The sequence below is a fragment of the Pungitius pungitius genome, chromosome 5 (assembly GCF_949316345.1).
Source record: "Pungitius pungitius chromosome 5, fPunPun2.1, whole genome shotgun sequence".
In the NCBI taxonomy this organism is placed as follows: Eukaryota; Metazoa; Chordata; class Actinopteri; order Perciformes; family Gasterosteidae; genus Pungitius; species Pungitius pungitius.
Genome location: NC_084904.1, coordinates 14,587,732 through 14,728,926, shown reverse-complemented (window position 1 = coordinate 14,728,926; position 141,195 = coordinate 14,587,732). Strand labels below are relative to the sequence as shown.

The 141,195-nt window shown below is 42.2% G+C and overlaps 11 protein-coding genes across 24 annotated transcripts in view; 6 read left to right on the top strand and 5 right to left on the bottom strand.

The window, feature by feature from the left end:
* Nucleotides 1–15,779: 15,779 nt before the first annotated feature.
* stc1 (stanniocalcin 1) lies at nt 15,780–23,312 on the top strand. 2 transcript variants are annotated; one of them, XM_037481697.2, is made up of 4 exons: nt 15,780–16,091; nt 17,778–17,917; nt 18,057–18,268; nt 18,847–23,312. In XM_037481697.2, exons 1-4 carry the CDS (start codon nt 15,905–15,907, stop codon nt 19,145–19,147), a joined length of 840 nt encoding a protein of 279 aa, XP_037337594.1. In that variant the 5' UTR covers nt 15,780–15,904; the 3' UTR covers nt 19,148–23,312. The 2 variants fall into 2 exon arrangements, with proteins under 2 accessions (XP_037337594.1, XP_037337593.1); XM_037481696.2 differs by having other exon boundaries at nt 17,775–17,917.
* A 6,978-nt stretch (nt 23,313–30,290) lies between these two features.
* nkx2.7 (NK2 transcription factor related 7) lies at nt 30,291–31,881 on the top strand. The gene is made up of 2 exons (XM_037481725.2): nt 30,291–30,528; nt 31,330–31,881. The coding sequence occupies exons 1-2, from the start codon at nt 30,291–30,293 to the stop codon at nt 31,857–31,859; spliced, it is 768 nt and encodes a 255-aa protein (XP_037337622.2). The 3' UTR covers nt 31,860–31,881.
* Nucleotides 31,882–36,042: 4,161 nt separating this feature from the next.
* On the top strand, nt 36,043–36,905 carry nkx3-1 (NK3 homeobox 1). The gene is made up of 2 exons (XM_037481720.2): nt 36,043–36,235; nt 36,505–36,905. Exons 1-2 carry the CDS (start codon nt 36,043–36,045, stop codon nt 36,903–36,905), a joined length of 594 nt encoding a protein of 197 aa, XP_037337617.2.
* A 4,274-nt stretch (nt 36,906–41,179) lies between these two features.
* On the bottom strand, nt 41,180–47,928 carry slc25a37 (solute carrier family 25 member 37). Its single transcript, XM_037481692.2, has 4 exons — nt 47,473–47,928; nt 44,517–44,745; nt 44,228–44,284; nt 41,180–43,738 (listed from the first exon to the last, which is right to left on the bottom strand). The coding sequence occupies exons 1-4, from the start codon at nt 47,656–47,658 to the stop codon at nt 43,209–43,211; spliced, it is 1,002 nt and encodes a 333-aa protein (XP_037337589.2). The 5' UTR covers nt 47,659–47,928; the 3' UTR covers nt 41,180–43,208.
* Nucleotides 47,929–49,540: 1,612 nt separating this feature from the next.
* Nucleotides 49,541–55,606, bottom strand: entpd4 (ectonucleoside triphosphate diphosphohydrolase 4). Of its 2 annotated transcripts, none has more exons than XM_037481646.2 (13): nt 55,261–55,606; nt 54,888–55,007; nt 54,558–54,755; nt 54,268–54,473; nt 53,975–54,125; nt 53,716–53,819; nt 53,568–53,627; nt 53,243–53,397; nt 52,029–52,195; nt 51,623–51,947; nt 51,378–51,463; nt 51,128–51,289; nt 49,541–50,632 (listed from the first exon to the last, which is right to left on the bottom strand). In XM_037481646.2, the coding sequence occupies exons 2-13, from the start codon at nt 54,893–54,895 to the stop codon at nt 50,410–50,412; spliced, it is 1,845 nt and encodes a 614-aa protein (XP_037337543.2). In that variant the 5' UTR covers nt 54,896–55,007; nt 55,261–55,606; the 3' UTR covers nt 49,541–50,409. The 2 variants fall into 2 exon arrangements, with proteins under 2 accessions (XP_037337543.2, XP_037337544.2); XM_037481647.2 differs by having other exon boundaries at nt 53,267–53,397.
* A 335-nt stretch (nt 55,607–55,941) lies between these two features.
* si:ch211-214j8.12 (uncharacterized protein LOC100000539 homolog) lies at nt 55,942–60,461 on the bottom strand. Its single transcript, XM_037481640.2, has 5 exons — nt 60,355–60,461; nt 59,222–59,488; nt 58,836–59,002; nt 56,984–58,197; nt 55,942–56,431 (listed from the first exon to the last, which is right to left on the bottom strand). Exons 2-5 carry the CDS (start codon nt 59,397–59,399, stop codon nt 56,038–56,040), a joined length of 1,953 nt encoding a protein of 650 aa, XP_037337537.2. The 5' UTR covers nt 59,400–59,488; nt 60,355–60,461; the 3' UTR covers nt 55,942–56,037.
* A 2,644-nt stretch (nt 60,462–63,105) lies between these two features.
* On the bottom strand, nt 63,106–68,706 carry gda (guanine deaminase). The gene is made up of 14 exons (XM_037481670.2): nt 68,343–68,706; nt 67,696–67,784; nt 67,428–67,599; nt 67,065–67,152; nt 66,024–66,129; nt 65,239–65,266; nt 65,013–65,120; nt 64,755–64,862; nt 64,558–64,655; nt 64,373–64,440; nt 63,918–64,064; nt 63,580–63,698; nt 63,455–63,482; nt 63,106–63,355 (listed from the first exon to the last, which is right to left on the bottom strand). The coding sequence occupies exons 1-14, from the start codon at nt 68,469–68,471 to the stop codon at nt 63,291–63,293; spliced, it is 1,353 nt and encodes a 450-aa protein (XP_037337567.2). The 5' UTR covers nt 68,472–68,706; the 3' UTR covers nt 63,106–63,290.
* Nucleotides 68,707–74,998: 6,292 nt separating this feature from the next.
* On the bottom strand, nt 74,999–78,102 carry c5h9orf85 (chromosome 5 C9orf85 homolog). Its single transcript, XM_037482514.2, has 4 exons — nt 77,890–78,102; nt 77,482–77,588; nt 77,068–77,181; nt 74,999–76,426 (listed from the first exon to the last, which is right to left on the bottom strand). Exons 1-4 carry the CDS (start codon nt 77,989–77,991, stop codon nt 76,183–76,185), a joined length of 567 nt encoding a protein of 188 aa, XP_037338411.2. The 5' UTR covers nt 77,992–78,102; the 3' UTR covers nt 74,999–76,182.
* A 157-nt stretch (nt 78,103–78,259) lies between these two features.
* abhd17b (abhydrolase domain containing 17B, depalmitoylase) lies at nt 78,260–90,144 on the top strand. Of its 2 annotated transcripts, XM_037482513.2 has the most exons (5): nt 78,260–78,964; nt 79,074–79,145; nt 80,295–80,771; nt 87,481–87,660; nt 88,016–90,144. In XM_037482513.2, the coding sequence occupies exons 3-5, from the start codon at nt 80,305–80,307 to the stop codon at nt 88,233–88,235; spliced, it is 867 nt and encodes a 288-aa protein (XP_037338410.1). In that variant the 5' UTR covers nt 78,260–78,964; nt 79,074–79,145; nt 80,295–80,304; the 3' UTR covers nt 88,236–90,144. The 2 variants fall into 2 exon arrangements, with proteins under 2 accessions (XP_037338410.1, XP_037338409.1); XM_037482512.2 differs by lacking the exon at nt 79,074–79,145 and having other exon boundaries at nt 78,277–78,964.
* Nucleotides 90,145–91,083: 939 nt separating this feature from the next.
* Nucleotides 91,084–112,233, top strand: cemip2 (cell migration inducing hyaluronidase 2). Its single transcript, XM_037482956.2, has 24 exons — nt 91,084–91,352; nt 93,306–93,657; nt 93,811–93,951; nt 94,071–94,638; nt 97,629–97,798; nt 98,255–98,446; nt 99,324–99,493; nt 100,631–100,843; nt 101,610–101,815; nt 102,343–102,412; nt 102,975–103,103; nt 104,283–104,371; nt 105,408–105,539; nt 105,990–106,025; nt 106,241–106,396; nt 107,364–107,541; nt 108,354–108,569; nt 108,649–108,860; nt 108,958–109,140; nt 109,344–109,563; nt 109,649–109,750; nt 109,850–109,995; nt 110,129–110,235; nt 110,346–112,233. The coding sequence occupies exons 2-24, from the start codon at nt 93,324–93,326 to the stop codon at nt 110,537–110,539; spliced, it is 4,164 nt and encodes a 1,387-aa protein (XP_037338853.2). The 5' UTR covers nt 91,084–91,352; nt 93,306–93,323; the 3' UTR covers nt 110,540–112,233.
* Nucleotides 112,234–124,420: 12,187 nt separating this feature from the next.
* The window catches only part of trpm3 (transient receptor potential cation channel, subfamily M, member 3), a 100,046-nt gene continuing 83,271 nt past the window's right edge, over nt 124,421–141,195 (top strand). For 4 of the 11 annotated variants that reach the window (XM_037483232.2, XM_037483233.2, XM_037483231.2 and 1 more), the window contains exon 1: nt 124,421–125,054. In XM_037483232.2, coding sequence (XP_037339129.1) covers nt 124,851–125,054 — 204 coding nt within the window. In that variant the 5' untranslated portion in view covers nt 124,421–124,850. Of the gene's footprint in view, nt 125,055–138,430; nt 139,435–141,195 lie in introns of those variants that run through there. The other 7 variants (XM_037483238.2, XM_037483237.2, XM_037483235.2 and 4 more) reach the window with 4 other exon arrangements.

The window sequence follows — 141,195 nt, the reverse complement described above, 5'->3', positions numbered from 1 at the left end:
TGGAGGGGTGAACTTTTTTTATTCTTTCTACATTCATTGCAAAAATGCAGCAAAATGAACCCATAAATCACAGAATTTCCACAAATGTTGCAACCTGGGGTCGAGGTCCCGTGGCTAATAGGGCAGGATGCTCTGGCTGTGTAGTCCTCACCTGCTGGCTCTCCTGGCACCGAGCAGACCCAGAACAAATAATCACCCGGCCGCTTGAATCTAAGGGTCTCACGCAGACGAGCTTGTTCCACTAACACAGGCACGCTTGTTCCTGGTGTGTCAGAGGTTTCCAGGTGCGTGCTGGATGCCAATTAGAGGCTTTGTAATGTGATTTAGGTGGAAGGGATGTGACGTTAAAAGCAGAGTACGGCGCTGCATACAGCAATATTAAATCAGTCTAAAGTAATGCACAATAACTAGTTTCAAGTGTTTTTATTATTATTTATTAAATAAAAAAATCTAAATCGGTGCACTCATGCATCCAATCTATAGGATATCATAAACCATTGCACCTCTCTGCTGTTCTAGTTCCCAAACATCAAACCCTTTCCCAGGCACATGGGATTAGAAAGTGACTAACGACTCACTTGGGTCATGTGACTAACAACGAAGTGCACTGAACAAGCGGCGTTATTTGACATATTGAGAGTGAGAGGCAACAGGTGGGACGGGGGAGAGGGGGGATGGGGGGTGGGGGGTGTCTGTGCCTCTGTGGACGTGACACTCCATTTCTCACCTGCTGCAATTCAACCTCCACAACTGCAGCCATCCGCTCCTCGTGGCCCCGCACTACGTCGGGCTCTACACCCCACTCCGTCAGATCCTTCTCGCACACAAACGCCACCGCCAGCCTCTGGTCCTAGTCAGCGCTTGTCTTGTGTTTGCCGTTGAATAATTTAGTATGTAAGCCTCAGGTGAATTCTCCTTCTGGGGTCTGTGCCTCCTCTATCCTGCACCTCACCAGGCGGCCTCAGCCAGCCGGCAGCAGGCCTCTCCTCGCCTGCCCATCTCAGCCTGAAACCCAGACTGATCAACCCAGATCAGCTTCCCAGACTTTCCCTTCTTATTAATTAATTTATGTTGTCGATAATATTCACTCTAGTATTTTTCTACCAAATGTACATGTTGAATATCAGACATAGCAGATAAAGGTTGGAGATAAAGCCCGGACCCCCAGGAGCCAGTCCAGGTATATACAGCTAAAACAAGCTGCAACATGTGCGAGGGAGGAAGTCTTTGGGGATGATTAACTTCTGGATGATGTAATGGTTCGTCACTTTTTCAGATACTCTACCCTCACACAATCAGATTACACGTAAAGATTTAAATCAATATCCCTGTAGGGTCTTGTCTCTTTGACACTAACCAAGGGCGTGTATGCCTCTACAAACCTGAGACCTTGAAGATAATCTGCACGATAAAACACATTTTTCATTTGTCTCATATGACTGGGTTTTTGTGTCCATGTCTGAAGACTTTGCCTTGCATCCACAGAGGCAGTGAATGGACTCATATTCAAAATGGAGTCACTGAGTCTCCCAGCTGACGTCCAGAGCAAGATAGAAGGCTATTAAATCTCCCAGGGGAAAATAATGCAAAGTAAATAGTCTGCAGCACTGAGGGAGCAAATAGCATTTTTCCTGTGGATAGGAAAATGGAGCAGCCTCTGTCCAACGTTGCTGGTGGGAACGTCTGTCAGCAAGCCACAGCCGGGTCACATTAACCACCAGTTTCCCACAATCTGGCCTTTATTAGAAAGGCTATTAGCAACCTTAGAATCAGGTAGATCTGAACAGCCCCACAGAGAGAACAGTGAACACTGCTTAATTCATACAGGCCGGCCTAAAAATATCTCCCTGTGTATGACACGATGCCAAGGAAGGCGGTCAGTTCCTCTGCTATCACAAAGGATGTCGTTGATCCGGAGTGCGCAGAAGGTGACAAGAGCGACGATCTCTAGTTAACGTCAACGCTTGATAAAAGGTTGCTGCTTCAGATTGTTCACTATTTAGACTGCAAGCGCTGATTCGTGGTTGAGGTGAGACGGAGCTGCACTGTGGGCCAGAGTGAGGTTTTCAATCTCATTTGTAGCACAGTTTCAAGATGTTACGTGGCCTCGGTCCAGTTTGGTTTGGAAGCGGATCTGTGACTCAACGTGAACATACAAAACAGTACGCACTCGTAACGCAGAGGAAAGCACCGTTCTCTGTTGCCTCGCACCGCTTCCACCTCATTCGTGCTGAGTCACAAAGCAGCAACAGGGGGAAAGATGTTTGCATCACTTCCTCACTTTCTTTATATAAGGCATCAATTGTCAAGTAATACGTGTTTAAGTTAACCGCTCCATTTGGCCACATTGCCCCTCAAAACAACATGGAAGGGCTACAAAGCTCAATCCAACACGTGTAAATATGTGAGTACATTTCTGCTGTCTACCTCCATTATTCCTCCACAATTCAGAATTAGTAATATACTTAACATGTTAACAGTTACGTGGACCCTATAATTTATCAAAGAGTTATTTTTCAGTTTATATTGTAAGAAATCATCACACAACATTACATGTCATGTAATGTCATTTAGCTGACGCTTTTATCCAAAGCATCCAAAGCATAGCGACAGAGGGTTTCAATTTCTGTGAAAAGGAGGCACTAACGCTAAGGGTTGCACTTCTCAATGAGATAAGGTACACACAAAGATAGATATATATCCTCCGTCTTTGAGGGAATGTCCTTTTAAACTGTCTGCCTGTAGCTGTGACTCTCAGCCCCCAGAGACCCGGCCTGCTGCACCTACAATGGTTCAGTTTTCATTATTGAGTAAACAGGGGATGTTGCTAATATTATCTGCACAAAAATAGACTTTCCAGCAAGCAGAGCACAGAAAAGCAGCTGTGCATCCTGAGAGAACCGGAGGGAGGATCTCTGGGATGCTGATGAGTCGCAGCATAAACTGGTGAGGATTGAACCGCTTTCCAAACACATGGGAACCAACTTAAATGTGAAAAGGAAAGACTATTTAGTACAGTGTGAAGGGCGAGGCGATTGAAGTGTTTATGATGAATAAACTCGTCGAGGAAGAATCACAGGATAAACAATGGAGTAAACAGGAGGAAAGGAAGTGAACCGGACGCTGCCCAGCTTCCTGTTCAAGACGTGAATAATTGATGCCAATAATTCTGAGAGGGAAGTTGTCACAGTTTCTTGGTATTTGCGTGCATTGATCAGTAATGTTCTCACACGTAATTATGTAATACCCTTTTAATTTACATATTGACTATCATAAGAAATCCTTTTTATTTATTTTTTGCCTTATGGGTTTATATATAACTCCTTCTGTTATGGATTACCTGTGATCATAAAAGACCGTTTTTCCACAGAACCATATAGAGACGCAGTAAAGTGAACACCAGACCTCATATTAAGCAAAATAACCAATGCTTTCCAGGAAGGTTAACTTTAAAACCTCTGGCACCATCGGGGGGAACAGAAAATGAATGCCAGGTTCTTGCAACCCAATTAAAGGTATAAAAAGAAGAGATAAAATATGGCAATATAAATATACACTCAAGTAATTACTCAGTAATGCAGACTAGTTTTGTAGCCAGAGTATAACCTTGTTTCATCATACTATATTTTAATGGACCAAAATGGTGAGTAATCACGGCCCATGTAAGACCCTTTTAGGCTTTTTAATGGCCCATTATTTTCTAACAGTGCTTTACTTTATGTTAGGTCCTTTGCTTCTCCGTAGTAATTTTTAATTAGCTGAAACCTATTATTCCCAACCTGAATCAGAATGCTTTTAAAAAAAATGTTTTTTGAATTTAAAATCGATTGCGTGCGAGCTCATTCGACGTCGTCAGCAGATGATGTTAGCATCAGTCACAGTGAGCAGCATCACCTCAAAGAGCTCGACACAAAATGATCTCTCAGCTCACATATGGTTAGCACAATGGCAGCTTTATGTCTGTTCACAGGTGGCCCTTTAAAGTTTGTGGCTTTGTACTGACTCATCCTCACCAGCACACCGCTCGGTGTGCACCTGCATGCTCACACTGGGGGTTGCCAAGCACTTAAAGCCGCAGCCAGGAACACACACAGTAACACACACAGTAACACTTACTTAATCTGTAAATTCTGAAAAAGTTGTAACTGAAATCTAGGCCGGGAACCTCTACTGAGCCTTTCTTCGGGGTCTCATTACACGCTGTTCTTGTCCAGGAAAACAGGGTATGTCAATGAAAACATAACAACTAGCATTTTGTACAAACATGCTGGTTATCATCCCTGATGTAACTACGCTTCCCAGGATCTGAGCTGTTTACAAGCTCATGAATTTCTTAATGGAAAATATTCGCCCCCAACAAAGCCACCGCCAGTGTAGTTGGACGTGTTTCTAAGTGCACGCCTCTCTTTTTCCACATAAAATGTCTGTCTCCAAATTGTGCAGTTTTCAGTTAAACCTACTTTGAATTATCATGTGTCCTCTCTGGTGAGTGCGCTCGGGAGGAAAAGGGAAAAGAGGTGAAAATAGTAAGTGTAGAAAAACAAGGGAGGAAAACAAACAACCTCTGCCGTTTTGTGACTTCATTTGTTTTTCTCTTTGCAACAGATACATCTTTTCATTACATAAATAAAAAAATGTTATGAATTAGTACTATTATAGCATGATTTACCGATGGACTTTAACTTTTACAGGTTAATTATCTTGTTGCGTAAACAAGGCCCTCGCTTACAGAAAGTTAAGAAGTTTATTTTTCTTCACTCAGTTGTTTCAGTAGTCACAACCACTAAAGACAAGGCCAAGCTGAAACAACTGTGCCACTCATGTTTCTGGGCTACTAATGAAAAGCTTATTATATGCTAATTATATGAAATACGCTCACGTTAGCCTCTACCAGGTCTTTTTTCACTGTGATACAGTAGAGTATTTGAAAAGAGATTTTGATGAATGCTGTTTGTATTCAAACTATGTGACATCAGCTGTTTGCTTTCAGATCCATCTGAGCTTTTATTATAAATTCAAGTATTTCATTAAACTCTGATTCATGGCTGCTGAAAAACTCTTTATACATCCAGCTAAGAACGGCGGACGCCACACTGCGAGCTGCGTATGTAAAACATTACATCTTGTAGGGACCCGGCGGACTTCAAAGAGGTCTTGCGAGGACATTTGCAGACACTACGGTTTACGCATTCCCCACTGTGCACAAATCCATTCTTCAATACGGCTTTCCATGCGAGCAAAGCTGGTTTATCTGTCATCCCAGACAAGAATGCAAACACACTCACTAACAAATACCAGAAGAGAACACCATGAACATTACTGGGGGAGTCTGTAGAGCTCTAATTATTGACCAAACTATTTAAATGCATTGGTCAGTGTTGTCATGACTCATCAAAGGCCTTTCTGTGTACTTTTAGTACGTAGGAGCAGAGACACTTGCATATTTCCCCGCTCAACCAAACCTATTAAAATACAATTTTGACTAAAATATACTGAACTCAATGATATCCACGTGCTCCTGAGCAATCTTTGAGCCCATTAATACATTATAGCTCCAGAAGCCCTCAACAGCTTTCCAACTGGGCAGCTGAAGTCCAAAATGTTTCAGGGAAGTGAACATGGATTTGCCAAGAATGCTCACATGAAATGTTACAAGGACTCTTCTTGTTTTCGTTATTCGTGCCGCTCACTGAAAATGTTCGATGTGGTTCATGCTCCAAAGTTAAATAAACCCAGAAAGGCACAGAAAAGGAGTCAAAAAGACATTCATTTACTTTCCCTTTGACGCACAAATATACACCAGCCACGCAAGAAAAATACTTTCCCCTTTCTTTTCTCAATCTACATAGTCTGGGCAGTAAGGACTGGTCTTAAAAGACTGAAATGTGTTGTGAACATGTGCCAAATCACTAAAGCATGAACATTTGCTAATTATGACTGTATGCGCTTTTAGTTCCTTCCTCTTCACTCGTTCCTTTGATGCAACTGATCCTACGTGTTGTTGCGTGTCTTAAAAGCAGCTTTTAAAGCTGAGCTCATCAATATCCCCCCAGCTGTTGGGACGGGATCGTCAGATAGTTGGAGGCCAACATTAGGGATATTGAAAGGGGCTACAATTTGCAAATCAACGGGTTAATTACGATGTAATTGCTTGAAAGCCAGCAGCTCACTCTCATGGGGGTCTACTATAAGATTTCTTAACATGTTTGCTACCTCGATTTATATAATGATACCACTTTAAAAGTGATCCAAAAACATCAATTTACATTACTTTAAAGGAATAGTTAACCCCTAAGAATACAAACATTTTAATACTGGGGTTCTCTACAATACGACAAAAAGTAATTTATTGAATGGTGCTGAGGAGGGTAAACACAAAAAAATGAAGGCATATCGGAATTGGAAAGATGACAAAAAGAAAAGGTCTTAATATGAAGTATCCATTCATGGTACACTACTGATGAAAAAAGGATAAACATACAAAATCATAGAGAAAGGTAAGTTATACAATAAGTTCTGCTCATACAACTTTACCACCATTCATGGAATAATGTATAAAAAAGATTAATCGCTTTGACTCCCTGGAAAATATGACTCTATTACTGTCATGTATATGACATGTTTTGATGGAGATGAGTGATAAGGGACAAGTAGCTGAGTGTGTCTGTGCTGCATGCATCTTTTCTCTTTGTTGTGGCTTTTAATTCATCTGCCTTATCTCCTATTTGTAATATCCGCTCTCCTGCGAACAGAGACAAAGAGGAGAGGCCATGACCCAGCTCTGCCTTGTTTGCACTTCCCTCACACTTTGATTCACTTCTTGATGGATCGGTGGAAAAATACATGGCAACTTCCCCATATATGCCAGTTGAAGCAGAGGGATATATATTGGGAAGTTGTAAATGGCCTTTCTGTCAGTAGAGTCAATACTGTAAAGGAAAACCCCTCATTCTGTCCACAAACAGTAACTATCACATGTGTGTTATTTTAGCTGAATATGACTTATACAAAAGGATTTAAAAAGAGTCGAAAATTGCCGTCTGTCTCTGAGAGACAGTTTGACAGGAAATGTCCATTGACAATATGGGCCTTTCTGGATTTAGTCACTCAACATTGGGATCTATCAGACAATCGCAGGACTCTGCCTAGTATCGTCTTCCCAGATATCTCAAAATGAACAGATTTAACGTAACTGGCTTTCCCCTCATCGCACTTTCTTGTACGCTTTCACGTGTCATTGTTTGGGCCATGCCACACACTCCGTGATTTCTGCAACAACATGCATATGGGCCCTGTGAATCGCTTGTCCCGTGCTCTCCTCCAGGAAACATCAGAAATCAAAACAGACACGTCCAGATATTTGGTATATTTCTTATTTTAGTATTTGGGGGATTTAACATTGAATTCCTTCGCTTCAAAATATTTTAAATAGATCAGCGTTAAGGGATCCTTACATCAAGCGATGCCGACTCGCGGTACCAGTAACCTCAGGGCCTAACCTGTGCCGTGACATATCAGCCATCTGACTGCTCCCGGGGGAGGAGCCACGCGGTGAGGGAGTGGACATCAGTCCACAGAGGGCCAACACAGCTCCTGGATTTAGGCAAGTTTCCAGCCCCCAGCACGCACACCAGCCCATCTTCCTACCCCCGGGGCATTCTCACTGATGGCTTTGACTGGCTTTTCACGGTGCCATGATGCTTTCATTAAGCAAGTTTATTCCCCCGTTTTCCATTGCCTGGCATCTCTCCCATCTGCATCCACTCACAGCAATCGGCCGAGCTGCTTCGACTCTGGATGACACGGAGGCTGAATATCAGTGAGGATGCAAAAAGCTTTTACTACAAATCCCATTGCTTTCTCAAATATCCATTGTGGCCGTTATGTGGTGAGGGTGTCTGCTATCAAACTATAGTGGGCTGCGGCTTGGTAAGACCCTTCTTGTCTTCTTTTTAGCAGAACTTTGCAAAGGCAGCTTAAGGCTGTGGTGTCCAAGTCTAGATCGGAGCTGCGGTGCACACAAGTAGTTTATGTTGCCACTGAGTGAATAATTCTCATTTTGGAACTACCAGTAGGCCTATTGTTAAATTATCGAATTCTACTCTCATACGTACTTTCCATAATCAAAAACAGGTTATGTAATAGATCTTTACTGGCCATTTGGGAATCAAAACCCACACATTTAGCTTGAGCAGCTCAGACACATAAACAGAGCAGGAAAAATGATTGATACAATAAAAAGTTAATGTGAAACAACTGTGCCCAGAGGGGACTGCAGAGTCAGCTGTTAGTTAGTGCTCGATCAGTGGAGCTGCGTGTTCTTTGACTTGATATATTGGTTTCACCTCGGAGGACAGAATCCTCATCTTTGAGATCTTCCACCACAAAGCTGCCACTGAATCCTACACCCTGCTTTTCTAAGCACACACTATTTCCTACATTGTCAGTAAACATAGGTATTAGACTTCTGTGTTGAGTTTCATTTTCCAGAGTTCATCCATGGCTCATCATCAGTTAGTGTAGCGTTTCCAGGTCAAACACAAGCAAATCATGACATAATGTACGTAATACCCCAAAATACTGGCCAACCTGTCTCAGTAATGGGTAAGGAGTAAGAATTCAAGACTTGGACTAGCACTTTCCACTCTTCCACTCGCTTTGTAGTTTCATCTTCAACCGAGATCGTAGGTAATAGAATAAGATTATTTTCATACTTTTTTCATACTTATCAAAGATGTAGCGAATAATCTGCATTCATTTAGACATGATTACAATAGACAGATTTAAGTCTTGTTTTCTTTTCCCCCATCTGACACAGCCCAGTAATTAATGATCATGATGCATATCGCTCCTAACATCGAGTTCGTTTCTATAAATCACTGGAGATATTTCGACCGTAAGGCTGCACTAGCCATGGAAAATTTGGCTGCAGTGAGAGACGAAGGTTGTGTACACTGCTGCCCACAAAGCAACAACGCCATAAACATCCTGGCATCTGGCTTATGTTCCCATCATAAGCGATGTTCAAATTCAATTACCAAGTCAACATTCTCTGAGCGACGTTGAAGGGCTCTTGATGGAGTGCTATGTACATAATGCTGATTAGGAATTAGGCCTACGTGATGAGTACCGCAAGACCATTGAGAAACTCTCCAGCACCATAAATCCAAACCACAACCATCCCTCAGATTTACAGTTTTATGTAAAACACATTTAACAACATAGGACATGGCTTGATGGTGTACAGGGGCCGGGGAGTTATGTACTTTTTTTGAAACACTCACTCAAATTATAGTAGACTACAAAGAATCCCATAATAGTATTTCATTCTATAAGAGTTGTGCATTAAATGACTGATTATTAACAGACATTTCTATTGTCTGACTGAAAGCTTTCTGCAGTTGTAACATTATAGCTTAGTTAAAAATAGCTTATTTTGGATTCAAATAATGCTCAAATTTCATTTTGAATTCATGCGAGGATGCATTCAGACCATCTCATGAAAGGTAGCCCACAACAAACCCAGATGGTTGTGTAGCAACACAGACCAGTACCTTTGAAGGTATTTACATGATCTTCCAACACTAAAAATCTGAACACTAGATTGTGTGTGCTAAATGATAGGGGATATTTCCAAAGTTCAAACTATATTTTAATACAAGTCGGTAATTACATATCTTCTGTGTTTTGTACAACACAGATATTTTGTGCTCAATAGAGAAACTCAGTTCTCCCGTAGCGCCACCATGACCTTGACGTTAGAGGTATTCGGCAAAATATGAAAGTTTAAAATCACTCTCAGGTCAACATGCAATTTGTGCAGTACTTTGGTTAATGACTAAATAAAGAAAATAATAATAGAAAAACGTTATGCATGCTATCATACTAAACAAAGCATGTAAGCACCACTGTGACCAACACATTTATGTGACCTCATAGAGCCACAAGCATGGCTGTAGACATGTAGAAAATAACCTAATTCATTATAAAACAATTGTTGGCCAACAAAGTGCATCAGGGGATGACATTGCACTGTGCAGGCCAGGAATGACTTCTTCTCTGCATTGTTTAGGGGGTGCTGTGGTCAGTCTTAAGGAGGCCGTACAACTTTTGAAAAATAGTATGATGCTGAGAACTGAAACAGTCCAGTCTCTTTCAGTGAATGAAAGAGACTGGATGCACGCTGTGGGATTTATTAGAAGGATATCAGTGTTCATATCAAATTAAATCTGCACTGGTATTAGCACGCAGGATTTCCTTTTCGTATTAACTGCCTGCAACTGTATACTGAAAGTGCTCTTATCAACGATTAAAAATAGATTCAGGTACAAAGTCACTCTTACACAGCAGAAATCATCAGGATGGACTAATGAGTAAGTGCATGATGCACAATTACACAATTACACACACACACACACACATTACAGAAATAGGAAAGTTCTTTGTCAGTGATAGAAAGTGCAGCTGGGTAAGATTCATAAAAACGAAGTTTTGTTTTTACTACATGTTTGTTTATATCTGTCATTGTACTCTTCCTGTACTTTGTCCAAACCAAAGTGATAATAACACTAAATATGTTTATTGGAATTGTAATAAACATCCGTTATCCAATATCTGAGATGGATTAATGCAACGGACTGGAATAAGCGATAGCAATAAAGTGTGATTCAGAAATGTGTCATTGGTACAACATCGGAAACACGTCAACGTGAGCACATGCACGACCCAAATTCCTGTAAAGCAAAGACATCTTCTCACTTTAACTGTACAAAGCTCAAGTATACATGACGCTAACACATTCCTTTTTGCAGAGTAATTCCTGAGTTACACTGTGAGATCAGTTTTCCTCACGTTGCTCTGCAGAGTTGAGCGCTGACATGCTCCTGCCAGTCATCAAGGTGTTACACAGTTGACGTCCTGTTGCTGGTCAGCCTTTTCCCTTTGAAGCAGCTCTTTAAAAAGCAGCGTTTACCACCATTGCCGACTGTTTGAAAAAACGCTCAATCATTTGGACTTTGGAGACATCTGAAAATTGAGTAATTGAAAACACTTGAGTGTGTGAAGCGGATGTGGGCACCCCTCCAAAATGTATTCCTGAGATGCCTGGGCTGGAGACAGATCCAGATGGGTCCGAACTAAAACCAGATGGCTGGGTGAAGGGAACACAGCCTAGGTACTACTGCATGCTGCATACAGACAGACTTAGGACAGACACAAGGATGTTGCTCATTGTGTCCATGTGTGTGAGAGAGATGTGTTCAGCATTATTGCAAAGAATCAAGCGTGTTTGCTTGTGCTGTGGAATGTAAAGAGGAATGACACTAATTATCTGACATCTAAGGGGAGTCAAATGTTATTTGATGTAATGTATTGGAGTAAATGTCAACACTATACTATAGCACATATCTTTAGATGGCTTTATAAAAAAAACTAAACACATCACATCACTTCTTAATCACATCACTGGCTTCAACAGACCGTTTGGTATTTCATCAATGATCCACAAACATCTGGTGTTCAACGTTGGAGTCATGACATTGGATATTAAAGGTCTGACACAACAAACAAATTCATTGAAAAAGTTGCAGATCTCCAAATTTGCTTTTCACATATTTCATTGGAGGCACATTCCAGAGTTTACTTGCCAGACACTTCCGTCTCGTATCGTGATAATAAAAGTAATAAATAAATAAAAATAAACAATAAAAATAAACGTATCCAGAAGATCCAAATATGCCAGTAATCTTAAACAGCAGATGGATCCAGCTAAAGTAAATGACAATAGTTATCTTTCGTTTATTCTCTTGAAACTAGTGGTGCTACTGTTGGGAAAGAGTCGCTGCAAATACACCTGTGCACCTGGTGATTTTGCCAACAGAAACCTACAGTATGGCAGGTGTCTCGAACAGCAAATGCAAAAGTGCCGCTGCACGATGAGGAGCAATGAAGCTCTGGGAATGGAATGATATTGGGATTCACAGAGCTCTGTGATTGGCTCTGCCCTTTGGGAAATAGTGTGGGTCTGATCAAATAATGCATTTCAAGTATCTTCAACAACGTGGCTCACGCAACTAGGCAATACTTTCCACCATCTCACTTCAAAAGCATTCCCATTTAAGATGTTTCCAACCCGAATTTAGCCACTTTACAACATAAATCTAGACCAGAACACAAACAACAAGCACACGCACGATATCACAGCTGCACTTTTTTTGGTCCTAACAAACCACTTCTGGACTTGAAGGAGGTGAAACGGTCCTTCTCCAAAGAGTGTCTGACTGACCGAGGTGTAAGAAGATGAACGACTTCCAACAGAGAGACCACTGTTTGTTTCCCATGTGAAACCACAACCCAATCTCACGGCTGGTTGTGACTAACTGAACTGAAATTAATCCATTGATTTGGGGAGCAGGACACCAATATCCCATGAATCTTTAAGCCGCCCAGCATGACTTCCAAAGAAATTAAGCAAACAATATGGGCTTTAAAATACGTTTATCTTAGGTTCAGGCAAAGATAAATGATCCACATTGTTGTTGGAATGAAACATCTTGCGTCTTTTGATCTTGGTGAGCAGTGTCCTTGTGATTTATTGTGAATAAATTATTAAATTAATTTGAGTTGTTTTACAGAATGACATTTTTAAAGCACTCGTCCAGAGGCCTTCATCCATGTTGTTGAAACAGGATTATTACATGGTACTTTGGGTCCTTGAGTATTATTCTCTTCGCCGAGCAGCAACTTAAGTGAGAGTCATCACATCTCAAACTAACGCTGAGAAAAGGGAAAAGCATTTGCACCAATTTACTTTTTCTGGTGTAATGTTGGGTCCTAGTGTTTTCAAGAGGCAGGACAGCAGTGTGTTTTCATTCCGGCCTCCAGATGTATATCCTACGTTACTTGTGTTGGATACACATTCAGGAATGCAAATCCCCTGAGTTATGGTGTTATGTTCATGTCATGCAGACATCTGTTTGAGGAAGAAAAATCCATTCAGAGACAGAGGAATTAATGAATGTAACTCTTTAGAGAATAAGTATGAGTATTATGTTGATCAACATCATGCTATTTTCCGAAGAGTTATGGATTCCACGAGGCCACAACAAAATCGGAGTGGCATTTGTTAATTCTTGCCTTTCTGAGTGTTGAACAACACTAAGTTTAAACTGTTCAGTGTCTCCACATAAACCAAAGATCCGTTTGCTCGCTCCTCTTGGTTGTGGGTAGACCTTCCTCGAACAATACAGATGAAAATTGTGGTTTCGATCAAATTAAACTGGACCATTAGATGATAGAAGCAGTTTTGAAAATGAATAACTATTGCTTTGTCCCGGGGGGCATTTTAGACTTTTCAGACTTTCCACTAAAACTGACGTTGTTTCTAGAAACAGTGTTTCTAGATGTTTCTTTAATCTCATGCAAGTTAGTAACACCCACGGAAGTCCCTCTGTGGACACAGTTAGACTCTGTCCTACAGGGGACATCTCGGCAGCTCTTTTGTCAAAAAGCTTTATTGCAGACATTAGCTATATTTATGTTTTATTTGTTTTTGCTGGATAAAACATCCGCTTCCCATCCATTACATTCATTTAAAAAGTCACATAACGAACTATCCCGCGGTCTTATAATTATTCAGGCCACTTTCAGGCCAACAGCAAAAAGCTTTTGCGTAAAATTCATCTTCAATGCAAATTGATCGTTAATCAGAGCATCCGTTCATTCCCTTAAATGTAAATAAATGCAAAACTCTCATGCTGCATTTGTCCTTTCTGTGAACTCTGCCCTCTATCTCCATGCCAGTGTTGTCTGGTTTTCTTTGTGAAAATAAGGTGAACCACCTTGTTCTACCAGACAAAGGAATTCATTATCCTTTCCCCAGAGGACGCAGAAGTGGTCTCCTCAAACATGTTTGTGGTATGGCTACGCTCCAAAAAGGAGAAGTCTGCAGCGTTAACAAGGACGAGACTGACTTCCAAACTCATAAATAAACACAACTCATGTCTTCAGTTTCAATGGAGAGACCCCCCCCCCCACTCCCCTCCCCCTCTCCCCACCACCACCACCACCCAGCTCAAGGGAGAAAGCACAGAGAAGTAATAAATGCAAGAGTAGCTAAATATTCATAGCAAGCATGAATACGAGCCCAACATCTGACTCAAATCTTACACTGTTCACATGGCTGGATTTCTTCAGGTTTCTTTTTTCCCTCTCTTTTTGGAGTGCTGACACAAGCAATAAGTGAGCATCCTGGTCTTTGACATGCTGCTCTCCACGTCTACTCTACAGGGAGCGGAACCTGTCATAACTTTGGAAAGTAATTTACTGTAACAGAAAGAGAAGCTTGAGGTAAGAAATAGACAGTGCTAATGTGCACTGCTGGGACTTGGATGTTGATGATGATTGATTGTGATAGTATATAATAGCCCATTCATTAAGTTGTTACGCACGTTGACATAATCTTTCCATTACAAAGAATATGGTTGCGGCTAGCAAAGGCCCATATTTGGATTCACCAGAAGAGATAAGGTGCCAACAGATTGACATCATGTGCAACTGAAAACTCTCAGGGAAAAATGAGGGTTATATCACAAAGATTTCCAAAGACAAGCAGATGACAGAAGTGATTTTAAACAACGTGTTTTTAAATTAAATGAACGGAATTAACACAAACCTTAATGGTACCTGTGATAAACTGCATATCTGATGGCGAGACACACAGAGATTTGAATCACTTTGAAGAAGTGTGTCTGTTCACCATTTATTTCTATGATCAGGATAAATCCTTTTCCTTGTGTCTGAATCTGTATGTTGTAGTTGAGTGCTGCACTGGGTGAGGAGGCGTGAGGCCTCCACGATCAATGATAGCCGAGTCCCACACACCATCCTCTGTATGCCGGCACGTGCAGCTCAAAGTTAGCGTAGTCTGAGCCAACAAGAGGAGAGTGGAGAATTGGGTCAACAACACAGGTAGTTTAGCTCCATATTAAGAAAAATCCCTTAAATTAAAAAATCAATGGTGTTCAAGGAAATGCCAACGTGACTAACTATTTGGACACATGCCACATTTGAATAAAACAAAGCTTGGTTGGATATACTTTGGTCTGTTAGTTGGGAGGTGGGCTTTGCATTTCTTGATGTTAGGGACTGTATACAAATTGATACGTGTCTTCTGATTGAAGAGTGAGCTAATATTCTGACCTGTCAATTTACAAACTTTTCATTCCAAATGTCACTAAACTAAGAAACTGGGGTTGCGGTGTTTCATGGTGCATTTTATATCTGAAATTAGAATAACTATATTTTATGATGAGGCAGGAAGTCTCACTTTGCAATGATATTCTGTTAATGTTGTGGTCTGCTGTAAATATACAGTTCCACAGAGGAGTATTTATTTATGGAAACATTTACTCATGCAAACTGGTAACACCGAATGATTACATCATGTCTACAATATAGAGAATAAAAGTAGAAAAAATAGAAATAATTAGTAGTAGTAGAAAACATTTTTGGAGTAGAAAGACTATTCCATACTCCACACATACTATTTTCATCCATAAATCAACGTAATCCATAAATATGAATGTTGTCCCTTGATGTACTTAAATAATGCCCAAACTATCCAGGTTGATCCGACTGCTGCACTGCTGTTCAACGATCTTATCAATTAGAACGTGAGGGACCAGCATCACGGTCCTGGACGCAGCGCTCTGATTGGTCCAGAGGCAGACTCGTAATGTTCAGCGCTCCCATATAAACCCATGCAGACTTGACATCGGTGCGATCCGTCATGCAAGTCAAAGCGATAGTGAGGAGTCCAGTGTAAAGACATTATTGGCAGCCTACTTGTGATAACCTACATTCATTGTGTTCTCGGCGCTGCAGGAGCTTTTTTTTTTGGAGCGTTATGCTTATGAATCACACACATAGCAGGAGGCGTCTCTCTACATTTAGTCACATTATCTGTGTTAAGAGGACGATGCTTTTGAGGACGGGACTTTTTCTCCTGATGGTGCTGAACGCATCTGCATATGAACTGGATCAAAACGAGTCTTATTCGCCCAGGAGAACACGCTTTTCTGCCAACAGCCCTTGTAAGTACCACGCTGCATATCTCAGAGCGCACCGCTTGCCTTTCTGGTTGGGTTTTTTCTCTCTCTCTCTCTCTCTCTCTCTCTCTCTCTCTCTTTTAACACACCATCTCCACAGTAGACCGGCTTACCTTTCCTCGTTTACCACGTGGATATTGGGATGTTTCTCATTTGTTTGGCCTCTGCAGTCTTTTCTGTCTAAACAAGCGCGTTGAGTCATGATAAGGGCTGCGGGATTCACGCTGCGCTTTTCGCCGGTTGTCCTGCCGGCAACAGATGAGCATTGAGCTCGCTGCTGACACCTGAGAGCGCAGGCTGTGTCATGCCGGTAGATCTCTTTCTCGTGGCTTTTGGCTGCTGCATACGTCCCCACTGTACGTCGTTATAGTGGACTTGAGGTTGCTTTCGGTGCATGCAACAGAAGGCGTCACGTGTAGCCTGCCTTAAAGTCAGAACAAGACAGCATTTTGCCACCTCACTAGTTCGCATGTGTTATTCGTGAGATTAAAGAAATGTCTGATTTATAATCCCCTACAATAGCCAGAAATGACACTGCAAACGGCTGAATCTGCATGGCTTCCTTCAAATGTTGACTTTTCCCTTTTTTTAACACTACGGTACAGCCCAGTAATAATTGGCAGTGGGTGAGGGATGCTGAATCCCTTCTGCAGGAACTGCTTTATCATTGTAAGATTTGCAGCTCACTCTGTATTTTAAGAGCAAGCTGTGGTCCCGATGTCAGGCAGACTTCATTTGACCACGCAGGTCATCATCAGGCCCCAGATTTAAAGTCTGCCAAGAAGGTTTAGTCTCCACTGTGATATTTATAATGGTCATTACAAAAAGATTTGAGTCAGGCTGCGGGGCATCTTAGTGGATTCCTGGATGAAGAAAAGGGAAAGCCAATTATTTGGATTCACTGATTTACTGATTATGTTTTGTAGCTTATTCTCATGTCGGTTGTATACACTTGGAACAGTGTTCCTTGGCCGGGGTTAGTTTTGGGGAAATGCATTGAATGATGTTGCAGCTGTTTTATATGTTATCCATGGATGGGGATCGGGCTTGTGGGTTCATCAGTCTACTAACTAATGCAGTCATGTGACCCTCCCGAATGAATATAGCAACATTTTCCAAACATGTATGTGATTATTTAGATGTTCATAGGAACATTTCTGGGATGTTAGTGGACTGTTACATGATAATAGTTGATATTACAGTGGTTTTCTCAGTGATTCCTAAAATGCAGCTGGAACATTATGGGCATTGAAGACAGAGTTTGATGGTAGCATGTGTATGTATGTATGTATGTATGTATGTATGTATGTATGTATGTATGTATGTATGTATGTATGTATGTATGTATGTATGTATGTATGTATGTTAGTGGTGCACGCTAACCGTTTTTAGTAAACTCTGTTCATCCATGGCCCTCTGAAAAGAACCAAACAGTGGAATAAGAGCCAAGTGCATTTGTGCTGAATAGTGTCTCATTTGTAACGTGTCCAATCTTCATTCAAGTCACAATATGCCCTAACTGACTGTATGTCTTTTGTCAATCACCAAAATATGAAAATTTGCTTTTGTTTGGCACATTTTTTGAGCCAGAACCCTGTGATTGTGCAGTGATTCCCAATGAGCCCACTGTTGGCTACCCTGCTGATGGTTCATTCTCTGTACCCACAGCAGATGTGGCACGCTGTCTCAACAGTGCCCTCCAAGTTGGCTGCGGGGCCTTCGCCTGCCTGGAAAACTCAACTTGTGACACAGATGGCATGCATGACATCTGCAAGTCCTTCCTTTACAGTGCTGCTAAATTTGACACTCAGGTATACACTTCAATTCATTTCACAAAGACTTCAAACAGTATCCCACCCTCTATTTCTGCCGTGCCTGTGAGCTTGTGCAGGATTATACGGCTCTAACTTTCAGGGGAAGAATGTGTGAAGCACTGCTGTGTTTTTACAGGGTAAAGCATTTGTGAAGGAGAGCCTTAAGTGCATTGCCAATGGCATCACCTCGAAGGCATTCCCCACCATCCGCCGCTGCTCCACCTTCCAAAGAATGATATCGGAAGTCCAAGAGGAGTGTTACAGCAAGCTGGATATCTGCACTGTAGCGCGATCAAATCCAGATGCTATTGGCGAAGTGGCACAGCTACCAAGTCACTTCCCCAATAGGTGAGCTCTTCTACCACTGAGCAACAAGCAGATTTAAGGTGCAGTCTGGAGACATAAGATACATTGCTCTTACAGACATGTCAGAGTTTGAAGTGTATTATGTTCAACAGGCTGCTAGTTTTAATTGAATATGACATGTGTTTTAATCTTCCTAACAACCACACATATGCTGGCATGTTGCTAGTTCCACTTCTTACCCTCAGTTTTGCTGCGAAGCAGATGAAAACATTTGTGTTGATTTTAAATTGTTGTCATCTGATTTATGAAATATTTTCTACGGTGAAAAAACATTTTTTGGCTATTTTTGTTCCCATTGTTACTGTTATACATTTAGGATTTGACTTTGGGAGTGAATACAAAGAGCTATACAGGAGGATGAAGCTCAAGGCTTAGATGTGACCCATATGAGTGACATCATACTATAGCGCAATGGTGCAAATTCATAGAAATACTTCTGAACAGATATGACAAAATGGCAAGTACCACAAGGATGTCTTGTTTTCATGCAGTACATTTTGTCCTCTTTGGCTCGGAGCTCTGAAACAGACACTCTGTGATGCTTTGTTTTGTTGTCCTAGGTTTTATGGTAAGCTGCTACAGAGCCTCATGGACTGTGATGAGGACACAGTGGACCGCGTTAGGACCAGCATGGTGTCACGGCTGGGCCCAGAGATGACCATGCTTATTCAGCTGCTGCAGAACAAGCCCTGCCCATCCACTGCTGTGGCTGCAGCTGCCGCTATCCCAACTGGAGTGGAGGGCCGTGGGAGCTGGCGCTGGTCCATGGGTCCCCATATGTACAAGATCCAGCCTAATCTGCGAAACAGAGACTCTGCCAGTCATTTTGGCAAAAAGCGCTCTGGCAGCGACAGCTCCTAACTTTCAGATTCAGAAGCTCCACACACTCCTCAAAGCTCCTCTATTCCCTAGAGGTGATACAATCCCTTCCACCGCTAGACTGGAAGTTATAGAAATATACATCCCTAGGGAATGCCGGAACGTGAATAGAGGGTGGTTGTTGTTATATTGTATATCCTACACTTTAGGCGTGAGAGAACCCCTCATTCCATCGAGTCCGCTCACAGTTCGGGTTGAAGATGCGGCCGTTGCATCCCTGCGACATGGTCCGGTCCATCTCTTCTTCACCTCCTCCAATGAGACGAGTCTTTTGATGCCAAGCAAAAAAAATAATAAGAAAAGAAAAAAACAGCCATATAGGTTTACGCCTCTAGATTACAAGTCCTAACTTTAATCGATAGCTCAATCTCATAATCCCGGCATTTAATCATGAATAGAAATCAGTAGTTGGATTATTATTAGTTCACTGATAGGAATGGGATATTATTGGTAGATGTATTTAATAAATCTCTGGTGAGACTAGTCCAAATTGTGAGCATGAGATGTGGAAATTAGTTTCATATCTATTTTCTGAATAACATAACAGTTAGATGTACTGTGTACTCAGTTATCTGAGACAGCCATATCTTGCTCTCTGAAAGAGAGTGCTCATATGGAGTGAGGTCTGTAGAGTTACCTTTGAGTTACCTTAAACTGACCAAAAAACTCCCCTTAATGCTATTCATGAAATACCAAAATAGTCTATAGCTATTAGCACTTGTAGTTGTTGTTTTTGTCTGATGGCGGATGTATCCACTGTCTTGTTTTTCAAATCCTCATCCTGCACATAAGGATTGTCCCGGTCACGGCAAAGTCTAAATATTACAAAAGGTCCATTTTGCATATCTTGTATACAGACATTTGTAACGCATATGACTGTTGAGCACTAGAGAGTATGTGAGACCATGCCTAGTGGAATCACATACTCTTAACTGAGCTCGAGGCAGTGGTGTATGTGCAGTAGCTGATTAGCACGTTCGCCCATGAGACAGCGCAAGCTCTACTTGGACTGATAACCATCATTCTCTGAGGTGAATAACATGACATACACACTGGCTTCGAGTGTCAAGATTGAGAATTACTATTTAAAACAAAAAGCCTTGTTGGAATGATATTTATTTTCCTACCATATTATTTAATTGCATTATTGTAGTCTTTAATTAGTTTACAGATTTAAAAAGCAGTTCAGTCACGGCTCCTATTTGAACATGAGCTCTATGCCAAAAAAGAAGTGAGCTGACTCTGGTGACTGAATGGGACCCGTGTCATGACTCTGTGCTGGCCATAGGGGAACAAGGTTGGTCATTCGGGTGATCTACTTTATGGGCGTTCCAAGGGACCACAACAAAAACAATAGCTTCATTTTGACACACTTTCTGGTTAAAAAAAAAAGGATGTCATTGCAGCTGCTGGATGTGCTTCTTCAGGGTTTGTGCACATTGTCAAAAGACTTCATTTAATCCAAGCAAAACAAACACCAGCATCCAAGTTTTTGATTGTTCTGCACTAGTGGGCAATGCTTATCTTCGTGATGCCTGAAATTATTTTCCATTAAGGTGACTACGAATCTTATTCATAATAGGTGTTATTGATTACTGTCATTTATTTGTTATTTATTTTGTATGTTACTTTGTCAATATGTCAGCTCTGATATTACACAGTGGAGAAAGAGGCAAGAAGGTGGAGAGAGAAAGGTGGTACACGCATCTGCTTTAGGTATCTTTTAGGGCCCCTGGAAACCTGCTTTTCAATCAAGACTTTTCATCATAACGTTAAATATTGATGGCTAAAAAAGCAACAATCTAGAATTTAGATAATCTCTTTAATCAAGGTGTGTATGGATTGGTAAATAACACATTTTTATTCAAAAGTTGCTCAACTAAGTATGATATTAAACCAGTGATATGAGTACAGATCTGTCTTTAGAAATAACAAAACTGTTAAAACTAAAAAAAAAATCCTGTTTCCGTCGAGGACCATATCAATTACTGAGTTACTGATCATTACATCTTTGAGTAAATAACAATGAAACATATAATACTTAACAAACTTGCTTAAAGCAGGTTCATGTAAGATCTTAAATGCAGGATATTTACATTCCGCTAAAGCATGTTTTGCTACGACTGCACAGAAATTAACCTTCAGACGGTTTGGAGATATTTACAGGCCGCTGCTACTAACTCAGGTCCCACAGTCTTTCTGTGACATGATGGTGGTACATTGGAGTTCACTTAAAATGACACACAGGCGTTGTCTCAGGTGGTAAAAAGCACATGTTAGTTTGTGTATGTTTAGGGATCTTGTATATGTACATCAAAGGAAGAAAAAGCCCAATAGAAATCATCCAGTAAACAAAATCAATATTTGAAAACTGAACATTTTTGCAGTTGAGATTGCATATTTGATGGAGACAATTAATCAGAAAGAGTCGATTAGCGCAGAGTCACTGTCACTTCATGCTGGTGTTTGTTTTATCGATGCCTAATTGATCGATGGTTGTGATAATCAATGAGTTAGTTTCTGCACCGACAGTAAACTGCAAACGTTTGTGCACATTGAAAATGCAATATGGAACCAGGGCTGGGTTCGGTTCACTATCAAGCAGTTTGATCTAGAAAAAAATCAATTATAGTCAAACGTGCCAGAAGCGGTCGCGTTTCAAATGGTTTTGTGACACAATCATAAAATATAGTTTTGGTTTCATGAATGCAATTGAACCCAGCCCCGTTTGAATTAAAGTGAATTTATATATTTTCCTGGATTGATAAGAGTAAAGCACAGAACAGAAAAAAGAGATGTCAGGTTATCAATTTAATAGCTATGTTAAGAATTCCAAACTATGCAATAATCTCACATTAAAGGATTCACAGCAACACAGAAATTGACCTTTATTTCATTCAGTGCCAGCTGATGCTGTGTGAATAAAACAGCAGCTTGTTTAGTCTCACACTGCGTTCACAGCGTAAAAGTCATCGCTCCTCTTTATTGCTTTCTGTTTCTGTGGGTTTTTTGTAAACTGTTGTTTCATTTTGTTTTGTTGTTTGTTTTAGATCATTTAATGCGAAAGGACAGTTCTGGAGGAATCACTTGGGAAATTAAGAGCTATAGTCACACACCGTAGTGTATCCTAGCTTACTATGTTACGTTTAATATGCACTTTGCATCTTAACCACTATCAATGCCATTGAAACTTTTAGCACATGAGAAATGGAGACCTGTTTTATTCACCCAGTGAGAAATCAGTTAGAATATTTCACGCCCTGGAGGGCCAGGGCTTCTTCATGTACTATTGATACATATGTCTGTATCTTTGTTGTCCATGGGTAAATCCAAAACCCAACAGCCGCTGCTAAACTGTTACTTCCCTGTGTGAGGCTGTCCAGATGGCCCTCAGCTGTGGCCGCTCTGCTCCAACACACAGTGAGCTCAGCATCAGTCACATTCACGTTCAAATATTTCACTGTCCATCCATGTCTTCACATTTAATTTCCATCAACATTTCTTGTGTCAAATGTATTTGGCAAGGGCAAATTGACTGTTTTCTCACCAAGTAAACTGTAATGTTAATTTCAGAGAATGTACCTGTATACTGAATGTCTGTTTCGACGAGAACGTGCTCGAGTTAGGTGGCCTAAAAAACTAAAGTAAAAAATATATATATATAAGGCTTTCAATTACTTTCTGTTTTAGATTGTAATAAAAGTATTGGGTGCTTACGGTGGTACTGGAGCATTATTAAGAGTTTTGTGAAAATGTTTCTCCTGTCAACAGAGACTAAAGACTTCTCACTTCTGGCACTTCATGGTACTCTTTCCTCTCAAGACTTGAAATAGATAGATGTTGTGCTTGAACTAAATCGAAAATCTTCGGCGACCAGTAAAAAATATTTTGTTTTGATTTATAAGTGACAGTTATTTTACTATCAGATTCAGAAGGTTATTGAGGATTTAAGGGGTTACTGAAGTTCCTGATACAGATGCTATGTAACGCATGATTGACCCTTGTGAATCACTTGCACTTTAAAATATACCCATATACATATATACCCATACTGTGTATATGTTTGGGTTTTTTTCCTCTGTACTGAAAAGTCACAAATGCATCAATTGTGTGTCTTTTGCTGATCAGAAATAAAATATTTATCATATCTGGCATATGGTATGAAATATGTTGCAATGCTCTTGTTTCCACTCATTTGGACCTATTATCACTTTTAGAAGTACATGTAAACTTCTTTTATGCTCCTCTACTTTCTTAAAGACAGAAAAGTGCCTGTTGGTTTATCTATCTGTAAACCCCCAGATGTGTTGTTAAATGGAAAAACATCATGAAAACTGACCCTGCTTTACTGGCTTGGTTTAGGAGATGCTTTTATGTTCCTACTGAATAGTTCCAACATTCAACAAAGGTCATTTGGGAACACAAAAGAAACACAGAGAAAAGTATACTAACAACCTCTAATGTGATACCAAATGTCCTCCAGGTCATTAGGAGTGGAAAAAAATGTAAATGTAGAAATCTCTGCTGTGAAATTTGTGGCAAGGCTCTCTTTGGGAGTGACAATAGTAACTTTCCCCCTGGAGAATGTAGACTTGGCTTAAGAAATGCTGCATGAACAATAGCAGCAGCGTCAGTTGCAGTGAGTGACAGCATGGCTTCGGGCGAGCAGGGAAGTTGGTGGATGACTGACATTTAAAACCTACAAACGAAGACTTATTTGACAAATTGGGAGAAGCAGAAGCTGATTATGAAGCGATTCAGCAACATCTTTTAAATTGGTTGCGGACGGGTGCCTATTATATGTTCAACACATTAGCTTTCATTGGAAATAGACCTTTAATACATTTTGACAAGTCATAGGAAAAGCATTGTGTCTTCAACAATGCTATATTAATATAATGCTGCATTCTACTCAGGGGAGAAAGCTGCATTGTATAGCTATGCATTATGAGAATGGTTACGTTAATTGGAGACACAACATAACTCTGACTGTTTCTTTGAGCTTGCTTTGGTAGAAAACGAAACATTAGGTTAGCTATTTTTTAATAAGTTGCGTACAATGCTATGTCTACCCCGTAGCTAACGGGGAATACCAGTTTTTCCAGTTCAGGATTTTGAACACAAATCATCAACATAAATATGGTCATGGTTAACCACAGCTCTTTAGTTCATGTGACAAATCCTGCATGATCCAGCAAGTACGAAGAAGGACATAGAGAGCGGATGAAAATGAACTTTCTTCAACTTGAACACAAATGAGCTGAAACTGCAAAGCGCTCTGTTTGGTTGGATAGCCCGGGGACGAGAGGGGGCCGAACGCGAGAGGCTCGGTGGACGCTAATCTCAGTCAGAGGGAGATATAATTTCATGCCTATTTAGAGAAGAGTCCTGAAGGGCTTTCTCATCAGCCGCTCCAGTCTCATGGATAGGTGATGCAGCAACTCTGCCCACAGATTCTATCATCTCCCTTCTTTAAAGAGACATTCACTCTCAGCTGACTTTCGTGAATGTAATAGACGAAGAAAAAGAAAAAAAAGAAAAAGCTTTGGAATTTTTCCATAAGTTCGGTTTGCACAGACACAGAGGCTTTTTGCTTGGATACATAGCTGCAGTTTCTGTAGTTGGCAACTTTCAAAAGCTTTGACAAACAGCAGCATCCTGTTGCCAGGGAACATTTGAACAGATTTTTGACCCCGTCTATTCACTGTTGCCTGGCGTTTGGACCGCTGCCGAGTGTATCACCGCCCTGACAATCACAAACAGAGTTGTAATGCATAATGATAAAATTTGAATATAATTATGCAAATGTGACTCATACCATCTGCTAGTGTATTTTAATTTGATGGTGATGCTTTTTAAAGACATCACATACAACATTATGGTACCTTCTGCGTCGCAACAATATGGTATAAACCTTCTGCATGTGCCTTTTCGTGAAGTACATCTGCCACCAATGCATCAATCATGTTGTTAAAATATGAGCAACACATGCATGTATTTGTCACAAGCGTTTTCCCAGGGTGCACTGCATTGAGGGGTAATGTATGCTCCCCTTGGACGAACACAGTGACCCTGAAGACAATGATCATAAATGACCATGAAGCCTCAGCCTGCCAGCTGCAGAAAAGCAACAAAGCCAGATTAGTTGTTTTATTGTTTTAATCTCTCGATCAAATTATGGTGTGTCCACAGCTGATGCATATGGTCAGCAATTTAACAAACCAACAATGCACTGTGGTTATTGCGGTACGGCAATCGCCTCTTCCAGTGTTTTATAATCATTACGTCCTTCTCTTCCCCATGAAACTTGTGGGATATTCATCAGCAGTGTGACAAATTAGATGTGCAGTGAAATGGAGTATGACTGAGAGCAGTGGAAGATTAGATCCACTCCAATCTAACCCAGCAATCACCAGCCCGTCATTTCTGTGGGGAAATACCCAAGGATGGGAGAGAAAATGAGATCATATTTGACTGAAGAAAGCTCTGGAGTGGCAGGGGAAAGAGATGAAACACAGAGTTTTCCATTTCTGTATTAGAATCAAATGCAGTTTGGGGTTCTAGAAATTCAGAATATATTTCACTATATCTGTCATGACTGGCACAATGCTGTGCTATTTGTGCACCAAACGCCTGTCTTTGCCAATGGAAAATCCTGAAGGTTATTGAGCATCATATTGAGTCACTTCACCGGTGCGGTTGAAATGCTCTTGAATTCTCTCATAGGTTGCACGCTCTGGCAGAACCTGGCTCTTCAACAGCTGAACGCTGAACATTGGAAATATTCACCCACGAGGACGAAGTCATGTGCCACACTGTTGTACAAGGGGTGGGGAAGCATAGAGTACACAGGACAGGCCAAAGAAGACCAAATCACATGTGGGATGTAGAGAAAGATTTTGAGTTCAGTTTTCATTTGGCTTGTTTCTTGTGCTAAAAAGACAATACATCTGCAATCTGGCACATAAAGTGTCAATTCAACAGCACTCTGAACATTACAACACTAAATTACTGACATATAATGCATATTTCCCCTATATCTCACTTATTGATCATTGTGTGGGGATCAATGCTCGAGGACCTTGGAACTAGCAGGGTGGCAGAGACATCTAGAGGCTGAAAGCGGGTTACACCACTTTCTGTCATCATACAGGACTCACAGCTTTGTAAATCCATAAAAACGACAAATCTATCAGCACTACTTACCAACCTGAACTGTAGTTGGTCATATCACATTAAAATCACCTATTTAAATTAGTCATTGTGATCTTTATACAATGACCACTTCTAGCTTCTATAGAGAATAGTGAGTCATACATCCAGAAAGTGTAACGAAACCAAAGACATTTATAGTAGGGAATGTAGATGTTAAACATGACGAAACACAAAGTTGGTGTCATCTTAACAGTTCCCATTACTCTTTACTGAACTGCAACTATGATAAAGGATGTGAGATTATATCCTAAACCCACATAAATAATTGTACAAGTATGGTCTGTTTCATCATAAGGACAGGAAGGCCAGTGATCTCAATACAACCATTTCAATCAAGCCCTTCCATCACAGCAATGGCCATGTTTTCATTATAAGGTCATTTTCTTGGTTTCCTCTTTTACAGTAAAGACCAGTTCAAATTAAACACCTGTTGTGGCAGAAAATCAGTACCCCACAAATACAATACAAGCATATAAAACTCACCTGGTTAGATTTCAGCCTCAGAGTCTCTGCAAATCAAAAAGGACACACAGTCATATCTAATAACCACGGTGAGTCAACCCTCGAACTGAAAAGTCTGCCTCTCGCCTGAATGGAAACGTCAACGTCACATGACATCAGCCATGATGAGTATCTTCATTTCAGTTTGGCCGTATGAAGGCAGGGATCAGTTTCACTGAGTTTAAGTCAACCCTGCCTCTTCTTTCAGGTGCTATCAGCCTCCTTTTTTGCTCTGTGATGAATTAGGGGTATTTTGTGGTGAACTGTACTTAGCTTGCTTCTTATGTTACATTGACAGGACGAATGGTGGAATCTGCAGGAAAGGCTTTGATTTAAACGAACGGGAGTCCCAGAGCCTCAGAGGGAGCCTTGCTTCGAGCCTTCAGAGAACACTGCTGTGGTGATTAAGTCATTTACGCATCAAATTAGACACCCTGCAATCCCCGAGGTGTCAAACAATCCAACGTTTTTTTCCCCCTCTGCTTTTGAAGTTCAGGTTTCTTGGTTCTTCAGTAAAAGGTGTGCTATTTTCATATCATTGTGGAAAACCCAGACATAAAGTTTTCAGGTCCTGTTTTAGCATTTATTTAAGACACTTTTCTAATGGAAAGAGAAGGTATGGGAAGCCAAAGCAGCATAAAAAGTGAATAAAGATATTAAAGACCACAACACACCAAATAAATAAATACATATTATGCATATTATATATTAATATACATATTATTTTGTATTAATATGAATGAGGGGCACTGGGTTAATGTTTGTAAATTATTTCCTAAAGAGAATGTTTTACAGTCAAAGGGCATTCACTTTTCTACCTATGTTTGAAATGAAAATGTACGAATTTTAAGAAATATTGGTTATAGACTATAATTATTCATATAGATCTATACCCAATTAAAATGTTTAATATATATATTATAATAAATGAACTTACATACCCTAAAATCATCAGCGTATTGGAATCTCTGTACAGATTACATGGATGGACTGAGGCTCTGAGCATTCAAAATAACACAAGAAACCAAATGTACAAAGAGTACAAAAGTATAAAGATGTTAATGTCTGCCTTACCAGAGTTACAATGATGACGATCCCCTCAAGATGAATCCATTGTTTGGGGTTTCTAGTGCCAGATCGATGTCCTAGTCCTCTCAAGTCATTTTGGAATCAAACGGTGATGGCAGCAACATGGCAACGCTTTGAATTTTTCATGTCGGTATCCCCGCGGTGTTGCCATTTTTGTCACATGACAAAAGAAATAAAATGATATTCTCATTCTCCATAGGATTCCCACATGTTCTCCACCTCCTCACCTCTCTTCTCCTCTCCTCCCCTGGGGAAATAGAGGTGATATCTGTAACGTCCTTAACCGATGAAATTAACATTTGTACCAGAAAAATTGAGAGAATTCCCCCTCCACTTCCTTATTTCCTCCTCTCTCTTCCTCTCCTGTCTTTGAAAAAAAAACAAATACAAAAACGTATCATCAAATTGAAAGTAAGTTTATTATTTATCCCTATCAGAGTACTGTCAGGATAGTTGAAATGAATAAATACTTTGATTTAAAAACCCCAAGGGGCCACAGACCACCTGTTTCAAATGGCAGCTTCTTCTGTCTCCACCTCAAGAACTTTCTGACTTAATGGCTCCCTCTTGTGGACCAACTGTCTCAGACATTCGTCACTTGTTTCCATTTTTTGTGACATAGAACTGATCAGGTGTTGGTGAGCTGACTGAACTCTTAGGTAAATTTGTTGGTGAAGGACTTGCTGATGTTTGAAATAAATAACAAAAATTCTCAAGACATTGAATTAATATACTCAGATACAAGATTACACAATTATACAAGATTGTAAGTCTCAATTCATTGATCAATTTCATCAACTGCAGAACATGTGGCATGCCTCAGGGTTCAATTCTTGGATCAATTGTTTATTATTTTTTAGCAATACAGAACAAATACTCATCCTTTTCTTTCCTGTTGGCTTGTAACTCCTTGTTTGTCTGACTTCAGACGGCAAAAACCAAGCAAATACAAACTTGCCACCGAGACCAAACACAGTTTTACCATTAAAGTCCATCTTTAACACTGTTTCTGTTTTTAAATCTTGACATACACACTTTTACAGACTTTTCCTCCAACATTACAACTCTTGTTTGTTTAAATAATACAGCTCATTTTTAATAGTTGCATTTGCTCTTATTTAAGATTTGTTTATTTTTACAGTGTTGATTCATTTGGCTGTTCTTCAGTTTGTATTTGTATATATGTAAATGTTTTAATGCTGAAGAAACTTGAAAAATGATGTACAAAAATGATTATTTATTTTATTTTATTTTACCTTTAAGGATTTGATCATTTCTAAAAAAAAAAAACGGCAAACAGGATTTGTGCTGCATGTCAGGCATTAAATTATTAAAGTATTTTAGATTAAATAAGCTTGTATTAAACAACTTGATCAGTAACAACGGCATCTGCTATTTGTCCTCAGATAACTCCTCGACATGTCATGCCTTACAAAGCTCCTGGTCAGGCCTGTAAGTGCCCTCCATATGTCCCCCGGTGGGACAGGCCGTGTCTGCCCTTGTTCCTGTTTGTGAGGACGCGCGTCTCGTCCTCAGTGAAGCATCGCAGGGTGGCGCCGCCGCCTCTCCACTTCCACAACATCAGGTATAGTGTTACTGTTTGTTGTGGCCTGAGAACACTAATAACGAGGCAGGAAAACAATGTTGATGGTAAAGCTGCCCGACATCACCTAAGATCACTCAACCCTGAGGACCTGTGTGCAGATTAAGTGACTTTACTTGGCTGACCAGGAGCGTGGATAGGGTGCATACTGAATAAATGACCCCCACACCCCCCCCCCCCCCCGTCCTCCTCCACGAGTTAATCAATGAGAGACAGTTTCACTTGGTCGTCTCTAATGATGAAAACGTCTTGCCATCCACAAATTAAAACAGGTTTATTAAAATCTCTGACTGCCAAAGTCTAAAAATCCTTCAATGAAACGGGAACTTTCTTTCAAATGCATTTATAAATTAACGTTTCATCACTCCCCAAGCTTATAACTTCAAATAATGGTTTAACCTGTAAAGTGCATAACTTCGATCGCGAGCCAATGTTGCAATGCAGAGGGAAAGGTGGATCAATGGTGTGAGGAGTTCCTGTAAGGTGAGAAGAGAAGGAGTGCGCGCGGGCTGGGTGTTGGCCAATGTTTTGGAGAGGGGTGACAGATGTATGCTCTACCTCGCTCTTTAGCCGGACCCTTGAATGATTAAAATCTCCCCGTGCCCCTCACTCATCAGTCAGTTGAGAGAAACGTCCGGCAGCAGCAGCAGCAGCAGCAGCAGCTCGAGCAGTTAAGAGGACCTCAAAGAGCTCCACGGCCCCGCTGAGAAGGTTGGGATGCATCCCTGCAGTGCAACCACCACGACGCCTTTTTCCGTGAAGGATATTTTGAAGCTGGAGCACCACCATGACTTTGGAAATCAATTCCTGACGACTGATCAGGTGGTTCCGATGAACTATGATCCCGTGCGCGGTGCCTCCAGGAGCCGGGACGTTTGGGAGTGCCCACCTGAGCCCTGCGTGTCTGGGACGCGGGAGAAGCTCTCAGCAGCAGAAGAGGAGATGAATGAGCAGGGTGAGATGACGCGTGATGGTCGAGCCGGGTCTGTGCTCGTGGTCGCTCAGGTTTAGGCCGAAGGACACAATGAGGCCTTGAGCGCGCGGTCCCGCGGTCACCTTTTCCCCTTTGATGAAGAAAAAACACGTTTGAAGATTCTATCTTCACTAAACAGAAATAGACGAGGATGTGCATTTATTTGTGATATTTTGACATTTATGCAAAATTGATCAGAATTAGGAGGTCTAGAGTCTAGACCGTTGTTATTGGTTGGTCACTGTGAACTTATTCTTACCATCTCTGTAGTAAAGAATTGATCCAGTTGAAATGGGAAGAGAGGTTCTCAATTAAATTGTCCATTTATTTATCTTTATGTACTTTAACTAAACGGTATAATGTTAACCAGGCGAAAGTAGGACAAATAACTACACTACGCACTTCTATTTGTTTTAATACAGTTCTACTTGTTTAACGTCAAAATAGCCAAACTTAACTTACTTCTTCAAATTGTATTCTATTTAACAAGTATAACGTCTTTCCTTTTACTGTTTTAGTCAAAATAGTTCAATATATATTATAGTCACTTGTGACGTGTTATTAAAATAACTAAATAAGTTTTGCAGAATGGATTTAAAGAAAATAGATCATCGACATATTCTATATTATTACGTTATTTTAGGCAAAAACGTGTTTTGTGTCGAGCCCTATAGCGTGCAATGTTTTAGAAGCCAAATCGTTTACAGATTTAACATTCAGTAACATTCACTTTCATAAAAATGGACTTCTCTTATATTCTCTCTGTTTTTTTTTAACGTGCAGAGATACGCGGTATTGACAGTTCACCCGACTGTGAGAAAACCACCAGAAGCAGAGCCAGGCCGCGCAGGAAGCCCCGAGTCCTCTTCTCCCATTCCCAGGTGTCCGAGCTGGAGAGGCGCTTCAGGCAGCAGCGCTACCTGTCCGCCCCGGAGAGAGAGCACCTGGCCCACATGCTGGAACTCTCCTCCACACAAGTCAAAATATGGTTCCAGAACAGGAGGTACAAATGCAAGCGCCAGCGGCAGGACAAGTCCCTGGAGCTGGCGGGGTATCCGCCCGCGGTGCGCAGGGTGCCGGTGCCGGTGCTGGTGCGGGACGGGAAGCTCTGCGGCGCGGGTTCCCATTCGGCAGCACCTTACAACGTGACACTGGGACACTATAACCCCGTGTTTGGATACGGAGCCGGCACCGTGTACGGTTATCACAGTGTGTCACCTGCAGCAGCACAGATGGAGTTAACGGGGAACAGCCAGGGGCCCTTCGGCCACGGACACTTGCAGGCTTCGTTACAGGGTCTGAGAGGCTGGTGATTAGAGCAGGAACAGGGCCGGTGCTGTTTTATCAAATATTTGTATTTTTATTTTATATTTTGTATGGACTGTATCTATTGGTAGTTTTCTCCCTATGAAGACAAATTAAAATACCCGCTGACTGGTTAACGCAGAGTGTCTTAACGAGTAACATCTTTTTATGTCTGTCTTCGATTACATTCATTCGTTTTTAGATATTATAAATAGCAATAATAATAATAATCGTAGTTAAGTTCGTGTTACGACAAATAATTCACAAAACAAATCTTTATATTACTCTTTTTCTTCCACAGGCTAAGATGAAATCATTTACATTCTGTGACAGTTATTATTATTATTTTAATATACGTTAATGTGTTAATATGTTTTTAGGTTTTTTTATTAATTTACATTTCTTTTGCTCATAAGTCAAGTTACACGCCGCGGTTTAACAAATACCGACGTGAAAATACGCTTTTAAAGTTCTAATTCTAAATTAAATTAAAGATTCTGTCTGATTTGCCAGTTCTAAAACGTGTTGGATCCCATCAAAAACCACGCTCATCAATACCAACGCTGATTGGCCGCTTATGGAGCTGTCGTCTGTGGAGTTTTATCAAAGAGAGCCATCAAAAAAGCTAATGGACAAAGTGACATTTGACCTGACAGGCTGCTCTGCTCTATCAAACTGAGCTCATTATTGTCCCATTCACAAATCCGCTGATAAGGCCGGAGAGCTTGTCCTGTCCCGGAGCTCTGCTTGGTAAACAAACCCGCAGACAGAGTGGCTCTTTAACTTTTTCAAACTTTCAATCAAACGGGAAACAGTTCCAGTCCGACCTGTCACTCACCGATGTGCCAGCTGATACTTGCATTGCAACAAGTAGTTCTGAGTATCAGCTGATTTGGCAAAACCTCTCTGATAATATGAATTACAAGATAATAGAAGCAACACAAGAAATCGACAATTTGATACAAGGTATTTTTACACCAAAAGCTTATAAAGCAAGGTTTATTATTTTTTCATGGATATTTAAAATATATAAATACACTTCACTTTTGCTTGGCTTATGTGATGCATGCTTCAACTTCAATGCTGTAAATATAACCCAGTAAATAGTGAATGGCTTAATTGAGTGTGCCTCAGTGTGTCACTTTGAATGGACTCTGAGCCAAAGGGCCTGAGATGAGCAGCACTCCTGGGAGGAGAGAGGAGCTGAAAGAGCATCTCTGCAGAGATAAGGAAGAAGCTGTAGACAGAGAGGAGACCAGAGACACTTTAAGAGATCAGATAATGTCTCTCTCTCTCTCTCTCTCTCTCTCTCTCTCTCACCCACGCACACCCACACACACACACCCACACACGGTGAGTGTGTGGGTGTGGGTGTGTGTTTGTGCTGTGTAGACAAGCAAGGCTTGGCAGCAGTTACGTGAATGCTGGGTTTTCTCTGCAAAATCCATTTTTAACATGTGATTAAGTTGAATCAATTTTTATTTACAGAAAAATAACAAATACCTTTAAATGTTTTAACAGGTTCTCCTATCAAGCTGCAACATCTATATTCTTTAGTGGAAAAATGTAGTTTGTTTTGTGTGCTCTAGAGGGTGGGGGGGTGGGGGGTGAGGGGTGGGGAGGGTATGAATGAAAGCACAATACCCAATAAACACTGCGATGATGAGGGTCAGTTTAAATACAGGGTGACGTGATACTGCCACCAGTGAAAGACATAGTACGGCTTAATCAAAAAGGCTTGAACTCATGCTGTGGGTACGTCAGCTTGAGGAAAGCAGATATGTCTCTGCTGTGCAATAGCCTCCAAATCCCAGTGTGATAATCTGGTGTTTATGATTGGTGCTGAGATGACTCACAGACTCAGGATCAGAGCTCCTCTGTCCAAACACCCATCCTGTAACCACTATAGGAGCTACACAAGATAACTTGACGGTATAAAAGGGGACTGTCTTCAAACTAATCCTTTCGAAAAATCGCTCATTGTGTGGTTGTCCCTGCAGTCTGAAGTGGCTGCTCTGAGGACTTGATGTTTGGCTTTAAAGCGCCCTCTACTGGTGGTCTCCTACACCACTCAGACAGCAGGTCAAACGAGTTTATCCAAACATGACAGCACACAAATAGGCTAGGCATATATATATATATATATATATATATATATATATATTAGATTATTTAGATTATTTAGATTATTTAGATTAATCTATAGTGCCAGTTTGGACACACCTTGAGAAGGTACTGTATAGGTAAAAGTTTTTATCAGATTGAAAACGTTTTCAAAAATACAATACAAAGACAGAGTGAACTTGTGCAAAATCACAGGTGTGTGTGTGTGTGTGTGTGTGTGTGTGTAAAATGCAACTCCGTGACAAAACAAAATGTAACAGCTCCAACCAAGTCTCACTACTCGTCATCTCAGACAAAGAAGCAGCAGGGACACAACAGAAGATTGATGGTACAACAACTTCCGGTAGCTCAAAGAAAACATCGTCACCACATAGTTTGTACTGTGGAAGACAAATGCCTCCCCGGGCTCAAAGGTCAGAGGTTACTGTGACTACTGTGTCACATATGATGCACAACTATGCAGCCAAATATCTGTGGAATGAATGCTCACAAGACAATAAAAAGGAAGGAAATGTCTGTTTTCAACTGAGAGCAGCCGTTTGGATCGTCTCACTGTCCCAGAATAAGGACACAGGACGACAGTCCCTCTGGCTTTGTGTACACTCTTGACATTGAGCTGACTGCACATGCTTTGAAATTCTTTCAAATGAGTACGTTTCTGATGACAACGTAACGTGCTATCAACGTAAATCTGAAAATTCTGTTTACTCACAATTTGGAAGCCCGTTTCCTTTATTTTTTATTTTTACATTTACATACATTCTATAGAAGCACAGACAAAAAATTGCGGAAGAAGAACTGTGCCTACAGGCAGAGGGATGAAAGGTTTGGAGCTTAAAGCTCAGCGTAGATTTGCAGACAGACGTTCAGACACAAAGAATTCAAGGTGAAACGTATCATGCTCATGATCTTAATGCTGTGTTGACAAGACAGCAACGCTCAAGATGAACCTCGGGAGATTTAAAACTGCACAACACAGTACAGGTCGCACTTTACTTTACATTATTCAACGTGGCTTCATATTTCTATTGCGCATAAAGAAGTTTGCACAACACTTAACAATAATGGAAATATGAGAGAATTGTTTAATAGTTTCACTTTCATTGGTTTAAAGTAGTGCCAATGAAAGCAGTCGTCAAGGTGGCATTGTGACCGCTTGGTGTGTGGTTGGTGCCCGGGGAAGCGGGAGAAGTCAGCGGGGGGCCAGGGGCCACGGAGAGGATCATGTTTATCAAACCTACACTCGTGCATTTCCAAATTAAGCATGAACTCCCAGAGGAGCACAGACACGGCCGGTAAACGTCTCCTGCTCTCAGGAGAAAGTCAGGCTGAACCACGGAGAACAACAAATAAACAGCCAGAAGGCAACGGCCGAGTCTGTTTGAGGAGCCGGCCGAAATGTGTCGAAGTCATTAGTGCTCCAGTGGGTACGACCACCCACTCTGACCAGCTCTGCCTCCCTGCATCTGCAGAAGACCGAACCACAATGCACTCATTTTGAGAGAGATTTTTTCATTTGATCTGACTAATAATACTTTTGCCTTGATAAGCAAACTTTGTCAAAAGTGCAATTTGTCTCTATTAACATACTGTTTACCAGATGTATTGGATACAAGTTTATTTGCTTATTTGTTAGTGTTTTAATCTTCATTCAGCCTAGATAATGTTTCAGTACAGAAGATATCATATAAAATCACCATAATCCATAATTATGGTAATCAGATGTAACAAAACGTGTGTGTCGTACAGATCAAAGTACATGTAAAGTGCATTTTCTCTCCATGAGCATTCGAATCGGTGAAACACTTCTATGTAAGACATCATTCATGTTTCCTTTTTTAAATGCCTCATCGAGTTGAGTGTAACAGGCAGCAATTGAAAGTTACTCAAATAGTTGTCTGCAGCAGTTGTCCCGCCTCCTTCGCCTGCCGGTGCAGCCGGAGTCAACCCGCCCCTGTTCTTGTATAAAGTCAGAGCGTGTGGGCGCGTGAGGAAACAAACTGCTTCAACCACGGCCCCCGCAGTAGCCCTCTGCCGCTGAGAGGCCCCTGATTTGCGGATTACTGGATGGAAATGTCCGACACAGTCAAACCTCTGACCTCCTTCCTCATAGAGGACATCCTCTCCGTTAAGGACGGCACAATATTCAATGGCAAGCGCTGCTCACAGAGGATGGAAACATGTCCACAGTGGAAAGAAGGATCTGAAAACTTGTCAGAGCCCCTCTGCCCTCAGGGGACAGCATTTGAAGTGCAGACAGGTGAGATCCTGCAGGCTTTCAATAACAGGAATGTTATGAATAGACCACCCAATGGACTGTGTGGATTTTCAAAATAATGTCGTTACGAGATTACGTAAATCTGTGTGAGATAAACAGTAGATATATCTCAAAAAGGTTTAAAGGGAATGAATAGTTTGTTCCGAGGGTGAATGTTTTCCTTTATAATCATGGACTATGTAGACTACACCAAGCTGCCTGTTCCTGAGTATTTTTCACCCTTGATGACTTGATTTATTTGTGCTCTATAGGGTCCCTCGACGCATCCTGTCCCGGCACCTCGGAGTCCAGAAGCTCTTCATCCCCGGGGAAACAGAAGCGCTCCAGAGCTGCGTTCACACACCTCCAAGTGCTCGAACTGGAGAAGAAATTTAACCATCAGAAATACTTGTCCGCCCCCGAGAGGGCTCACCTGGCCAGCAACTTGAGACTAACCGAGACCCAGGTGAAAATCTGGTTTCAGAACCGCAGGTACAAGACCAAACGCAAGCAGCAAACCTCAGAGTTCTGTAAGGACGTGTTCAAAGCCGAGGGACTGGCTCTCAGAGACGAGCTCGTCCAGTCCTCTCTGATCACTTCCTTCTGCGAAGCCTACCGATGCAGGCCCTACATGTGGGACCACTGGGGGGCCTGGGGGTCCACGTTATGGTGAAAGGCAAATAATGTATGAAACTGTGATTTATAGTCATAAACCTGCTATCACTATCCCCAATATAAGCTTCCCATTCATGATTATTTACATTTTTTTTACACATTCCGTAATTTTGTATGCCTTAAGAAAAATGACAAAATGACAGGTGTCTTTTGCTTTATTTTTGGTCTTGTGGATAATATGAGTTTCCTGAATCAACTATTTGATCACTGATGTTGGTTGCAGCATGGTTGATGTATTCATTATCAGATTATTGTACTCAGCTTTCTTCGGAGCTAAACAGTACAGTCATTTAAGAAAAACTAGTCGTACGTGTAGCTAATTTGATCGTACAAACACTGGTGTATCAAATGTTTTATTTTTGTGAGGGACTCATATGGTAGAGGTTTGAACCATGTATGTGGAGCAAAATTGTGATAACACAGTACATCTATGTAAGAGATGATGGTGGTATTGTAAATGAAGTAAACTGATGGAACAATGGAACTTAGAAACAACAATTTCTGGACTGAAACCATTGATTTAAAGCTATTGTGTGAAATCTGACAATGTAAAATCCTCAGTGACCAGTGTTGGTTATTCATGAGGCTTTACTCGAGCCAAACGTTTAAATGTACAAGTTGTTCTGGTGGCATTCAAAAGATTAATAATAATGACAATAATGTTGTCAGAGTTGTAGTGAATGGCCTCATCCAAAAGTATATTATCTATCAGACAATAGTATTGCTGCTTGTAGTTTTAAATGCATTGCGACGTTTAAAGTAGGCTTTCTACTTTCAGTACTATCAACCTGCAGGGATGTGCCAGATCAAGATGACACCGTGCAGAGCAGCCTCTGCGCTGTCTCCTACTTTTCTGTTTGTGTTTATGGATCTCGTTTCCAGCTCCTCATTACTGATATAGTTCCTAAATGTTTATACTTACATCTGTTAGTTTTCTTTTGTTGTCCTTGTTTTTTTTTTTGTATTTTCTTGTAATGTACGTTGAAACCAAGCAACCAAGAGTCAAATGTCCAATAAAGTTGATTCTGAATGACACCCATTATGTATGTGATCCGTCCTGGACGAGGGGATACTCAGGCAAAATGCACTCATTATATGGTCTCCTGTTGCAAATTCATGTGTCACAATATGCTGCCCATTAAACAGCGTACCATCCCTGCCCATTACAGCTCGATTCAAAGGCCTCTACATGTCCTGCCTTATAATTTCCTTTTGATGCTTTGACATTTCACCCCTTCACAGTATCTCCAATATCTATGGAGAGAATTGCTGAACTACTAATAGTAAAGTGTGCCTTTTTGAAATAACATGGGGATGTTAAATATTTCCACAAGAGATTTAAATAATCTCTCAAAGAAGGCTTCTACTGTACGCCCATGTATGGGTCGTCTGGAACTACCGTTATAAAAGATGAAGCAAACAAGGTTTAAGAAGTGAACATAGCTTCATGCGGGTCAGCATGCTAGGCTGCTTAAGTACAGTGCTGACAAGATGGTATGCAGGGTTTAGGGCTTTAATATATTTAAGGGGATTACGTTTGTGGTCACACAACCAAAGTGTGAGCGAAGGACCGATTGGATTGATAGAGGATCGAGACTTTGGGAGATCTCAAAGTAGAACCCTGTCTGCCTTTGTGAGGTTTCTACCCTCATGGGGATTATTCTCATACCCATGGCAACACGCCTCATGACCTTGTGGATCTCATCCCTTTCTGTTGAAGTGTTTACTCCTTTATGCCTCTGAAATCTTTCTGAGGAAATTATTTTTTCCACTAAAGCTTTCAATATGATCGCAAATTGTTCCATACTATTCAAATATGCGATTGCAGCTTATGTTGCAAAAGCTCATCTTAATGATTTCCTTTAGTGCGTTCTTATCATTCCAGGTCCTTGGAGTAAACAGGTAATTAGACATGAAGAGGGAAGATAGCATCTGTTTTGACGGCATTGGAAAATCTGACAGTATCTCTCAACGTCTCTCAGTGTCTCAGGCCGTTCACGAACCCACTCATCAGATAATGGAGGTTGTTGAAGGGTGAAGCTGAATGTTAGGACAAATGCTGTTTCTCGCACTTGCCATTGCAAAACCGGCACTTCCACAGGCTCAAAGGGACACGGTACGTTGATTCACAAACGCAGAAGGCTTTAAAACAACATCCTCTTGGCGGTTTCCCTCTCTGGTTCAGGGAGTGTCTCTAAATGTCTCTGCATCACCTGGATTAACTGGATTAGGCAAGTAAATGATGAAAAGCAGTGAGGAATGGATGGCATTACTGCCAGGTCTTCCATAATCGGATCCTAGGTTTCGACGGTACGTCTCAATTCCCGAGAGTTGATCTTTTTTTGTTGCTTAGGGATCTGATTGAGAGGTGCAGTGTGGTCGTGGAACCCGCGTTGTGCTCTTCAAGGTGGCCAATGATGCTTTGAAAAACAAGCAGATCTTCACGAGAGATGCAGAGAAGAACCAAGCCCCGAACACAAAGACAGCCTTTGTCATTGCTTCAATATGCCGTGACTGTCTGACAAAATGGTTGGAGTTGATAAGGAGATTTAAAGCAGCCCTGATCTTTTCACATGGGAACACTCGTAAACTTCCTCGGATATTGTAACTAAATCCCTCATGTTACCGTACCAGTAGAGCAGCTGCCTTTCTTCTCCCACAAGCAGATACACTGCTGCCCATCTGATGGTTTGGTAACATTGATTTAGTGGCTGTGAACTCTGTGTGTGTGTGTGTGTGTGTGTGTGTGTGTGTGTGTGTGTGTGTGTGTGTGTGTGTGTGTGTGTGTGTGTGTGTGTGTTTCTCTGTTTGTGAGAGAGAGAGAAACAAAAGAAAAGAACGGCGGACAGAGAGAGAAGAGGAATTCCCCAGGGTCCCTGTCTGAAGGGATAAAGATCCGAAGTAGTGGGACAGTTTACTTCAGATGAAAATGAGCATTACGACAAGGAGAGAAGAGATTTTATTGTGCACTTCAGATAAACAACCTACCCACGGACAAGGGAGAAAACTAAACACATCAGGGACAACAACCTCACAGCAAGTGTACGTGTGCTGAGGCATGCTGGTTTGGAATAAAGCTCTGCACTGTCTCCATCTCAATAAAGAATCAGATCTGCCACATGTTTATGTCCTCGCATGTGGGGCGCACATGGGAAATAGCACATTCACCTTTATGCACACAGCACAATAAATGAAACTCAGGGGAACAGGTTTAGAATTACTAATGCGCACAGTTTGAAATGTATGCATCTAATCCTGCATTGTTCTCATGGGTAAATGATGACTACCAGTAACTGGACTGATTATGACATCATCATCATCATTAGCAGCAGCAGCAGCATGTGTTTCCAAACATCACAAGTCAACATCATCTCAACCATTGAGGATTTGTCGCCTGGTCCTGCAGTAAGAATCAGTAAATGATATAACAGCGCCCTCTACTGGAGATGCAGGATTCCTGCAGGACACTTACTTTTAGCGTCGGTTCACATAATTATAAAACACTCGCATTTTCTAACTTACTTTTTTATTAAACCGTTTTGTGTGACAGTGCGTTTATATGTTACTGTTGCTGGTACTGGTTCCGACCTGTTTTATGCCCCATTTGGGATCTGCTAGTCTCCAAGTTGATGGTTTTAGTTTTGAGGCATCGTTCTTTGTGATGTTTATACCCTCCCAAGCACAACTGAGGTGAGCGGATTGTAGCTTTTGGTGCTCATAGCACTGATAAGGACAGGGGAAGAATTCAGCTACAACTTCTTCTTTTCGACAGGGTTTAAAGGTCATGTGTGCGATGAGTCTGAATAATCAATCAACCCTAAATCATCCACGTTGGCCAGTTTCCCCTCTAGAGAAATCAGGTTGATATATATTACTAAATATTCAACCCTAAAAGGTGTTTCCATTATGAGCCTTTTCATATGCCAACAACTGGTGAAAAAGGGTATAAGACATCCCAAATAAGAGTTTTGATTAAGTGTATTTATGAGAGATAAAACATAAACATGCACAATAGATGAACACTGTTGATAACCTTGTTAATCAGTGCAAGCAAAAAAGGGAGAACTGCATTCATGTTCATGGCCATCCCTTTTGTGAAATGAGTACCAATTTAAACTGTATCGTAGTGTTTATAAGGACTCATCCATTTCAACAGCAGTTATAACGGGTGTTGTTCCTTGTTTCAGGTTGAAATTTATGTTTAGCTTGTAAAACTCTTCAAACTTTAGAGACGAAACACGTGATAATAAAACAGAAAAAAGCACAAAAACCCTGCATTCCTCACTTGCATGTTTATTTCAGGTCCAGTGTTACATACTGCAGCAGCATTATCACTATCATTTCATATTTGCATGATCATACTTTCCAGCATTCCTGTTCTGGACATGGCGATCTTTCAAAAAAACATCCCAGCTCCCATTAAAATTATTTGTGCATACTAAAACTATTTACATGATGAAAACCTTCATAGAATATTAGCTCTCCTGTCATTTTTTAAAAGGTAAAGAAACAATTTGACATTTTAATAGTACAGGACAAAAGTGTTGCAAAACAGTTTGGGAATGAATTTTAAAAAAAAGGGGGAGGAAAAGCAATGATTATAATGCAAATAAATAAAAATAATATAATCTGCTTGAGTTGTCAGTAGACTCAATTGAACAAAAATAAACACAATGCGGGCCACAAACAGAGAAAACTAATTCCGTCGAAAGAATAACATGGATCTCTGCTCATTGAGACACAATACAGATCATGTTATTTTCCAAACTTATTAAATACCTTGCCAAAAATCATACAATTTTTGCTTTTCCTGTAGTACTGAAAGTCAAAAGGGGGGAAAATGGAAACACTGAGCCATAAAATACTTCTCCCACTTCAAGCCTCTTGAGGATTTAGAATTTAAGTGATTAAACATTTGAAGATTACTTTGGTCGGAAACAATGTGGCAATAGATGGCATGACACGTCACGCAGGCAGGCCAAAGGGATTGCAATCACAGGTTAAAAGTAAGATGCATAGAATGCATGTCTTTGGTATAGTGACACTCTACAAGCAAAGAATCTGAGGGTTTGTGGGACCACTGGAATTCGACAAACTCTTAACTTTACCAAAGGGAGGGAAAAAAAAAATCCTCCATGATTAAAAACAAATAAATCTAACTGCTGGCTGGATAACATGAGCATCTGGAGGAATTTTTTGACTACGGAATGGAAAATATTCAAGAATTTGGCGAGAGCAAAGAGCAGATAGTAAATGTGAAACTACAACAGGATGAGTGACAATAAAAGAAACAGCTTTGTCTGCTTAAGCTGATCAGACCGTTACTGGTCTGATGGTCACAAAGAAGTCCCCCAATTTCAAAATAAAATAAAAGTTGGATGCATTTTGAATCACCGAGTTTGCATTTAAATGATCACTCCTACTGTAAAAAGTCCTCCTACTGCAACCTTTAGTTTCAAGGTCATTATGACACAAACCAGTACAAATGCATGGTTGGGACACAGAAAACATCCCGAATCAGCCTTATTCGATCCACCTTTGGACTCACGCCTTCTCAGAAATGCTACTTTTTTTTTAACAATGCCAATTGCTGGACTATTACCACCTACAGACGTTGATACTGAGAGAGAAGGAGGGTCTCTCAGTAGGAAACGTGTACTTTGCATTTAAAGAAAACAGGAGTGCAGATTACTGGCATTTGACAGTGTGGTGCATAGACAATACCCAACTCAGTTAAGAATGTTATGGCATAAGGAGCCCCTATAACATGTAATCTTATTTCAGAATAAAACACCTTTCTGCTAGAAAAAATAAACATGGAAATTGGATTTCCGGTGTCAAAAAGCAAGGGGCAAACATGGTGAAGTGGTGTTTAATATTTATGAGGCACTTGGAAAGCGCAGCTGGAGTGAAAATGAGGAATTTGCCATGTGAATGCGTGTTCTCTTCTGTAAATACAAAATAAACAAAACAAACAGCATTGTGTTTCCACCACATCCGTAAAAAAAATAGAAGCCCCTGACGCATAACAAAATAAATAAAAAGGTCCAACATTAAGATATATACACATCATTCAAGACAACTTCATTCCACGTTTTAAAAAAAGAAGTGTTTGTGGGGTGAAGGAGGAAAAAGATGGAGACTCTTCCTTGTGCGGCTGTCCTTTTACGCATTGAAATCTCTGTTGCGTAATCCTGGTTGCTGCCGATGCCTCACCATGACGACTTCCCCGTGAGACGATGAGATCCCAAAGCTCCGGGGTTAAAATCATCTTTGTGGTTTGCGCCCAAAACACTCTCCACTACCTCGGCCGAGGTCCCGCCTCCCGTTCATGCCGCTGCTTAGTCAGGAAGTACTTGAAGAACTCGTACACTGACCAGGCGATGGCAGTGGAGGGCATCTGGTAAATAACCCGAGCTTGGGCCCCTTTGAAAAAGGCCGCCATTCCGCCGAGCCGGTACACCGTCCTGAAGGCGTTCGCCATCCCCGACAAGTGGCCGCTGACGTTGACGGAGCTGAGCGCTACGTTCTCCTGCGTGTTGAGCAGAGTTTTGCACACGTCGAGGGGAGTGGTTATCGCCGCGGAGAGGGCTCCCGCCGCCGCTCCCGACGCGATGTGGCTGCCGGGGTGGTACAGCCTGTGAGGATTCAACTGTTCCTGCATCAGCTCGTAGGTGATGAAGTGAACGGCCTGGAAGGGGATGTTCATCGTCAGCTGCGTGCTGTAGCTGCGGTAGAAGGCGCCCAAACCTTCGTTGCGCGTTAGTGTTTGGAGACAGTCCCAAATACCTCGGTACGGGGAGTTGTACATTTGCATCCTCTGCTTTACCACTGAGCCAAGGAAAACAAAACAGTGTTGGCATGAGTTATCCTTTCATGTGCCTTCTATTCAACTTGATACTTCAAGCTTCAAAAGTAATGATCTTGAAAAAGTCACTTTTGCTAAATGAGGTAATGGAAGCGTTGACTGATTGTGGATTATTTTATATTTTCAATTCCTGTCCCATGCAAACAAAACCAACAATGCATCGGTTTGTTTATGGGATCCTCCCCGACTATGGCACCAAACCCTAAATAGTTGCACTAGGTTTTACTCCAGTCAACAGAAGATTAGTTAGACTTTTGCTGGGGACTATTTTCTGATGAGGAAAGTTCCATATTTTGTGGCGTGAATATTTATGGGTTGACTCAAAATAAACCTGTGCATTGGTAAATTGTAATGAAGGAGGGGGTCTTCCGGTGCAAAGATGGGAAGCACAGATAACACTTCTTTCAGTCAGTGAAGAAAGTATTCATATGGAAAGAACCATTTTTTCTTACCCTCAGCAGGGTTCATGATTGCATCGTGGAGAACGGTGGCCACACTACCCGCCACACCTGTAAGTACATTAACATATTTTGTAAGGTCTAAATTAAAATATACCGAACAGTGTTTGCCAGAATTTTAACAATACTTTACATGTTTAGTAGTTTGCAGTGATTAACTAATGCACTGCATATCCCATGTTTGGCTTTAGAACTCCTTATGTAAACCATATATGGCATTAAAACAATGCTTCCTTGTTGCTTAGCCTTGTGTGAAAGCCGTGACAATTAAGTGAACACGTACCATTGGCTAAATGGCTGTTTCCGCCACTCTGAATGACGTCACTTAGTGAACGTTTGACCCGTTCGTAGCAGGCAAAGTAGAGCGCGTGTGCGGGCCCCGCTCCAATCATTGTGATGTTGAGGCCCCTCAGCGGTCTGAGCATCCCCTCCGTCTGGATGATCCTTTTCAGAGCCTGATACACACTCCTGTACTGTGCATTGGGCTCTGGCTGCAGGCTCTGCATCCTTGTCTGGAAAAAAAAAAAATGGAGATTTTTAAACTACTATTCATCATTTGCTAAAGAAATAAAGCCAGAGCTCTGCATGAATGTGGCTCTGAGTGGTTTTAAAGTGCGCACCTGTTAGTCAAATGCTAATCAATGTATTGTTCCGCCTCGTGCCGACACGTTGTTCTGACATCAAGTGTACTTGGTAGCAGTGAGGTCCTGACTGAGTGATGTGTGTGTCTCCCTCCCAGGGTTGGTGTGGGAGGCTTTGGCAGCTCTTTGTTTGACTCAACCCTTCCAAGATATCTGGACCACAAAGGATGTTTTTATTTGCAAAGAGATCGGCTACATCCATCTCCAGCATGTTTCCTTCCTTCGGCTAAACAATAAAATATCTATTTAATTTCCGTTTGATAAAGATTTTGGTGGAGGGGGCACAATGAACTTGGTAGTGCGGTTTATATTTCAAGCTTGTGTGACTAAATGTATTTACCACAAGCCCCATTGTTTAACTACTTACAATATCAGTTTGCTCTCAACATAGTCTCAAGGGGAAATGATTGTGGGCAAGTAGAAAGCAAAGCCACAGGCAGCTCAAACTGTTTAACAGGACCAGGCTCTGATAACTATATGAATGCATCTCATCCCAGTGAGACCAACGACACGAACCAAAAGCAGAATACTCAATGTGTATGAACACGTACGCACATTGTAGTAAGGTGTAAACTTCTAAAATGTTGGAAAGCTGTTGGTCTGGGATAGGATTTTAAAAAGTGGCATGTTTGTTCTTGCATCGACACTAAACACCAGAAAACAATGATGACCATTTGTATGCATCATTATCAGACTTCTAACTCTCTAATACTGATAAAAGTATTGAACTTTTTGGGCTGTAAGAACAATGTGTGACAAAGTGGACACATTGAAGGAAAGTCTGTAATATGCAACAAGTATCTGTTGGTTCAAATACAGAGTCAATAAACAAGAGCTTGGTAATGGAAAGTGAATCAAGAACAGTGAGTTGAAAGCATTAAGTGTGTTCACATTTGGTTGTAACTTTTGAACGAGCAAACAGATAAGATCCTAATCAGGTTTGTAACAGAATATGATGCCTTTATTAATGATTTACTTGATCAATTCAAAGTTAATTGATGTTATCTGGTAACACACAATACAAATGAACATTTACTACTTGTTTCTACGTTACACGCGTTAAACATCAGCACTGTTTGTGTATAAATATGTCATACATTTTATGATCCATTAAAAATAAAATATAATAATAAAAGGACACACCCACATCAATTACATTACACACGTTGGGCTGTCCGGTGTCTGTCGGTTTGCTAATCGTCACAACAGAAGAGTGACAGCAGACACACACCCTTCACTGTGCGAGGCGGATTCAAAATGTGCACCACAGCGATAAGACCCGCCTCCCTGCATTAGCAGAAGATACTCCGAGCCCTAGCTAGGCCGTTTTTGTTCTTCATTACTTTACTAGTCACAAATAATTCAAAAGGATTGAGTTATCTGGTACCTCCAGACACTTAGAGTAAATGTGCCACCATAGCGGAAAGGTGCTTGTGTAAACCTGAAGAGGAAATAGCAACACTGGTTTGTGAAATAGAGGCACTTTTTGGAAAGACCGACTGAAAAAAAAAAAAAGAGGATATAGTTTTTTTTTTCTTCCTTCAAGTGTGTTAATGAATTTCCAGGTGGCACATCAAGATGATCGTTAGCGCAGGATGCCAATCAGCCAGAACAACAGTACATTGTTAGAGAATAATAGCTGAGCAGAAGAGGAGGATTGTAGGTGCAAAGTTCACTTTAAAAGTGTCGATTTACTTTGCAGATCCGAGCCAAATTTGTAACAATCTTCAAACTAACAATTCATTTAATTCAGTTTCCGCACATTAACTTTAACCATGGCTTTAACCTCATGAAGGCACTTATTGATTAGCAGAATGTTCTTCATTTGTGGCACATAAATAGTGCTGAAGTTAAAAGGGATTTCTGTTTTTGTGAACCCTGGTCTGGTCCAACAATTATAAATCCAGAGTATCACCTCACTAATTTGAGCCTTATGGATGACATTAAAAATATTTTAAACCTTAACCCTAAGAAAAATAATTATACATATGCTCAAGGGACAACAGGGCCACAGGAAATTACGTTGATGTTCTGGGTGTAGTTCTAAATTTCAAAGTCATATTATTTACCGACAAACCAGGTATTGACCTTCACATTCAATATAGAAGGCACGGATAACCCATTCTGACATGAATTACTTTAGAAGTATATAACCTCATACGTAGGTGGGCATCAGAAATGTTTTGAAACACAGCCAGACGACCTTACGATTCAATTAAGGAGAACTTTTGTGTGACCGAACTGACTGTGACATCATGTGTGGATTGAGGCGACTCTGGACCTCCACTCAATTTGCCATGTTGGCGAAGTTACCAGTTGCCTCGAAAAAGAAACTAAAATAAAAGTATACGTGTAGTACTTGTTCGGGTTGGCCGTCCCGATATGATTCAAGTAATAACCTCCTGCTCAACTAGTTGGACCAGTAGGCTCAAATGAGCTAACACCGAGGCTAACGGGGCTGCAGGTTGAACATAGCTAATGTTCGTTAGCAACCAGCGGAGTTAACAACGCTTTGCAGGCGGTCAGTGAAGGAGAGTCTCAAATGGGTGGTGGGGGAGACGGAGGGAGCGAGAGCCACCTTGTTACGTGTTACGTTACCTTGACAGAATCCACGGGGTACATCACGGTGTGCTCCAGCACGCCAGCCACGGCTCCCGCTGTCATGTGGGTCGCCACCGAGACATGAGGTGGCAAACTCTCGTAGTCGCTGTCGGAAGGCTCGTCGTTGCTTTTGACCTGCGACATCTCCAGGGAAGCCCCCACCGGGTCCGAGCTCAGCTCCATGCGTGGGGAGCTCTCTCTCTCCGTCTCGGTCGGTCCTCCGCACCCGATAGATACCACTTAGGGAGGCGGCGGCATGGATAACCACAACATCATCTCTACTTACGGGACTTCCAGCGCCCGTTGTGACGTACACTTGACAGAGGCGGGGCTAACGTGAATGTAGACCAATCGTTTTACATTTACTCGACAGTGAGGCGGGCTCTTGGTTTGAGTCGACCAATGAAAAGTTTCCGTGGTAGGTTCCTCTGACACTTCCCTGTGCATCCCTGCTTCTCTCGGTTTTTGAATGGGTTTGACAGAAATGCAATCGCGGTGGTCCTTCTTGAATAGATTAGTAGGTTTGGTCTCCTTATCAGGCGACATCTGTTTGTATTTATATCATGTAGAAAGTGTGTAGCTTTCCTATTTAATGACAACGTGTCGTCAATGTCCTGGCACTGAATGGCCGTATTAGGGGTCAACATAACTAATATTAATATCCCCAGGCTGTTCTAAATAAATATTGAGAGTAGATATTTTGTATGTGCTCATTGTGCAGAAAGATCCCGTTACATAGAGTCAAATTAATAATATGTATTATTTTGACTCATATTCATATTAGAATTTAATTAATGCCCTCGTTGATCCAATGCCTTCTACTTTGCATATTGAATGATTATTTAATCAAGAGCTTTAGCTACAATTTCATCATCTGACCTTTATAAGACTTGCTCAGTAACTTCCAAAATACACATGGGGGAGCTAAAAGTACAATATCTTTCTGAAACGCACTACAATAATAATAATATTAATTGTATTTTTATATAATTAATATTAAGCTGGGACAATGTGACACAAACAAAAGAAAAAATGAAACATAAAGAGGCTGCAATCAGAGGGGAAAAAACGAAGAGGCAAAAGAGAACATTTACAGACAGGAAATACGTAACGTGATTTTTTTGTTATTTCTTTTTTTGTACTCTGTCTAGAATAGAAACAAATTATATAAAGTATTCATTTTAAAAAGTTAAAATGAAGAATGAGAGCTAGTGAAACAATGTCACAGCAGCATCTCACCAATAAACCTCTTAAACTCAAACTTGTCTGCACACATCATCCCTAATTTGCATCAAACGGGGAGGAACCCATCCATACATTCTGCTCCTGAGATAGTGAGATACAGTTATCACGTCCAAACCGGTAGCATAGCTGACACCCAGATAATCGGCTGATTTCACCGACTTGGAGGGTGGGGGTATTGTTTTTCTGTTAATCCTTTTTACACACCAGACCTGACCTTTTGTCTTGTGAATGTTGTTCAACAATTGAGTGGCCAACGATTTGATTAGTAAATTAAGTATAAAACCATGCTGTGTGACCATTGGCTGAAACAAACAGCCGACTACGGTGTCACTGTGGGTGTGTTGACAAAGCAGTGTGGCATATCGATGACTCAGCGTTATAGGAGCCTTGGATCTAAAAGAGACATTTGTTTGAGGAGTGTTGTTACAGGTTGTATGCTATAGGTCAACTACATTTAAAACAAGACCGCACCTTGTAATGGCACAAAAGGTAGTAGTCTAGTGACCACCACCTCATCTTCATACACTATTTGACAAACTTGAGTCAATTGTTATAATTTTGCACTATACTGTTGAAAATATGACTTGATATCTATACAATATGTCTAAATTCAGTTTAGTTGCGTAACAGAACAAGCTAATGTTTAGCTAGGTATTTTGTACTGCGAAGTGTACACTAAGAGTATATTCCCATCCAAGTTTCAATCTGTAAGTGCATTAGTAGAGTAATACGATTTGAGTACGATAGATTTTTCTTTACAAACAGCCGATTTCAGCTTTACTTCAAGAAAGACACTCAAATAAAAAAAGCCACACAAATATACCATAAAACTTTTATCACTGATTTGTAAAGTGACAACACTTATATCACATTCATCTGTGCAAACATACCCAGATAGATCGTTTTCATATAAATAATGGGGCATGTGCTCTCATTCACATTCCCCTCACAGCAATGATATGACGGCTTCTGAAAATGAAGTCCAACACAAGTAAATGCAAAAAAGGTAACCAACTTCAAAGTCAGATAGCAAAACAAAAGAACTCTTGACAAAAAAAATAAAAAAGGTTTTAAAGAGTTCCCCACCAGTGAGAAGACATGTATTGCACTAATACGGCTCTTAAAGGCTAGTCGTCTTGTTGAGGCATAACAATTTGGCGGAGACACAAAAGACACATTCCAGCCGGGCAGCGCGTCACATGTGCACCTTTCGGCAAATATAGTAATTTGTATTGCAGTTGAGGTTCCTAGAGAAATAGCGAGTGCTTGTACCATTTAGTAACTACAAAACCTACAAAGAAAGATGTGATCATAAACACAAAAGGGATAAAGAAATAAATCTTCAAGATGTCAGACTTCCTGAAATTTAAAGTAGAGACTATAGATCCCATTCCAAATTAAATACCGTTGTGTTTGTCTTATATAAAATGGAGAAAGAATGTGGATTCTAAAAAAAAAGGCATGCATTATTATAATCAAACAAAATAACTTAAACGCAAATATTTTCATGGCTCAATCCGAAGACTCAAACATAATGTTTCTCATATGTCCAATTCTCAATAACATCTGTTGTTATTGTCGTTTAGGGTTTTCAGGTTAGCTCACTGAACAAGCTGACGGGCTCGTAGAGAACATGTGATCGGCTTTAGATAGTCAGATATTTTCCATGACTTTACGCCGCAGACCATTTTAGAGAGCGATAGGGAGTGAGGGGGAGTCGAGGCCCTCCTCCAACCACTGCACAGCGGAAGGGGTGCTGCGCCGATGGATGCGACGGAGTCGCAGCAAGTACAGCATAATAGACAACAACACAATGAAGAAACAAGCAAGGAATAAGTAGTGGTTGTTGACAAAGGAGAAGCTGTGCCGCCAGTGAGAATGCACTCCTTTCAGGCTTTCCTGAGGGATGTCCCTGGAAGGGGCAAAAAAAAAAAATCAAAAAACCTAAAATACATATTAGATCAACTCTGAACAAAGAAATGCTCCGTAGACAAAAAGTTCAGGTTGCACGTTTTGAAAGTATGCATAATAAGTGACAAGAATCCAAACCATCTTATACAAAGTTGATCAGGACCTGCTAGTCACCAGGATACCGGTTTGGTTGGATAATTTGTTTTTGTCATTCAGTTTAACTTTTGCCTTTGGCAGAGTTTTAAATCACTATTTAGGATCCACTAAAGACCAGTAATGCTTACAGAGTCAGTGGCTGACTCTGTAAGCATTAGTGCTTTAACCAGCCTGTCTTGGGTGCCCATCAATATTTAAATTTATCAGTATCAAAGATAGCTCTGAATATTTGCCAATTATTTCTACAGACATTAAAGACAAGCTCATTAATGGTCACTACTTAATATGTTATCAGTAGAATGACTAAGAACGGGTCAAATCTGAGGGAAAACCATCTTACCTCAAAGGCAGAAACCGTGTTCTGTAAAGAATAGCTCCAAGAGTCCATTGGACCTCCTTATCATAGACCAACAGGGCCGTCTTCAGGTTTTTATAATTAGCTGGGAAAGAGAAGCCTGAGTGCAACACTTCATACATCCATGCTGATTTAAAGCACTGGTACCTGCAGGCATGAAAACAAAATCATTGATAAACCACTATTTTCTTTCTGCGACTGTCACAAGCACTTTTTATAACCCTGTGTGACTTACTTCAGTCGGTGAAGGTCGGCGTGTGAGGCATACAAGCCAGAGTCAAAGCGTTCCTTCAGAGTCTTCCACTGGGTGGCGCAGTAACTCTGTGAATGGTAAACAACAACATCGGGAGAGTTTATAGTGGCAAGACCTCAATAAATAAGACCCTACCCTCTGTTGCTCCCTAATGATTAGGGGACAACGTTACTTATTGAGGGTTTCATGCCTTGTGAGAGTATGTGATCTTTCTATGAAAGATGTACCGTGGCAGCCTGGGCATATTTGGAAACGTTATAATCCCCTCCCATGCGCAGCACGTCTTCCGTGCAGTAGTAGAACTCAGAGAACCCGTAGAACTGGCTGTTGACGTAATCGATGGCTGGCTGGTAGACTCCGCTGAGGGAAGTGAGGGTCTCGTTGGTGCGGTTGAGGAACGGCTGGAGAATCTGTCGACACTGGTCAAAGGCTCCTGTGCCTCGCAGATGCAGCTTCTGGGTCGAAGGACCAATTTCGTCCAGCATGTCCGCAGGTAGACATGGGTCCAGGATGGGAGACTCTGCCGTCTCACCTGTGTGCTGACCTAACAGCCTGGAGAAATCAGTAACACAGTAAAAAACACACACACACAATACTCTGTACTGCACTACACTTGAACGCTGTGGATCTCACTTGTTTCGAGTGGCAGTATTTCCGATGACACTCTCCTCATATCTCTGGCGTGCTGCATTTCCTCCAAAACCCAGGAAGGTGGAGACATAAACGCGATAAACATGCTCGGTGCGATGCGCATCGCAACCCAAGTTGAACTCGGCCAGCAAGTTCTTCGCAACTTCCTCCTGGGAAAAAAAATAGAAATCACTTTGGGAATGATGACACCCTCATATTAATATCTATAACGTTTCTTTGAATCTTACATTCGACTGCTAACATGCATGTACGAAATAAGATCTCAATCCTACATTCTAGAAATTACTACAATATCTTTGATAATGTAGAATATCTTAAAATATTGAGGCCATAGGCTAATTATATTTTGAAACTAAAGTCAGCTATATTTGACATATTGTACTGTACTATATTTCATTTACACATAGTACAGTATATAGCAATCTTAATAATTTAAAACAATAAATGCAATTAAGTAAATAGCTGACAGTTTCAGAAATTTATATTCTTAAAATATGCAAAGGCCAATTAGAATGCAATCTCAAAAGGTTTCAATGGTTCCCACTGTATTATACAAAGCATTACGGCCTTTAAATAAATAACTTAACTTATAATTCAACCCTGATAAAGAAATAACATCGATTTGTTTGATGTTATTTTATATCGCCAAGTGATGCTACCAAAATAAAACATGTCATTTGACCCACTTAAGACCTTCAATTGTGTGTCTTAATTTGTGTATGTGAACAAGCAAGGTGTTCATCTTCGCTAATTAGGGTAAATAAATGGACTCCTTAAACTAACAAAGACATTATAACAACACAGGTACAAACATTTATTTGGTTATAAACATATTGTATATTGTTGAGTGAGGTGAAATGAGAACAAAAAGGTGCTATTGGTGTAGGCCAAACCTGCTTATGTATGTAAATCACTAATAACACACAAAAACAGTTGACACAAGCAACCTCCATTGTATTTGATTCATTAATATAAGCCTCCTATATATCCTGCTATGGACTCATGCAACGGTCTTACAGTACGCTTCAAAAGTGATGAATGGAGAGCAGACCATCTCCACGGGCCAAAAATGGTGCACACAGGGGGGGTTTTTTACCGGGGAATGACAGGTTGAGGTTGAAAGGAGGGAGAAGAACATAGGGTGATTGACAAAAAAAACAGACAGAGCAAAAACAGAATTGGTTGTGCATAATAACCTGTTGTGGAGAAGCAAAGCTTACAGTTTGGGGCACTTCGTATGCGATCTGTGTGGAGACCCCGCCCATGTCCAGCACGCCGGCGGTCCTCTTCCTCATCCGCGCCTCCTGCTGATCGCTGCCTGGGACGTGGACCGCCACTACAGCTTCACCATCTGGAAAGGTTGACAGGAGAAAGGTTGACAGGAGAAAGGTGATGGAGTCAGGTGATGGAGTCAGGTGATGGAGTCAGGTGATGGAGTCAGGTGACTGCATTTTTGTTAGTGTTGCAGACAGAACAATTTTCTTTTTTAAACTGTTGAAACACTACTCATTGGGTCCTTACCATTGTGCACATGGTTAAACCTTCCAAGGACAAAGTTTATTCCGATCCATGCATAGACGCCTGAAGCAAAAGATTACAAAACAGCTCATTTATCATTTATACATTTTAGATTTAAGCTCAGCCTACTGAATTTCATTGCTATATTTACCTTCCTGTTTTCCAGATATCACTTCCACATGGGAGTCAGAGAAGAGGAAGTTGAAGTGGACTGGGATGTCAGTTCGCAGATCCTCAAGAAGTGCTTCTTGTTGACTAAAACAAAAAATGCCTCATTAGAAAACATTACCACCTTCTTCTTTGCAGTGACAGTTTGCATTGTTCAGACCTGCTGTGTGAACATTTCTCGCTAATAAATATATCAGCGTCTTCTGGAACTTGTGCAGGTTTGTATTATAAAGATACCGTACCTTTCAGGGAGGATTCTCATTCCGGCTGTGCACAGGATGTACAAAGGTGTTTCTTGGTGTTTATTTTTGGGAATATGTTGGGCAGCAAAGCTCAGCAGTGGATGGATATAATCACTGGCTTTCTCAGGTGTTTTAGCCAAATCAGAGATTCCTACAAGAGAAAACAAACCAAAAATAGCATGTTAAAGTAGGTAATTAACAAGCTAGCATGTAAGGGTTTGTTATATTTCATCATTTGAAGATTATTGATTAACAAAAAACCAGGCGAGGTCGTTCGGTCGCGCATATCCTACCCGGTTTGATCTTCATGACTACAGGCTTGCGGTGTTGATCTCTCATTTGCCGAATGTCCAAAAGTTCCTGGGGATTACCATTGTGCCGGGGCCAACAGTACACAAATACCCTTGAGCCACTGCTGCCACAGTCCACCACCAGGCCATAGTTCAGGTTGGGGTTGCTAGTATCTGTCGCATCCACGTCACTCACCTTCGCCAAGTGCCTTTTGGACAACAGAGAAACGCGAGAGAATGTTGCTCATCGTTCATCCCAACGTAAAACACCGAGCAGACGCTTGGCAGTGTACCTGTGGAAGTGATTTTCCTCTCTGATCCAGCTGACGTGGCCCTTCCCAGACGCCAGCAGCAGGTAGAGCAGTCCAATGAGGCAGAGCAGCAGGCCGATGAAGAGCAGCTGTCGGAAGGAAGGGATCAGGAGCCGAGGAAGCCCCTGGGAGGAGAGGCTGAAGTGCCACGGGGCCGGGAAGAGGCACGAGAAGCTGATCCTGTCAACGGATGTACGAGGGGACAACCTGAGCAAAGCAGCTAGGCCTAAAATTGTCACAGATGTGCGACGACGTCACGAGGCACGATCCACATCCCCCCCCCCCCCAAAAAAAAATGAAAGCAAAACAAACCTTCCCATGATGTGGGTCGTCTTCTACTTGGTAATGCACTTGATCGTATCAGTCGTCCGCAGGTCGGCGCTTCGGCTCGTTCCACAGCTGCGTCCCATCCTTCCCAAATGTCATCGCGAGCTTTCAGGGCGACAGATCCAAACATGTACATTGGAAGGGGAACTTCTGAGGCCAGGTGAGTGACGGCCTGTCGACAACTGGGCTAAATCGAAAAGACGACCGGGCAGCACCACGCAGGTTTGTGGATATCTAACGTTACCTAAAGTGACGCGTGCTGAAGGAGAAGCATTTTTCTTTTTTGAAATGTTAGGAATCGTCGGTTTTAACACGGTAAAGTTGTACGTCCGGGGCCTTTACATGATTTCATACTTACCAGAATAAATGGTCTCCCCCCCCCTAGTCCCGGGTCAGCCGCATGCTAACCGCTGGCTAATGTTTAGCCGATCTGTGGCAGGTCTCCGGGGAGTGACGTGTTCGGCCCGAACCCGGTGCGCTGGATTTTGACTCCACGTTGCCCGGATGACGAGTTCAGCGACAGAGAGCAAAAGCCTCACAGCAACCGAAAAGACTCTCTTCGTCTTCTCTTATGTTTAATGGCGCGTTGCAACCGAGGCTTGGGCGCTTTACTGACATCTACTTGCTGGAATGTGAACCACAAAAGTCACTAGTCGGCCGGAACATAAATCTGTCTTTGCTCATTGACATTTATGCCACTGTTCCTCATCATATATCTTTTTGTTGTGTATTTTTTAATAGCTTAAAATGTTAATTTTTTTTCTTACATTATAGTTGGCTAAACTATATCATGCATAGTAATGCAGCAGTTTTTCCAAATAACTTTACTAACTTTGTCAGCCTTTTTCACAATACTTTGGCAATATCGGATGATGGTAATCATGCCAATGAAAAAAACATTTATATTGGGATCCTCTAAATTCACCTCAGCTGTTATGAATGTAGTTCTTTCATTATTCTCGCTATGAGTCACTTCTGAACAGAGAAACTATGAAAGTCTTTGTTGCAAAATGTTTTTACAAATGTAATTGACATGGTAAAAGGTGTGCATTGAATTTTTATTTTAATAATTGAATGTGTTATTCATCCACTGTGAACAGTGCTGCTCCTGTATTGGAAGCTGCTCATTTCTCAGCTACAACCAGACAACTTGGACTTCAGTGGACCTCTCGCAGTGCTTCCACTCAAGCTGACTGATTTGCCAGCAGTAACTCACATCCACATACTTGAGTCTCTTGCTCCGTTGCATTAAACCTCTCACTGTCATCATCGTCACATCGGTGCGCGGCAGGTGAACACGTTGTACTCGTCCAAGGGGCATGGGACGAGAGTTCGTGGAATCTACAAAATGATATTGGTCCAAGTCCAAAACGTGCAGTACTTCCTGTAAAACACCATTCAGAGGGCAGGGCAGGGAGACCAGTGAGAGCTTCTCCAGCAAAGGAGATCCAGCCAGGAGACACTTCAGCACCCTCTTCAAGGACATGCAGGACATGACAGGCTTCATTTGGCTGTGCTCATAGGAGAAACTTTAGACATAAGAACAAAGAATACGGATTACTTTAAAAAGGAACTTGTAGCAATTATAGGTCATAGTCAAATTAGGGTTCAAATTAATACAACCTGCTAGGAAGTAAAGAGCCATTAGAAAATGACAGAAAGACAGCCTTGATAAAAGCTTATAGAATCCATTGAGTCAGTTAAGATAACTTACCAAAACTGACTTAGTCCCTGTCTTAGATTACAAATGTGCCAGAATAAAATGGTGCAGAAGAAAATACACCTAGTTTAGAACAAAACATATAAGTGTGTATGGCTCATCAACCTTATTTACAACCAACTTGTCTGAATCTTGCAAACGGTATTGGTTCTCTTCATTGAAACTATTTTAACAATGAACAAGTGAGCAATATGCATGGATCTAGACCGCTTTCATTTGACTTTTACTTAGATACATATGATAGATGAGATATGTGTTAGATGAATGAGGAACACCATTATTTCCGTTATACAAACTGTGAATCCATCATCTCACAAACAAGGGTTGCTGGTTCCAACTAGCGTATCAACAGTAGCCTTACTTGAGTGTGAGAGAGCAGAGGTTAGCCAGCCGGGGAAGATCCTGCTCGGCCCTCTGATCCTCTTCTGCTTCCCAAGGCGTGGTAGGAGGTTCTGCAGATATGAGCAGGTCTCGGAGTCTGGGACAGGCCTTGATGACCTCCAGTAGAGGGGTGTGGGGGCCAGTTTTCACCCCCTCCAGTGTGAGGGAGACCAAAGAGGAGCCTGCAACTTGCAAGGCAGGAAGTAGATTCAGCAGAAGGCCAGGATGGTACATCGAAAGGCTGCGCAGCTGGGCTGACCACGCCTGGAGGCCTGCGGCTAACAGAGACCCTTGGCTTTCTCCTCTAGTGTTTTCAAAATCATCAACATTCATGGATATGGAGGAAATGTTTGGACATGCAAGACTTAAACTGTCCAAAGAGTCACATGATATGCCCATGACATTCTTCAGTTGAAGGACCAGGCGTCCATCGTCTGACAAATCTCGTCCTCTCTTTCGGTCCTCGGTTTGGTAACGAGAGGGATTTGGCCCTCCATCTCCCCTCGCCTCCTCCTCACTGTCACTACCAAACCCATCCCACAATGTCCTTTCCTCCTCCTCCTCCTCCTCCTCCTCCTCCTCCTCCTCTTCTTCACATGCCGCTGCTTCTCTCATTTTCCTACCACTGTCCATGCCTTGCCTGTGCCTCCACTCCCTCCACAGCTCCAACAGCCTGGGAACACCTTCTCTGTCAGTGAACTCATCGGTCTGGTTGAACTGTCTTTGCTGGATGAGACAGCAGGCCTGCGCAAGGCCCTCCATCGCCACCCTCTCCAGGCTGTTCAAGGAGAGAAGGAGGTAGGCAGCCGCCGCCACAGGGTCCCCCTCTTGCTCCCCAAATCCAATATCCAAAGCTAGCAGACTGCTGAGGGGGAGAGGAGACCGGGGTGCAGAGCAAGAAGAGGAAATAGAAGACTGGGACGTGCAATGAGGTGACTTAGAAGGAGAGTCAGAGGATAAGAAGGAACCACCACCTCCAAGAGGAAGCAGCGCAGCAGGGGAAAGTAAATGACAGCGGGAAATGTCCAGATGGCGTAGCAGAGGACAGCATTGGGCGATCGTCTTGATGACACATCTGTCACAAGGTGTACCCGCCAGGGAGAGCGAGCGGAGAGCCGGGAGACAGCAAATGGTTTCACACAGGACCTTTGAGGGCAGCTGCTGGGCTCCAGATAGGTCCAGGCTCCACAGACCCTGAGACAAAGGGGAGTAAATATAAATACATGAATTAATTAAATCAATAATTTAATTCCAGGAGAACTGTTGTGGATAATTTCAATAAAAGTTCAGGAGAAGAGAATGATTTGTTTCTAGGTTCATCTAATTAAACAGACTCTGAATTATCAAAGTTGCAAAAAGTCCATTTATTGCTTGCAAGCAGGAGGTCAAATAGACAAGCACGTATTACGGTGCTCTGTGGAGATGGCGTCTTCCAGAAGTGAAAATGTTGAGTTCCTATACACACACATGTGAAGGTCATTTCTAGTGCCAGGTGGCCATGAGAGGCGCCGAACCCTATACACTAAACCACCTGTGAGATAGCAGATATGAATACATGTATACAATGTATATATGTATGTATGTATATGTATACAAATCAAGTGAGAAATGAATCAAGGTTAAGACGGGGTAACGGAGTTCCTGTGTTCGAGCATTCGTGTGAAAGCCTGTTTGACTGTCCTCCTTCACACAGCCGCAAAAGACAACTTTTGAATCTCCCTTTTCTTCTCACATTACTTCAATACAGACAATAATCACTCTTTTAGCATAGGACTATGTTATAACATATTTTACCATTACAGAACTTTGTTGTGCAGCAGATGTTATCTGACCTGGCAGCGTGCAGCGATGTGGGCACAGAGGGTGGAGTTGACCAGACCAGGACAACTTTCCAGAGACAGGCCACGGAGCTGGGGGACCAGCATGAGGTGGAGGGCCGCACGGGACATCTGCTTTCTGGTGCACAGAAGCCACGTCAGCTCCTCGACCAGCGCACCCGCTACGTGGAGAGCGAAAGATTGTACGAGAGGGAGAAACGTGGCTTAGAATTGATCGATCCGGCTGGAAATCTCTCTAGCTGGTGTAAGTTGAGTTGTAAAAGGAATCTCCAACCCTTTATTCAACCCCCTACTTGGTTAAAGAGAAAATATTTTCATAAATATGACTCAAGAATTTTGACAGTCCATTTAAGACACGGAATTGTGGAGGTCACACTCACGCAGTAAGTTGAAAGGACCCATGATGTATCTGAATGAATAGTGATCCAGGTAATTATCGGCATAGTCCTTCGCCCACACTTCCTTCATGTTGTCCGCCAGGCTTTGCAAACAAAGACGTGTCAACGAAAGGACGTGTCCGTTTTCATCCGTCCTGCCGCAGCTCCCCACCCAATCCATATTCCTCGTCCTCCTCCTCCGCCTGGGCCGAGCCTTTGCCTCACCATGTTCGCCCCGGAACAAAGGCATTATCAGCCAGGGAGGGGACTCTGTGTGACGGACAGGTGGTAGGGAGAGAAAAAAACAAAAGCATTTCTGATATCAAAAATTAGGTTGACTTATTTAGATTTTCGTCTACAATTTTCATGTTTGTCTTGCTAAGAATAATTATTGTTTCTTAAGGCTTCTAAAGATAGCGTGAAACAAAAAAGGGAAAACTCGTAATGTATGTGAATCATTTTTTAAATTTAGTTATTTATATAGTTATTATTTATTTAGGCTGCAAGTAAATCAATATCTGGACCAGAAAACAACACATTCCATTACAACATACATAGCCCGACACTACAGTCATTTATTTGTGAACCTACACACGTATTATTTTTGTATCCGCTGCTCTTAAATGTATTTAAATTAATTCAATACATTTAAACACCCATTTAATATTCTGAAGTTTTGTGTACTGTGTAAATAGGGGGATAATGGAAACGCTGCATTCACTCACAATGCAACATTAAACAAGCGGTTAAATAATGATTGAACGTTATAGTAAAACGTATTAATAAGAAGTATGCTAAAAGTCTTATTCTTGTTCACATTATAAAACAACAGTGCAGCCTGGTGTAACAGGGAGCCAAAAACGAGTTGTCGTAAATCACATTCCTCTGTCTCAGGAGATAAATGTCAATATCACAACTCCTAATACCTATTTGACATTTCCCGATTTTTAATATTGTTCAATATGAGACATTCAGACACTCGTATGTGCAATCAAACTTAAGATAGATACAATCAAGAAGAGAAACCTAAGAGACGGAATACGATAACTAGGAGCCTTATTCATAGACGTATACATTATACGTCTATACTGATAATGTGAAATCCAATAAATAAGCACAATCGCATTCTGACTTACGTGACAAGACGCCAAACGTTTATGTGTTTCACTTGAAATAAACCAATAAACACTAAAGTCAGGTAACGCTAGTTAAAGCAAAGCAGTTAAGTGAGGCTCTGCGCGACACTTCCTGACTCCAGTGAGTTATTGAGGCCTGAGTTTGGTCTCTAAGGCACGAAGGGCTCAGGCGGTCGGGCTGCTACAAACATGTACTGTATATCCTTGATCTAATCGTGGTTCAAAATCCTGAACTAGACTGTAAATCAACCACGTCTTGAGGGGCGGTGCACAGTCCGTTGGGTAAAGTCTTCCTGAAAGATAAAACTCAGGGGAAATATCCCGTATTGAAAAAGAGATACGTTCAAGGCCAATATGTTCTATAGTCATTAAAATAGTTGTTTCAAGCAGTTTGGTAGACACCTTTAACATGTTCTTTCTGAAACTATGGTGGGATAAAATAACTAGTATATAGAATATTCTTCTACGATTCCCTCTGTGGTATCCTGATATTTATGGTATGATTTACCTGCAGTACCACTTCACACCACAAGAGGGTTAGTTGACCTTCACTTTCATTGGGTATATTAGTTTTTGTTAGATAGGGCGTAGAAGAGGTTTAACCCGCTGTGAAGATGTCCTGTCACGTTGCACTAAATAAATGATAACTATGATTATCAAGAGTGGTTAAGTCTTTTAAATACTGGAATTACCACACCCTCAAACCAAAAATAGTGCTTGAGAAGAGCCAACTACGCTGGTGAAAACTGTTGTTTCGTGTCTGCACGCTGGGGGGCGCTGCACCAAACTGATGAGCTCAAGTGTAGATGTCGCGGGTTCACAGTTGTTGTTGTTGTTGTTGTTAGGTGTGAAGGGCAAAGACCCCTAACAAGGCAGAAGGATGTTATATCGGTGAATGAGGAGGTGAATGATGAATGATTGTCATTTCAAAATAAAAGGACTCTAAAAGCGTACAATTAGTGCAGGCATGGAAGGTTTATCACCTGTGCGTGACCCACGTTATTCTGCAGGGAGACACACCTCAGTGGACTTAGCCCCTTAACAGTAAATGAAAAATAGAATGATACACATGTTTCCACTTACCTCTGTGGGTGTAGTCTGGTCAATAGTTTTGGTTTAATGTTTTAATAAGAAAAAATCACAGAATTGGTTCCTAAGGGAAAATAATTACAAAATAATGACTTGTATTTTGTCATAAGTGATACGAAAGTGAAGGTCACTTTCCCATTGTTGGAGATATGGATATGGAGTTAATATTGAGACTCATGTGTCCACGTTCAAACGTAATCAAAATAAAATATCAACAAACACCATTAAATGATCACACTGAATAGATATGGGATTGGATGGGGCCCTCCTCTATAACTAGTAGCTCGACTTCTCAACATGGCACACATTTGTGTATTTGGCAGAGACCTCGATGTCAGAGGGGTGTGACGTGAGCTATCTTCATGAGTCTCTTCTGCTATCGAGCCCTCTCAGCTGTCTGGCCCAGATGGCAAAGATAATCTATTAAAGAAGCTATGGACTGGTTTGTAGTGTGATGAAAGGGTCAATGGGAAACTTGTTAATCTAAATTTTCAACCTGCATCATGAGGTTATAATCCTTGATCAATGCACATGAATGTCCAAACAGACTTGGTGGTATTATTTATTTCAATCATCGTTGTGACATTTCAAAGTCTAACATATACATTTTAGTGTAGAGTGATATGTTCCCTATAAATTGTAAGCATGTCTGGAATACATTCTGAAGACAAAACACATATTAAGCAAGCTGTTCCCTAATTTCCCAACACAGCATACATACCTAAACAATCATGGTATAATGGTAAAAATGTATAAAACATTAAATCAGATGCTGATCAAATTGCAACAGGTTAAGTGTAAAATCCCTTTGGAATGGGTCAGATCTACATGTAGATTCTGAGGTAAAATCTCATCCAATTGTTTGACTTTGAGTTTATGAACTGAATGAGTTCTCCAGGTAAGAGAATGCTACAAAATACTATTGTCCCTTTGTCGCTCTAAACACCCGAGCAGAGTGTGCAGTGTAAAATCTGGAGTGTTCTGTTGCATTTTCTGGCAACAGCATTGAAATTAGATCACCAAGCCACTGAAGAAAACCAGGTCAGGCACTGCAGCTACATGAAGCTGGTCTACACCACCAGTCAATGTTATTATGACACTCACAGGGACACAGTTCATCCCAAAATCCAAAACATAAATATTTCTAACCTTCAGTTGTGTTTATTCAATCTAGATTGATACCTCCCAAACTAGGCAGTCCACACCTAAAATATCTAAAATGATAAATAGCACTACTTTGGAAAGGAAAATATATACTTTTGATTTCGTGGGGACCTTAACAAATAATTGTCTAGTTTAACTTTCTAGAGGGAACACAATGTGATATGGAAAATGTGTTGAAGTTAGCACACGATAATCACCAGTACTTATTATATATTCTATTAATTAATTTAAGGAAGTTTATGTAAATACAGAAAAAAATCTAAAACAATATGGACGTGCACATTGAGAGTGACTAAAATATATTAATAAGCAACGGCTATGTTTTAGTAGGCGAAAATGACAAACAGCAAGTGCAATGTTAAAAGGTCCCTTTTTTCTGGTTTGAAAGCCCATAAATGATCCTTAAAGACTCAAAGACATACCAATGACCCTCACAGAAACGTGTTATTAATTCAATTTGTACTCTTTTATCGCCTGTATCAAAGTATTAATTATGTCTTACTTATTTGTTTTAGCATTAAAATAGAGCTGTGCAGTAGAGCAGTTCATAGGGTGTTTCCCACTGATCTTAAACTGAAAATCTTGTTTATTTTTTTCGGATTCACACGTATCTTGTTATTTACCGCCCGCTTCAAGCTGACTTTCCAGGGGGGTTCAGGCTTTGCAGCGAGTGACCAAAGCGTTTATTCTTTGAATGGTACCACTTTCCTCCCGGCCACATACACCTCTGCTATGTTCCGATCGTCACCTGTCAGACAGAAAGCAGAGGGGAGGACATGGAGTAAATGGTGCACGGCACATCAGAGTCTGAAAGGATTGGGCACATTGAACAGTAAATGACACTCACCCAAATTCAAGAACTTTTCCAAAGTGATCTGAAATGTAAGTGATAATAACTTGTTCTGTTAAACTGGAATCAACGGTTCAACTTTAATCATGTGTTTGTAAATATATTGATCCTCCATTACCAACCTTTGGTTTCTCCGACTGGATCCAGTCCATGGGTCCACCAGGGGCGGCTACATTCACCCTCAGGGCGTCAAAGTCTTTGCCCACTTCAAAGTTCCCTGTCTTGTCATCCAGGGACAAGGCTACGGAAGTAAGTAAATCATTAAAGAAACTCTTGTATCCCCAGCTCCCGCCCCGTAAAATTGCAAATCGGTTATCATAAAAAAATATAAAAAATATTTTGTTCCCATAGATGCATGTGTGTTAAATCAGGCATTTCGTCTGCAGAGTGACTTAGAAGAGGCAAGGGCCCTTCAGCGAGTCTGTTTGACATGATGCCACCGCTGGCTCCATGTTTTTACCTTGGCTGCCTCCCAGCGTGGCCAGTCTGAACACCTCCTCAAAGGTCAGCGTTTCGTGTTCCGGGTTCTGGATGTTCAAGACTTTGGATGTGTCCCGAGTTCTCCTCACGGCGTCCAGCATAGAGGCCGAGTAGCCCCCCGCCACGTCTGACAATACAAACACAGACCCCAAGAGCCACATTAGTAAAAGCATCAGATTTCCCAATTTATGCTGCTTTCAGGCAAAAACAAATCAATTTTCTCATGGTCGATCTCTCGGCCAAGTATCCTCATTAAAACACTAGAATATAACAAAACCAGATGTGTTACAATGTCTTGGCAGCTATTTCATTTCAGCCTTCTTTCAGTTTCAGTGGAATGTCCGGGACAAGGAGTGACCGACACACAGCCAATCAATCAGACATCTTTTCACTGCTCAGAGGCTCAAAATTCACACACTGCGTTTTCGCTCCCACCTGTTCCCAGCCCCAACTTCACTTGGTGTTTCAGGACATTGCGGACATTCAACAATCCACTGCACAACCTGAGAAAATAGGTAGACCGAAAGAGAAAGACAGCAACATTTTATCTGCTGCATATCTCCTCAGTGTTTTATTGCATAATCTGTGTCATGAGAGTTCATGGTTTTACGGAGACTTACGAAATGTTGGAATTGGGACAGTGAGACAAAGAGGCTCCTTTCTCTTTGAAAAGATCCAACTCTTTGTCACTGAGGTGGCAGCCGTGAGCCATCACTGTCTGTGAAGCAGACATTGTCATCATCAGCATTTGAATTGTTAGACAAGCTGGCGTGGAACACCTGCGCGTGTGCCAGTGTGACACACTGTGTGTCCTCACCTTGTCAGTGAGCAGGTTGTGTTTGAGATAGACGTCCGTGTAGGACTCGGATTCAGGAAACAGCGCTTTTACGATCTTCACTTCCTCTAAGTTTTCACTGATATGACTCTGGAAGTAAACATGCATATGTCAGACATTGAACCACTGTGTTATCGTTGCTTTGAGCTGTAGCATTCGGACCTGTGTCCAACAACAAAATATATCTGTGGCTGCAACCCCCTGTGGACAAAGCTTTGTTGGTTGCCACGGCGAGCTCACCTGAATGTGCAGATTGTCTTTCTTAGCGATTTCTCCCAGCTGTCCCAGCAAGGCTCCAGTGCAGGATAGAGCGAAGCGGGGTGTCACCACTGGTCTCACCAGAGGGTACTAACCAAAAGACAGGAGGAGAGGAGGGCGGGAAAACAATTTTTTCCAAAATGCAGTTAAACTTAATCTTTGACTTAGATCCTAATGTTTATTTGTTTATTATCTCATAGAATCTTACCTTTCTTTTCAAGAGCTCTGCAATGAACCTTGAGGGAAAAAAACAATGACGGTAACTGATTTGTAGCAGCAACATTTGCCAAAAACTGCCGAACAAAAACAAACTAAAACTAACCAAATCTGTCATAATCAGAATAAAATAGTTTGCATCTCTACATGACAATATTTAATTTTAAGTTTGATCTGGGAGGTCCTCTCCTCCTGCTGCTGTCAGGCTGCACAACAATAGACCACAAAATCACCCAAAACCTGTGCAATAACTGTTATATTTCTTTGTTTACAGTCTCTGTCTGTATTATTTCATAATATGTATTTTAATTTTAGTTGCTGTTATTTGTTTTATTACTACTATAACAGTTTTTATTAAACTTGTTTTTTACTTTAACCTTTGCTGCTGTAACCCTGTAAATGTTCCCTCTTCGGGACCTGTACAAATATCTTCAAGGTGACAGTCATGAGAAACTTTGAAAAGAGAAGGTCAAAGAGACCTTGTCCTCCTTCAGAGCGATATTTCTTCCCTAATCAGTTACAAGGATCATGATTTATCTCAGCTGCTTTTTTTCACATACCCATCAGGTGTGCTGTAGTAGCTTGAAATGCTGAAACTGACAATTGCTTATAATCCGGCAATGTGTGACTAAAGTCTTTACTCCAGTTATTGTTTCTCCAAAAAAGAGCATTTAAACCAAAGTCGCATCCTGTTTGGCTCAAGATTTTTATGCTGTAAGGCTAGGACGTTCCCATCTAAAGACCTTCCAAAAGTGTAATTCAACTGTCAACACCCACCGGCAGGTTTCATCTTGAGATTCCTGGTTGGTCTCTTTGTAATGCTTCACAGAATTGTTTGTGTCCATACACACCTTGCCCACCAAGGCACGCTGTCCAAAGTCATCTGCAGGAAAAACATGGATGAAAGAAGATGAAAATCATTGTCTGTTAATCAAGTATGTACACTTTATACAAAAAAAAGGTTAATTTACTCTAGGTTGTGTTCAGATCATTTGTTTGGGCATCATCAACAACTGTTTTGGTATGGCAGATCACGTCATGACCATGATGGCAAGATGGAATACAAATAAGGTTTCTGAGCGACGCTCTAAAGCTCTCATCGATATACCAATTTTAAACAACACAAATCAAACAAAAAATGGAAAATTAATCAAATAAAAAGAGAAGATGACTGAGTCAAATTAATCTCACAAACACACCCATTTTTACATTTTCATTGCTAGATATAGATATATCTATATATAGATGTATAGTTAATATGTTAGACAATTTCCAAAACAATCGTAATATCTATAACATGCATATGCACAGTGGGTTATTCTGAAAAACAACACATTTCCCGGAAAATGGACTAGCAGCTTAGAAGAGGACAAAGGTAAGGGTTCAAGGACTCTGATAACATAAAAGGACCATGGCTGCCAGTCAATTCCTTATGGTAGAATCATTAAACACAGTTGTGTTAGCCTGTGTGTACACTACTGCACAACATCACACCATGAAGATAAGGGCATGGTGTAAATGTGGACAGAATACTTGTCTCTAACCCTGTTGAGACAACCAAAGGAAACAATCCAACATTTTGTTTTGAATGGACTGCAATGAAATGTTTGAAATGAATGATTGAGGCGGTGCCAGATGAGTTTATTTTTCTTGCTTTGAGGGATCGCCTCTGGCTTTGTCATTTGGGCTGAGCCATCTGGCAACCTCCTAACTACCCAGAGTTCACCTGCTATGACATGATTTCTAAACTAAGGTGAAACAAATGTATTATTTGTATTATTTACAGCACAGTGTTTTTTTGCGTGTAGGACATCTTACTTGCAATTTTGCCCAACAGGAGAGAGGCATCTGTATGTATGCTAGCAAAGTAACATGCAGTGGTTGTTCCGTTTCTCAGCGTCCTTGACTGTAAAGAACCGGAATCAGATTACAGGATTAAAATCATTCAAACACTCTGTCTCTTTTCTATACCCACCTTTCACAACCCTTAGGCTGTGAGACAACAGACCAAACTTGATTTTCCACTCAATTAGAATGCTTTTGACAAATCCATATTACACCTGTCATACTCAGCAATTGTACAAAGCTCAGTTTTGGCTTCCTGTGACTGATGGATAGAAATCTGGCTATTCAAAATATTTTATTTAATAGTTACTTCTTCCACAGTGCCCGAAAACTCACCACTACTTGAGAGTAGACCCTTTCGGCAAATTGCAAGTCCTTGAACTGTGACTCAACGGGAAAGGTGTAGGTATCGAGCCACTGCAGTAACGGCATGTCCAGAGCGGTGCCCACATAGCTGTACTGGCATGCATGGATGTGGGTGTCCACAAGTCCTGGCATGAAGAACTCACTGAAGTGCAAAAAGCCATGGAACATGTTTTATAGCATATGGCTAGAAATGTTTCAATATACATTTTTCAGTCATTCATGTATATGTGCTACTTACTGTTTTGCCAGTTGAGTGACGTCACTGGGACTGAATCCAAAGGTCTGAGACAGTGCTCCCAGCTCTTCGCCTCGCCTAATGAAAGCGATCTGATTGTAGAATGGAAATCAGTAAAAAGTTGTGGTTAAAAATAGTAATAGCATGCTGAAGAGGGGAAACGTGTGGAAGCCCATTTCCGCCACAAAAAAAGAAGGGTCAGAAAGTTGAAATTATGACTTAAAAAGTTGAAATTATGACTTAAGAAAGTCGAAATTATGACTTAAAAAGTCGAAATTTTGACTTAAGAAAGTCGAAATTATGACTTAAGATATGCGCATGCGCAGCTTCTGTGACGACTTTGTAACCCTTCTTTTTTTGAGGCGGAAATGGGCTTCTATAGAAACGTCATGCAGGAAAGGCTGACGGCCAGGGGAGCAAATATGGCCACGATTGTTTCCACTACATGCGCGCTATCAGACAGTGACATTGCAGGTGTTATTATTATGAATCCTAATTAACTAACGTATGCTTTTCACAGTCCACATATTGTATTTACGTTTTGACATTTGAAGTGGGTATTTCAAGCTGTTATTAAGTTTTTTGTTTCTTAGAGCTTACGTGGGCCAACTTGTTAAAGTTTCTCACCGTAAGAGTAGAGTCTGACTAACCTTTCCGTCTGTATCCACTCCGAGCAGCGCATCTTCTAGGACCTGCACCGCAGTTTGCTGGGTCGAGTGCATGAACGTCCCCCGGTACACTTTTGCGATCGCCATGTCGGGTCGGTCAGAATGTGCCATCTTCTCAACAGCTCCGTCCGAGTCGAGCAGTGAGAAACCTACAGCAGCAGCAGCGGCAGTAGAGTCAGCGCAGATTACCGCGACGCACCGATTGGCATCAGCGCTCAACTTGACTGCAAAGACCCCCTGCGGCCAATGAGAGTGAAGGGTGTGTGTGTGTCTGCGCGCTTCGGCGTCGTATTTATACGACGCGCAGTGTGGGTTTGTCGAATTGTCGCCCTGTAACAGTAAAAAAAAAGTAGTTGTTTCCTGTTTCGTTCCTGTTTCGTTTTCTGTTACCACGAACATTACATATCGGGGGACCTATTTCAGCTGACGCATTAACACCGTTCGGTGAAGTTAGCAAGATATTCACAGATTCAGACTTCACAACCAAGTACACCACGTATTAACCATCATATTACCAAAACAGACCGCTCGGCGAGCAATATTTTGCTCTTAATGTGCGGCCGCTTTCGAGGTGAGTGCGAGGCGAGTGCAGGGACCGTCTGCCAAGTACAATGCGTAAAATAGAAATGAAAGAAATATTCAATAACTCCACTGTTATGAATCGTATCACCACCAAAACAATGGCATATGTCCATGGGCCTGTACCTGTTGTACTACACCCTTTATTTTGTTTGAAATGGCTTTTGAGTTTGTCTTCTGCCTCTTTGTCCTCTGGGTTCTCATTTTGTTGCTTTATTTGAGCTTCATGCAGCAGTGACATACTTTGGTCATCTTCTGCATCATTCTCATCTGTCTGATCCTCTCTGAATATTATGAACAGTACCCAAAGGCACAGTCTCACTGTCTTGAGAACATGGAACAGTTACATTTTGCTTTACTGATTAAATCTCTCACTCCATTAAGATGTCTGGTCCATACGACCCACAACCAATGACAATTTTTTTTAATATCTTGGCCAAATATATTTGTAGAAAGCTCAGACCAGATTTTGGAGGAGTAACTAGTCTCTGTATGTGTAATGTATGCACATTTCATCATGATCAAGGCTGTCATTCCACCTATCGCCCAAGTCTTTCCTCCGGGCTGTTTCCCTTTTTCACTCTCCCCATTTTCTTTTAAAGTTATCCTACCTACAGAAAGGGGAACAGACAAAGCTTGCATGTTTTTTGAAGATCAAGTGAGTTCTTGAAGTAAACTAATTTGGTAGTAAAATCCAAGAATATTGCCTGATAGATCAAACAACACGTGGCACGGTAGCATACCCTACATCTAACTAAGAGCTAAAAAGCTATTTGAAGAAAAAATCATATTACAAAATGAAATAATCACAATTTATCAAAAGCACATTTAATCCACATAATTAATCAAATGCACATTTAATCAAAATAACAGGTGTAGTACAACAGGTACAAGCCCATGGGCATATTACAGGGATTTGGTGATTCATAATAGTGAAGTTGTTGAATTGTTCTGTAATATGTTATTCCGCATTTCACTTTGTAGACGGTCCCTGCGCACTCGTCTCACGGTCGCCCCTCATTCAGATCAATGTGATCAAGGTTAATTCAGGTTGTCGACATCACTACGGTTACAGAGAGGTATCATCTGTTTTTAAACAACGTTTTGCTGACGAGCGACGTACATCATAATCAAACTTGAGCACATGGTGTTACTGCGCAATTCTGCCGCGTCAGTGGCCGCCGCTCTTTAGTATTGTAATGGACTGTTGTTTTCATGTTCTGCAGCGGCGTTGCACTTTACAGAGTTCTGGGAAGTTCAGTGAAGAGCGCACAATGTTATGTCACTCATCCGTGTTGTGGTGATTTTGGGGGGTGGGTTTAAGTGATAGGACGCGTGAATTATTGTTGTTTTTGAGAGCGATGGTGTGGTTTTGTTCGGCGTAGGCTACGGCCGACAGTAGCCTGTTTTCAGAGCTTCATTAGTGAGAGTCGCTACAGTATCTTTTTTATGTCAGAGAATGAGCACAGTGTGACTGTTTTATTGCATCAATGAAATGATGCAATGAATATCTGCAGCCATTTGAAGATACACACAAGGTTAATATCCAGACAATCTCTCACCACTGAAAAGTTCACTCCTCTTCATACACGTTGGTTATTGTCACCATGGAGGACCCTAAAACATGCACCATGGCTGATATAGTAATGGTAAATCAAATCTCTGAAGCTCAACGTATACAGTTTTGCATCGTTATTATATTTACATGTTGTGAATGTGTGTAGGTTTCAAAACCAATTGTTGGAAATCAAACTGCAGTTCTAGATTTTAAGTATAAAAGACAGGAAGGAGGACATTGTGTACTGTCACACTGTGGGTGTTAGGGGCTCCGGAAGGATGCAGCCGAGACGGCTCAGTGCGGGTTAAATCTCTTTTATTGATTATTATTTTCAGTTATCGCCGTTCGGTTCTCATATATGTGGCGTCCTGCTCGCTCGTCCAGCCACTCACTCGCCGCCTCACTGGGTTATATGGGGACACAAGACAGTCATTGCCTCCACCTGCCACCGTTCCCAGAGCCACCCCCCCTCTCTCCCCCCTGCAGCCGAGCCAAAACCACGCCTGCCACCACATACCCCCATCTAGCCTACTCCCCCCCCTCAAGAGGACGGGAGAGGAAGTCTGCCACGACCATCTGCACCCCCGGCCTATGGACCACCTTGAAGTTAAAAGGCTGTAGAGCCAGATACCACCGAGTGATCCAGGCGTTGGTATCTTTCATGCAGTGGAGCCATTTGAGCGGGGCGTGGTCCGAACAGAGGGTGAATGAGCATCCCAGGAGGTAGTAGCGTAGGGAGTACTCTGCCCACCGGATGGCCAGGCACTCCTTCTCCACCGTGCTGTACCTGGCCTCCCTCTCTGACAGCTTCCGGCTGATTTATAACACGGGGCGGTCGACCCCCTACACCTCCTGGGACAAAACGGCCCCCAGCCCTCTGGCGGATGCGTTGGTCTGCAGAGTAAAGGGAAGAGAAAAGTTAAGGGTGTGGAGGAGCAGTTCACCACAGAGAGTCTGTTTTACCTTCTCAAACGCCCGCTGGCACTGCTCCGACCACTGCACCGGATCTGACGCACCTTTCCGGGTCAGGTTGGTCAAGGGGCTGGTGAGGTCCAAGAAGTCTGCGATGAACCGTCTTTAATACCCCGCTAGCCCCAAAAACCACCTCAATAGCCACCGTCTTGTCGACCTGAGGGCACACCTGCCCGTTTCCTGGGTTGGCGGTGAGCCCGGCCCATCTCAGCGACTCCAGCACCGCACCCATCCGCCGCACATGCTCCGCCCAGGTGGTGCGGTGGATAATAACATCATCCAGGTAGGCGGCCGCGTATGCGGCGTGCATTGGTATAATCGGAAGTGGAGAAAGCAGTTTTCTCCTTGGACTCTGACAACAGAGGAATCTGCCAGTAGCCCTTAGTCAAATCCAGGGTCGTAATGAAACGTTTTCTTTTGTGTTCGGGCATCCTGTAGGGTCGTGACCTTACCGTCACCCCCAGAGGAGTCTTGATTTGGTGAACAGTTTGGTCTGACCTGGCAGGGGGGAGAACACATCAGCAAACCGCTTCTGCAACTGGGCAATGTCTGTCCTCTGACCCTCAGAGAGACAGGTTTTGCATGGGAGCGGGGTGAGATTGACCGCTTTTGGCACCTCCGGAGGTTCAGGTGGTATATTTGTGTATCACCGCCCCTGTCCGACCGCACCACCTCATAGTTGACGTCCCCCACCTGTCGTGTGACCTGACTGGCCTGGCTCTTCTGTCGTACAGCCGTCGTTGCCGTTCCTGGCCCCGGAGCAAATTCTCACGTGACATCCGACCTAGTGTGTGGAACTTTGCTCGCAGGTCCAGGACATACAGAATCTCGTTCTTGCCGGGGCTTGGACCTTCCTCCCAGTTTTCTTCAATTAGGTCCAGGACCCCCCTCGGTGTCCTGCCAAACAAAAGTGCAAAGGGAGAAAATCCCGTGGAGGTCTGGGGAACCTCCCATACTGCAAACAACAGAGGGTCAAGCCAGTTATCCCAATTACGTTCACCTTCGCTAATATGGATGGATCATGGACTTCAGTGTCTTATTCATACGTTCCACCAGCCCGTCGGTCTGCTGGTGGTACACACTAGTAAGGAATGGACTTAATACCCAGTAATCCGTAAAGTTCTCTCAGTGTGCGCGACATGAACGAGGTACCCTGGCACACCAGCGGTGCGCGTCTCCCCGGATGCCTGGCCAATAAAATCAGATCATTATCCGATCTAGGGTTTTCTCATACCACATATGACCTGCCATCGGCCTATAGTGAGCCGCCTGGAAAATCATTTCCCGGCGGATTTTCGGGACCAGCAACTGGGTGTTTTTCTGCCCCGTCAGAGTGTCACAACTCACTCGATATAGTCTATCCCTAACCAATGAAAAGTGTGGATATGACTGCGCTGCGTCAGGGCGCACAAGTGGACCATCTATTCTTATCACTTGGTCGTAGGCTGAGCGTAGTGTCGTCCCGAGACTGCTCGAGTGGAAAATCTTCCATGAGTGAAATTTGGGGGTCTCCACGGGAGGCTCTGCCGGTGCCCCCTCCCCGTCTGCAGCGTCGGACGACCTTGCGTCACCACTGAGCACAGCACACATACCGCATGTCCCTGTCGGCCGTGAATGCACTCCCGCAGTCCGCCCCATTAACTTGTTAAACCCCGGCTAATCTGTTCCCAAAACCTTCACGCTATGCTTTTTCCCATACCCCCAACTTTCACCGACACTATGGGATACTCGTGAACGTCCCCATGCCCACACCTTATTCTCACCCGCGATGCCTCCACCAATGCCCCTGGGCGAACCATGCTCTGGTGTATCATGGCCTAGGTTCAGCCCATATCGACCATTCGCCTGGCGTGTACCCCCCTGGATTCTTACCGGAAGGCGGTAAGTCGCTCCCGGGCTGGGGGAGGATGATGGAGCGCCGGCAACCCGGATCACCTGCCCCACCTCTATCAGTGGGCAATCTCTCTGGAGGTGTCCGGGCTGCCCGGTGCCGGTGCTCGCTGCGTTTGGTGGGTAGCGGGATGGGGGGAAAGGTATCCATCTTGGGGCCGGTATGGGTTGCTCTGCTGGCTGCTGCTGGTTGGGTCGAGGGCGGCTCAACCCCCCGGTCCCTTTGCCTGCTGGGGTCCAACGCCAGGTAGCCCTCCGCCAGGGTGATGGCCACTTCCAGCGTTGGGGGGCGGTGGTACTTGACTTCAGTCCAGGCCGCAAGTACCTCCACAAACTGCTTCAGTAACACCTTCTCCATCACGGCCTCCACCCCTCCCGCACTGTTCAGCAGCAGCCATCTGGCCGCGGCGTCCTTAAGCTGCTGCCGTAGGCAAACAGCCTATCCTCCGGCCCCAACCTGGCCCTCCGAAATCGCCGTTGGTTGCCCTCGGGCAGCAGCCCCAGTCTGTTCGTAGATCGGACCGTCCACGACCGTTTCTCACCCGTGATGTTCCGGTCAACGAGGGTGAGAAACGGACGCGGATGGTCGCGCAACCCTCCTCTACGGGACCATCTGTAATCGTGCCCACCGATGCCCGATGGTTTCACTGGTCCGGCCCGCGTGACATCAAAGTGGACTGTATGTGGCCCTGTAGCTAAAATTTGTTTGATACCCCTGCTCTATAACAAGAGCTAACAACAACTTTGTGTTACAACCAAACATTGTATATATGATGTTTAATGTTCCAAAACTGCGCAGGAGTTTAGAACGTGCAACATTTTACGAACGGCGCCCCATAGCCTCCGCCATCGTCTCAAAGGCCTCCAAAAAGTCCTGTACGTCGTCCTCCACTGTCATGCGGTGGAGCGTCGGGGCGGCCAGTGGTGTGGGGCTGTGTACCGCGCCGCCAGTTGCTCCAGCGCCTGGGCCTGTCTCTCCACCTGGGCCTGGAGCGCTCCCAGGAACTGCCAGTTCGCAACCGCCTTGTTGCGCTGGATGGCCGCCAGCTCGCCGATCTTCTGGCCCAGCGCCATGATCAGCTGGGCCGGCATCCCTTGCTGGCGCTCGTCGTCTGCCATCGTCCGTCCGTCCCCCGCCAAGTAGGTCAAGCACGAACGTGGGTACACTAATAAGGAATAGTACCGCCTACAAAACTGAACTTTACCAAAACTGAACTTTATCTCACCCTATTCTTTTGAATGCCTGCCAACACATATCTTCAATTGATTTGAGCTCAGTATCGACGCTGGTCAGCTGCACACGTAATGGTTGCTATGACTATGAGCTTCACGTACCTTCACTTGCACGGTCGCTCTGTCTTTGCACCGCAAAGTTTTCTTCACTCCTCTTCATACATGTTGGTTATTGTCATCATGGAGGACCACAAAACATCGTGCAACATGTCTAATATAATAATGGTAAATTAAAGCTTAGAGGCTCAACATAGAGTGAACTGTGAGATTTTAGTTTTGCATCAAGTTATTATATTTACAAGTTTCGAATGCGTGTAGGTTTCAACACTGGTGGCTGTGAATCAAAATGCATTTTTATGTTGTAAGATGCAGAGAGAAGTATAAAAAGATAAGATGATGGAGGACATTCAAGTATCATCAGATTTATGTTAAAACATGAACTGGGGTACATGAACAAGGAATTGTACTTCCTATAAAACTTCTGAAATTTGTTAATAATGCAAACTCAGCAATATTCTTTTCAATGCCAGTCAACATGGCTTCAAGTCAACATACAATTGTGTCTCATTCTCTGTATACTTTAGCAATGTTTGGCATAGGTTCTCATAAATAATAACTAGCAAATATCATACCAGTAGTAACGGTAACAATATTTTGTAAATATTAGAGATACACTTGACGGAAACATTGGGGTGAACTTATGTCATAGGTATGTGAGTACAGGCCAATTGACACATAGACTTGGGTGAAAAAATGTCTCTTTTTTTTAAAAGCTGATCATACAATTATTAGCTTTCCAGTTCAGTTACTGCTGGTTATATGTAATAACACCAACAACAAAGTAGGGTTTGAAATACTGCCACACTGGTTTGAATTTATAAACCCTCATGTAACCAGGGTTTTCTTTTCCTTAATACTGAATCTTTGTTATTCCATGCACAGATTTATTTAATTGATCATCCATCTCTGAATAGACATTGTTTTTCTCCTTGACTTTCATCTCAGTTGAACAGTAGTGAACTAACATGCAAGTTAAAGGTTAGACATATTAAATTGGAATACACAGGTATAAATTCCTAAAACCTAAACATTTTTGTCAAAAGTTTTAGTTGTGAACTGGATTTTCCAGATAAGTGGACAAAATAAAAATGCAACTGAGTGGAAATACTAAATCGGATTGTGCACAACCGGGCGATTACTTCGGAATCAGTTCCTGATGTTGACAGGAAACCTCTACTTCTGCTTCTGCTTTCAGAGCCACTGATGCTTCAAGGCCACTATTATTCTTGTTATTGTCATAAGAATCTGTAGCTTAGACAAACTGTACAGGTTTTTATTACAGGAAAGAAAAGAATATATATCCAGGCGGCGTTTGGTGAGAATAGTTTTTTCAACGTGCAGTATACAATAAGTCATTGTGTTCACTAAACCTCCCAGCGTTACATTCACTCGTACTCCATGCGCCGCATCAAACAGCATTTCTTGATTTGCAGTACTTAATTGGAATATGAAAAAGTCATAAACATCATACTGTATTTTAGAACTCTAGTTTTGCATTAATGAAAAAAAAAAGGTCTAACAAGAAGAGTTTTAGTCTTTAAAACTGACTTTGGATACATCTGGAAGCACATCAGACCCGTTCTGTTGCTTTTTTGGTTCTGAGTCACTATCCAAATCAGCTCTCTTATCACCATCATCATCATCATCTCTTAGGTCACTTAAATCATCACTATAATCATCATCACTGTCCAAATCATCTACGTCCTTCTTCGCTCTTCTCCTTCCTTTCTTTTTCTGCTCATCATCATCCTCTTGGTCTTCGTGTGAGTTTAATCTACACAGTGAGAGAGAAAAACAAGAGAATAGAGAGAAAAATAAATTGTGTAAAGAGTGTATGGTTTTTATGTTAAATGTCAATCGTGAATATTTTCATTTTATATAATTGTCTGGGAAGTTTATGACGGCGGGAGAAAACAAAATGGTGATATGCCCATATTTGCAGCATTTTCAATACACATAGAAAATACAATAATTTAAACACAAAATAAAATATAAACCGATTCATTAGATGCAAAAATGTTGAATGACAAGGGCATGTCAATAAGTTGTGAACTATTTTCAAAAAGTCGGCTGTGATGTAACCCATTGTCCACTAGATAGCAGACTCGCAGCACAATTTACTGTGCGAGTTTCTCTCAGATTAACTACATCGACTTCTTAAAATTTTCAGATAAAGACCACAAGTAACCAAATTTCTTAGTCTTTATTAAAAAAGTGTAACATGTGATATGATGGCTGATGGCGATGTGGGTGGGGAAAACATAACATTAGTAACAATAAAAATAAAAAGATATTTTTAGAATAGTAAGCAAAGAAGTTAATAATTCACACAAGGTCGGATCACCAAACCTCTGAATGCAAAAATATGCTCAAACAAACCAAAACATGCATATAGTATATAGTATATATACTCACGGTATAACAATTTCTTCTTTCTTTCCACACTTGCAGCAAATCTCTAGTTGAAGAGAGCAGGGCTTACAAATGATGTGATAGGCATCCTTCACTGTCTTTTGAGAACACTTTACACTGAAACAAAAAGAATACATGCATGCACAAATGCAATCTTTTTTTTTAAACTACAACCATCTTTAAGACATGAATGAAAAAACAAATACCCATTAACTGCACATATACAAAAGTGTCCCATGCATGCAAAGATGATGAGAGTCTGACTTTTGGTCAGTTATGAATATTAATAATCAAGTGTTGGGTTGATGAATATTATCCATTTTGTGTTTCCTTCTTTGCTGTAACATTATCAGTTGAGATTTGTGCAGTCATGAGTAGATGTTTTTTATTAAAAAATGATTGTAACAGAGTACTCACCACTTTTTAGGCTGTGTCAGAGTCTTATACTTTTTGTACTTTACTTTCCACTCAAGAACCCCCTTACAGTGTTGACAGAGCCCATCGTGGATCTTTGAATTTGCCTTCTAGATTTGTGATCACATAAAAGCAGAGACAACTTAGAAAAGTTATAATAATACAACATGGCTTAACTAACCAAACAGCAGATGTTGAAGAAAAGAAAATATCCGTTTTTTAATTGAGCCCACCATTTTAGTTTTATACGGGTTTTCTTTTATATCAGGACAGTCGATTTCGGCCTTTACACAAGAGCACACATGTACCTACTTAACAACATACAACGTGTTTAGCAGATTTATTTTAGCTAAGTATCGACGCTGGTTAGCTGCCCACGTAATGGTAGCTATGACTACGAGCTTCACGTACCTTCACTTGTACTGTCGCTCCGTACTTGTCGTTTCTGAAGGCAGAGTTGTTTTGATGTTTCTGGCTTCGCGACCGCGTTACGTTACCTTTCTGAGAACTCATATTTTCAAATGTGAGTTACACATGTTAGCTGGGTAAAAAAAACAACTCCGAAAGCATGCCGGAAAGAGTACTGACCCGGAAGAACTACGAGCGCGTCATAAAACGTCATTGACATCGAAACGTGGAGCCTTCACTTTTCCAAAAAAAGAGACTTACGTAGGAATAAAAAAACCTGGGTGAATGAAAATCAAACTCAACAATTTTTCAGATTTACAAATACATAATAAAATAGTTACCAGATCGGAAATAAGAACATCCTTCCCCGGTCGCTGGTTGGACTGAGCATAGCAATGGTGATCCCCGGTTGGTTGTAATAAACGTCAATCAAAACATTAGGTCACCACTATGCGGCGTATTTCAGCAGCCGCCCATACATGTCATAGTTGTACCATTCGTGAACTCGTTTCAGCAGTCTCTTGGCTATTGGTCAATGAAACTGCCAATCATAACTCCCTACTTCCTCCTTACGTGCTGGAATAACAAGTAGAGTGGTTTTCTCAAGGTAACGAGAGCGGTGATGTTTTGGAGTCAAGCCGGGGACCGACGGGCGTTTGACAGGAATTTAACCTATTAAATGTCATCATTTAATTTACCCATGTTCCCGTTGAACAGAATACACTTGGACGTTTTTGTATGAATAGACCTCGTTATCAGTCAGGACCATATGTTGAGAAGACCGAGAGGAGGAAAAAAACGACCGTTTCGGAGGCTGTCTGGACCTGGACCCGGAGGACTAAGCGCCTTGCTATTAGTGACGTTACCTCACAGCTGCGGTGCCAAGAGGGATATACACTCCCAACGTGACAAACCAAGGAATAGGGCACAGAACCGGGGATAATCTGGCCGAGCCCAACCGTGACACTCCAGGCGTCGAGAAGGAGATCGTTTAGTTGGCCTGGTGCCAAAATAAAACCTGCCAACAGCGACGTGAAAGACGGAGTGAAACACTACACGAGCCTCCATCGCCTTCCAGGTAAATGTTGTGGTAATAATTCCGCTCTGTGCCAATAGAGAACGCGGGCATATTTACATGCCATTGTAATCTCTTCAGACACGTTTCTGCCTCCACCACCATTTTACAGTAAAATCGGCGAGGGGCTCCATTCTGTCACCGCGGCAGGGAGGTTTAGGACTAATAGGTTGACATAAAATAAGTAAGTAGCCTTGAACATATACATTGTACCACCGCATCTTGCAGAAGTTGGCATCCATAGATCCAAAAGTGGCTGCACAAAGTACACCCACGAAATAATCTCTGGTTCGGCTAATTGTCTATAGAAGTAGACAAAGGTCATTAAAGTCACCTGTGCGTAATCAAGGTGCGTAGAAACGTGTGTTTGGATGGTCCAGCGGTTCTTTCAAAGCTATAGAATTAATACAGTCTCAAAACATGAATAAGGAAAACAACGAGTTATTCCAAGGCTCTGTAAAATAGAAAATAAATAAAAGTAGTTGAACATGTTTGATTAGGGGTTTGGGAGTGGGGAGGATGGCCACAAAGAGGCATGAAGATGTGCAGCACCATTCATACTTATTTACAAGAATAACTGAATATTAAGGGAAAAACAGTGTGCTATTCTCCAGCAGGCTTATATATTTGAATCGTTTTGAGTGGTTTAGGGTGTCATTTCTTACTTTGAGCACCTTCTTTTTTATTGGAAATCCAATGGCCAACACATCGTCACAACCTGGCTGTGATGTGTCTCCCCTCTATTTAGAAGCACATAAATAGTTATCCAGAGTCAAATTACTTACGTCATTTCCATGAGGACATTTTTCACCAAAACGAGCTGTGCTGATGTGAGTTGTGCCTCCTGTCCAGTACGTTTCTAGAGCAGGTGGTTTATCCAAAGGGGTAGCCTAAGGAGAGGGGGGGTCCAGGTGCAGGGTGAAATAAGACCAAGTCTTCTGAGTCAATACTGTCTGGGAGGTTGAGGAGAACAGAGGTAGATGGAGACACTGAATCAGGGTAAGATATGCAATCCGATGGAGAGAATTTATCAGCATGTCTTTAGCCCCCAGTCGTGGAAGCACCCTGCTTTTTTTTCTTTGCTTTTTTTACTCCACAAAACCAAGTATTTGTTCTTGGTGTGAACTCAATTCATGTTCGGTTTCTGCCCTGTTTCTTGTGAGGTTTACCTTGTGATCAATCTTCAGGCGATGCAGAGCCTGGCCAACCTTAAACTAATGTTTTGGTGTGATTCTCTCTCTCTCTCTCTCCCTTTCTCAGTTGTCAAAAGGAATTTGTCTACTTTTAATCTACAAAGGAAATGTATTAACCGTTCTCATTCTTCCCGTCCCAGCGCTTTCAGGATGAACCACTTATCCCTCAGCGAGCTATGTTGCCTGTTCTGCTGTCCACCGTGCCCCAGCAAGATTGCCTCCAAATTGGCCTTCCTGCCTCCAGAGCCCACCTACAGCCTCATGTCCGACGACAGTGGCAGCCGGTGGACGCTGCACCTCTCAGAGCGCGCCGACTGGCAGTACTCGTCCCGCGAGAAGGACGCCATCGAGTGCTTCATGACCCGCACGACGAGAGGGAACCGCATTGCCTGCATGTTCGTCCGCTGCTCGCCCAGCGCTCGATACACCCTGTTGTTCTCCCACGGAAACGCAGTGGACCTGGGCCAGATGAGCAGCTTCTACATTGGCCTGGGCTCACGGATCAACTGCAACGTCTTCTCCTACGACTACTCGGGGTACGGGGCGAGTTCGGGGAAACCCTCTGAGAAGAACCTGTACGCAGACGTCGACGCTGCCTGGCAGGCTCTCCGGTCCCGGTAAGGAGAGATGGTGGGAAGGAAGGGGAGGAGGGCACACCTGTACCCAGATGTTGGGGAAGGGATGCAGTGTTTCAGCAGTAGGGGAGAGTGGGGTGATTTGTGCTGGGGGGTAGATCCACCCCCTGTTTCTGTGAACCATATAATAAATTCATGTGACCACGTAATTTTGAAAAGCCATCCATTTTACTTTTCCTCCAAAGAAGAGAGATACATGTAGGGTTGCCATCTTTTCTACAGAAAAATAAGGGATGCAATGCCCGACGGGGGGTGGAGGGTAGCGGGTAGCGGCAGACAATGCAGGACATTGCGGGACGGGTGCGACTTTGCGATTTCCCCAGTGATTGTTCTCCCACTCTCGTCGGTACTTTTGCATACGGGAGCTCCCTCCGCCAACCGACAGTCCAAGAGACCCGCCCTCTTCTGACTCTGATTGGTTTGTTTCAGGTTCACGGCCAATCAAACCAACGATTTCAGCGATAATTATCAGGGGCGAATAGGACGAGTCTTCACAGAATCCGGGTGGGATTATTTGCATGGGATGCTGCATTGAACACAACTCGGAAAATACAATACAAAATGGGACGCGCTATTTCATGCTCAAATACGAGAAGATTCCGTATTTTAAGGGACGGGTGGCAACCCTAGTTTCACGGCATGTGAGGTAAGCACTTTTTTTGCTTACCTTGCATTTTTTTTCTTTAAAAGTAAAATTTCTATGATACGTTTTTTTATTGTAGTGTCTAAACAATTATAGACAAGTTAGAAAACATTTCACACATGTTTTAGTGCTTTTGCAGGCTACACAATGAGTTAGCATGATAGCTCTTAACTGCTAAATCATGGTAGTTTTTTAAAACGTCCCCCCCCAAAAGGCACAACTTACCTCCAGGGGCAAGTTGTGCCACAGGACCACATTTTTCCCAAAAGCTATATTTCTGAAACAATTTATTTAAGATCAAAAGTTATTGTTCTTAGGCATGTACCACTTCCTGAAATATGTGTACATCCTTAAGTTGAAGGCATTACCGTCATGGCCTCACTTTAAAGTCACTTTGAGTAAAAACTGGCACAACCCACTTTCCCCTACTGCATTGATATAGAGTAATTAAGTAGCATGCTTGATTCCTCTCAAAGAATTTTTTGGAAAGATGCAAACTGCCAATTAAATGCCAATGTAGACAAAACACACGGACAGGTGAGTGAAGCGAAACCCACAAATGGATAAATACCGGAAATGCATTGCAAGATTTTAACCTGCCTACAGAGACAGATGTGACAACCCCAAACTTAAGGGAAGTAACCTAAACCACACGAATAGTGTTCAGTGCAGTACAACAATAGAAAAAGTCGTATTGGTCATCATTGTTTGACTGCTTTTGAAGAATAATGTTGTGAATAACCACCATGCCAACCTTTCCTGCTTTTTTGTGTGTGTGCTGTGAATGTCTACAGCTATTGACAAGTGTGTAGTAAGTAAATAAGGGACTATTGAAATGAGAGATCTTAAGAAACCCGGCACTGTAAATTGAAAGGAGAAATACCAGACATAAATAAATGACGAGCTGTAATGGAAAGAGTTAACGGCATGAATGCTTGGCAGAAGGAGCTCGGGGGACGGATGATTAGATTGGACCCGATAACATCATGGGTGCAGATGACGCGAACGGTTTAGAAGGGATGACATGTTGTTTTTCTGGGCGGTGTTGTCTATGATTATGCGGACCAGTCGTATGTAGGTGTGAGTGGGTGCTCTGATGCATCGTTTTGCTCTACAGGCTATGAATACACTGATATTTATTACTTCAAGACACACAAAATATGTCATTTCCACATATTCCGCACTTTTTGTTGATCATTCATGAGCTTGTGGAAACCGCACGTTGTTTATTTTCTTCTGCCAGTGTTTAACCTGTGCTCCTTCTTGTGTCTTTTCATAACAACATGGGCTTTGTTCTTATGTCTGTGCTCTCACAATTGATTAACAAGTACATTGGGTTAAAAACAAGAAGTTGAGTAACAATAATTTGGTGGGGGTATTGGTCAATTTAAAAAAAAAAAAAAAAAAGTAAGATGAAAAGTACATGTCTGAAAATAATCCATAGATTTTGATGTTTTGTTTACACTGAGGATGGAAATTAGAGTTCATCCAGTTTCCCTGGATGTTTCTGTACATTTCCCGCTGGAAGGCAAACCACTAACTGAGGAGATGGAATACAGATGGTGTGTGAATCAGCTATAAAGAGAAAACCAGGCTACTGTGGCGTGCCTCTCCTGTGTGGCAATACAGACATTTAAAAGTGCTGAAATACTGACTTAATCTTCCATTTTAGAGAATCTACTAAGTGGTCTTCTGTCAAGAACGACATTTATATCGGGAAGCTGACAAGTAAAACCGGAAACTGTTCAGGTTGTGCATACAGGAAATGGGCCACTGCTCTGAAGAAGAACCAGCGTGCGCGTGTGCGTGTGCGTGTGCGTGTGCGTGTGTGCGTGTGTGTGTGTGTGTGTGTGTGTGTGTGTGTGTGTGTGTGTGTGTGTGTGTGTGTGTGTGTGTGTGTGTGTGTGTGTGTGTGTGTTCTGTCACTTGTGTTTTTAATGAAGCACACTTCACTGCCATGAGTGGCTCCTAAACTGTTTAACCAAAGCTTTAATTACAATGTTGAGTGTGACGGAAAGGAGGCATAATGAAGGGCTTTTTAGGATTTCAGCCTGTCCAGAAAGCTTTTCTCTTTTCTATTCTGAGCGCTACTTGCAGAGAAAAAACGTACCTAAAGTTACATTCTTTTTTTATTGTTGTTACACAAAGAAAGCTCTGGTGTTCACCCTGGCTATGAAATTTGATTTTATCTGAACAAAGCAAAACGGATGCTGTAAATATTATTATATTACATAATTTACAAGTAAATTGAATTCATCCTTAACTTAAAGCACTGGTCTTAAATAAACCCATTTGCACAACCTAGTTTGAATGGGCCAAATACACTTGGTCTGTACCATTTGCAGATATAACTGGTTGTAATTGTTGTACACTGTTAATTTAGTGTTTTTGAATATACATTTCTTTATGTCAGCCCAAGTATTAACCCAAATCAATCTCAGACCATGCATCTTGTTTCTTTGTAGGTTAATTAGAGTCAAATGAGGTACTTTCTGGGACAAAGCAATAGATCAATACTTTATTTGGCCCCAGGGGGAATAACTTGATATTGTGTGGTGCACTTGTCATAAAGGGGTACAAGAGAGGCATGTATGGTGTACTATTTTATAGTTTTACCCCTTGTACACAGTTGGGTAAGAACCTTCAACACAGTATGGCGTATAGTGTGCACGCTGAGCTGTCAGTGTCTCTTGGTTGGAGGGCTGTGCTAGAATCATGTCGGTCTGAAGGAAGGAGGGTACAGCCCAACTAGATCAACTAGATTGTGTTTATCACATCAAATCAGGATCTCTGCATGGCCTCACTTCAGCCTGCTTCCTACATCCCTTGTGAAATCCCTCCTGTTAGGTCTCCGTTTTGGCTTTCTGTGTAATCAAATTGTTTTCTCCTTATGATTTGACAGACTGCAAGTAACTTTGGTGTTCACACGTTTGTTATTTGCTTTACTCTACGATCCTATGACAGAGTGCAGCCACCTGTCACGTTGTCAGCAGGCAAACTACAACTGCTCAGCCAAGCTCGCTAAACCTCCTCCTCCCACGCGGCACTCCCTTCACCTGAGATTTAGCAAGGAGTGGATCGGATGATTCAGCAGTGTTTGCACACTCGCACAGCATCATTGTACAAATGATGACACCTGCTAAGAGAATTTGAGCCAGGTGTGATATCAGCCCCCTCTCGCTGTTTCGCTGTCTCTGTGCATACGTTCCAACACAGAATGTGGCTGTATCATTTTCTTTTCACTTTTGAGAGCCAGCAGTCTCTTCTGCTAGTGCAATATTGAGTGGTAGCCTAGCAACCCTAGTCCAATGAGCTTTAAGATTGAGGTCTTCCCACAGTGACACCTAAACCAGAAAACTCACTTTCTAGTCAATACTCGTGTTGATCCAAACCAAAACTGCATCCTTCTTCAATAGTGGGAGAGATTGTCCTAAATATGGACATGGCAAGACTACCCATCATGACTGTACAGCATTGTTCACATGCCTTATCATTGGGGCGGAGGTTCATGGGACCAAAGGTAGACAAAAGCTCTTGTGTCTGCAGCTGGTTTGAAGTGCAAGTGCTCACCTGACTAAACCTGGTGCAGAGCTACAGGAACAGAGGTTTTTGCTGATATATGTATTTATCATCATCACATCGCGATATGAAGCACAGTATCGCAGTATTCCAATGTTTTTTGTTGTTTTTTTTACTCTACACCGGTGGAAAAAACAATAAACAGCATTTATTAAATAGTTGACAGACATACATACATGTGATGCATAAAGGCTACTCAAAGGTTTTCTCTCCCGACTTTGAAATGTATGGTCTTGGATAACACACGTACTAAGCAGGGGGGCTCGACCAGCTCCCAGCAGATGTTATTTAGCAGATGACTGTATACTTTGTCTACACACAATAAAACATCACAGCGTCACAGCATCAGTTTCCTGGAAACTATCCTGATACTGCCTCACAAATCTTAACATCTGTTGCCCCAGTAGACCATGTGTCAGTCCGACAACATCATTTAAGGGTTCTCATCATGCTGTGGATGTTTGAGAGAGACTTAAGGCTAACGGGAGCAGTCTGCTTGTGCTGATGCTCACTAACAGGCTATGTTGTTTCTTATAAACTAGTACACACATAACATTATATTTGCATACTATTTTATCAGGTTTCCTGTTACAGTTGTCATCATTCATTTTATAGGTGAAAGTAACTAATGTTTTCTCTGTATATTGTGACAGCAGAGCGCCTTTACATCTTCCACAGCTCTTCAGACTGTACCTCGACTAAAAACACTAACAAATTGTAGCATAACAAGTTATAACTAACAAGTTGTAAATCGGCTTATGTGATGAAATTGCACTTTCTTGTTCTTCTGTGTTTGTAAGTTGCTTTGGAAAAAATCGTCAGCTAAGTGACATGTAATGTGAGACTAATTTCAAAGATTCAGTGAAACATCTCTTTAGTAGTGCAGATGGAGCACTAATCTGTTATAAATGGCTCTCCACTTGTATCACATGTAGGAATCAGAATATTTTGGTCCTCGGCGAGCAAGAGGTGGGCAGCCGAGAGACTTGTGATGCATAATGGATTGGATTTCTGTCAGACTAAAGTGATAAAGGTTTGGGGGAGGGGCGTAACCATGGAGCGCAGCTAGCGATGGTCTGGGGAGGTCTATTCAAGCTGAAATGCAATTGAATAAATTGCACGCTAGTGTTTGGTGTCCCGGCGGGGGGGTTGCATCTTCACATCGTGTGAAACTGGGTTGCCCAAACACTGCCGTTGTCCTCTCTACCGAACGTGTGAGACCCACAGCAGTCCCTCGAAAAAGTGCAGAGATCCAGAGGAACCTTGTTGTAAGCGAGAGGGTCACCGGTTCAAGCCCTGCGGTATTTGTTGTCCTCTAGCAAACATTTGTTCAATGTAAAATAGTCAAAATGGTTTCAGCCCACCCTTTGTGTTGGCGTTGTATAAACTTTGTTTGAGGTGGCATCTATGTGGTGACTGTTCATCTGTGTGAGGGTTGCCCAGCATTTAGTGGCCTTATATGGCAAAGGACGTTGATCAGGCAAATGGAGATAAGCACAATTACTGTGTGATAAAGGTGTAATACTGATGAGCTGTTGCGCGGTAAACCAATAAAAGGACTGAAAAAAACTTTTAGTGAACAGGCATCATTTTCCTTTTAAGATGCAATGATGTCACAGCTTGTGACGGGAAAGCTTGTTTTTTGTATTTTGCTCTCAAGCTCTGTTATTACCTTCTTTACATAATATTTTCTGTTACTACGGCGGCGCTAAACCTTTGCAACATACCTCGCTTTACGAAATTATACAACGTGGATTATCTGTTGGAGTGATTTAAGCTTTTTGTTTTCATGACTAATGAGTAACGCTGCAGTGAACGTGCTGGATTACAGAAGCGTGATCGCATTGACTTGGTAAATGTTTTGGGCATTTATGTAGAAGCTGTTGGTTTTAATCCGACACACCATCAGGAAGCGTAGTGTCATTTTTTTTTTACTGTTTAATCATCCACATTATTTTGAATAATGAAGATTTGCTTTCAGTCAGTTGCTGGTCAGCTGACTGGTTGCTTGCCAGAGTAGGTCACATTCACCATAATCAGCTGAGAAATGGCTTTCCCTCTTATTTATTTATTTGTTTTTTTTTCCTCTCTCAACCTCAATCCAGTATGGGTTTCTTTTTTTTCTGCCTTCTGCTTGTTTTTTTCTGTTATTCTTCCTCATTCTCTGAATCACAAGACTCGTGGGTCTTTAATAAGCAGAAGACAGCCAGTGGCTGCTGCGTGACATTCCAGCCCATGATGAGTACGTCTCAGTTAGCACACAGGTGTGTGTTTGCAGCGAGCAGCATGTTGTGAGAAATGAGAGTACGATGTGAGAATATGTGGCAGAGCGAGTGTATTTTCTATGACTAACTCATGACTCATGCAAGAAAAAAAAAATAGACAAGATAAACCGGCCCGTCTGGCTGCCAGTAGAGTAAATAACCTGTCCTCGAGGTGTAGTACAGATACTCTGCGTCTTGCTTGCAGGTACGGCATCCGTCCAGAGAACGTGATCGTGTACGGCCAGAGCATCGGCACCGTGCCCTCTGTGGACCTGGCGTCTCGCTACGAGAGCGCCGCGGTCATCCTCCACTCCCCGCTGACCTCCGGCATGAGGGTGGCCTTCCCTGACACCAAGAAGACCTATTGCTTCGACGCCTTTCCCAAGTGAGACACCTGGCTCTGTGTAGCACAGCTTTCAAAATGACAAACACACAAACGTATTTAAAAACATGTAAGGATGAACATCCAGAAACAGTCTCGCAAGCTTGTAAACATTGACTTAGCATTTTGACGTGTTGAATTAATACAGGGTGTGTTTTCCTTAATGACCCATAGAACTTAAAATACTTTCCACAGTTCCCTCTGGTGGTTATTTGGCAAACCAGATCTGTTATTTTGCCCTTTTGTGGTGTTTTCTCAACCATTTTAGAATAACTCGACCCAGGTGTCACTTTTTGGTCAGTTTCATGCCTGTATATTTTATTTTAACGCCGTCCTTTTTTCTTGTCTCACTCCTAAGCATCGACAAGATCTCGAAGGTAACATCTCCAGTGCTGGTGATCCACGGCACGGAGGACGAGGTCATCGACTTCTCCCACGGCCTGGCGCTGTACGAGCGCTGCCAGCGCCCCGTGGAGCCGCTATGGGTGGAGGGCGCAGGGCACAACGACGTGGAGCTCTATGGACAGTACCTGGAGAGACTCAAACAGTTTGTGGCACATGAGCTGGTCAACTTGTAGAGCAGCCGGGAAAAGGATGGGGAGGAATGAAAGAGAAGGAACAGTTCTCCAGAGGGGTTGATAATGGAGAAGTCGTCAAACGTTTCCTTTTTTTGTAAAGTGATGCAGGTAAAAGTGCTGTTTTTGTGTAGTACTAAAGTTTTGGTGGTACCCTCTTCTGATTATCTGGCGCCTCTCCCCGGCGGAGCTCCAGTTTGCCTCCCAGCTCCACCTGCTGCAGCTGTGACGCTACAAGCACCCACCTTTTTGTTTTCCCTTTTCAGATATTATTTTTATGTTTTGCACATTGAGAAAGTCTGTGAATGAAAGAAAGTATACTTGTGTGTGTATGTGTGACATTGTCGCTGCCTTTTGAGAGGACGTGGTCCACTGTTCTGAGGCTATTTTCTTTTTTTAAGTTTTGAATAACCGCCTTCTACAGACTTGACTGGATCCAAAGTCGACCCGACTCTTAAGATCCATCTCAACTCAATCTGTCCGGTTCAGACCTGCACTCTGCAGTCACTATGAATTTCCTCTTTTTGGATTATTGTTTAATGTATTTTTTATGTTTTACTTGGTATTTTGCACATATCAGCTGTCACTGACTAACTGTAAAAGACAAACTGGCATTATCTAGCTGGGCCAGTGTTGCCAAATACTTAGTATACTATATAGCAGAGAGTCAGACATACACACAACTTAACAACAATAAAAATTGCCTCCACAGCTCTATAAGATGTAATCTGTCTCAAAATGGTACAATTTCATGTTCTACAATAAAGAAGGTGCCAGATGGGGCTCTGCAGCCAGTTAGAAGGCTCGGGCTTTATTTCAGTGACCAATAACTAGTAGATTACTTTCTTACGCTCTCTTTGGAAAATGTTGCTGCAGTAAACTCAAATGCTAGAAGACGAGTCTCACTACACTGGTCGATGGGCTGTGTGTTGTCAAAACCCTAAAATGTTAATGGATAATTGAATATCTGACCCCCTCTTGATAACGTACGTATCATGACACCTAGTCTGTGCTTTCATCTAGACTTTAACCACTAATGCCAATCCGGACTGAATGCTATAAACAAAGCTGGTGTTGATTATGTTACAGTGCTTTAAAATGAAAATGTGTTACAAGTTAATGAGAAGCTTTTAAATCATTCAAGCTTAAAAATGGACAAGGGCTTTTAGCAGTGTAAGTGGCTCGCCAATTAAGCCCTCCGTCATGAACAGACTGTTTTGTTTTTGTCTTAACTTGACCTTGTGGTCTGCATGGTATTTCTGGATCCATTGCTGTCGATATTTAAAGCTGAGTAAAGCAGCTGCTGACTCCATAAAGGCAGATGTCAAAGTGCTACTGCATGCCATGATGTTTTAGTTGTAGTGTTTTTAATTTTTTTATAACAAACTCAATTGCATAATACATTTTGAAGTAATTTTATTATGGGTATTTTTTATGCCTGTGTTCACAAAGGAGTCAAGTACTAGTAGAAACCATGAACCACTATTTTAATGGGTGCTACTGTAAACATTCATATGCTAGTCAGAGTGATCCGGATCAGATTGGTGATGGTTTGTTTTTCTCATGTAATATGATTATTTTAATGGTCAATTCAAAACACACAAGGTAATACTTTCTTTTATTTTGACTACTTTATACTGGACAAGTATTTCCACTTTTCTTTCACAAGCCTTTTTCATTTCTGCTCCTAATTATTGCTTCTCTTAATGTTGAGATGGACAGCCTCAGACAAAGCTAGGTCATCATTTTGGATCACAACCTCTGTACCGGTCATTTAAATAAATACATTTCTGATTAGATTGGATTCATTTTTTATATCATTTTTCTATACAGAAGGAGCTTGTATGTAATTATATTAATAACGTAATCTAACATTGATAGACCAAATAAAATAGTGTTTGAGAAACTACCACATCTGTGAATTAATTATTTGTGGGGGAATTTAAGTTTCTTGAGCTTGGGTCTATTGTAAAGATAGATATCATACAAGGACAACAAATTATTTCTGCCTCTTGCATGTGAAGAAGATGTGACATTAGGAAATTATTTCTACCGAACTATCACATGGATTTCTATGAGTATTGCTCTTCCAGGAATCTTCATATGGTTCAAGGTGGTTTTCTGTCTTGCGCTTTTCAGCACAGCCAGTGAAAAAATCCTTACTTTAAAATATGGCACTCACGAAGGGGTGAACACATTATCACGCACCTGCACAATGTAATTAAATACAACACCAAAGTCCTGGATAAAATATTAATTACAGTAACAGTAAATGGATGTGGAGACCATTGGTCCCCTAAACAAAAGGATGAAGCGGAAATCATGGGGTATTATTGCCCTGAAAATTAGATATGTAAAAGTCTGGGAGGTTGTTGAGTATTTTGTCCTGGATACCAGCAGGGGGCAGTGTAGTCAGGGTCTAAGCTCCTCCCCTCATTCAAAGACTCCTCGGAAAGTCCCACGTTGTTTTATTGAGTCTGAAGGTGGCGATCTTACCCAGTTTTATATGCTTAATTAGGTTGATAATATAAACGCCCAAGCCACATTAAAAATGTAAATATTTGTTTATATGAGTGAATAAAAAACATCTAGTTAATGCAAATAAAGATGTGGTAACAACCATTATGCTCTATACTTAAATATTGTACATGATGAAATTGTGCTAGTCTTCCCATTTACACATACATACTAATGTATAATAACAAACAAAATATATTGGGCATCACTAGCAATAAACATGATGAGAATCATTACGCAAAAATAACTACTAATAAAACAAGATAATCTGTTATTAATACAAAGTATTCTGACTATCTAAAGCATTAACAACCGTAATCACGCGTTCCGATCTGTCTCTCCTGGATTGTCCTACGGAACGTGAACGCATCATCACTTCCTCCCTCGCAGGCCGCGCCTGGTAAGCTCTCGGTGGGGACGGAGGGGGCTGCCCGACGGACCAGCGACAGCCCATCTTCCGTAGAACAACAAAACACACACACACACACCATGTGAAGAAAAAAAAAAACAGATTTAAGAAGTGGACACAAGAAGCCGAGCTACCGAAGCGCAGTCCTTCGGCAGAGAGCGGATGGACAGAGCGGGAGAGGAGTCTCACCGACGGTACGAGCCCACCGCCTCCCGCCTCCCTCCCCCGGTAACGCCGTCCCGTGTCCGTCTGTCAACCGCCGGGGGTGGAGAGCCGCGACCTACTGAAACTATTAGTGTTTGATGCGGGTTTATTATCTTCGCAATGATTCTTATTGTGGTGTCTGGGTCAATTCGCTGGTAATACACGTGGTGAATGGTGTTGTGTTTGTGTGTTCGTGTGTGTGTGTGTGTGTGTGAGAGAGAGAGAGCGCTCGTGTGTAAACGTTGTGCAGCTAACGTAACTTCAAGAGTAGAGTTTCGCTAACGTTCAGAGAAAAGCCACCGCAATGGAAATGATTATTTCGTTTTAATATTTCTAAGATGACACACACTGCACACTGTGGGGGGTGTGTGTGTGACACATGTTGTCCTTTCTGTCTCTTTGCATGTTGCTGAATGAACATTTAAACCCTCGTGTTTCCTTGCGTCCTTTCCTTAAGCCACTTCGGCCAAACAACGCCACGAACTAACTTCAAGCAATAAACTCATTCTTCTTTTTTAAGTCGGCACTTGCTCTTCGTGTGGCGGTGTCAGGAGCTGTGACAGATTCGTTCGTTCTCATGAGGCAACACGTGGCCCTCTTGTTTGTCGCGTCGCGAGGTCGATTCCCAAAGCGAGGATGACTCTTAACAGCTGAGGTCTCTCCTACTTCTGAAGGAGACTCGAGCCCCGCGGTTTTGGGGAAAATGCACGAGGCTTCGTGACAAAGCTGTGACACACACACATCAGACGGTCAGTCCGGTGCATCTAAACCAAGTGTAACCAGCATACTTTTTTTTATTGCTGACGTTTATTGTAAACTGGAGAATCATCAGCCCGAGTCTGGTTCAGAGGCACGAGTGGCACAATCCAGGCTGAAGTGGGTGAGATCGCTGCTGTTGAGCTCATATTGTGGCCTGCGTCAATGACTGAGCCCTTGTTGAGCAGCCCTTGATTGTACATGGCATCGTTTATGAATTGAAGACGTTTGTTGTTCCCCAGGCTCGAATAATGACTAATCGACTTGGCAGGACTGTGCTTTGTGTTTGTTTGTGTGTGTGTGTGTGTGTGTGTGTGTGTGCGTGTGGCACAATCCCAGACACTCAGATGATTTAATAAGGTAAAGATTTAGAAAGTTGTGTCTGTTTTTCAAGGGTCAGTTTTGCGGTCATGAAGGCTTGAACTTGCTGACTTTGTTTTTTGGAAATGGATGGATTGTAACGTTGTACGGGGTGTTTGTGTTCAGCAAAAGTGCCATTTAAGCCCTTTTTCCCCCTCCCTGCAGTGTCATTTCCTCTACCCTTTTCATGTTTGTGTGTCTGTCTATTTGACCCGTGTGTGTGTGTGTGTGTCCTTCAGATCACTTCGTGCTACCTCCTCCGGTTATGTGAAACACAGCGAGCGCAGACACGAGCTGCTGTGCTCTCCTCTTTCCCCTTTTACTGTAATTGATGCCATCTGTTTCTGCCGTGTTAACATAGTCCGTGGAATGTTGAGATCCGTTATTTGTTACCTGCTCTGCTGCCGCGGACAGGAGCCGCTAATGTCACTCTGGTTGAGCGAAACCAGTTGGGATACGTTGACGCTTTTTAAGTATGCCCTAATAGAGTAATCTTATTTTTAAGACATTTTACCCGGAGCTCCCTGAGTCGGGTGCTTTGAGGAGAATTGGCAGTTTCCCCAGAATCCGACTTTGTCTTCCTTCTCACCTCCTACTGTTACTCATTTAATTATCTTTAATATTTCTTTTATTCCTTTTATATCTCATCGCTTAACACTGACTCGTATGCTTTGTTATTCAAATAAGTTTGCGGACAACGAACCAGTTTCAGGGGGCCATCAAAGAAGTATTACAGTTAATCCAACGTTGCCTCGGAACTACTTTACCGACGACCCCCCCCAAAGAACAGGACAAGTTCATCCACGTTTTTCCCCCCTCCTCCATAGGTAGAAGAATCTTCTACCATGCCGACGAGCGATGGCCCCGGCCGCTTCCCGGTCTTTGCGGCTCCGCCCCACGGCAACCACCAGAGGTCTCCGGGTTATGTCCCCGGGCGGGTGGCTCCGGTCCGCTCGCCGCCACCCGTCAAGGCTCCACCGCCTCCCCCGATGAAGCCTCACAGGCCCCCGCCGAACCAACGGGCCAACTTCACCCTGTCGGAGGAGAACCAGCGCAGGGAGCGGGCTCCGAGCCGCCAGCACAACAAGAACACACTTATCTGTATAGGCGTGTCCATCGGCGCTTTAGTCATCACCATCATCCTCGTCCTCAGTATCTCCAACGGAGAGGCACTAGATGGTCAGTATTGCAAATTACAAATGCATGTTATTCTTATTCTACATACATTCTTATGTGTAAACCCGTAACTCTTCTGTGTATATTTTTTGTGCATCCCTGTCTGACGAGCAGGACAGAGCTCTGTAATCATTCTCTGATGTTTTGTGTTTGCAGCCAATTGTCCGGACCACAATCCATCGCTTACCAGCTGGAACCCGGGCCACCAAGCAAAGAATGCCGTTAATGTCAAGAGGGGACATTTATTGAGATTGGAGTCTTCGGCTACCTTCCACTCACTAACCATCCAGTCAGGAGGTAAGCTCCTCAAGGTATATGGGTCTGCAGTTTCATGCCAGCTCACAGATATGCAGTATGGTGAGAACATATATGAGCAGCACACACTGACTTTATTTTTTATTATAATTTCGTTACAGGTCTGTTAGTTTTTGCGGACAACGCTGCCGGCTCCAAACGCATAACCCTGAGAACTCGTCACATCCTCATCGAGGACGGCGGGGCCCTTCACATCGGCGCGCCGAAATGCCGCTACCGCTCTCGCGCCACCATAGTTCTGGTGGGCCGCTCCGACGACGCGGCGGCGTCCGATGTGCCCGGCTTCGGCCGCAAGTTCATAGGGGTCATGGGAGGCGGCACTCTGGAGCTGCACGGTACCCGGAGAGTCTCCTGGTCTCTGCTCACCCGAAGCGTCCCGGCGTCCGGTCTGGACACGGGGGGCAACGCCTTCAACCGGACCTTCAGCAGAGGCATCAACCTGCGCGTTGTCGACCAGGACACGGCCGCCCTGCTGTTCTCTGAGCGCTACGACACGTACGAGTCCCGCAACGACAGCCGGCGGCTGACCCAGCTGCTGCTCTCCCTGCCGGCCGGCCGCATCGTCGCGCTGGCCGTCGGAGACTCCGCCTCCAAAAGTCTCCTGGATGAAACCAAGAAGGCCATCGAAGAAAAGCTGGGCAGCAGATTTGTCTATGAGCTCAAATACAGGTAAACGAATGGAACGCTCAATTTACACATGGATTTGTTTTTGCTGATGGCCTGGAGTGTCTTTTGTGGGGAGGGGGGCTGCTCTTGGAGAGTTTGTGTTGCTCTTCCATGGGGTTTTGTTTTTGGCAGTGTTTTGTATATTTATCTTGGAGATGATGACGAAGGTTCCTGTGCTTTGGTTCAAGGGCTAACGTAAGACCCCTCACTTACGTGGACTGGCGGTAATACTAGCGTGCATTAGTCGTCGCTGGAAAATGTTCTCTTTCATGTATCTCATTCATTTCTTTTGGGATTTTCCTTCAAATTGTTCCTAATTATTCCTGGTCCCTTTTCTTTCCCCCGTCAGTGTTTGTTATATCACGCTGTACCAGAAAAAGGAAACACGTACAGGAAAGCGGGATTACGTTTGGTCAGTTTCCAGGTTTTGTGCAAAATGTAGACAAAAGATTTAATGTTCATCGTGCAGAAGGACAGATACGGGAGGCTTGGGCGATGTCCTGTCCACACAGGCTAGTGTTTTCTTTAAGCTTGTGAAGTTAAAAAAAAATTACATTTGAACTTTACGTGACATTAGTTGTTCTATTCAGATACCTAAATGTTATTTCATTTCCGTGGAAAATCTTATGTGCAAGCATTTCCCTCGGTTTGGTCCCTGGTCAATTAAAAAGCAAAGTGCCAAACCACATTAGACAGACTCACATTTCACCCATGGGGGCGCAGGCCAAGTCCTCAAACTGATCCCCTCTAAATGAGCAGACGATACACATCTCTGTATGTTCACAGTCGCTTCTGCGGGAAGCAATAAGACGAATGTGCACTCTCTTACTCAGTGTTTGTTGCAGTGTAGATTTTTATCTTGGCGTTCTGCGGCTGTCCTTTGTAGGTGGAAGCAAATACCGTGCATTTATGAACATGCTGTTTGGTCTCATTAAAGTCCCATAATGTTAGGCTTAGTGGTTTTAACCTGCGTGAGTCTTGCGGTCAAAGCATGCAACCTACATGGTGGCGCGTCATGATGAAGTGTAGATGGGTTTACGAGCCCGTTATGGGTGTTTGCAGAGAACGGAGCTGGCACGTACTTGGAAACCCACTGGGCCGCTCGCTTTGTTGTTTTTTTATGTCTTCGCTGTAATGCTGTGTACATCTGCGTTCTCATGGGCATGTTTCACAAAACATTTTTGACCTTAAGTTGATCTCAGGGTGTTAACCATCCTTCCTGCCACATGTCAAATGGTTGCGCTGGCCTCATGCCTCTTGACCCCTCTGTGTTTCATCTTTGTCTCTCAAGAGAGCACTTAAAAGCACAGGTCCATACCGATCTGCAGTGAATACACCTCCTGCTTCCCAGCATTGGCTGTTTCTAGTGAAACTATGCGGTTGTTAAAAATGCTGTTGAGGATCATAACGAGGAAGTGGCTATAAAAGGAAACAGTGAAACAAGCGCTTCTTCAGAAAGCCACAAACCGCAATGTGTGCGTTGTTAAGAGTCCCGTTTGTGTATTTTTGTGGTGTACAGTGAAGAAAAAACCCGTTCAAGTTGTGAATATTCCCGTGGAAGCAATTAATAAGAGCAGAGACGGGTTTTAGCACAGGATTACAAACTGCTCCTAATATTCGAGGATACTTGGTTCTCCAGTGATTAGATGGAGCGCTTCTGTATTCTATTCAAGTGTACGAATGCTAGTTTGCTGTGATCCATGCTAGTGGCAGAGAGAGATGGGTGTGAAACTGTATTTGGGATCGTTTCCTGTATGCGTTAAGTGCCAAACTACGCGTCTGTGGAAACGAGCCTTCTGCAGAGATTCTTTGGCTTCATCAGAACCTTCAACTGCTTCCCCAGGTTTAAAATATGGCGTCTGAATGGTTAAAGGATGTGAAAAGGTCATTTGGGTAGCGCCACTGTGTGTTGAAGGTGTGTTTAGCGGTAGACCAATGGTCATAGAATATGATATGCATAAATAGCAACATGGCTTTTTCTTTATTGGACTCATTCTTCCACAGAAAAGGGATGTAACTCATTGTACGGAAACAAAGGACATGACGTTTCAAACATTGAACGTTGCATGTCTTGTTTTAGCTCATACGCCCAATCCCCAGCGCCATCCACGCCTCTAAACGTTCAAATAATTTCAAGCTTCTCCCAAGTTTTTTTGTTTAATTAAGTTTGGGATGTGGAATAGACACCCGTTATTCCTCTGAGCCACACAATCACCCTAACCCTGAAATTCTCTGCCCTTCATTTTAATAATCATTGCAACTGTCTGACATCATTTTTATTATTAGACAAATGACGTTCGCTCTGACATTCAGTTGCCTCCCCGTATCCTGCTTAACGCTCGGTCCGAGGGTTCGCCCTGCCTTCACGGCCCCACACACTCACTCACTGGTTCACTCCCTTTTCCATGTGCCCGTGAGTTATCATGTCATCATTATTGTGTGTTGGATCCGTGTCCTTAGTGGGAGGGTTGTGTGTCTGTGATCTATACGTCTTCATCCTTTTACCTAAAAGATTCAGACACAGTTGTTACACCTGCAAGACATTTGTACATTCAGGTTGTGTTTGCCTGATTCTGGTTCTGTCTCTCTCTACCGCAGGTACCATCCCCTTCCCATGGCTTAATATGATCTTTAGCTTTGTCATACAAATGAAAGACAAAGATTAAATAGTCTTTATTAGAAAATATTTTCATCTTCAGCTCTCCTTTTTAAAATGATTAAAACATTGTTGTTTTTGTGTTTATGAACGTTTAAGTGTGAGCCACGCAAGTGATGAAACGAGTTGTAATGTTGAACCAGGAATGAGTGACTTTCAAGTAACTTTTTGGTATAGTCCTTCATTCAGAGAGCTTATATGGGAAATTGAGACCCTGATCACTTGTCCCTCTCATCCGTCTGTGTGCAACGAGCCCACTCACCGCCATGTCTGAAAACAACTGCATCTCCTTTCTGTCTCTCGCCCACTCTTCTCTTTATCCCTCTGGTCCACTCAGAAAGGCGTGGGCTTTGGTCTCCGTGGTGGGCGGTGGTAACGCTTCGTGCTCCGAGGACGTGAGGGAATATGAAAACCACGACACGGGAGGCCGAGCTCTGGCAAGACGCAACTTCACCACTGTGAACGGGGCGGGCTTCTCGGTCACGGCCTACAGCGAGTGGAAGCATGGTGAGCAACGGCTTGTGATGCCGTCAATTTCAAATGATCAGTTTGACTCCAGTGTTGGCACATGGCGTTCGGCCGTTCATACGTTATGCCTTCTGTCATGTTGTTTGATGCATTTTGTCTGTAGTTCTTCACAGTAACAGACTTCTGCAGTATGAAACCTGTCCAGATAGAGGGACCGGCTTCTCTCTTTGCCGTGTAAATTGAGGTTTACAGCATGCCAATTACTATAGCCAGGATTTAACCACTACTTAAACCTATAGGTGTTACTATTCTTTTTTTCAGTTTATTCTTTCCTCCTTCCTATTTTTTTTTTCTTCTTACTTAAAGCCAGCCTTCTTTAGATCCTTTCATGGCTCGGTACAATACATGATAAAAAGGCATCAGAATTTGTTTGGATAGGATTTTACTGTTTTGTTTAAAGGAAATGCTGTAACGTAACTCCCTTTTCTTTTTTAGGTTATCCCATCTCCGGCTTCCAGGTGGATGCTGTGGACCAGGTGCTGCTGAACCTGCAGGACAAAGTGAAGCAGACCTGGCATCCCGGGGATAAGATTGTGGTTGCCAGCACAGACTACTCCATGCACCAGGCAGAAGAGTTCACCTTGTTGCCCTGCTCTCAGTGTCACGCCAAGCAAGTCAGGATACAAGGTGAGAGAGAGACCAAGTCCTACAAGAAACTGAGGCACAACTGAATTTGTGTATTTCTTAAATAAGCAGGTTGTGATTTCTAGTCAGAAATATTGCTGATTTAATATTTTGGGGGCTTTGAGTGACACACCCAGGGTCTGTTATCTCCAAGGGGTCTGCAACTCTCATTAAAAGTCTAGTTTGGAAACCTCACTTCTACTTCACAACCTCCTCCTTCTGCTTATCTAATGATCTTCTCTTACAATCTCTTAGTTACTCATTGTACATCTCACTATCCAAGATGCGGCCTAATCGCATTCCTCCGTTGTCAACAAATGCCAACTCCCTTCCTGGAGAGAATTCTGCGTGCGTAGGGTTGAGGAAGCGCTGAGCAGCTGGACTGCTGCTGTGCGTTACCATTGGCAGCTGCACCCTGTGGCTTTTAGTATTCTCTGCATTATCGAACAAATGATTACTTTACGTTTCATATGTATTTGATTCCATTTGCTTTTACCTGTCTATTGTGGTATGTGTAGTTGTTTGAGTGTGTGCTGCTAGGCATACTTCCTGTGGTTAACTGTTGGAGACACACCATTGCCCATAAATATAACACTGCAGTTTAGTTTGAATGCCACTTCCTATTTATTTCACATATAACATGGCGTTTAGTGAAAAGGTCTCCCCACTTAAAAGGACATAAAACCATAGTTTGTTATGGTCTCCAGGTAGAAATTTCCTCCAGTCTTCATGTTCTTTCCTTCTTCATGGAATGCTGTGAGTCATCTACATTTGACATTTTTTCCACCATCCGTCCATGTTTTGCCTAGTTGTGCACCAGATTATACTCCACCAAAGTCTGTTTGTTGCAGCATATGACCAAGAAGATTGTTCTTCCCAGGGAGGCCTCAGTATCACCATGTTGGGGAGATCGTAGACGGGGTCGACATGCGCGCTGAAGTCGCTCTGCTCTCCAGGAACATCCTCATCCACGGGGAAATGGAAAGCTCGTGCTACGGAAACAACTTGTGCCAGTTCTACAACCATGACACCTTTGGGGGCCACATTAAGGTGTGTGTAGCTCTACTGCACAGGCTCTTGTTTGAACTGTGCTGTCTCATCGTGTCTCTACACAGGCTAGGAGTTTGCAATCATTTGATTAATGATGGTCTGACTTAATTGACTTTGGTTGCAAATACTCAATAACATTCCTTAGGTTCTATGTAACAGAACCCCCACCCACCCCCGTGCTTGACTAAATAAACCCTTTTTGTATTTATTTTTTCTACCTTAACTGTCTCCCCGAGCCATCGCACACATATCACTCACCATTGCATATTTTCTCAATCCTTTTCTTACGCACTCCCATCTCCACATGCTGCCAGATGTATCAATAAGTATGCATGCCTTCGCATTGATGTGTACAGTGTATGCAGCAACTACTGTGGGCCAGCAAACTCAGCGTGTATACTTGTAGGAGACAGAATTGAGGGCGAAACCCAAGTGCCGGTAGTTGACCGTGGATTTAGACAATCATCTTGGGCACCGCAAGGTTATCTGGACATTGACGCAAAAAACAACATTACAATCATTTGATCTGAAACACAATGTTCTCTCTGCGTGTGAAAGAACACAGACTCTCTGATTGTCTGAGTAACACTGACTAAGGTCAAACATCATTGCAGTTTTCCTCAACAATAGGAACAATTAGTTTGTCATTATACAGGAAGGATTAGTCAATACTTCTTTAACAGGAACCAGACTGTGAATTATGCCATGGCCACAACAATACCTCTTACAGAGCATTGCAAACCATTACCGTATTCTATTATTTATTGAATCGGGTTTAGCTTAATGTGCTTCCCATTCCATTTGTTGATTTGCCTGTGTGCATTGATGTGTGTTTACCTTTTTAGTTGCGTACTTCTATGACTCCTGGTACTTATTCACCTAGAGAAACCTCTGTGGTTTTGGCGCAGTGGGACTTACTAGAGCATGATGCCAACAGAGCCAGAGTTCATACTGTAGACCTAAAATTTTAAAGGGACCAGACTGGGTAGACCGCTGGTTTATTTTTGAAGCATAACAATAACCTGGTGTTTAATGGCTCTTTGTTCTCACTTGAACGATACCTTTTTTTTGCCACTTATGCCTCACTCTGGCTTATTATTTGCTCTCTCTCTCTCTCTCTCTCACACGTACTGGAAGATTGTAGCTAACTTCTCATCAGTGCATCTGTCCCACGTGGAGCTGAGTAACATGGGCCAGCAGGTGGAGAAAGGCCGCTACCCGCTCCACTTCCACTTGTGCGGGGATGTGGACCGGAGGGGAGGTTACCAGGAGCCCACCTACGTGGACGGTCTCTCCATACACCACTCCTTCTCCCGCTGCCTCACCATACACGCCACCAACGGTTTGCTGGTTAGTAAAGCATGTGTGAAGAGTGACTTTATAATCTGTTCAAGGGCAAATGAAGGGCCGCTCCTACAAATAAGAACCATTCGAATTCCTGGATTTCCGTAATGGCTCGTTTCCTCATTTTTTTTTTTTCTTCCACTCAATCACCTTCTTCTTCTCATCAAACGTTCTTTTCTCATGACTGTCTGTCAGGAAGGGAGACAATTTGTCCCTTTCTTTGGACGAATGTCATGATTTTTTATTCATCTGGCAATTTTATATAAATATCCTTTTAGATGTTCACTCAAGTGTTTCTATGAACTGCAAAAGTATTGTGTATCTGTGACAGGGTGTGTGCGCAAAAGTTATGCTGCCTCTTCATGCCAAATGAGAACTGTTTTCCTTGAGGACTTTGGGTTGAAAGCAAGAGGAAATCGAAATGACAAAGTTTGACTTTTTTCTTTTTTTCCTGTTTCCATTCTTGCATGCATGTGAATATTCTCTTGTGTATCTTCGTTGGTCTGTTTTGATAACAATCCTCTCAACATGGTATTAAATCGGTTTAATAACGCTTCTAGGAGGAAATTAATTCAGGGATTTTAAGTCTTATGGAAGACGGCACATCATTGGAACATGATGTGAACTATTTCTTCCTTTGCTGCAATCCACTTCTTCCTCAGAAAAGGAAAACCTGACTTGTGAATTGTATTTATTTTCCTTTTCTGGCAGAAGAATCCTCATTTGTCGCGTTAGTTTTGAAAGATTGTGTGGTCTCCCTCCTTTGACCCAGGTGAAGAACACAGTCGGCTATGACACTTTGGGTCACTGTTTCTTCATGGAGGATGGGATTGAGCAGCGGAACACTTTGTACCGCAACCTCGGCTTGCTCACTCGACCCGGGACCCTGCTGCCCACTGACCGTAACGAGACCTTCTGCACCAGCATCAAGGACAAAGTCTACAAGGGCTACACTCCCTCACCCAGCACAGAGTGCAAGTAAGAGGCGCTGGATATGACTTTGTGGGTCTCATGCGGTAGTTATAAGTAATGAAAGACAAACTGAATTTCTGCAAGTTATCATGAAATTGTAGTGTAAATTCTCTGAACCATCATAATTTGCACATGGAGGTTCCTTTTATTGCACTGAAGATAATAATTATATTTTAGTACCCTTTCAATATACAGTGTCCCTTTATGACGGAACAATCTCCCACACTGACATTAAAGTATTTCCCTCTGTCTTCTCTCAGCGTGTGGCTCCACTGTTACAAGGTTTCCCATACAGATACTTAACAGAAGGTCAACGTCAAAGATACACTGTAGTTAGTTTTAGTGTGTGTGACAGAGATATCGGCAGGGAGGTTTTATCCGTGCAATAACAACCTCCACTGGATGTTTTTATGTTGTTGCAAAAACAAGAAGTGCGTGCCAGCTGCCATGGTCTTGCCCTCTTTTAATATATTTTTCTGCATTCAGGTCTGTGTGTGTAATGTCTATCTTTTTGTGTTGTTGCTGTTCTCCAGGGCAGTTTCAACATTCTGGATTGCCAACCCCAACAACAATCTCATCAGCAATGCAGCTGCTGGTTCTCAGGTAATAACATCAAAGTCACGTGAGAAAACAGCTTCAGCTTTTTATAAGCGATTTAATAAAATGAATGATCAACATGGAGCACTTCTTATTATTTATAATATGCAACTGGCATGCCTTCAGTATTTGAACTGTGCATAATGAAAATTGGAAATAGTCTTTCTCATTAAAAACTGATCCATGAATAAAATGAGATTTAACCGGCTTTAACGAGGGGCTCATTGACATTGGGGGGAAACTCGTTTGAAGAGTCCCTACTTCTGTAACCTATTTTATTAATTTCGGTATAAACCGCTTTGAGGACCGCTGGCGAGGTCAGCGAGGAAATTAATAAAATAGGTCGTTAAAGATCTATATATAGAACTTTAACGACCGTAAGTTCATATGAAGGAGCCACATGTAGTATGACATCCAGCCCGGTTGCACACATTTGTTATTTCTCTTTCCGTAACGCTTTGCCTGCAGATGATGATGAGTCACGTTTGAGCACAGATAATGAAATTCCTGAATTTGCCCCGCTGTACCAAGATTAGGATTCATCCCCTGTTCTTCCTTCCTGTCCCAGGATGCTGGCATATGGTTTGTGTTCCACAGCTCCTCCACCGGACTGTCTCGAGGGCTGGTACCAGAGACCAAGGCAGAGCTCACTCCCCTCGGCATTTTTTACAACAACCGTGTCCACTCCAACTTTAAGGTATCATCCAAGAAGTTTGTGTTTATTCTTTTTCTATGTTGTTGCAGTTTTATGTTAGTTTGTGCTTTCTTTTCCATAAACAGGCCGGTTGCAAAACTCAGTTTTGTCTCTGTTTGTCTCAGCTTCTGTGTTTTATAGAAACAAGACAAAAACAATAATCATTACTTGTTAAGAAACATTGACACAAGTTACTGCATATTTAATTGGTTCCTGCATAAAAAGAGACTGTACAAGAGACTGTACAATAGCGCTCTGTTATGTTTAGTGACAGAAGTCGGGCAGGTGAACTGTAAGCTCTTTGTTCAGCCTGACCACAGCAGCCTCTCTTATAGAGGACGGGGCCCAGAGGTTTAAGACTGCCGCGCTCACACCATAGGACCGACTGGGAGGCCAGGTTTCCACATACAGAAGACACACACACACTTGTAACATCTACAATTCATACACATCTAATACATAGGTTATACACTGTGTAAATGCACGTTGCATTTCCATACAAATTAAACAATTTTCTTTTGGCAGTACCCTGTACAGCGTTCGCTCTACCTCTCTTGGCCCAGAGTTTATATTGAGTAGTATTTAGTATTTATTATTGCCTGCCATCCCACAATGTAAACTAAACCAGTGACCTTGTTCATGTCCGTCCAACAGAAATACAACTATGTTCCATCCTGAATCTCTCACTAGTTTTGGTGTACTTTTGCACCTGTACTTTGGAGCGTTTAGGCAGCAACATTGGGACATTTCTTTACATAGTTGCGTTTTAGCCCCAGTTCCTGTTCACACATTTTACAAACAAACCAAGTCAACATGAAGTTATACAGGATGACACTTCTCATCCTGCTTAAAAAGGAGGAAATCCAACTCTGGTGATAGACAGCAGGTTATGAGCCCGTCTTTAATGCTTTTTTATTAATGTTCTCTGGTTTCACAAGATATCCAAAACGAATAACATAAGTATCATTACCATTCACAGCATTAACAGGGCCTTGCCTTTTGTTGGCATTATAGAGATCCGTTATAAGATCACTTCCTGAAAGCGCTTACAATCAGCAGATGGATTCACTGGTCGTTTAGCTTTTTATAGTCAAGCTAAAATAAAATGTCTGGTTTCTGTAAGTCTGAAAAATTAAGTCTGAGTTTTTTTTCTTTACCGTAATCGTTTTTTCATCTTCGCAGGCAGGTTTATTCATTGATAAAGGAGTGAAGACCACAAATCCTAGTGCTGCGGACCCCCGGGAATACCTGTGTCTAGACAACAGTGCCAGGTGTGTATGTGTGGTAGCATTTTGCATTTTGAAGAAGTTTACAGACGATGCTTTACACAAAGGGCACAGCTGTGTACTATCAAGGGGTCTACAGTGGCCAATCATAGTGTACAGATACACCAAGTAAATCTCGCGGCATTTGTGGTTTACTAATATCTAAATGTTTTTGAATTAAGTTATCTTCTAGTATAGGGCCGTTGATTTGGAAAGATGGATGTCTTTACGCTCTGTTACTGCCTTCTGGTGGAAGGCCTGTGTTTACAGAGAAAACAAGGCTCCACAGATACAGTTTCCACTCTCCCTACCCAAATACAGCCCTCAAGCAGACGGAAAGAAAAATCTTGAGTGTCTACTGAGACCGCTGGCCCCTCTCTGTGCGTGTGTGTGATCGTAAATGTGTGTTCCTAGGTATGAGGGGGAGGATGTGAAATGTGTACGAAGTATTGATATGTCATGTGAGGGAGAGTGAGAGGGACCGGACAGTGTTGCCTCTAAATGATGTAATTTACTGCCCTCTTTGTCTCTTCATTCAGGCTAATATTTCACATCAACCAACACTTCACAGTAAGATGTTAAATAAGAAATGTGTTTTTCCCTACAGCCAGATTTTGATAGATTTCTATTAGTGGATATGGAATTTTTTAACATAATTCTTTTAGAGCATAAATACTGTTGAAGGATCTGATCAACAGTAGCCTAAAAAACAATGTCTTTGAACACCTCAAATCTCCTTTTCAGTTTCTACAGCAGATAACTCCTGATCTATTGAGAAGGTTGCATTACTTCCCCATAGTGGAGCTATAACCTTTCAAAAGGGACTACATGTATTGAATGAAGTATTTAATGTAGTCAATGGAATGCAGTGTTTCCCCAAGGTTTACAACAGGGGGGTAGTTGTCAGTCTGCTGGAGCGTTTTTTTCAGGGGGGAGGGCCCCCCCCCCCCTGTTATAATGGTAGGGAAAACACCGGAAAGCCTGGAAGATGATGATGATGAAAATGGACGAGCACATGTTAATGTGTGTGTGTTTTCGTCAGGTTCCGACCACACCGAAATGCCGACCCTAGCCAGCCGCGGGTGGCGGCAGTCATCGACACTCTGATCTCCTTCAAGAACAACGACTTGGGAGCGTGGATTCGGGGCGGCGACATCGTCATCCGAAACTCTGGGTGAGATGACTCATGAATTATGTGATCAATGTCAAGTCTTCTGGAAAAAAAAAGAAAAGTAACAAATTATTTCATCACAAAACCCTAAACTGACACATTTGATTTGATGCTAATGATACAATGTTATGCCAACGCAAATATTTGTGAGCCCATCAACCACAGTTGATGAATTGCTTCTTTTCCACACACTTAGCATTAGACCTGACTTCATGCTCAAAGCTGGCTTACAACATGGTAATCATTCTTTGACAGTTTAGTTTTTATTTCTTGCTAAAATGTTGCGTGACACTCATCCGACGTAGCGATTGTAAAATGAGGCCCACGTCCGAAGGACCCAGTGATTTTTATTGCACTTCAGGGAATTATGTCCATAGCTTATGAATGGCATGCTTATGGTATTTCAAAAACATTTGTGGACAAAAAATGCAAATTGTGTCTTTCTCTGAACAGATTTTCAGACAATGGAGTAGGCTTGGCTTTTGCCAGGTACAGTATGCATTTCTATCATTCTGCTGTAGTCACAGTGATCACTTTTTATAAACTTGCCAAAAACAATGTTGCGTTTGTAATCTAGTGACTCATCACATCCATTAAAAAGTATAAACATTTACAAACATTTTAGCGGTTAATGGTTTTGCTATATATATAAATAATGTGTATGATGTTTTTATTTCTATATGTTTTTTATTTAATCTCTCCAGTGATGGCAGCTACCCTAAGGACGAGGGATCCAGTCAGGAGGTGACACAGTCTCTGTTTGTGGGGGAAAGCCAAAACAGAGGCACCAACGGAGGACAGAATAAATACTGGGGTTTAGGAGGCGCTGATGCTAAGATGAGAACACTACCTCGAAACAGGTGAGGGGCTGCAATGCATGCAAGGAACTGCAGGAAAATACAAATCAAACAAAGATTTCTATAGTATTGGAAAGTGTTGGAGGAATATAGAAAGAAATATACGATGGGGGGGGAAACAAACCGGGACGAGGGAGCCACCAAGGTAACCGGGTCGTTGGGCAGCTGAGGCTGCTTACAGCTAAGTCATAGCTGTACTCGTGAAAGGAAGTTCTGTGTTGACTGACTTCCCTCTAGTGGTATTTTAGGCAGTTTAGGAAAATCTTTGGTGGCAACACTTGCATGGTTTTGTAGAAAGGGATTACTCATTGTAGCACTTGACTAATTAAGTTAGGAGTGGATTTTCCCTTCTCTATCATTGAGTTTTTGATAATCTTTGGAAGGGAACCTGTGGAAAGGTCAAAAATCCATCTGATTTGCCTTTTTCAATGAGAGCACTGAGGGTGTTGCACTACTCCTCCCTCCCTGACCAACATTTTAGATAGGACTTCTGATAGGAGGACATTTATAGTCTCTGCATGCTGTAACGTCTGGCTAAGTGGGCAATCCCAATCAGAGCAGAGTTTTGAACTTTATGTCCCCTCTGGGTCTCGATCTCATCACATGATTTTTATACAAGAGGAGAGCAACTTAAACAAGCGACCGGCTACGAGCTGCCTTTTCTTTGTCTCAAGAACTAAAGTTTATGCCAGTATGTTTGCAGGCATTTTAAGGCCTTCTGACCTCACTGTGACATCTGGCTCACTCGCTGGTTCTCTTGTCATGGTGATTACTGCCAGAGCTGCTGCCCTTCTTTATTTTTTTAATCGCCAGAGAGAAGATGGTTACATTGAAAAAGTTAATAGTTTGATAATTTTAATGTTTTATTAATAGCAAATGCAAAGTAAATAGATGCTTGACCTAGGAAAAGTAAACAAAGACTGTCTCCCTCTTTTGCTGTTTGTCCTCCCTCATTCCCTCTCCTCTGCAGGACTTTCCCTATCCGAGGTTTCCAGATCTACGATGGTCCTGTGCGGCTTACACAGAGTACGTTTCGTGGATTCCTCCCCACACCTGAGCGTTATACCAGCGCAGTCGGATTCTTCTTGAAGAACCCCTGGCAGCTCACCCCACAAAATAACTTGTCCCAGCTCGACTTCCAATCCAGTGTAAGCTAACGTCAACATTTAACATCTTGGCACACTTTGCAGTTACCGTTTTAATATTCAAATTGCATAGATAAGTGTAGTGCAATACAACAACCTGTAACCAATAAGGGTCAACAGGAAGCAATTATATTTCAATAGGTTTTTGTATTATAGCATGAACCCATTTTAAATTGTGGGATACCTTTAATGTATTTATGATTATAACAAACAATGACTGATACTTAAGCTCCAAGTTTCACTCCTAGCTTGTCTGTTTAAACCATATGACTTGTGGTCATGTTACATTTTAAGTACCTCCATGTGACTCCCCTTTTCCTGTTATCCAACATTGTATTTTGGTAAAATCACTTAATCTTTTGTTTTTTTTAAATATATACACATATTTTTTGAGAGATTTCACTTAGACATTTGCTCTCACCCTCGTGTTCATTTTATCACAGCTCAGTTGGTAGCTATTTGAAGCCTTAGTAGACAGAGGAAAGCACAATAAATTGTGACCCCTTTCGAAGTCGGGCGTGGTGAAAATCCTTGTAAATCCCTGATTCCATCTTGTGTTGGTTAAATGGTAAGGCAGCACAGTGCACTGCCTTTACTTTAATGTTACATTTTAGTCTATCAGACGCATATCTAATTCGATAAGTTCGTTGTAAAACTTATTCTCTTCCAAACCTCAAGTAAACGTTTCCCTTAGATGGCAGCAGCGTTTGAGTGAACGATCCCAAACATTTGACAGAGGTGGTACTTCATAGTGAATTGTTGTACTAAATGAAGATGCTTACCTCCACGTCACTCTTTGCAAATAACACCCTCAGGTGGATCTGCGGGTATTCTTTGGTCGCCCGGGGGAGTGGTTTGAACAGAACGACCTGGACGGTGACAAAAACTCCATCTTTCATGATGTGGACGGGTCAGTAACAGGATACACGGACACCTACGTTGGCAGAGCAGACAATTACCTGATCCAACATCCCGGCTGTGTGAATATCTCCCAGTGGAATGGAGTGATCTGCAGTGGCCGCTACTCTCAGGTACAGCATGCCGGGGTCTGCTCGCTTGGTCTCACCCTCTAGTGACACTTTCACTCCATCGCGTCCTCTTCTCTTTCAGGTGTACATCCAGACGCAGGGAGCCCCGAGTCTCAGTTTATCCATCTGCAGAGATGAATATCCTGACGCTCCTCTGGTGCTGAGGGGGATCAACAGCCAGAGTGCCGTGTCTCAGCAGTACCAGCCCATCTTAATGATGAGCAAGAGCTACAGTCTGCACTGGAATGGCCCAGCACCGAGAGAGGTTGTCCTCTCTCTCATCAACTTTGACAAGTGAGTACCATGAGTTCATTTTGTTCATCATATTAGAAGTAGAGATGAAGATTTTAGGAACCTTTTTGTTTAATGTCCTTTCTCCCCTCCCCCTCAGAGATGATTGGGTCCTTGTGGGACTGTGTTATCCATCAGACACCACGTTTCAGATTATGGCCGACATCAATGATAGACAAAGCAACACCTTTGATGAGCTCACGGACTATGGCACTGTGTCGTCCCTTAAAGAGCTGGAGAAGAGGCCCATAGAGAGGAAGTACTTCTTCGACCGAAGTGTTGGGTGAGAACAAACAATAAATGCATTTCCTCGCTAATAAAGTAGGCTCAAAAGGTTTGTTTACGGTTTGGGAGTCGGACCTTGTTTTTTTTTAATAGTGTCTTGAATTGATCTACAACGGTCATCCTTCTTACACTGATGGCTGAGACTTTCTGATTTCCTTAAGTTAATCAAACTCTTTCTGTTTCTCCTCCCTTCACACGCAGCTTGTTGTGGCTCTACCTCCGGGCCAGGCATGGGCGTGATGGCTACAGCTACTGTTCATCAAAAGGCTGCGAAAGAGTGAAAGTCGTGGCCACCACGTCGTCAAAAAAGACCTGCAACTGTACGTCTGAGGCCTACCCAAAGTACTACAAGACCCCTTCGGCAGTGGTGCATATGCCCAAGCTCAATACACAGGCCTGCAAAGGCTGTGGTGCTAAAGGGGTACGAGTATCTACATTTAATATGACGTCTAATAATCCAGGTTAAACAAAAGCCACCAGTGCTGATCAATGTGCATCGGTCTCAGCTTGTGTTTTCCAGTGAGCCATGGACCTCCTACGTCCAGACACAAGTCAAGTCCCTCAGTAGCGAAGAGCTGAAGAAAGGAGACAACACCTCCTTCATCAGTGTGAGTATGCCAGGCCAAACATGTCGCCTTTTATGTACGTGATTTAAGCCTGTGAAGCATGGTTTATTTAACCAATTTTTTTCTTCTTTTACCTGCCAGGTGAATATGGTGGCCATGCCCTTTACACAGCCTGGGTACTTCCTGGTCTCTGTGGATGCCTGCTCTGGGAAAGTCACCAAGAAAATCGTATTTGCCAAGATGGACGGCAAGATGGAAAAGTATCTGAAAACTGGAATACCAAATGGGTGAGCCTGGGAAAATAAGTTCACACCAGATTTGCATTTCTGACATGGACGTAGTGTGGACATGAGACCGGCTTTCCTAATTGGTATAAATATATGTTTTACATAGTCTTGCTTTATTTACTGCTTCTGCTAGGTCTATAGTGCTCATGGCAACACGAGGTCAGCCAGAGGGCTTAGTTGGTGTCGCGCCATATTTGGTCTCATTCGGTATGACAAAAGCTGCTGATCTGCACGGAAAAGGTTAGTAAAAACCACCCAAATGTGGTTCCCTTTCTTTCTCTGTCCACTTACTGTTTTTTTGGTATCAGTCTCTTTCTCAGACATGTCTTATTTTCCTTCCCTCAATGCAGAGAGTTTGGCGCTTTGGGGGTTCCGGGGTAGTTCTCCACCCCCTCCGTGGGTCTCACTACAAGCTGGGCAGGAGGATATGTTCCTGGGGCTGCAGGAGCGGTATTTGCCTCTGGGTCTGGATGAATACGGCTGCAGGCCACCTGAAGTTCAAACGCGCAAAGACCTGGAGCTGCTCAAAATAGCCACGGGATAACAATGACAGTTGTGACCTTTTACAACTTGACTGCCCAGAACGCCTTTGCACACAGATACACACACAACCAGCTGTTGAATGTGAACTGCTGAACCTTTTTTAATTTATTAATAATGGCATTGATGTTTACCAATTTCAAGTGGAGAGGAGGTATTTTATTTTGAATGGGATGAGTTTTTTTATGTTGTGTGTGTGTGTGTGTAAGTATGCTATGGGGACATTGAGTCAATGCACTTTCCTTTTTAAATACACAACTTGCCTTATCAGCCAAAGTGATCAACTGGAGCTTTATAATAACTCAGTTGTGGTCTGTCACAAAGCAACATTCTACCTACAAATCCTATTGTAACAAAAACAAATCAATTGGTTCTAAAAACCGAAGACAATGCATTAGACATACAGAGGACGACTGGAAATTAAGAAAATAAATTGTGTTGTCCCTGAAAGCAGACCATGTTTTTGATTTAAATAAATTAAACAAGATGGATCAAACGAGTTCCGGTCCAAGGGAAATTATGAAAATAAATGCAGTTGCATCTAAGAATGAAAACGCAATGTCAAGCCAAAATCAATCATGTAGTGTAAAACGATGTTGGTTGATTGTTGGCTTTAAAGGTTATATGATGCAGAACACCTATATTGTACAGACAAGGTCATAAGCCATATTCAACTAATTGAAATCGTTATATAGACGTAGGTTCCTTTTTACAGTCAAATGAATCAAGCCATCTTGCCTTTGTTACTCAGAAATGCCATTAAATAGACCAATGAATACATTATAGGCCTTCACTGCTTCGCTCTAATCCTAACACACATCCTCTCTCTTTTTCTTTTAACTGAATCTACCTGGAAAACCTCATCTTTGTGCAGCTGTAAAACTGAGACTTTAAGCACCTTTTTTTTAATGGATTCCCAGATGGACTTACTGGAATTATTTTTCAAATCTCATTTTATTTACCCTACAGTTATGGTGTCTCAAGTGCTATGAACACAAATATGAATATATTACACTTCTTTCTTTGTTTTCTCAATTGAACATTTCACCTTTCTTCTGCCTCGGCATTATTGCTCAACCCGTGTTTAGGTGGCATCAAGGGTGCCATTTTAGAGTAAGTGCCCTGCCTGCACAGCAGTGAGCAGCGTAATGCCCACAGAGCGTACACCACCTGTAAGGTATGCAGATTTATAACGTGTGTACTCTTTTAAGATTGTTTGGATGTGAGCAGGGCTCCCCCACTGAGCAATGATAAGGACACACTGTGACTCGTCTGTGTCTGTCTGTTTGTTTGTGTGTGGGACTGACTGCAAGTGTGTCTCTGGCCATGTGAGACAGAGAGATCCTCTGGAGGACAATGACCCTGTTGTCATTTAACCACTCTACTATTAAAAAATAGCAAAAGAACAAGAGAAAAAGATTCCTAGCCCGTGATTTTTGTTAAACGGATACTTTTGAAGATGCACGATCTGAGATTTCTTAATGAGTTAAGTGGAAGTGAGCTTTGTAAATACGGCGTTAAATGATCTGATGGTGTGGGTAATGGGAATGTCAAGCAGGTTGTGAATACTGTCTATGCTGTGTTTTTGTTTTTTGTCAGTCGCTGTGTCACTTGAAAAAATGTATGTTAATTCTTTCAATGTGGAAACTCAGCATTTGTTATGAAATTACTAATTAAAAATGTATCCTTAGTGATGAAATGGATTTACTTTTTTGTTCCCAGCAATAGGAAGATGATGATAATATCCGCTTTGAGTTATACGGCTGTGCTGAGTCTTCTCCTTTTTACATCAGTTATACCATTTTACCTGTAGGGGGCGGTCCAGCATTGTTGAGTAAGGCTTCTACTGGGAAATTCCTTTTAGCACAAATCCACATTTTCAGTTGTGAAAGGAAGACTGGCCGATTATTTCAAGTGACAAGGTCTTAAAGAAGGATGGAACTGTAGAGAGTAGCTTATAGTACACTATAGCCTGAAAATAAGTGTTCCACTGTTGATTTCACCACTCAAGCCACCGACACCGAGGGCCAGTGTTCACTTCCCCCGTGTAAACACGTAACACCTTTAGCTACACAGTGAAAATAAGCCACGGTAAGAAAACCCTTTAAGATGAAGTGCAGCACTTGCTGCTACTATGAATTATGGATGAGAGGTACGTTGCAATAAGTTATGTATGGATTCCTCCCCACAAGAGCCTCTTTACCAGTCAGCTGTAGATTTGCACATGCCAGATTAACACAAGGCACCAGGCCGGACCCATCGTTTCTGTGTGTGCTTCTGTGTCGCTGGCTCAAGGAATTTGGTGCAGTCTTCCAACGACCAGAACCACCACATGGCTCAGATGGTGAATTTACTTTTCCATAAAATTGTTCTTGGCCACACAATACACCATTTTGGAATCGAGAGAGGACAGATTGGTGAGACGCAGTTAGCAGGCAGGACACTGCACATGAGGACAGCAGCTCCTTCTGACACCCGGGCATCTGCCACACTGAGAAAAGACTACGGCAAAGGCTTTACAGCAGAGTTCTACTCGGGCTTTTGATCTGTGCAAATACACTTCGAGAAGTGCCAAAGGCTAAAAATATGACACTGCAAAGACTTGTGTGGGCGGTAGCCTTTAGCTTTGCGCTGCGTATTGTAATACAACGTAGTGCCCTCATTTGCTGTCTTTGACTCTTCTCTATTATTTTAGCGCAAAGAAAATCACCCACGCAAACAGAATGACAGCCTTCTGTCTTGAGAGAAAGGGAATGTGAGGGGAAAAAGCTATCAATATGCAAAATGTGTTCTTTGGCTTATCACCAAATGTTAACATTGAAACATAATAAATTAATTCACAGCTACAAGTACAGTTACATGTGTGTTTTAAAAGAAGCATAATCCCTCAAGATTGTGAACAACTAAAATCCAAGGTGTCAGTCAATGCTGCTGTTAGTTTTAGCTTCACTAACCTTAGTTTTGCTGATTTTTTTCAGGACTGGCTGTGTTTTTGTAGGATAAGAAATTTACATTTTGTGGTTGTCTCACCAGCAAGCTTTACTTTGGCCGTACATTTACTTAACATTTCTAGAAAAAAAGATGATATATTGTGGCAAATTTGAATAAGTCTCAACTGAATATGCATATTCAAAGCTATGTACCCCGTGACCAGAAGAATATCATCCTGTCTGCCTTCGATTAGTGGATTACTGGTGTGAGAATGAACATATTTGCATGTAAATGAATTGTGTGTGCCGAGCACCAAATACTCATTAGCTGAGTCCACCCAGGAGATGTGTAACCCAACAGTTTTTAGTATATCCGAGGTAAATCTGGATTCCCCAAAGGTTGCCACATTGTATCATTTTTTTAATCTCCCCACTCAATCGGTTCAGCGGTTCCAGTTGATTCCCCGCTGAGCTCGGTGGTGGTGGTCCTGAATAATTAAACAATTTTGACAGCCGTGCAGGGGTCCGTTTCCATGGCATCTCTTCTCCCGGTGTCCTCTCTGCCCCTGAGGAGTAATGTAAATCTCCTGTCTGCTTAATGTCACAGTAACGGCAGCAAAGTGGCACACAAAGACTTGTCGGGTGGGGTCCGTGGGAGCATTTGATCACGTGGCCACGTCTGCGTCCAGCCTCGGTCGTCTTCTCGTGCAGGGACAGTGATGCAGACCACCTGGGGAAAAGCTTCCAGTGTCTATTGTGAATGTGAGAGTGGCTCTCTGCGGCCTGCATGGTGGGACAAGATGTAATACAGTCATGCGCTACAGTTGGAGGAGGCCAAAAAATATTTAGTGGTTGCCTTCCTTCAACGTGACTGCCTCTAGTAGCGACCCCAGCAAACTGACCACAAACGGCTTCTTTATGTACTGACGAGTCAGCGCAGAGGTGGGCGGTATCGCTTTAAGGTCTCGGGGGCAATATTTTAATGATGGCTGTCATTTATCTTTCTGACACTATGTTGAGACACACACACACACACACCTAAAGTGTCCCAATCTCCCCTCGCCCTCAACACTTCTCAGACAGTCAATTACCCTTTAACATCAAATGGTTGATCAGCTCCCCAGCCTTTTAGACAGTGAGTTAACCTTATCTACCTGTAGATGAAGGTATGGGCGTGACTCTAAGAGCCTTGTCCCAGTCACAGCTATTCCTAGAAAATATGGCATGTATTTTTGACGCAGCGTGATACTGGCTAATCAGGCCGAGAGAAATGCAATAAAAAAAGGATTATGGGTCAGGTAAAATGCTTATTTTGTATTTCAATCCTTCTTTCAATTAAAAAGTGGCTACATGTTGTGTTTGGGGACTCAAAGGGGCATTGAGATGTTAAACGCTGAAACCCAGCATGGGATTTTAAAGCCCAACCTGGTTTGTGCATTGTGCACAGAACGGCCGAGTAGACACTCCAGGAAAGAAAAATTGCCCCATGTTTGTTAAAAAAAACACAAAGAATTTTATTTTGTAGAATGACAAGGTCAGTGTAAAGGATAAATATGCTGCTCTGCACAGTCTTTGCTGAGGATTTACTAAAGGCTTTTACTGCAAATGCTCATTGCTTTGAACAAAATGTGCTCTCTTAAGGCCATCAAAATGTCCCTGGAAGAATGAAGCTATTAGTGTCTGGCATCCCTGATGTGGCTGATGACTTCGAAAATGGGGATAACGACGGCGGCAGTCATGCCCAACGCTGGCTGCCTCAATCTCCAACTACCTTAATTCTTGCTGCGAAACCAATTGGCCGTTGAGACATGAAGTGTGTGGTGGAGAGACTCATTATTTGCAGAGTAAATGGTTGCAGGTTTCTGTCTGCTGCGTCTGACCAAACTGCTGCTCCAGGTGGTCACTGGTACACGAGATCCTCCAACCATCCAATCCATAAGTCCTCTCCACATTTTCTTATTAGATGTAGATATTTTATTTCCTTAGTTGAGACTTGAATAACATTTTCTGTTTTTTTCCCCTGTGCTGATCCATGGTCCATAATGTCCCTAAACCCTGCAGATAAAACCCTAAACATCTATTCATCCAGAGCAGAGGGCTGCTGCTAGGAGGGTCCTCTACTGTCAAGTGCTCTGCTTTAATAACACCAAGAAGCGTGAGGAAAAGTGTGATCATTATCTGCACAGCCGGAATGAGCCGAAATGGCTTTTTGTCCTCGCTGAGGTTTTTAGTAACAATATTTAATATTAATATACTATAACTTAATATAATTTTTAAATTAAAGTTAAAATTATTTTCCACCTACTAACAAATGCGACACTCAATTGTTTTACGACTTTTAATGTCCTCTTTATTCCTTCACTTTTTCGGTGTATGCTCATTTTCCTCCCCCTCAACTTCCTCCTCATCCAGCTACTTTCCCACAATTATTGTGTCTTGTAAGAAGTTTTTTTTTGAAGAGAACCACCCACCCACTGCTACTCAAAAATAGGTAATTAATGACTAATTGCTGATTACTACGCTGTGTGAACCTGTCGTCTAAGATGCTACGCCTTTTAATTCCTTTATCTTGTTCACACGCTTCTTTCTTCTTCTTTGATCAAGCTGGTATATGTTTAATTTAATCTTCGTGGGGCTTGTGTTTATTGTGTGGATGTACGGCGTGTGTGTGTGTGTGTGTGTGTGCTGCAGGTGAGCACAGTAGAACGATGGAGCGCTGTGTAAATGAATAAAAGCCTGATCAGAACCCGTTTGTACCTGATGTGACAGGCAACAATTGGATGAGCCACTTTGCGATCCCACAGCTGCATCGGAGCAGACAGGCCATGACAGGAAAAGCAACCCGGGGAATGGAGAGACGGGGGGAGGGGGGCGGGGTGTCTGAAGTGATGAAAAGACAAAGCATGTCAGGCACAGGGTGGAAAAAGAGGGATTTCAAAAGAACAATGCAAAAGGAGGAAAGATACTAATGAGAGAAATAAAGTGAGTGAAGTAGATCTGTTATGGATGGATGGATGGCGGTGAGCCACCAGTGGGTTATGTCATGCTCATGTTTCCAGACAACAGAGAGGCATCGCAGGGCGGCTTGACTGTGGCCCCTCACTGTTGCCCAACAAGGCCGCTCCTCCTCTCTGTTGCTGTGGCATCCAAGTGATGTCTTCATTAATTCATAGCTGAGCGCCAAACTAAATTAGCACTCGTTAGCCACCCGCTGTTTACTTTTCTTTATTTGCTATCATTAACCCTCCTCCCTTTGAAAGTCTGCTGTGTGTGTGTGTGTGTGTGTGTGTGTGTGTGTTTGGTCATGTGTGTGCGTGTTGGGAGGGTGAGGGATTTAGGGTAGGCATCATAACCGCCTCACCTAGCAACCTGCCCTGTGAGATGCTCAAAGGGTCTCGATCACTGGGGGGTGATGTGAGTCCCCCACCCTGCAGACCCTCGGAGGGAGACTGGGGTGGTCTTGTTGACAACCTTCCAACCTGCCACCATGTTCATCGGGCCCAAAGGGAAGCGAGATCTGCAAGCACTGGTCCTCCCCGTAACCCCCCATTTCCCTTCCCTTTCACTCGGCCCCTTCTGAAACATGAGGCCCTGCCAACCGTACCTCAGGAAACGAGGCGCAGACCGATCGACCAGTGAGGAAGAGCAGAGGAGACCAGCCACGTCAATGAAGGAAGAGAAATGCCATAGCTTCATCTTCATCACCATGGACATTCCCCTCAATGGCTGTTAGATGAAAGCTGTTTTGCATACATCACAATAAGAGATCCTCTTTTTCTTTTTCATCATTTACTTTTTTTTTCAGACTCTGGCGGCTAGAACGCAGACAGGGCGTGCCATAACAAGCCCCTGATAATAATATTTGGAGGAAGGGTTGATTGGTTTTGGTGTTAATGATGTAATGAAATGATGATGTGGAAAATCTGGATCCTCAGCCTCAGCCTATGGCTTTTCTCCTGGACCTGAAGTTGTATTTTAATAGAGATTGACGGGGTCTCTCTCCCACTCACACAGGCTGCGTCATGCCCTGTCCTCCAACACTCCTCCTCTAGCAGAGGGACGCTTGCACACCTGTGGCTTCTGACTCCTGGAGTCAGCCATCTTCTCTCAGCCACCGTTTCTCTCTCCAATCATCTGGCATTTTCCTCTTTCCTGACCTGGTTATGACATCAACCAGCTTTTAACCTTTCTGGTCAAGGTTTTTTTCTTTTTTTCTTTTTTTTTGAGGAAACAAGGACTTTTGCCTAGAAGAGGATTCAGAAGACTCAAAGGTGTGCAAGAAGTTTTTCCCAAAGGTGCTTCAGAGCCCTTCAGACTGGTAAGACATCGGCCATTTTGAATTTGAATGCTCTTGTACAGATGAAGCTGGGACAGTGTATCCGAGAATATGCTCCACGGGCCAATTGCAATGATGATGCAACACACAAAAAGTAAGATGGAATCATTGTGAGGGCAAAAGGGGACAGATTTGATATACAACTAAATTGTTATGGGATCCTTTTTCCTGTGATGAACATTAAGTTTAGTGGCATTAACATTTAGTTGGTGGTAATGAAGAATGTGTGACGTGAGCAGTGCTAACAGATGAATGCTGAGAAGCGTTCGGCTGCCGGGGTGCTAAATTAATGATAGTTGTCACCCCCTGTTCTCTCTCCTCCTTGCCTTGTGCCTCCATCTGTTTGCCGTTGGACTCTGAAGCAACCATATGCTGTCAATGTATTAATCATCCAAAATAGCCTGATCCCTTAGCCTGAGCACAAAAATGTGCATGATTCTCCAGAAAAAGCCTTAGAGGCACTCTCCGCCCCCTTGAAAATAGTTGTCTCTTTACTTTAGTCCTCTTAAATCTTTGCTTTTCATCAAACATCAGGAGCATATCAAAGATTTATTCCTATCGAATGTGACGAGAACGGTCATTAAAGATGCAATATCACTGCGTGTCTCTGAGTGTGTTTGTGTTTGTTTGCGTTGTGTGTGGGTTGTGAGCCTGCTTGGGTCCCTTCCCGTGAATACAGTGATTAGTCAGTTTCTGTCATTTGGACAGAGATGATCTGTCTCTCGTTGGTGTGTGTGTGTGTGTGGTTTGGAAAGAAAACCAGCAGTAATGAGTCAATCAAACTCACACATGCTCAAAAATCCCCGATGCATCATCGTGTGAGCATATTGAGAATTTTGTTGGTCTGCCATCCACATTGTTGTCAAACAGTCTGTGGGATGTGTAGCAGTTTCACCAGCACTGTGGACAGGTTTGGGGACACCACTCTCTAATATACTTTATTTCATAAGAGCTCCAAGAAGGTTGAAACAACCGAGGAAAGATAACTTTTAACTGTATTATCGGTTTATTGATTTTTGAAGATGCAAGATGACAAATAAAAACTTTCACAGTTTTGACTGTTCTAGTCCCTGTGTGGATTTTGCCAAGCTCTCTCTTTGGGCCATTGGTACTCCAGCTTATTTCAATAGAAATCCCCTAATTTGTGCACAGAAGTACACATTGTCTATGGATGCCGAGCGTGAATTATTGATCATCAGCCTGCTTAAAAATGCATCCCCAACCTTTCTGTGGCACAGACAGGAAGCAGTAATTAGTTAGGATGTGAGAGGAGACAGAGGCTAATTACCATGAGGTTAACTCAGCAGCCATCGGAATCTTTTTATTTCGGTAAACACATTTTACAAAAATACTATATTGTCATCCCACGAACCAGTGTTTGTCATGTTCAGAGTGGGAATGAAATAAGGGAGATGTATTTTCCTTATAGTAATATTTACAATGAATTGTAATAATTTTGGATTGTGCTCTGAATGCAGAGGTGGAGGAACGCCTCGGATGGGGCACTTAGCTGACGATTCCATGTTCAAGGACAAGACCAGATCCAGAATTCATTAAACAAATTTCCTACATTGATGTTTCATTTGAGTGAGGTGGACTCTGAGTGTGGCACTCAGAGCTGAATACATTTATGAATAGAGGGATGGATGGATGGATGGAGAGTGGGAACCACTCCAGGTGGTGAAAAATGACAAGTAAATGAAAAAAGTAAAGTCAGAGGAGTAAAACGCAATCCAGCTCAAATCTAAAAGCTCAAGAAATCGATGGTCCTATCTTGTGAATTAAACTAAAAATGTCAGCTAAGAGCTAATTGCAATAACATCTTGATTTGATTCATAATTTGTTTAGTGTTTTTCCTTTGCCTACTGCTATATTAATTTTTGCAATTAAAAATCAGGATGTTCCCCACTGTGCGGTCGGCACGCGGATGAGAAAATACATTCCAAGCAGTTGTAATGGGATGATCAGCACAATATACACACATATATATATATATATATATATATATATATATATATATGAATAAAAACAAATCCCATCAGGAAATAATCACATCTATTAAATCAATGAAGGAGTGAGTAATCTGTTAAAAAAAAGACATGTATTGTGGTCATCTTTGTCTATTTGACCGTTCTACTGTTTGCTTCCCTTCTAATTCATTTGCAAACAATAAGATAATACCATCATACGATGAAAAACTAAGACAAACTTAATACTGCTGGCAACAAACAAATCAATAAAACTCACCCTCCGTTTTGTCTTGAAACATTTTGTGTAATTATTCTAAACTTCATATCATATGTATTTCCTCTAGAATGTCCTATACAGTGCAGGCTTTCAGCACATTTCATCATGCTTACGGTTTGGTGACTATACAATCAACAGCTCCTTTGAACAAGATATGAAAAGGTTCATCTACTGCAGCCATTAAACCACAACTATTGAATTTCAAACATGATTTGATTTTACCACTATTTTAATCAAACATTTTCACTTGACGTTTTATTTCAAAGATTTGAAATGCAAGGCAATCAAAAAGTAATTAACTTAACTGCTCTCTGTTTAATAGGGAATCATTCACAATATGAAGTTCAAAGCATATTTTCTTACTTTCTTCTCTCTCTGATTTTGTCATCCAGAGGAACATGACGAGAAAATCTCACACTAAAAGAGTTCTGACCCCGCTGTGCACAGACTTGAAGGTAGGAGACACACTTCCTGTTTTCTCCAGAACAATGGAGTTCATAATCATGCATTTATTGATTGTTTGTATTCAGATTCTATTTGCTTGTATACACAATATAAGCTGATCAGGATCTGCAATGACGTTGTCAATCTCTCCTGCAAAATTGTCAAAACAAGTGATTTCTGATTTGTGTAATTCATTTCCAACATTTCAAGGGGGAAAAACATGACAGAATGAGTGTAGTAACCCTCATGAGACATGAAAGCTCAACAGTCTTCCTTAAATGATATTCAGCAGGCTACCGTACAAACACTTAAAGTGGTTGCAATCAGGCTTTTTGTCTGAAACACAAAATACTCCTGTATAGTTTATGTGTGGCTCAGTTTTACCTATATTCCCAAGTGTACATTTTTTCTCTCTGATATTCATGTTCAGGCAAAACTGGGTTTCTGACAGTGAGAGAAGTGGCTTTTTGTTGGTGACACATCCTGTGGAGAACATTTCATGTGCAATGATTGAAAAGCTCAGGGTTGACTTGAGCCCTGCAAATATAAAAAAGGTAAATTGGCATTCAGCTCGAGAATAATAACTAGTTCAAGATGATACATTTGTTCATTTGTAAATGATTGAAACAATAGCATCAGACTTCTGGGTTTCTTTGTTATAGTGATGCAGTCCAACAATTCACCTTCTTCATCTTTCTGGAGGGCTTCAGAGAAGAGATGCACTTTGCAGAACAATAAAGCACAAGATGAAAAAGTAATTTCTCATTTAGAAACCCTGTCATAGAGTTTTGATGAAAATAACCAATTAAGTGAGCAATTTACTTGATAATCCTTCAGCTAATGTCTCACTCTGCGGGTGAATGTTTTTCTCTCTTGTTTCTTTTTTCTTCCTACTTGTTAGAGCTCAACACTACACAACCCCAGAAGAAAAGGTATCCACTAATCAGGCAGACAACTAGAGAGCTCTCTTATTTAAAGTGGTTTTTAAACTTATATTTAATAAAAAGGTTAGAGACTTAAGTGTAGCATATATACAAACAACTCTGTGATACACATGTACATTTTGCCAGACTCAGAGTACAGATATATCATTTTTGTTATTTCATCCAATTATTTTCATGCTCTGTGTGAGACAATGTGGTCATCTGCTGTTTTTAGGCTGAATGATCCGTAAGATGCAACCATATTTGTGTGTGCATGTAAGACAGAAAACGTTGATTTTTTTGCGTGTGATTCTTTGCTTGAATGCTGCTGGTATTTTTGCAGATGTAATGCTGGGAAAATATTCATTGCACATTGTGCTACATGGGCGTATTATAATGAAGCACTTATGATGCAACCCAAAGTTTTTGGGTTTAGTAGCCATGGCAACCGGACAACCTTGTGTGGGTAGATCTTTGATTTTATATAAAGGGGGTGACACTGGAGACTGAAGGACACGCCGACTTGTCCAGTGAAATCTACGAGTCTTATTCGTCCTGTCTACCTATTTTCCTCACAAGCTGAAAATGTGAAGTAAGCACAGTGGTTGGTTTTCCTTTCTTTTTTTAATCACCTCCAAAAGCTGTTGATCCACGAAGCTTTGGTCGGTGAGTCTGCGGTGCTTTTCTATCGGTTGATCTCTTATCATGAGCACAACCTGCATGTCGGCAGCCGGATAGGTGTGCCTCATGCGTTACCATGGTGACCCGGATGGATGGAAGTAACTAAACAGCCGTGGTATGACTGAACCCTCCCCCCACCCCCCTCTTTACCTTGCTAACCCCAAACACGGCTCCGTAGTGCTTTCCGTGTGTCTATTGGATAAATGTTGACCCAATGTGGCCATAAATCGATTTGAAGCTCAATTCTGGCTGCGGGGATATGAGATCACGTGATATCTAGCGCTGAACATGTTGGCCGTTAGCGATACCTAGTGGTCTCATCTAAAATAGAGCTGCAAGGAGAACACATGTTTGATACGTACAACATAATTAACTGGCAGGTAAGACAATGTCAATAATGCTGTAACCTAACACATGCTGTAGTTGTGTTAAATATGTAGTCGGTTATGATTTAAAGTTTTGGTATTGTTAAACATTAGCATGCTAGCTAGCCACAGCTAGCATCTGACAACGTGGCTCGTCTGCATTAAGGACGTTAACAGCAAATCTGATTTCCATAATCTTCCAAAATGTCCAGACATGTAGCCAACCTCTCACCCAGATTTGCCATTACAAGTCAACAAACTAACTGAAAAATATCATGCATTAGCGTTGCATTAACTAGTTTATATTCGGGGCTAACGTTAATTGCTAGCAGGGCTCTCATTAAGCTAACGTTGCCATTGTCTTTTACTTTTCTGTTTGTTTGATTTAAATTTAGATTTTTATGGTTGAACATAAAACTAATATTGATTAACGTTTATGAAAATAAACGTTACCAGTCAGTTTTATTTTTCACATTATTGTGGAGACGTTATTTCAAAATAAAATGCAGTTTAGTTAAGTTATGCATTTGTGTCATAATGCCTAAAATGAAGGATGCCTTCATTTTTTCCTTTTCAGTTTAAAACCCAATAACATTTACTATATAATGAAAGAATAATATATTTGTATGAATCTAATTAACTGAGGTTTAAGCTCAAAAGTTGGATTTGTATTGTTTACAGTGGTGGCACTCAATAATGAACCTAATGTTACATGCTGAACTATCATGCTAGAACAATTGGCATTGTTCAGCAAATGCATTTGCATTCACAGCAGTCAGAACACGACATTGTATCTTACCATTTCTATTCAGCAATGAAAAATATTTTTTTGCTGGCAAAAGGTTGATCATTGTCAGTCCAGTCGTTAGGGCTGACTGTGAATTCCCTAAGTTGTCTCTCTCTCTCTCTCTCTCTCTCTCTCTCTCTCTCACACACACACACACAAGCCTTTACACAGTGGAGCTTACTCCCAGGTGGTAAGTGGTTGCTGAGAGCTACGACGGCAATGTCCCTGGTGTTCAGACACACGTTGTCTCTTCTCAATTTGTCTTCCTGTCTTTATCGCATTATATCTCCTGCACTCTCTCGTCTCACACTGTGTCTCCTTTTCCTCTGATAACGGGCAAATGGGACAAAAAGCCTTTTAAATTCTCATAGAGTAAAGCCCATTATTTCATCAATCTGCACTTGAAAAATAACTACAATTCTCCTCTTTTCAACTCAACACCTCCACAGCAGGGTATCCCTAGCACAGCTGAAGACTCAATGAAGACTGAGTGAGAATCATTAGATCCAAAGGAGAAGATGATAGCGATGCAGCAGGAAATTGAAAAAGTGGACCACATCCCAACTGGCAGTTCCACTTGGTATCGTTCTTTACTCTTTAAATGTAACAGAGAAACTGAGGCTTGGGTGGCTTAACCACTGACCCATGCACATCAAAGAGGAAGAAGAACAGTAGACATGTGATATTTAGAAGTGCGATTGTGAATGTAAGCTCAGGGAACGAGAGAGATGAGGTCAAGGATTTTGTAGCTGTGGGTGTTCAAAGCGCGGTATTTATTGTGAGAGAGTGACTTACTGAGCAGGGTGTCCGTCTCTCTGCCTCTAAGTCAGCTTAAAGCAGCCCTGCACTATTTTCAACAGGAGCTGTGCACTCCAGAGACTCTTTCTTGTCTCTTTGTAATTCTCTTCTGGTAGCTTTTTCTTTTTTCTTCTCTCCAACGGTCTTGCTGTCAATTGCTCTTCTTTCCTGCTTTTACTCTGCCCCTCTTCTGTGAGATCCTAGGTATTATTTTGTCACTTTCCCCCCATATTGGAATATCGTACCCTGCAACCACCTCCTCCCCTCCCTCCCTCCCTCCCTCCCTCCCTCCCTCCCTCCATCCCTCTCTCTCAGTCTCTCTCTCTCTTTCCCTCCCTCCCTGTGAGGAGAGAAAACAGCATTAACGGGCAAGCCACAGTAACCGCACATGCAACAGGGTGCAGACAGCACCTTCTGCTGTGCCACCTCTCCTCTTCTGACTCCCATCCCTCACAGAGGAAGGCTTCAGGGCTTTAAGGCTTCAAGGAAGAAGAGCGTAGCAGTGCAGCTGAGCAGGTGACGATCCATTGTCCCATTCTTTTGATCAAAAGACCAGAAGAGCAAAAAAGTAAAAGAAACAGAGGGAAAGGAGTTGGACATTTCTCTTGCATGTTTTTTTTTAAAGTGAGGAGGAAGACTTACAGAAAGAAGAAAAACAGAAACGGAGTGACTCAAGCTTCAGTAGACAGCAGAGTTGAGAATGAATTGGAGATGCCACCTGTGGCACTAGTTTGAGAACACCCTGCTCTACTTAGCTTGGGTGCATCGCTTCGCACTTCTTTTCTGACCACATTTTGAACACCCATGGCTTCCAAGAAGAAGTGGTCTGAGCGGAGGGAGTTGCGCAGGGATCGTACGTTTTCTACCCGGGATGATTCATCTGTCACGTCTGGGACATCCGGGCCAGGGCGTCCCACCGCCAGGGGGCGCTTTTCAGAGTCATGGAAGAGACTCAGCTCTAGAGGGGGCTCCACCAAGAGGGGGGCGCTCAACTCTCAGCAGCCACCGGTAAGATGTTCTCAGTATAAACGGGCCCCCTCTACATGATCCCCAAAGGGAAATCAATGACCAGGATTCTGGGGGGTAAATGGGACAGGAAAGGCTGCTGTAAAGAAAGCACGTTGCCTGGGATGAAGTTCAGCAGCATCGAGGGATTAGGGGATAAATGGGGTGCAGAAATTTAGACTAACATGTTGGTTAATTTTCTAGTTAAGTTATTAGGACATTAGACATCAGAATCCCCAGTAGATTCGTCATCTATGTTTCCTCTTGTGATAACCCAGAGTAAGATGCAACTGTGCAGTTGTTTTCAGCTTTTAACATTTTTCCACCTCCTGTTACCTTGGAAACCAGGTACTGCAGTCAGAAGACAATATTGTATTTACATGTATTATTACATGTTGTAAACTTTATAACATAAACATAGATCCTTTAACAATTAAGCAGCTAGACATCTTCAATACGCAACTATAGCATTTAATATCGATTCCTATGAAATACTTATCAGGTGCATGAATCAACAATGAAGATAAATGCATCCTGTTAGTCATTCTTTTTAGTCATCTATTTCATTTCTTCATAATTCGATGCATTATGAGCGCTGTTTGATTGCCTTACAAATTGCATTCTTCAGAATTACTCTTGGGTGAGCTAAAATTCTGCCCCAGTATTTATATAACTTGCACATGTCTAAATAGCTGGGGGGCTATCATTTACTTTAACCAATTTCTCCATTTAATCTTGTTGTTTAGTAGTACTTTGAGTACATTTTTAAGGACTGGAAAGAAAAATATTCCACTTGTTCTGCACTACATGACGCACCTTAAGACACCGTAGAACAGTTGGATATATTCAGAGAGGATTGTTTGAGGAATAACTTGCTGTTTTGGAAACTGCTTCATCACACACACCCAGACTGTCTGTCAAGATTCTGCCCGCAGAGCTTCAAAGTCGATGTATACTCTATGTCTTTCCGTAGCATCTGACTGGCTGATGAGGGGAATAAAATGTCACCGTAGATCTGATGGATCTGGGTTCCCGTCCACTCAATTTTTTACAAATGTCCAACTTCGCTGATGTCTATGGGTCAAGGTCAGAATAACTAAAGCCCATTTCTAGCTGGTGCTCGTGAACTATCATGCTTTGCCAATTTGTGGAGTGATATTTGGCAGTGATATCTGAGCCGGGAGGTGTGTGGGAGACAGAGATATGCATGGTTGGGTATATGAGATTCTCTTCTGGTTTATAACCATTGCTGTTTAGTATTGCTCATATATAGTGCATATCAGAGGAAGTGTTTTCTTATACCTACATAGAGATAGTTGGCTGTTTAACAGATATGTTTCTAAACCCTATATAAATGTAGACACATAGAAACAAGACAAAACAAAACTGAATCAATTTACTTTTGTTTTAGTGCTAGAATATGTGCTCCTGTCTTTTACCGTAGCTGCTTTGATGTTTGTGTGTCTGTCTGAGAACAAAGAAAAGCTATGCTTGATCCTCTGGGATTTGTGTTGCTTGGATATGAATAGCAGAGTGATACTACTACTGTTACAACCACTCCACCAGTGAGTAGTAGTGGTAGCAGTAGAACGAGTGTGTCAGAGGGTGAAGGAAAACAATTGGAAGGGAAAGTGAGCTAGATAATTGCTCATTGCGAATCCAATTTTCGGTGTCAGGGCCGGATGATTAGAGGCCGAGGGTGAAGAGTTAAAGAAAATTCAACACTTTCAATATAAATGTGTGTGTCTTAAAATCTGCAAAAGAAACGTACAAGAGTCACATACACCTGTGTCAATGGACCACAGGTATAATGTCACCACAGGCACTAAAAACAATTATTAAGGCTCAGCTTTGTAAGTTGTCACTAAGCCATTTCAATGAGCCATTACTTCACAATAACATAACCTGTGATAAACCCTGTACTCCTTCTGCCTCGACACGGACTTGTTGTGAATGACTCATGAAGTAGGTAGTAAAGCAGGTGGTGGGGAGATGAGGCCGACAAAGCTGTTCCTTTGTCTTTTTAAAAGTTTTTCACAGTTTTCAAGGTTTGGCTCTGCATTTTTCAGTCCGGGGAAGTCGTTAATCTGACCGTACACCTAGTTAATCTTCTACCATTCTACCGTTTTTACCTTACCTTTTGTACGTGAGTCTATGAACGTCTCTAGAGTCTTAGTTTGTGTAACGCTCCCGTCGTCATTTTCACAGCAATTCATTGAGGCATTAGTGGATCACAGAAACCTTCTGCTCAGTGCACTGCTGCTAGAGAAATCCCCAGTCCCTTTTGCAGCAAGACACAACTACTTTTCAGGTATAATTTGTGATGGCACGTTTGTTTGAAGGGGCTTTGTGTGGTTTTGTGTAATTCGACTGTAGAGGTGTGGATCTTGGTGTGTGGATATACTGGTCTCACTATTGGATCACCATTCACCCGTTGATGATTCTCCATGTTTGTCATATATAGGCTTCGTCTTTTCAATGTCAGTATCTGTGTGAACCAACTCTTTAAATATTAAAACAGCAAAACATAAAACCTTCTGCAGTGCATCACAGGTCTGTGATCTGCTAAATGTTTCTCTAGCAGCTGGGCACTGGATGCCTGTGGCATTGTTACACTGCATTAATTATCCTCTTGGCATGCAGACCTTTCTGTCCTGATGGCTCATGTACTCTTGTTTTAAGTCACTACTACCAACAACATCAGGACAACAACTGGAATTTCAGCCAGTAGGCACGTTTTTTTTCTTCCTGCCCAACATTGCTGTACCAGAGCAGCTAATATTGGAAGCAAGAGCTACTAGCTGGCGGACCGATGAATGCCGTCTATCTGCTCCTCATAAGCTACAAAGCGAAGTAAAGCTTGTGGCTCCGCTGGAGTGCCTCTAGAGAACGTGTCACAATATCGGTGTTAGTAATATATGTGAAGGCTCAGAGGCCTGTTGGGTGGAAATGTCTCTTCCAAAAAGCTTGAAATCATCCCATTTTATCGTTTGACCGTTCATTAGTCGAACATTCATTAGTATGCTCCCGTTGTCACATATATGGACTCCACAAAACAACCACAGCTGTTACTGCACACAGTGTTGGAGGTCATACAAAATACTCAATAAACTACTTAATATAAAATAAATTCTTGCTGCTATTTGACACAGCGCTTTTAGTTCCCCCTTGTGGCTCCTACTGTGAACGACTCGTGATTAAAGACCATTGAGCACACTCTTGTGTGAAATTGTGTTATTGATACTAACAATAGCTCATTTACTGATATACGTGGGTGATGCGCCTAGCTACTGAAAGGTGGTGTAAAACCAAGTGTGAAGAAACGATGGACTGTAGAGACATAGTTATCATTTGTTCAAAATCTACTTTCACTATTGTGTTCTTTCACTAAGTTCTCTGATATCCATAGGAAATGTTGTTTTTCCTTGTAGCTTAACTAAGTCAAGCTGAAATTCTCAAAGACAATTAGCATCCATTGATGGATGACTGTACATGGTGTACATTTTCATTATGCTTTTTGTACATGCCAACTTAATACTCCGGAAATCCACTCTGTTAAATTTTGGGTGCCAGTGATTTTTTAAAATCTACGCACAAAAGTGTTTCTTCATTAAGGTGCAAAAGATGCTCAGATAAGCTCTAATGTCATCCAAATTTGCGTGTATAAATCATCCACCCGCCCCCCCACCTGAATGAGTTATTATCTCTTCAATTTAGTGAGCCGCACCAGCATCGACATTTGTCGCCCCCTCTGCTAGTCCCTGAAGGCCGTGTTGCTTTTTAAATTAAATCAGCAATGTCACTGCTGTAAATATATTGTAACGTTTACGGGTAAACGGTGACATAGGAAACGTAACTAAACATTAAGCCTTTGGCGTTAACATCCCAAAGCTAAATATACCCGCTTTTCCTGGTCCATACATGCATGTCTGGATAGCATGTTATGGTAGTGGGTGGTAGACGGACAGAAACAAATGTGGGGAATTGTGAGTTAACGCACCCAGGACCCCGTAACCACAGCAACATAAAAACAAGAGTACAAGCAGAGAAAAAAGAAGCCTAAAGTAACAAACCTGAGGCTGCGCTGCTGGCATGCCAACGCAGCAGTTCTTAACATTTTAATCTGCTTAACACACGTTTCGGAGGCACACCGTAGTACAAATAAGCTGCAGTGATGGTGTGTGTTTGCGTGTGTGTTTGTGGAGGGTGTTGACTGAAATCCGTAGCAACAGTAGCTTGGAAACAGCACCAAGTAGCACGTAGAGTTTTGCTAAAGCGGTAAGCGCGGCGGGAGGTGTTATACAGTGGGAGAACGTGACGAGGAGACAAAGCATCTTTTGAAAGGATGAAATAACTTATTTGTATCAGACTGTGTGTGTCTGCGCGTGTGAGAGCGAGTCAGTGATACCGATGACTCTGTCTCACACACATTTTTTGGGGCTGAGATCTGCTCCCTGGATACCACAGAGAGAGGTGATTTTGGATGGTGACTTTTCAGGGCAGGTTAGAAAGGGCAAAGTGAACTCTGCCATTGAAAAGGAAAGAGGAGGGAAAGCAAAGCAAAGCAGTAGGAAAGGATTTCATAAGGTCACGTGGCAAACTTTTGTTCCTGTGGCAAAAATTCCTCCACTTGCCAGGTGTAATGATCACAGCGGGCCTGATAGATGTTTTGTGTGTGTGTGAAAACGTGGACAGCCTGCAGGGCGTAAAAGCAGCTGATTTTTGTAGATAATGCAAGAATCCCTTGTTTTTATTGTACCGACATATGCATGGGTGTTGAAAAATAGGTGACTATAAAAATCCCATATTTAATCTGGCTTTTATTTATTGGCTGCTCTTTTTAATTCTTGTCTCAATTTTAATTTGTACTAATCTGCCGATCCATTCAAGCCCCTTCTTTTTGAGAGAGGGAGAGGTATTATGGCAGCTCTATAATCCTTTCTCTGCAAGGCTTTTGGAACATTTGTTGAAGTGAACTGTAAGAAACCACTGTGAGTGGCCAATGAATTAAATTGAGAAGCTGATTTTCATTAGAGCACTGTGATTGCAGTGTGACATTGTCCTTTTATTAGTGTTCTCCTCTGTGCTCTTTGCCTTCCAGATCAGGGCCCTGATTCTGAGTGGCAGGGATAAGGATAAGGAAGTGAAATCAGTTGTTTCCACACATTTTCATGCCAAAGAAACAGTGAAATCTGTTATCTGGACTTCAGGATTAAAAACTGGTGTGGGTTTCTTATCTATTCCCCAGCTGATTGGATGACACACACACAGACACATGCACACTCACGTAGGTACTCTTCACCCATTGGGAATAATGAACATTTGGATAAAAACGAATGACCAAACCATATACAGCGGGTGAAATAAGATTTGAACACATCACCATTTTTCTCCGTAAATGTATTTCCAAAGGAGCTATTGACATGACATTTTCATCAGATGTTGGTATCAACCCAAGTAATACATACATACAAAGAAACCAAAACAAAGAAGTTCAGAAAAAAAGTGGAATGACACAGGGAAAAAGTATTGAACACATGAAGAAAGGGAGGTGCAAAAAGGTATGGAAAGCCAACACAACAGCTGAAACGTGTTCAATACTTATTTCACCCGCTGTATGACCAGAAGGGGCTTAATGTTCACGTGTGTTCATTATCACCAGGTAACATGGAGTGAACCCACATTTATTATCACAGGGCGTGGTGAGGAGCTCTAGCAATACATGGACCCTTACCAAATGAAACCAAATTATTTTAAGGTGTTTCCCTTATGCATTTGTCAGATCACTGGCATGGGTCCCGATCAAAGGTTTTTTAAAACCCTCGCCTTAGCAGCCATGCTCTGAATTCCTTATGCTAATTTATCCTCCCTCCGACTGAGAAGGAGAGGAACAGAAGTGGAGAGCAGTCGTGCCTCAACCAAAACACCTCCCATTAACCATTTCACATTAGATTACGGCTGTTTTGAAAGAATGAATAACATTTTTGAGTCTCATTTGCTGCTTCTTTCAGGGAATTTTAGTGCAGTATGTCATGAACAAAGCTTGAGATCTCTGCCAGCTACATAGCCACGCTTAGTTAGTCTTAAACCTGAGCTCTAGACTAATTTAGATAAGGCAGCTTGCCCCCAGCGTAGTGTGCTGTGGGAAGCCCTGGTATTTTGATGTATGCCGGAAATATAAATATTTCATGAGTAGCAAGCAGTCAGGTGTCATCCAGTCTGTGCCTACTCCGGATTCTCCTGTAACATGTTGCAACACCTAGAATAAGAAAACCCTATAGAAGGATGTCCTGTGTGTTTTATGTAAATGTAGATATTCTAATTTATGCAAATCTTGACATGTTTGAATAGAGATCTGGTGATCTGAAACCCGTGTCGCAGCTCGTCTTTGAACTGTGGCTTTGAAGCTTTTCTTTTTCTGACGGCATGACCTCTGGGCTTTAGGGGCAAAGCCTATCCTCGTGTGAATTTCCTTGTGTAGCGGTGTGGCAATAACGGTAGCCATAAAAAACCATTACCAGGGGCTCCCGGGGCCGGTGGGCTGTGAGCTTAGCTTTATTACACTTACCTGCAAGACGGTAATTACACTGTGTCTACGTTGCTACGGCAACATGAAGGCTCTCAGCGGCAATACTGATATCACGTCAAGGGATTTTTATTTTAATTCTTATACACGGTTGCAGGCAGGGTTTTAGTGCGTGTGTGTGTGTGTATGTCGGTTTATGCAGCTGTACATATTTGGTTTAGTGTGACGTCATTTCAGACTTGTGCTTGTCTGGTACAAGCTAATATTTCCATGTTTAGAATGTGTTCAAAGTGGATATTTTGTAAAGGTAGAAATGTACTGAATTAAATTATACTATTCTTCACCCAAGTCCTTAAGATTAAGATTTCCCTTTAAAGTTTCTTGTCTTGATCCTGGATTGAATTAATGACTCAAAAGTCGACTAAAAGCATGCATAGTGCTGAAGAATGAGGCGTTATGTTTGAATACAGCAATCCACGCTGCAGTATTGGGTTGAAATGAGTGACTGTTCATTAAAGTGGCCTCTGACACTCGGCCTTGTATGCTTTGCTCTCTTGACCCAGGAGATTAGATCGGCAAGCACGAGAACTAGCCTGGCATTTATAGATTTATCTTTCTCTTCCTCTCTCTCTGTCTGAACTGAACTGACTGGGACTTTGGGAGTCAGGTAACACCTGAGGGAAAATAGGAGAAAGGGGACATGTTAAAGAGAGGAAAGCGCCGATCATCCTCCTCTCTGACTTCAACAGAAGTTTAATTTTTGTATCGTTTTTTTTATGAGAAATTGTTGTAAATTAAGACAATGGATGTCTTCTTCTGCTGATCACACTGATGCTTCATAGACAGGGATGCGACCAAAAGCAAAGATATTTTCCAACAAGGATATGCAGAGAATTAGGTTACGGCCCTTCATTTATTCCTTTGTTATTTCTTCTCTGTTTCTGTCTTCATCCTTTCTCCCCCACTCCATACCCCCATCTTCTTCCCCCTTAGCATCCATTCTCACCCCTTTAATTCTCTCCTCAGTCAGTATCAGACTGGTCTCACAGGGACTGAAGAGATGTTCTCTTGCAATGGATCCCTTGTCACACTTGTCTGCTTCATCGGACAGAAGATTGAAACACTAAAACCTCTACTACAACTGTACTTCTGGAGAAACTTTCTTTCAACTCATCGGAAAACAGTTTTTGTGATTTCTTTAAAAATGGTCACTGTAAGGCAGACATTTTTGCTCAGTGCTTATAGTTTAAGTAATAAAATACAGACTGTTTCAGTTAAAGTGAACTGTTATTAAATGTAGTAGTATTTTAATCTATGCATTCAGTTGACAGGCCCGGTGGCGTATTAATACAAAATTGTAGTACATGGTCTCTCCAAGGGCCGCTGTGATCCTTGAATATAATAAATTATCATTCGTTGCCAATTATATGGACAGAGTTCCCGTGATTGCACCACGCTGAGTGCTGTTTATGTTTGCCTCGGTTCTGGAGATATTTCGATATTTTTAATGACTGCTGCAAAAAACACCCAAGCACATGAAACCCCCCATACATGCATACATACTGTGCCCTTACGGCAATTACCTTATCTGTTGAGAATGTTTTTAAATACAATGTATTGCTGGCTGCCCTTTTCTTCATAGTTTACATACCAAGCTTTTAATCAATAGATGTTATATATTTCGTATGAACAAGTATCTTTGAGTCAGAGAGGTCCAATTTATGGGATGCATTTGATGTGGTTATAATACAGTATCTCAACTAGTGCAGTAATACATAGCTGTGACATACTTTTGGGTTTCCTTTGTCCTACTATGGGGAATTCCAAATGCCACATAAATAATTTCATATGCAGAGAAAAGATACTGACTCTTGCTGTTCCTTTGTTGGACAACCTCACAATAGTATGTGCTAAACTTAAAGGTTGAATTTATCTGGAGAACAGTATAAGTCAGTTCTCCTTCCTACCATGATACCAAACTTTTAGTGTTAAACTGTTACTCCTTCTCCTCTCATCTACTCATAGCAAAACCCATTTCTTTATGTCCCTGTTTTGGGGCCTATCTACTCACCTTCCACCTCCATCCTACCTGTGTCACCAGTGTCTCTCTTACCCAAAATGTATAACTCTTTAGCATGATTGGTATGTGATGGAAGAACCAGAAAGAACATGCAGAGTTTTTTGTATCATCTTGAGACAATGCCACATTGTACTATCCTTCTGCAGAACACACGCAAGTTTAACTGGGCGCTATTGGAGTGGATTGAATTCAAATTTGAATAAGAGAGTTTGGCCATGTGAAGGTCTAGCTCACATGGGAAAAGGGATACTTGAGCAGTAAACGGAAGCAATCCTTTTAATTTGATTGGTCCACTAAAAGGTGGGGCGGGATTAGAGTTTAGCGTAATAAGGAGCAAAACAAGACTGTTGCCACATGCTTGTTGAATCAAAAAGCAGGCAGTGAAGAGATGGAAGGGATGCGCCCAGGCTGCCTCGAGGCTGCCAGCGCCAAACTTCCAGATGACTAGAAAGCTCATTTAAAAACAAAAATCCTAATGCACTTTTCTTCCTGTCTCTCTCTCTGTCCTTATTGCTCGGATAGCTGCTACGTCCCGCTAACGGGGAGGTGCTGTGTTGTATGACTGAGTGCAAGATGAGTCACTCAACATTAAAAACTCCCTTTACAGAGAAATGGGGATTAAATGTGTTTTATTTGACTTGGTCTTTTTGAGGCTGTATGCAAAAGCACATTTGGCAGGTGTATCTGGTGGCTGATGGATCTCAATTGTAAAATGACGTTTACTCATCTGAAATAACAGTAACTGATAAAAGATGGAGACGTTGACGGGCCCTGCAGGCCATTGATTTTACTTAGTTTTTAGACTTACAGTGCAGGTGTTGGTCAGCCGTTGTTTGCATCTGCAAATAACATTGAGCTGGACAGCTAGAGGCCTACACGTCAGAGAAGGTGTAGGTGGACCAGATTTTGGTGATGTGACCGATACTATGTGACAACTTGTGGGGCATGGGTAACACAAGTGAGTTTCTACTGTTAACAAGTTACACAGGTTTTCAGAAGAGCTTATAACTGCAATAGGGCATTAGAATATAAGCATGTGCAAGTGCCTGATGGGGAGAGATGGTGAATAGCAAAGAAAGTGGATAAAACAACACATTTTGAGATCCACTTTGGTGTGTGTTTGTGTGTGTGTCTGTGTGTTGTATGTGGTTCCACCCTGCCGGCTAATAATCATTGCCTCTCTCCAGATGGAAAAGTGTACCCGACTCAGCAGAGGTCTTCCTGCTTCCTCAGGGCAAGGGAAGTAGGGGGTAGAAGTGAAGTGTGTGTGTGTGTGTGTGTGTGCGTGTGTGTGTGTGTATTGAACCGTCACTTATGGTGAATCCTCCAGGGGAGTGAGAGGAGGACAAATTGGATTAGGCTGTTGGCATCATCAATCTTCATCAGACAACTTTGTTATGTCAGCATTTCAGACGTCACTTGTTTTATTGAGAAAATGACATTGTCTATAATTGTTTGTTTGCTTTACGCACACATCTAGGATACTTTACTGTCCTTTTTCTACCATGGTTAACCTGGATTGTATTAATTCCCAAATCAGAATTTTTAGTTCTACCCTCATTCAAAATGTGCTTCTTTTAAAGTGGCTCAGTACATTCGAAATTAAACATATATTTTAAAGAGGAAGAAAATGTGAGCAATGCTCATTTAAAGGACATAAATTAGGAGATGTGTGTTGAGTCTCATGGGTTTGTGTACTGAACTTATTGAAAAAAAAAAAAAACTTTCTGGAAATAAGGGGCTTTTTTTCTCTTGGCACCAATTTTGGTTTGCCTCTGATTGCAGAATAGACTGTACAAACTAGAGCTATTTCTAAAGTGCAGTCCATATTGGCTGAGTGACACTACATGGATTTTCATTGTTCCTCTTTCTTTTGTGTTTAGAAGACATTATGTTTACTTTTGCAGACCAAAAGCTGCACTTTGCACTTGCAAACTCATATTTAATACAGTTTTACTTGCTTGTTCAGTTTGATTAAGTACTTTTTTCACAGGATACCAAAAAGTGTTGTGTACAAAAATAATAATGCACAAATTGATATTTCTTTCACTCAGACACTCATTGATATCCACTCTTTTCACGAGCATTTTCCACACACCTACTAACAGAAAGTCACGATGAGCACGCAGCTTCTCGGGAGCTCCCGGCTTGCTTTGAGTGACAGGTGGAAATGGGCTTCTTTCATAGCTGTCACTCTGCAGATAGGCGATGTCAGAAAGACTAACTGTGAGGAGAAGTGAGCTGTACCTGACACCCACTCAGTGTTCCTACATGTTGGTGCGCTCCCACACAATCATGTACAGAAGATGATGAAATATACCGTTTCTTCCTGACTACTTATTTGGTGTAAATTATTCCAACATTCACTGATGCACGTGTTCATTTACAACATTTACATAATACAACATAATTCCACATCTACAGGCAGTAGAGCAATGTGATGTAATGTAGAGTAATGTGCATTACCGTTGTAGTATTTCATGTAATGTACTTCCCCACTATCTCATTTTGCTATAAAATAAATAACCATGTAATGTAATTTTCCCACTTTATCTAATCACATCAGGTACAAAACATTTTTTGTTGATACGTGTTTGTTTCTGCCTTCACCATCTGATTCAAGCTTTTAGCTCAGAAGCACTCAAGTAATTCAGTGAATTGCCTTCCTCACCTGCCAACTTAAGCTTCCATTGGGAGAAATAAATCACTGGGAGAGAGTTAAATCGCATCTTGTCTGGTCTTGTTCTTTGCCAGTGCTTTAATACCTTCTAACGTTGTGATAATTAGTGTCGCCAAGAGTGAGAGAATAAAACTAACAAGGCACCCTCTGTCTGCAGCAAGGCTGCCCCCTGGTGGTTGCAGTGTGAATGTTGCTTGTTTGACGTTTAAATAATGCCCAAGTATTGCCTAGTACTCTGATGCAGTTAGAAATACAAAGGCTGCCTATTTGGTTCGATTGGGGTATAGAAACTGGCTTTGAAAAATGTATCAGCTAATAAGGGTTTATAGGGGTGTATTGGGTTTCCTCATTAGGGCAAAAAAAGAATATTTTGCATTAGAAGGTTGCCATCTAGAGTCTGAATGGAGGCAGCGCCTTCATGCACGGAGCTGGATGTGTTCGCTGATCCATTTCATGGGCTGAGATGGAGAAGTGTGAAGCGATAGGGTTAGAAGGGGGAAATTCAAATTATCATGCAACACTCCTAGTGACCCCCCCCGAACACCCTTCACATTCACACACATACCCTATCTCCACAGAGACTAGCTGTGCGGTTGACAGGCAGATCTCCCAGAGGTCTCGGCGGTCCCCAGGGGAGCCGGTGGTCAGTGAGGTGGATATTCTTAATGTCAGTCCTCGACTGTCAGGGCCAAACACCAACTCACTGTGAGGTGGTGACTCAACGGGGTAATTAATATAGTAAGATACTCCATTCTGATGTTAATGTATTTCTAAATATTTTTTTGGAATACCATTCCAGCAATATTGCAATTTCATTCAAGGTTTATGAAAGCTTGTAAACTGCACACTTTGTATTGTATGTCCGTATCAGAACCCTAACTCTAAAATGTACTGTGTGTTGGTGAAGTATATTCAGATATTTGGATTCATATTGACATTTTGTTGTGATATTTGTTTTTGGCTGACAATTTGTGTTACATCTAACCGGAGGCACGATGACTGAGAATCACTGAATCACTCCTCAGCTAGTCCAAACACGCCAAATCATTAACAGACAGTTTTCATCCTGTGAGTCTGTATGAGTGTGTCATCGTGGCCATATGTGGTCCTTGAAACAGGAAGCAGGGACACCCAGAAATGGATTTGAGTACTTTGCCAGGTGTTTTTTTTGTCCCACCGGGGTCGGACGTTGTCTCATTTTAAATTAGTCACTCAAGCTGCAGTGAGATCAGTGTAGTGGAGATAAAATAATGTTTGAAAAGGGTTGTGGTCAGAGCGAGGGCACCAGGAGTAGATAGAAGGCAATGGTCCACTGACCCCTCAAATCCCCCCCCCAACACACACTCACTTTATGCCCCAGAATAAAAGCCTTTAAGAAATAGAAATAGAATATAAGAAATAGAAATAAAGGCACACCAACTAAAATGACGCAACAACAGCTAACTCATTCTAACGTTTTAGTTTTAGTGCTTCACATTTGAGCCTTTAAGTCTCTTGGAGCGGTTCTTCCGGTTTTCCTTTGTTAATATAATCTGTGTCTCTACGCCACAGCTCTGTGGACGGTTGTGGTGCGTACTCCAGTAACTTTCAGAAAATGCAATTTCCGAAAGCAACTGAAACAAGAATAACCATTGAGCTTTTAATGAAACGAGATAACCAACAGAATTGTGTGAAAATAGTGAACACATATTAGATATACTACTATATACTAAATAAAAGGAGACGATTGAAAATATTTGGGTCATAAAGTTTTTAAAAATGGTACTTGGCGTGGAAAAGCTTGATTAGATACAAGTCATTTCTAAGTAGTACAATGAACAAGATTTCATTTTTTCTGTAAATATCACTTAACATTCGTACCTAAAGCGCAAAATGAATTTGCATCAAAAGAGAGTGGGGGAGGTGCAATATGCTAATTACGCTCTGGTTTGTAGTTTTCTTGTTCAACCACTTTAGTGCTTCTATGCATTAACATAGACACATGTGCAAATCAGTAAGTAGGTCGTCTCCACCGCTCCGTCATCAGGTTGTTGTAGTGTGCGTCCATCCTCAAGCTCCATCTCAATTCATTCTGTAAGATGGAGCTTCGACGCCACTTCACTCATTTCCCTTTTGACCATACAGTCCCTTGTCACATCCATCCCTCTCTCTCTCTCTCTCTCTCTCTCACACACACACACCATCGCTCCTATTTTTTAATTTAACCATGCACATAGGCACATCTTTCTCTTCCATCCCCATAGTTTCAATTTCAGCTTGTTCCTCAGTTGTGTTGGATCTTTTTTTGTGTCTCCTCTCTCCCCCGTCTCGGTCTCTTCCATTCTCTCTCTTTCTCCCTCTCTCTCTTTCCTCCTCCTCCTCTCATCTTAGAGACAGTAGTGTGCCTGCAGCCTCAAATCTAAGCCGCTGCCTGTCAGGCTGCTCCGTTTATGCGCTCTGCGCTCCTCTCCTCCTCTCCTCCTCTCCTCTCCTCTCCCCTCTGCGCTATACCGCACTGCTCGTCTCTCCTCACCTCACATCTCCATCTCTTCCACTCCTCTCTCTCTGCCCGCGTCCCTCTCGCACTCCAGGCGCGTGTCCCTGTCGTGCATTGCTGCGCTCTGCTCCTTCTTTTGGGAACATACCAAACACTCTGGATTGTTTTTCTCCCCCCTTGCTGCCAGAGCTGAGTACACTCTGGCTACTATTGGAAGAGGAATCGGATGTTCCTGGCGCTCCAGGTTTGGCTCGCTTTGGATCTGTGTGGACCGGAGCGGAGGAGAGGGCAGGGAGGGAGGGGAGGGGGGCAGGTGAGACCGTCATCTGCTTGGGGGAGTGAAGGCTTCAAGGTGGTAGCAGTAGTGGTTGATGGTTGTCCGTCGAGGGTCATGCCCTGGGACTTGCGTGCTTTTCGACTGTTGGAGTTGGAGATCCGCTCCCATTTTTGCCCCCCCAGTGGGGCAGCATTGATCCTGGTCCCGGGAAAAGCTGCCGGGCACCAGTGGCCGCGCCGTGAAGACTGGGCACCATGAACCAGCTGGATGCACCACGGCCACTCAACTGGACCATCAGAAAACTCTGCCATGCTGCCTTCCTGCCATCTGTGCGCCTGCTGAAGGTAAAAGATGACAGAAACAATCCAGTGAGATGCATATAGACGTACGGGAAATGTGTCCGGCAGCCCTCCTGCAATCCTGCCACTTCCCTAAGGGAAGAGAAGTACAAAGAGGTGTTAGGATACAAAAGGAATGCTGGAAAGGGTGCTATCCCTGTCTTCCATTAAGTATACTTAGTGCATAAGACAGGACACGTATGGCAGGCTTTAAGGGGGGGGGGGGGACACAGGGAGGGATGTAGTCAAAAATGAAGAGAAGTGTGGCAAAACTGGCAGCATAACACTAAGCTTTGGAAGTATGGGAATGCGCAAAGAGGGGAGAAAAAAAATGGAGGCGGGAAAAGCGTGAGCACGATGTTAAAGAGATGCACACAGAGAGTGAGACAGAAATTGAAGAAGCCGTGGCAAAAAGTGTGCGGAAAGAGAAAAGGCGATGATTTCTAATATATTGGGGACAAAAAGAAAAGAAAAAGCAAAGGACAAGACATTGATTAGAAGACGTGGAATTAAATCAGAGGGGGATTGTGTATTACAGAGATCCAGTGTTATAGGAAGCAAGTGGGTTGCACTAACGGTGAAGGTTAACAAGCGCAAGGAATGCAAGAAGGCAAAAGGAAATGTGGTGAATGAAAAAGGGCAGAATATAAAGGAAGAGAGTCTTTGCAGGGATTGGTAAGCATAAATGTTGAATTGCACATGGCAGACCAGGACCGAGGGAATTTAGGAAAGACGTGGACATGCAACATCAAATCCCAGGAGACAGGTATCCAATTAATTTGATAATGCAGCTCAGTGAAACCTTGTGTTGGACTTGTGCATTTTGTTAGAAGCAGCTCGGTTAAGTTGTTATTCTCATCACCAAATGCATCTTTATTCATGCATGTGCTTTTCCATTTACTGGCACAGTTCCAGGATAACTATTGTTGGAGGTCCTGAATGCCTCTTCTCCCCACTGCTTTCATCTGGCGTTATCAAAGTGCCTCACGGTGCAGAGGGGCTGTGATGCTGGAGCGCACAACTGGAGCGCCTGGGCTCACATGTCAGCCATTTGCATTCGTATAGCCTGCTTAAACGAATAGTCCTGTAATCCTTGACTGAGTGGGCATAGGGTCTGTCTTTGTGTGTCTGAGGACGTACCCAGTGTGGTTTTCATCATGCGATTGCCCCGGAACTATATGTGACGAGTTTTGCCGAGTGTTGCCTCGCTGCATGTGGGTGTTTAGTGTTTCAGATCACCCCAAGGTGCTGTAAAAGTAATGCAGAAATAATGAAAATACCCTTTCTAAATCAAAGGCTATTTTGTTAGAGAGCCGTTGATACTTAAGTCTACTTCCAAAACCATCAGAGGTTAAACTGTACTAATGTGCATTGCCACACTTTAATTGATTATGTAATCAAGTGGGACCCTTTGGATTTAGTGCATTGACTGAAAAAATGATTCCCTCTGAGGGAAGGTTCTAAAATAGGTTAAATTTGACTTTTGGGCTGCCAGCTTTGAAATAAAAAACATTCCCGTCCCACACCGCCTGCGTGTCCTAGGACGGGGACGTCAGAAGCTCCAGAATTAACAACATAATTACCATTCCTCAAGATATTCTTCTTGAAAATAATAATTTTAAAAAGGGTTTAATACACATAATGCAACATAGGATTTTCATTCAGGGTGGATCTGTTCTTCAGGATGACTATTTTGATTGTCACTTCTTTTGAATAGCTGAACGTCTAAAGGGGATGATGGACTGTGTTACTGTATGTGAGGGAAAT

Excerpts from the sequence above, each read along its gene's own strand:
- nkx2.7 (XM_037481725.2), top strand. The coding sequence starts at position 30,291 with ATGCATCCCTGCAGTGCAACCACCACGACGCCTTTTTCCGTGAAGGAT. Across the intron at positions 30,529-31,329 it reads AGAGGAGATGAATGAGCAGG|AGATACGCGGTATTGACAGT; the intron begins GTGAGATGACGC and ends TTTAACGTGCAG.
- nkx3-1 (XM_037481720.2), top strand. The coding sequence starts at position 36,043 with ATGGAAATGTCCGACACAGTCAAACCTCTGACCTCCTTCCTCATAGAG. Across the intron at positions 36,236-36,504 it reads AGCATTTGAAGTGCAGACAG|GGTCCCTCGACGCATCCTGT; the intron begins GTGAGATCCTGC and ends TGTGCTCTATAG.
- entpd4 (XM_037481646.2), bottom strand. Across the intron at positions 54,126-54,267 it reads AGTCATGAAGATCAAACCGG|GAATCTCTGATTTGGCTAAA; the intron begins GTAGGATATGCG and ends TTTCTCTTGTAG. Across the intron at positions 53,398-53,567 it reads GTTTAACCATGTGCACAATG|ATGGTGAAGCTGTAGTGGCG; the intron begins GTAAGGACCCAA and ends CAACCTTTCCAG.
- slc25a37 (XM_037481692.2), bottom strand. The coding sequence starts at position 47,658 with ATGGAGCTGAGCTCGGACCCGGTGGGGGCTTCCCTGGAGATGTCGCAG. Across the intron at positions 44,746-47,472 it reads ACCCCGTGGATTCTGTCAAG|ACAAGGATGCAGAGCCTGCA; the intron begins GTAACGTAACAC and ends TTTTTTTTCCAG. Across the intron at positions 44,285-44,516 it reads AAACAGCCATTTAGCCAATG|GTGTGGCGGGTAGTGTGGCC; the intron begins GTACGTGTTCAC and ends ATGTACTTACAG.
- abhd17b (XM_037482513.2), top strand. The coding sequence starts at position 80,305 with ATGAACCACTTATCCCTCAGCGAGCTATGTTGCCTGTTCTGCTGTCCA. Across the intron at positions 80,772-87,480 it reads TGGCAGGCTCTCCGGTCCCG|GTACGGCATCCGTCCAGAGA; the intron begins GTAAGGAGAGAT and ends TCTTGCTTGCAG. Across the intron at positions 87,661-88,015 it reads TGCTTCGACGCCTTTCCCAA|CATCGACAAGATCTCGAAGG; the intron begins GTGAGACACCTG and ends CTCACTCCTAAG.
- c5h9orf85 (XM_037482514.2), bottom strand. The coding sequence starts at position 77,991 with ATGAGTTCTCAGAAAGGTAACGTAACGCGGTCGCGAAGCCAGAAACAT. Across the intron at positions 77,589-77,889 it reads GAGCGACAGTACAAGTGAAG|AAGGCAAATTCAAAGATCCA; the intron begins GTACGTGAAGCT and ends TCACAAATCTAG. Across the intron at positions 76,427-77,067 it reads AAAGAAGAAATTGTTATACC|ATTAAACTCACACGAAGACC; the intron begins GTGAGTATATAT and ends CTCACTGTGTAG.
- stc1 (XM_037481696.2), top strand. The coding sequence starts at position 15,905 with ATGCTTATGAATCACACACATAGCAGGAGGCGTCTCTCTACATTTAGT. Across the intron at positions 16,092-17,774 it reads CTTTTCTGCCAACAGCCCTT|CAGATGTGGCACGCTGTCTC; the intron begins GTAAGTACCACG and ends CTGTACCCACAG. Across the intron at positions 17,918-18,056 it reads CTGCTAAATTTGACACTCAG|GGTAAAGCATTTGTGAAGGA; the intron begins GTATACACTTCA and ends GTGTTTTTACAG.
- cemip2 (XM_037482956.2), top strand. The coding sequence starts at position 93,324 with ATGCCGACGAGCGATGGCCCCGGCCGCTTCCCGGTCTTTGCGGCTCCG. Across the intron at positions 97,799-98,254 it reads CTACAGCGAGTGGAAGCATG|GTTATCCCATCTCCGGCTTC; the intron begins GTGAGCAACGGC and ends TTTCTTTTTTAG. Across the intron at positions 102,413-102,974 it reads ATGCAGCTGCTGGTTCTCAG|GATGCTGGCATATGGTTTGT; the intron begins GTAATAACATCA and ends TTCCTGTCCCAG.
- gda (XM_037481670.2), bottom strand. The coding sequence starts at position 68,471 with ATGGCACATTCTGACCGACCCGACATGGCGATCGCAAAAGTGTACCGG. Across the intron at positions 66,130-67,064 it reads CCTGTTGGGCAAAATTGCAA|ATGACTTTGGACAGCGTGCC; the intron begins GTAAGATGTCCT and ends TTTTTCCTGCAG. Across the intron at positions 64,065-64,372 it reads GAAGTTGGGGCTGGGAACAG|ACGTGGCGGGGGGCTACTCG; the intron begins GTGGGAGCGAAA and ends TTGTATTGTCAG.
- si:ch211-214j8.12 (XM_037481640.2), bottom strand. The coding sequence starts at position 59,399 with ATGGATTGGGTGGGGAGCTGCGGCAGGACGGATGAAAACGGACACGTC. Across the intron at positions 59,003-59,221 it reads GGGTCCTTTCAACTTACTGC|CGGGTGCGCTGGTCGAGGAG; the intron begins GTGAGTGTGACC and ends CTCTCCACGTAG. Across the intron at positions 58,198-58,835 it reads ACATCGCTGCACGCTGCCAG|GGTCTGTGGAGCCTGGACCT; the intron begins GTCAGATAACAT and ends CCTTTGTCTCAG.